The 122,170-nt window shown below is 42.5% G+C and overlaps 8 protein-coding genes and 1 long non-coding RNA gene across 12 annotated transcripts; 4 read left to right on the top strand and 5 right to left on the bottom strand.

Moving 5' to 3' along the window:
* Positions 1-8,840: 8,840 nt before the first annotated feature.
* On the top strand, positions 8,841-38,387 carry creb5b (cAMP responsive element binding protein 5b). Its single transcript, XM_076109282.1, has 10 exons — positions 8,841-8,925; positions 9,305-9,398; positions 11,260-11,381; positions 12,809-12,966; positions 22,396-22,522; positions 23,863-23,973; positions 34,358-34,681; positions 35,994-36,221; positions 36,678-36,786; positions 37,789-38,387. The coding sequence occupies exons 1-10, from the start codon at positions 8,872-8,874 to the stop codon at positions 37,941-37,943; spliced, it is 1,482 nt and encodes a 493-aa protein (XP_075965397.1). The 5' UTR covers positions 8,841-8,871; the 3' UTR covers positions 37,944-38,387.
* Positions 38,388-41,338: 2,951 nt separating this feature from the next.
* Positions 41,339-45,537, bottom strand: cpvl (carboxypeptidase vitellogenic like). Its single transcript, XM_076108835.1, has 13 exons — positions 45,406-45,537; positions 45,098-45,279; positions 44,864-44,985; positions 44,322-44,436; positions 44,141-44,199; positions 43,904-43,983; positions 43,721-43,787; positions 43,319-43,441; positions 42,730-42,861; positions 42,501-42,599; positions 42,185-42,358; positions 41,880-42,062; positions 41,339-41,790 (listed from the first exon to the last, which is right to left on the bottom strand). The coding sequence occupies exons 1-13, from the start codon at positions 45,408-45,410 to the stop codon at positions 41,692-41,694; spliced, it is 1,440 nt and encodes a 479-aa protein (XP_075964950.1). The 5' UTR covers positions 45,411-45,537; the 3' UTR covers positions 41,339-41,691.
* A 23-nt stretch (positions 45,538-45,560) lies between these two features.
* Positions 45,561-67,256, top strand: chn2 (chimerin 2). Of its 3 annotated transcripts, none has more exons than XM_076108830.1 (15): positions 45,561-45,696; positions 46,342-46,457; positions 47,084-47,401; positions 54,392-54,430; positions 55,919-55,974; positions 56,910-56,941; positions 57,170-57,283; positions 57,433-57,703; positions 61,816-61,899; positions 62,962-63,046; positions 64,327-64,500; positions 64,715-64,792; positions 64,993-65,130; positions 65,227-65,332; positions 65,930-67,256. In XM_076108830.1, exons 3-15 carry the CDS (start codon positions 47,353-47,355, stop codon positions 66,099-66,101), a joined length of 1,398 nt encoding a protein of 465 aa, XP_075964945.1. In that variant the 5' UTR covers positions 45,561-45,696; positions 46,342-46,457; positions 47,084-47,352; the 3' UTR covers positions 66,102-67,256. The 3 variants fall into 3 exon arrangements, with proteins under 3 accessions (XP_075964945.1, XP_075964946.1, XP_075964948.1); XM_076108831.1 differs by having other exon boundaries at positions 46,618-47,401; XM_076108833.1 differs by lacking the exons at positions 45,561-45,696; positions 46,342-46,457; positions 47,084-47,401; ... (3 more) ...; positions 57,170-57,283; positions 57,433-57,703 and adding an exon at positions 62,507-62,592 and having other exon boundaries at positions 61,858-61,899.
* On the bottom strand, positions 66,694-70,678 carry fkbp14 (FKBP prolyl isomerase 14). Its single transcript, XM_076108834.1, has 4 exons — positions 70,147-70,678; positions 69,522-69,673; positions 69,137-69,264; positions 66,694-69,038 (listed from the first exon to the last, which is right to left on the bottom strand). Exons 1-4 carry the CDS (start codon positions 70,341-70,343, stop codon positions 68,880-68,882), a joined length of 636 nt encoding a protein of 211 aa, XP_075964949.1. The 5' UTR covers positions 70,344-70,678; the 3' UTR covers positions 66,694-68,879.
* Positions 70,679-70,715: 37 nt separating this feature from the next.
* On the top strand, positions 70,716-78,571 carry plekha8 (pleckstrin homology domain containing, family A (phosphoinositide binding specific) member 8). The gene is made up of 13 exons (XM_076108829.1): positions 70,716-70,873; positions 71,360-71,476; positions 71,615-71,770; positions 71,859-71,980; positions 72,260-72,418; positions 72,534-72,574; positions 72,797-72,915; positions 73,706-74,060; positions 74,864-74,949; positions 75,979-76,037; positions 76,390-76,591; positions 76,676-76,737; positions 76,811-78,571. Exons 1-13 carry the CDS (start codon positions 70,834-70,836, stop codon positions 77,006-77,008), a joined length of 1,716 nt encoding a protein of 571 aa, XP_075964944.1. The 5' UTR covers positions 70,716-70,833; the 3' UTR covers positions 77,009-78,571.
* Positions 78,572-81,903: 3,332 nt separating this feature from the next.
* colq (collagen-like tail subunit (single strand of homotrimer) of asymmetric acetylcholinesterase) lies at positions 81,904-88,304 on the bottom strand. The gene is made up of 17 exons (XM_076109337.1): positions 88,208-88,304; positions 87,473-87,582; positions 87,049-87,156; positions 86,185-86,229; positions 85,986-86,012; positions 85,070-85,141; positions 84,736-84,798; positions 84,616-84,642; positions 84,475-84,519; positions 84,319-84,354; positions 84,130-84,210; positions 83,765-83,861; positions 83,111-83,241; positions 82,621-82,740; positions 82,371-82,512; positions 82,143-82,245; positions 81,904-82,047 (listed from the first exon to the last, which is right to left on the bottom strand). The coding sequence occupies exons 1-17, from the start codon at positions 88,302-88,304 to the stop codon at positions 81,978-81,980; spliced, it is 1,374 nt and encodes a 457-aa protein (XP_075965452.1). The 3' UTR covers positions 81,904-81,977.
* Positions 88,305-89,737: 1,433 nt separating this feature from the next.
* hacl1 (2-hydroxyacyl-CoA lyase 1) lies at positions 89,738-95,449 on the bottom strand. Its single transcript, XM_076109414.1, has 17 exons — positions 95,286-95,449; positions 94,921-95,025; positions 94,758-94,798; positions 94,589-94,669; positions 94,393-94,465; positions 94,240-94,317; positions 94,024-94,118; positions 93,809-93,921; positions 93,534-93,669; positions 93,099-93,204; positions 92,811-92,894; positions 92,552-92,653; positions 92,216-92,370; positions 91,636-91,794; positions 91,448-91,555; positions 91,147-91,333; positions 89,738-89,994 (listed from the first exon to the last, which is right to left on the bottom strand). The coding sequence occupies exons 1-17, from the start codon at positions 95,334-95,336 to the stop codon at positions 89,962-89,964; spliced, it is 1,707 nt and encodes a 568-aa protein (XP_075965529.1). The 5' UTR covers positions 95,337-95,449; the 3' UTR covers positions 89,738-89,961.
* Positions 95,450-98,628: 3,179 nt separating this feature from the next.
* LOC142969269 (uncharacterized) lies at positions 98,629-101,785 on the top strand. The gene is made up of 8 exons (XR_012959114.1): positions 98,629-98,700; positions 99,062-99,239; positions 99,362-99,601; positions 99,708-99,820; positions 100,098-100,304; positions 100,403-100,564; positions 100,654-100,740; positions 101,024-101,785. It is a non-coding gene; the product is annotated as an uncharacterized LOC142969269 (long non-coding RNA).
* ankrd28b (ankyrin repeat domain 28b) lies at positions 101,762-117,113 on the bottom strand. 2 transcript variants are annotated; one of them, XM_076109081.1, is made up of 28 exons: positions 116,881-117,113; positions 112,912-112,995; positions 112,355-112,433; positions 111,640-111,710; positions 111,353-111,553; positions 109,807-109,894; positions 109,455-109,597; positions 109,009-109,221; positions 108,674-108,752; positions 108,432-108,546; positions 108,130-108,212; positions 107,893-107,956; positions 107,696-107,764; positions 107,462-107,602; positions 107,193-107,304; positions 107,063-107,089; positions 106,819-106,893; positions 106,513-106,714; positions 106,176-106,263; positions 105,969-106,086; positions 105,449-105,668; positions 105,048-105,135; positions 104,871-104,954; positions 104,621-104,766; positions 104,402-104,484; positions 104,147-104,229; positions 103,897-103,988; positions 101,762-103,385 (listed from the first exon to the last, which is right to left on the bottom strand). In XM_076109081.1, the coding sequence occupies exons 1-28, from the start codon at positions 116,905-116,907 to the stop codon at positions 103,102-103,104; spliced, it is 3,159 nt and encodes a 1,052-aa protein (XP_075965196.1). In that variant the 5' UTR covers positions 116,908-117,113; the 3' UTR covers positions 101,762-103,101. The 2 variants fall into 2 exon arrangements, with proteins under 2 accessions (XP_075965196.1, XP_075965197.1); XM_076109082.1 differs by lacking the exons at positions 111,353-111,553; positions 111,640-111,710; positions 112,355-112,433; positions 112,912-112,995; positions 116,881-117,113 and adding an exon at positions 111,011-111,286.
* Positions 117,114-122,170: the final 5,057 nt, after the last annotated feature.

The following is a 122,170-nucleotide window of genomic DNA, read 5'->3' as shown; positions in this document are numbered from 1 at the left end:
TTTCTGCACTCGACAACCTCTGTGACCCAGCCAACAAGTTTGAGCTAACCAACAAGATAATTTGCTCTCAGTCAGATAGTTACACTCCTACACAGTAAGGAGGGGCACCTGAATTCTTCTGGCCTTTACAATACTGCACCAAGCAGAGACGTATTCCAACCTCTATATCATTTCATGTATGTTTATGATATGAAATTAAATTGTCTTGAAACAGCTCCTTTTTCCAGCTCCAAAAACTTCCCGAAGAAATGTATTCAAGTTCAAATCACCAATGTGTTTATCTGTAGTAGTCATAAGACTGAATGTTTTGCGGGCCAAGGTAAAGTATAAAGGGAGGAATGACACAATGGTCACACTGCTCTACAAATGTATCCAAAATCTTATTCAAACTGATATCATAACAATAACATCTTTGAAAATGAAGTATAGAAAGCTATTGTTTTTATCATCCATTCATATCACACTTTTCAAAACCCAGCCAAAGAACATTTTTACAAATTACTTTAATAATCCAGAGTGAACAAATACAGAAGCCCAATTCAGTTGTCAAAAGATTGATGTACTTACCCACAAATGCTGAGCACAGAGGACATCCCCCTACACTTTCATAAATCTAAAGAGTCCACACACAGGCAGCACCAGTCACCAGCCACCTAATGTAGATGTTACAGGGTTGAGTGTTTGAGTGTGTGAATGTCACTGGGGTTATCTACTGGGAACCTCCCAGCACATATGTTTTGTTGAATTCGGCTCTCAGTTCCAGCAGTGATGTTTGGCGTCCAGGAACCCGAGGACCCTCCTGCTCAGACTTTTGGTCATTCTTTCAAGAAGCTTTAATCTGGAGACCCAATGTCATAAGATATATGGGGTATATTGTTTAAACAAATGCATATACAGAGTTGCCTACTCTATTGTTAAAGTTAAATTCCCACTGCCCTATTCAGAACTTTAATTGCTGCATGGCTGTTTTTAAGTGTGGAGAAGCAACTTTCATAGATGCTATGACATTGACGCATTAGAGCAGAGCATGACCAGTTACTAAAGGGAGATTCATTTGAACCTCTGTGTATAAAACACATCTGTTGCCAGATATAGACTCAATTTTTTTTAGCATTTAATTAGAATACCCTTTTCAGACATTTTGCAGAAAAAAATGCAACGCTGTGTATTTTTGCTCCCATCTTTCATGCAATTTTACAGAAAGTAAAGCTGTTCGTTAGGAGTGAAGGTAGCATAACAGTGAATGTATAATCTGCCATCTTGCTTGTTGTTCTGAGGAATGGCATGCAGTTATGCTGAGAACCCAACATTTCCATCCCTGCAGGCACAATCATCTCTAAGGTGTGCACAGCAGGAAACAATGTTTTAACATCCCATTTGTTTGAACGCCTTTCCATCTTCCATTATTGCACAAAGTAAAATACTTTTGAAGAAGTTTTATATTTTATTTAAAATTTGAAAGCCTGTATGACACTTTTGTTATTTAGCCTGCTTTCCCTTTTGCACCTGCTGCAACAAAGCATCCTCGCTGGTGCTAATCTTCCCAAGGTGATCCTACTCAAACGCATTGCACAAAGGCATAATAATAAAAGGTTTAGTATAATATAGATCAAATCTGCTTTAGTGTGGGTCACTGACCCAAACTGTATCAGCTCTTTCCAACCTTAATAGTCTGCTCCTCTGGGAACATAATGTTTGGATTGGTTGGGAAATATATTGGCAATAAAGAGACAAAAGGATGTCATAAACGTTGATTAAAGCTCTGGTTAAAAGACAAAGGCGGAGAAGCTCTGAGTTATGATGGCTTTTCAGACTGCGTTATTGTTTCAGTGACAGAGCTCTTAGTGCGTCTAGTGGAGTGGCCGCAGGCGAGTGGTAAACATTTCTCAATGTGTGAGGAGTCATTAATCCCTGAAGCCGAGGATGTCTTCACTACTGGTGTCTTTGGCCCAAGAAATCACAGCCAGTTGGCACCAGCAGGTCACACAGAGCGCCAACATAAACGCGTTGTACTCCAAAGCTGTTTAAATCTCTTCTAATGTGCCTTAGGCACATTAGAAGGCAGACAATTCAGGAAAGGCAGCGGGAACAATAAGGTGTTTTGCACGTTCAATTCGTTTGCAAGTGAAGCTTGATGATGCATCTAAGGTCTAATTTGTGGCCGTTTCATGAGATATGTTTTGTGAAGTGTACGAAAAAAGGTAGAAATAAGTTTGATTTGCCGATCAGAAAAGGAGCCAAAGAAAACCAACTGTTCAGGCTCTGACAGTGAAGTCCAATAGTGATACTTACGCTTTGTTGCTTTGAAATAAGAACACTGTTACCAATGCTGGGTTGCTACCCAGGGCCCCAATTTAAAGGGCCATTTAAGCTCCAGGTGATTTGTGCCAAATCCAATTGAAATGATTTACTGAATAACAGGTGGGTTCCGGTATATTTTCTTATCTCGATGTCCTATCCTAAGAGGGTACTGGGGTCAAAATGTAGTTTGAAGACCTTCTTTATTGCAGTTTTGTGCTTATACGTTGCATATGTCAAAATTAATTTGTATTTCATCAAATTACCAACCAATATGTCTGAGACAACGTAATATTCTGCCTTGGAAAAAACGTCCTCAGGGTAGGAGGAATGAGCTAAGTTTTGCCTCAGGGCTCCATAGCAGGTTAATCCAGGCATTACTGTCACTGCATGATAGACAGCACGACACACGGGTGGCTAGTCATCATAGCTTAATATTGCATAAAAGTCCCTTCCGTCACGAACAAGTTACAGTGTAATATAAAGGCTTAGTTTAATTTCCTTCTTCAGTTTGATGGTCCATTGTGCATGCTGGCTTGTTGTAATGAACACCTGAACAGAGCAGAGTCACTGTGACAATTTGACAAATCTAAATGTCTGAAGTGTTTCTGTTTGCTAAAAGTTGTTTCTTTATCATCATTAACAAGAAAAAAAAGTTAAAAAAAGTGCATTATATTACTCTAATAGTAGGACTCAAATTGGCTATTGTAATGAGTATGCTACTTAAATTTTTTTTATTGCATGTTAAGTATTGTCTTTCAAGTGATAAAGTGTGTGATAAATTCTTGTCATTTCAAACTTAGTTTAAGGGAATTCACTCTGCTGAGACAGTTCAAAGTCATCAGTTTAGAAGAGGCGGGACAGTGCGCTTATTTGCATGCCTAATTGGTCAGTACTGGAGCTCGAGCTTTGCACCACACCCACTCCAGCTCCAGCAGCAGAGTCCATCCATGCCTGTGGGTGTGGATTCGTTAACTCCGCCCCGCTCGTGCCGCCTCCAAGCGGACCGCAATGATTTAGAAGTTCAGGAATCCCACGTGACGTCACCAGGGGGTGACGTTATGCTTCTCTAAATAGATCGTATTGTAATCTTTTCTCAGTCCAACGTGGTTTCTTCTCAGAGACTGCTTCACATTTTCTACACTTGTTTGGTAAGTTGAAAACCTCACACCGCCATGCAGAGGACCGTGCACGCGCCGCTGCAGGTTGGTTGCGTTTGTTAAAATCGATCCTTGTTACTTTTTTCTCCTCCTTTTTTTCCCCTCATGCAACAGCTTGTTTTGTTGTTTTTCAGCAGTCTCGAGATGTCATAATTTCTTCTTCTTCTTCTTCTCATGTCATTTGTGCATGCAAGTGTGAGAGAAGGGGGATCGTGTTAGTTGTGTTAGAGTACGTGCATTGTCATCGCTCTTCGGTGTCCGTGCGTCGGCCTATCTGTTGACTGTTGAAGTTGAACGCGGAGTCAAGTGCCGCTGAACGGTCTTGTCAGGTATAAAGACAAGTCTGCAGGAATTCATCTCAAACCCCGACTGAAAACTACAGAAGTGGTCATTGCAATGGATGATTGTCATTGCAATTCGCACCAATTTCTCTTCCAGATTTTCTATTTGCTCCATAGCTCAAAGCTGGACCCCTGCATCACTGCCATGCCCGTCCCATCTCGGGATACGCATGCCGGCGTTATAGTCCCGGGCTCTCTGCGTGCTGCGGTCCACCAGTGATCGTCTGGATAATGATAGCCCGGTGGTTTTGCTGTCATGTCAGTTATAAAGAAAAAGAGTGATTACCCGTGTTCACGAGAAATTTACGTTTCCCCTTTTTCTCTTGAAGAGCAATGTGACCAACATTACGTCATTCTGCAGGCCAGTCGATATTTGATTAACCGCTGAGATGTTGAGGGTTACTTTCAGGAAGGTTGTGCTGACGAGGCGCGCTTTGTGTACGCTACGGCTTGAAAATAAGAAAGATGTTTTAATTAATCATGTGATTACTCCCCGCTGTCATTATGTTTATGTGACACCACTATCAATAACCACTTGTTTCTCATGCACGCTGCTTTAGATTCATGTGGAGGCTTCCGGTTTTATTGTGTCCCTTTTAATTGGCGGTGTTATTAGCACCTGATGATAAGGCATTTAAGTTCGATGATAATGTTAGTAATTGTCATAATTTAATACAGACTGAGACGGACGTTTTTTTTTTTTAAATGCTACAGCAGGCGGTACTTCTATGGAACAAAGTTATGTTTTGTGAAAGCAACAGTTTGAGAAAAAGTTTGGAAGATGAACATACTCTTCACATTTTCCACAGCTGTGTTGCAAAAAGCCGTGGCAAAAAAACAACTTTGATCTATTGATTGAGAAGAGGCAACAATTGTGACATTTGTATTTATCAAAATCTTACTTTCAGTAATAATCTACTGAAGTGAATAGGAATTTATAAAAATAGAAAAGGAAAATAAACATTAAAATGTGAATAATTACATAAATGAATAAAAAACAGCAAAGCCTGTAAAGTCACTGACTCTACATTAAAGTTACTGGATAACATGAGTTATTTAGTAACCTTGGTGCAGATCTAATTCTTCACATATTGTACACAATGTTCAGCTTGATTGCAGTCCAGCGGCTCATTGCAGTAGTGAAATGTGACCTTTATTTGTTGATGGTTGTTGCATGTGCTCAAGGTGAAACATTCCTCTGATAATGATCGTAATACGAAGTGGCTGAATAACACAAATCAACAGTTTGGCCACAGAAGTTAAAGAAACTGGTGCACATATTTCTTTATGTTGACTTGTACATTTTTAATCATTTAATTCTGGGACTTTTTTCTCTATTTCAGTAACGGTATAACACATTTTGTGAGGAAGCGTCTTTGTATTTCTTATAAGTGTACATGTTGTGGAAGAGAGTATGATAGGTCTTGAGGTTTACATCACAGCAGTCATTCTGTCATGCATTCACTTCAAGAGCTGAAGTTCAGGGCAGTCATTGTCTATGAAGGCCATGTTCCCTGCCTCAGGGTTCGCCGTGATCCTACCCTGAACTTGTGCTGTCAAAGGCCCAGGCTATGGGGAGCTGGAGATTTGAATTGCTCTGCATGTTTGTGCTTGCTTTAACCCCATATGCCTTTGCACCCCAACCCCTCTTATCCTCACCATATTGTTTAAATTCTAATATGCGGTCTACCTGGAGAATTCCTCCCCAGCTCCTCTTGAAATCGAACGCCGGACCCTAATCCTTCCCCTCGGACACATCAGGATATAGTTAATGTAAAGTGTAACCAAATTTCCCCTGCTAAACTAAAACACCTATATCAAGTGAGAGCCAAGTGCCTCTTCCAAGGCGCGGGGCGTTGAATACTGGTAATTTTAAGTGTGAAAGCTATTGGACAATTCACAGAGGCATTCACAGAATTAATGGTTAAAAGTTTTATGCATCATATGGTTCGAATTTCCTGGTAAATGTGATGAAATGTGATAAAAGTCCCATTTTAGAAACAGGATGGTAAAAGTAAAAATGTTGCATCTGTTTTAATAATTATGGATATGGGCGTTGGTGGGGGATTTTCTTTTTTTTAAGTTTTAGATTTAAAATAAGTTATTCATAGTTGTACCATTGTTTAGGAATAAATCCTGAAAACCATGGCGGCATTGTATGTACACAAATTAATTGTACAAACAGCGGAAAGTTCTGTGTTACTGTATTTTAAATTTAAATGTGGCCTAAAACGTTGACTCACGGCCGTCGGCTTCTTGAAGCCCTGGTTCTTCAGGCGTACTTGCCATCGTCTTAGTCCTAGTTTGTGTTCAGGGTTAGTTGTGTTAGTGGTGTCAAAGGAAACCAGGTGACTTTATAGGGGCCCTTTGGTAGAGACAGAGTGACCTGGTGACAGAAAGAGAGACCAGGGCTCATTGCTCTCTGACAGAGAGACCCTGTCCAGATGCTGTTCTGCAGGCTCGGTCATGAAGTATAGCTTGTTAGGTAAACAGCACTGCTTAGCATAACACAATATTTGAGTGTTTTGACTGTGCTTAAGGAAATAGTCTGAACCCATGAAAAAGACACACATGTACATAGTGTATGAAGGTATTCATGCTCGACACGGGACGCGTGGCAGTGACTTAAATTTCGGATTTGTTTTCGTGAACTGATGATGGTGGCAGGTAAAAGCAGAGTAATAAACTTTGTGTTGTATGTGTGTAATAAATGCCAACTGTTGAGTGCAGTGTCACTGCTGTAAATACTGTAAATAATTTAGGTTTTCCAGTCATTATCAAGCGCGAATATGATAAACAAACTCCTAATGCTGATGATTAAGTTATTAGCTTTTTAACAGACCTCTTTGAACTGTTTGTTTTGATGGTATTTAAGCAGTGGTACAGAATAAAACAACAGACAGAGGTATTGTTGCGCTGCTTACTTATTAATCCAGGCACTATTCAAATAGTTTGTCACTTATTGTAGTACTAAATGGGTCTTCATCAGGGCACCCTGGACGTTCACATGCTCTCGGTGCAGCTTTGGGCAAACCGAGGCCTTCCCGTATAGAGTCTGAATGTTCATTCCCTGTTTTGTCCCATACCAAAAGACCTGCATGTTCGGTGTTAACAATCTTCCTGTTATTGATCCAGGCACTGGCTCGAAGATAAAGAATGCCCCCTGGGTGCTGTGCTGTGGCTGGGGATTAATAATGACCACCTTAATACTTGTCATACTCACTTAACATCTGTTAAAACATCTGGCAGAAAGTGATGGGCATCTGTAGTGCTGGCATGTGGTAACTACTCAGGGGTTGTTTGTGTGTGTTTGGTAGTACTCTGCATCGTACTGGACAATGATAAGACCTTGAAATGAGAAATACATAATAATGACACAGTAGCCAGCAGTCGTTGAAACATGATGTTAGAGGCAAGAACAAGTCCAATATTTAAATCATTCTAATGACGTTTTTTTCTCATTGAAATAGATAATCTAAACTTGCATCTGTGTTTAATGTTGTCTTGACATAATTTGTACAGACACAATCCATTTCATATTCAAAAAATTATGTGGTTTACCGGTTTCCTATAGTTAACTATTTCTTATAAAAATCTACTTTTTCTGCCGACAATAATAGAACAGCATTGCAATAGATACTGGTGGTAGGAACAATTGCAAAAGCTAATGGTATAATTAAATGTATGTGAGGCATCACATGCATCAGATGCAATGATTGATTAAAGTGCACTTTAAATGGCATGTCAGTCCTCTTGGTTTGATCTTGAGAAGCTGTTAAAATGCACCTGTTATTTCTGTTGTTTTTCTCTCTGACATCCTGTCATAAATATAGTCATGCTGTTTTCAATATGTTTTTAAAGCTGAATGCAGAATGCATCCTTGTGTGCATGATTTAGTTTCTCTCGGTGAACAAAGGGACAGGACTTTTACAGCATTTGTTGGCCTTAAATTTTACGTGACTCTGGATTCATTTTATTTAATATTTTTTGATCACAGGTAAAAGGCACTCCTCTTTTCTTGGTAAATGTGTCCTCTTTTTCACTCTAAATTATTAAAGCATCTAAAACGATAACTGTAGCCACTGCACATTCGACATGATGCATGGCTATGGCTTTAGTGTACCAAGCAATTACTTACAAAGCACATATGTGGCAGTAGTTGCAGGAAAACAAACGTTTTTAAAGTTGTTGTTTTTTCGAAGAAATAAACTGCACCTTGTGTCCATCGCTCATGCAGTGCTGCTCTGCCACCACTTCCTTTTCCTCGTTCTCACTACATGTATACTAACTGAAGGACTTAATTTAATCCTCAAATGATTGCTGGCTGAAGCGTGAAAATAGTGTCAACATCCAAAAAAAGTATTCGATGAGTTTTAAGTGCCTTCCATTTAAAGTTCAATTCATCTCACTGCATAAGTAAATGAGTGAAAAGGGACTAGCACCAGATGTGTTAGACCAGATTCTGTCACTTTGTGGTGGGAATAAACATTTGACGACGCCTTGTTGAAACTGTGGTTTCAACATGGTGTTGGTGTTTGATCGTACATTTCAAACATGGTTTATTGTCTCATTTTTTCCCATCCAAATCTAAGCTGAAACCCATCACAATAGCTCCTAGATGTGTATGTGCACCTCTGTATACGTGGTTGGTCCTGCAGAAATGAATCTTGAATGAGTTTAACAGTAATTACAAGTTTTATAGAGTGCTATAACAATACATTATTTTATTATTGTTGTTTTTGTTCAGCAGGTTATAGTCTCTGATTATGTGTAATAAAAGCATAGTCAAACTATTTAAGTATGCTGGACTATTTAAATGCTTTCCTAGTGTTTCCAGTCCTGTTATAACCCTGGACCTTGATGTCATTTTAGTGGATCCTGGATTACTATAGTGTGAGAAAATAACCACACAGCTGTTTCAGGTGCAATAGCAATTTTATGTCTAGCGTGACACAATGAGTGTATTTTTCCTCTTGGAGGCTGGCGGGGGAAACTCATGTCATTCACTTCCTCTCGCTGCTTTCTCCTTTTTTGTCTTTTTTCTGTAGTTTTATGAGAAGGTGGCCAGAGTGATGAACTCGGACCAGGAAAGGCCGTACGTGTGCAACGCTCCTGGCTGTTCTCAGGTGAGTGTGCCGAGACAAAACAACGCAGCACAGTGTACACGTGTGTTGGTGTCTGCCTGTAATATGAAGTGGTGTACATTGAGGAGGCCTGAGGAGTGGGTTACTGCCTCATGCATAGGGGAGAAACAGAATAGCAATATACTAAGTGTAGCACAAGCTGAATAACACGCAGATTTAAAATTACCTAAAAATAAAAATTCTCTTTGAAGTCAACACCAGGGTTGATGCGCTTTTAAGATGCACTCTTTAAATGGCAAATAACAGTGAATTAAATTCCGGGAAAAGCTTAAGTGTACTGGTTTATTTTTAATCGGTTATTAGAACACTTATTTGTCTTTGCTTACAATTCTTACAATCCTACTTTTTAAAAACTCAACAGCGATTCCCCACGGAGGACCATCTGATGATACATAGACACAAACATGAGATGACCCTTAAGTTCCCCTCCATAAAGAACGACAACATGTTATCAGGTGAGTTACGGCTACATTGATACAGACTCACACACTACCTCAGCAGGGTTCAAACTTGCAGTTCATTTGCAGGTGTGTTTGCCTCAGTGACTCATGCTCAGACACACTTGTCTGTCATCAGAAAACTTTATGGCACGTCTGTACCAGTTGTTTAAAATAAAGTAAAGCATATGTTACACGCTACCTTGCAGCTCAGCCTTAATCACTGCATACCACTTACGCACACTTCAGGATACGCTGACGTACGACTGGAGGAATCATCATGTTTCGCGAAAGTGTGATTTGCATTTTCCCCTCATCAGATGTGTCATTAGTCTCTCATCTGTCTCGAGAAGTAGTGGGAGATGGTTTCCAATGGTTTTATGGATGTTGGGGTGTGATTCTTTGTGGAGAAACTCAATTTTACGGATCTGTCGATTAAATCGACTAATCGATTAGTCGATTAAATCGACTAATCGATTAGTCGACAAAATCGTATGAGTGTTAGTTGACTAAGAATTTCTTTTAGACAGTCCTATCTATAATTTATTACTCAAAGAAACATCAAACTATAGATTGTTTGCCGCATAAACAAGTGTCAACCCAAGGCTGATCCATAAGTATAGGTCTCCAATCGTAGAAACGGCCAGGCCACACTAGCTGACAACACTACGCTGCCGAGATTGTGTCTTCTTTATTATTTACGCTCAGTGGACAGAAGGATCGGATTTTCTAGGCCGGGTGTTCTTATCGCCTAATGTCTGAGTTACAGCTCTGACCATTTCTCTTACTGAAAACTCATATAGTCAGTGCTTATACTGTAAGTTACAGCTCAGCCACACATGGTAACATGCTCTCAATAGCACTGTCTCATACTATGATTGTTGACCTAAAGTTAATCTCCTGCTCCATTGACTCATAGTTGTTATCCTCAACTAAAAATTGACATTACTCGCTTTTTTGTTAATAATAGAGCTTGAGTTGTTCGAAATGGAAAAAAAAGCATATTTGGAGTAAAACTGTATTTTGGGTATGCAGGTCATGATGAAAGTTTGAGTCAATCCCTGGTCTAGCCAGAATGTATAAACAGACCATGAAGTATGCTTTTAGCCTTTGAAACAAGGCTGATCCTAAAATCACCTTCAACTGTCTGAAACCTGATATCTGCGCACCCCCCACAACGTCAAGTTGAATACCGCAGCTTGACTGAGCTCAACAAATGAGACCCCCACTCAGTCGGTGGGATCTGTACTTTGTCATCTGAAATGGGGCTGTCAAGCGCAGTATCTCTCTCTCTCTTTCGCTAAGAGAATGAAAGTTATGTTTTCTTAAAGTCATTGCAAAAACGTAACAAAAATGTACATTCTTTACACTTTAGTCTTCATTGAGATCTACATTGGCTTTTGTGAAGAGCGTGTGTAGTCTAACTGGAGAGGTTAGAAAACACAGAAAGGGAATAAGTGAACTGGTTTTGCAAATTAAGGGTTAAACAGTCAAAATTATACAATGAATCAAAAACAAAGAGTCAAATCTGTTGATATCAAAACAAATCTATTTGCTTTTAATTTGTCTGACATACACGGTACCTCTTGCTAACATGGTGTGTGTGTGTGTGTGTGTGTGTGTGTGTGTGTGTGTGTGTGTGTGTGTGTGTGTGTGTTAGTAATGCTGCTTTGCGATTGAGTGTATGCTTCAATTGGACCAATGAAATGTACCTTTAAGCTTTATGTTTAATATCTTACACAGTCCCTTAAGAATAATGAAAATGATAATTTTTAATTCTAGTTTTGTGGTTCATGATGATTGTGTATGTGCAGCCTGTAAAACGTAACAGTAGTTGATTTCAAAGCTGAAACTTGAAAAACCTTTCCTTGATTCCCAGACCAGACGCCCACACCAACACGCTTCTTGAAGAACTGTGAGGAAGTGGGATTGTTCAGTGAACTGGATTGCTCCATTGAACAGGAGTTTTGCAAGGCCCAGGAAGAAGAGGACAGTAAACAGGTACTGCAGAGGATAGAGAACAAAGCCTCAGGCTGAAAAGAAACCCAAGGTGAACTCAGTCACCCAAAGGGCTTAGGTCAGGTGGTTATGAACTGTTATCTGCTGCTGTCATCAGTCATGTCACTAACAGCCGCCCACACACTATGAGCTGATGCGCACACTTTTAAGAGATTCAAAACACCTCATCTAACTGCACTATTTTTGCTTGTTAAAAAGCAACAGATATGTTTCCACCTCTTAGATTTCTGCTATATTTTCACCTTTTCCTCCAAGTGTAGTCATGTGGTGCACGTCCAGCCCCACGCTCCCCGATCCCCATCAGTCTTGTTGACACTGACAGACAGGGCTGGCAGGTGGAGATTTGTCAACCACCACAGATGAGGAGGAAAGAGATCAGGTTCTCCACCTGTAACTTTAAACAGTTCTACAGCTATCTCTCAAGGAAGGAGTATTATTTCCTCCCAGACGTACAGACAGACCCCTGAGACAACTTTTGTGACAGCAATAAAAGACCTGGCCAGACATTCTCACATAAGATGTGGTCATTTATGCATTATAGATCTACAATGGGGCACCTTCACCTTCAACATGGGTTCTAGTCAAACCACCACAAGACAGACTGCTTATCTAATGTCTGAAAAGATGTGCAGTGCACGCTGTAGCTAAGCTGTCGTCTGGGTGGTTTGGCTCTGGAGCTCGTCTGTGCTCAGGTCAGCCTTGTCTAGCCTCCCCAGCCAGTGTGGTTTATGATGGGAGACTCTGCTAAGTCAGCAGGCGGCGAGTCGGAGCAAGACTCCCTGGGAGTGCATCGCACAATAAGCAGAGGGAAAGCTTGAAACTTCAGGAAAACAGCAGTTGGCCAATATGAATATTGAATAGTCACATAATCATTTACTCACACTCACACAAGAGTGTTTTAGTCGGTTGATAAACTTTCCTTTCCTCAACTGTGACACGTATATTTTATGGTCAGCCCTTGTTGTCAGGTAAAAGATTTCTAAAATGTTGTGACTGCGTGAGTATTCTTCTTTTTTTATATATAATATAATCATCGCCAGCAGCTGTTTCACATTTGCCTCGATGCAAATGACTTCAGCTTGATGTTCGTTTTATGCCAAGATATGTGCATTTAGCTCAGAGATATATTCTTTCTTACGGTACAGGGTTATTCTGGAATGTATATGCGGTTACATGTAACAGAGGTAAAACAAACAAATGAGGGGAAAAAAAACAATAAGGACACCTGGTCTTTATTTGTCTCTCAATGTTTCCTCAACTCAGAAACAGCCTGTGGATGATAGTTTACATAGTTCCTCATTACCCATTCAAACAGTTGTAACGCTTGAGTTGTGCTGAAAAATCAACGTGCGGGGAAAAATGTGACAGATTCCTAACCTTGTATACTCTGCTTGCTTTTCTCGCTGCAGAGCGTCTCACTGCACGGCCAGGCAGGCCAAGGCCAGCACCAGCAGTCCCACTCACGGATGGGCAACCATGATACCAGCATAGTGATCCAGCAGAACCTGCCCTCTCCTCAGTCCAGCTCCGTCATCACTCAGGCTCCATCCACCAACAGACAGATAGGGTGAGTACGCCAAGTGGTCGAAGAATCCAGCAGAACACCAGAAATTTACAAAAAATGTACGCTATATTTGACTTAAAAGAGAAAGAGAGGGAATCATTTTTTTGTGTTTTTATCTTTGCATCTCTTTCCATTATGTGTTTCTTCTTTGTGATCGAGCAGTAGAAGTACTGTTAAGAACTGCTGACAGACTGAATATTATCTGGGGAGTGCTGCGTGTATCCTCCTCACCTCAAGTGCGCCCATGTTACAGTGACAGCCTTAGGCTCGGCCTGGTCCTTTTGTGTCCGTGCCGATTGTCATCCCTCCATAGTCTCTGAGGTAATGTCAGTGTTTTGTTACATTCGGAGCAGTGTGTGCGGGGCAGGCGATTCATGTTTTGCTGTTCAGTCAGTATTGTCCAACAGCAGATCATGCCAAAGAGGGTCGCAGAGGACAAGATGAGGTCATTGTTGAAGCCTCAACTGTGACTGCTTTTACAGCGGTTTAGCATTTCATGTTCTAAAATAGTTCCTTTCACTGTATGGGAATGTCAGCCAAAACCTCAGAGCTCTGTTTCTCAGAAACCCTTGCGCTGCCATGCTACAGGTGTATTATAAAAAACAGCAGATGTTAACTGCAGTCTTTTTGTTTTGTGCTGCTTCATTATTTACCTGCAGTGTCTATTGGTCAAGTAGTAGTTCATGTAGTTTAATGCATTTTTAATCACAGTCATAATCAAACCCTGATGATCCACATCTGCACACTGAGTAGTGTAGTAGCTATGCGATTTTATAAACTCTACCATCACCACTCTACTCTAACAACTTGGGTCTTTGAGGGAATGTCTTTACCTCAAGTGACTTTTTGTCTTTATGTATCAAGAACATAATCATTACCAAACATTTAGACCCTTTTTCCCTTATATAGACACTCCACTGACCTCATTCCTCCCTTATCCCTTAACCCCAACCACCTGCAAACTTGTGCCAGGGCTTTGTTACTGTAAACTAGACCTGTGGCAGATTCTCAAGACATTGAGATGGCTCAGTGTTAGGCCTGTGCTGTGCCGAGGTTGTCCTGTGTAGATTTAATGCTCGAGGAGCTAGTGAATATTGGATGGGAGGCCCATCACTAAGCCTGACTGACACTCCGTCAGGCTCTTTGTCGAGGACAGGGATGAAATTTCAACCCCTTGGAGGAGCAGCAATCACTGCCAGTAACAGAGACTTTGCTGGGCCTGCTTCACCTGAGTTCACCTGTCATTAAAAACCCATCAGAGCCGGTATGCCATGTGGCATTGGTCTTCAGCCACAGGAAGGCACGTAAGTCTCAGCTGCAGTTATCAAAGCACATCATGAGGCATTCCCTTAGCAGCGCATGTACTGTATGTGCTAAAACTGCAGAGGCGTCACTTGTTTACGAGGACGGTGGAATCCACATGAAACACATGAATAGGATGAGTAGATTCCCACCAAAGAAATGTGGAAATGTTCACATCAGCAGGAAAATGGGCTAAGGAAACCCCTCCACTAAGAAGCAGTGCTTCCACAGGAAGCCATTAGGGCCAACCAAAGGCTCCGTGCACAGGGTCTCTCCACAGGAACTTCCCACACGCTGAACAAGCCGGACACTTCACAGGCTAGCTGTGCTCTGTCCAGATCGGAAGTTAGGGAGCCTGAAGGTCAGATCAGGGGTTCCCTATGACGCCGCTGCTGTCCGGTTAAGTCACTTCAACTCTAGTCTCCAATATGTTTTGATTTCCAATGTCTTTGTGAAGAAAAGACAATCAAAACTTGTTTATCCACAGTGCATGAAGTCTTCACTGTGCATGTTTGTGCTTGGTTTTACATTTTTTATCTGAGACAATTAGGAAAAAGTTACCCTCATCGGTTAATCTGCTTCGTTTGTGCGTGTGATCATTTCAGGCCTATAAAGCTTTTAATCTCTGTGATGAGTATATCTCTGAATGAGAAGAAATCACCGAAACAAAATCAGTTTAATCTCGCCTCCATCTGCTTCCTTCGTTCTCGGCTCGGCTAAACGCGCAGCGTGAGCGTCCAATGAATTAGGATAACAAGTAATTTTCATTGCTCCACAATGTTTACTAAAGAGCTTTGAGGCTTGGAATCAATTAGGATTGGCTTTCCTCAAGTCCATTTACTTTAGGGTTGAGCTGAGCCTGCAGCTGTGAAACCTGAGGACCTCTCTCTCTTTCTTTTCTCTCTCTCCCTTTCTGCTCTGAGTCCCTAAACAAGGTCTTTGGGGAGCTGCACTGACACAAACCAGTGTTAAAACCAGGCATAAGAAACAGCCAGCAGATCTTAATGTCACGGCTATCATTATCATACAAAGTGAAGCGGCCTCCAACAGATTTGAATGCTTTCTGATTTTCAATTATAAACATCTGGTGCTGAGTTATGTCAGATTAAATGCATTGGAAATTACTAGTCAACCATGTGAGATACAACATTCTGTGGAAACCTCAACCTTTTGACTCCAAAGCCGGAGATGTGCTGGTGTGGGTGTGGGCACAAGGCACTAAGAATTAAACTTTTCTCCACTGGCTCAGCAGAGGAACTCTGGCCAATCGTTTCCATTACATAGCCTAATCAACCTGAATGCGGCTGGGTTCAGTGAGGAGTGATTACAGTACAGATGTAGTAAATTATCTAATCATCAATTTATGATGATGTGGTATTTAATTACGTATCTCAATTTTGTCTGTGTATAAAAACATCTTCTTTTAACACATGGGGACATTGTCTTTGATAATAGTTTGTAAGAATGTTGAAAAGTTTGTGAGCCTAAAAGGTGTCATCACACAACATTTACTGTTGATATCAGTCAGTTTTGGTTTGTCACCATCATCACATCAGTTAAAAAATTTCAGAACAGAGGTTTGTCTAATTTTATTCCTCTGCAAATGGGGCATGAACATTATCTTTCACTTCAAAGTAGTTCACCATGCTCATCTGAAAAGATATTTTAGTTTTGAGGTTTCTACAGGCTTTATCTCTAAACCTAAATGTGTTTTGTTGGTGATGTCCCACCCTGGGCGTACTCTGTGCAACTTTAAGTTTGGCTGTCACATCACCATGCAAAGCTCTAAAGGAAGTCAATTTGTGGTTTTATTTCCCATGCTGCTTTAAATGCACAATATTTATCACACCTCGGAGCCACCAGCCTCTTGTGTTCCTTGTTTCTGCCTTTAAGGGAAGTTGCACAAATAGATGTTGGTCTGCATGCCTTCTAAACAGCAGGGTTTCATGCGAAGCTCAAGTGTAGCACGACATATTTGAACTTCCTGTGTTTTCTCAAGATGATTTGGTGATATGCTAATCGATTATTAAGGACCACTGGGTAAAAGATCTCGCTGATACCTGCCATTCTCTCTATTTGAATGAATATTTTTGACGGATCACATTTTTCTTTATTTTTTCTTTATATAGATTATGATCATCATATCAATCCAGCTGATATGATTTCTAGATTCTGGCTTGCACTTTTCTAAAAAGCTCACATCTTAAAATCAGATCAAATGCAATACATTTGCAAATGCGGTCTGTGCATGCTCTGTCACAATTTATCAGCTTTTACCTACCAATTAATCAATGATAGGTTAGTGGTTCTGATAGTTTTGATGATTTTAAATCAAGGATTTAAAATCATCGCACTTTTTCCCATGTGTGTGATAAAACAACTGTGCTGATTTCAACACCCATTGTGCTGGAACAGAGAAAGTCTCCACACTTCCATGGCGAGTTCTGGGCTTTTCCATGGACAAACTTTGACCTCACGAACTTCACAATTTAAACAAAACTTCCTTTATTATTGTTTATGATTAGATTGCATTCAGAAAGTGGTGACAAGGAGGGAGGTCCGCCCTGAGTGCAGGAGCGCGCGACCTCCACAAAATGCCTGAGGTGCCCTCGGGCTCTGACTTGACAAATGCCCTTCTCCACAGACAAATATGGGGAAACGGTTGAACTGTGTATAAACTGTAAAGCGCATGCACATAGAATAGCAGCAGGCAGAGAGAAGAGAAGAACACATAAACAAAGGTACAGAAAAACAAAGGTATAGTGCAATCAATTACAAAAGAGGAAGGAGAGAAAAAGAAAAGGAGAGAGAATGCAGGATGTACATCTGACCTGAATTAAGATGAGCTCATTGTGTACTGCAGTGGGTTTAATAGTGCGTTTGTAGAGGAACGCCCAGACTCTGTTCCCTCTCATTCCAGTGGGGCTGTGTCATCCCTGCCCCGGGGCCACCACACATGCAGGCTCCTGCACAAGCAACTCACACACAGGGACATGCCTCACAGCTCTGGGGAGCAGGGATCACAACGTGGGGAAGTGTGGAAAAGGGGGATCAGAGGTGAACAGAGGAGAGGAAGAAAGGGATCAGAGGTGGATGGAGGAGAGGAAGAGGAGGATAGGAGGTAGATGGAGGAGAGGAAATTAAGGATCAGGAGGGTGGACGAGAGAGAGAGAGTGAAGAGAGACATCAGATGTGAGGACATCGGTTTTCTACCAGGACGGTGGCCTGTCGGACATGTCTGCACAAGGAAAGGAAAAGATAGATCATGTTTGGATGGAAGTATGGATAAAGTGGGATCAGAATGACTGAAGGTCTGAGAAAAATACACTGAGATTATGAAAGGAAAATGAAGATGGAAAACTGAATGACAAACGATGAGACTGATGGTGGAAGTCAGGTATCAGGTGGCTGAATGAGAGGAAGAGAAGTTGTTTAAGGAGGAGTGGGACAAACAAGCAAAGTAATAGTCAACTTTGAGTAGATGAAGAGGGAGAAAGATGAAGTATGATTAAAAGTGAAAGGGGCGGTGTTAGCCAAATGTTACAACATCAGTCAGGTGCTGCACGTCATGTTAGCTTGTAACAAGATGACGTTTTTTCTGATTGGCTGGTGATAGGAATGTACTGACATGCTTTTTACTTTCGATGAAAATGAAAGACAACCCATCGAATGGCATCGAATGAATCAAAACAATATCATATTTGGTGAATAAATACCATAACACTTGCACTAATTCACTCCAGAGAATCATACACCAACATCTCTCAACTGTGCTTTGGCACGGCTTAACTCAGCTTGAGACTCCCTAATGTGAGGACACCCCATCCCAGATCCATCCCAGTCCAGCACCCTCCCAGCATCCATCCCTCCTAGCCCGCTAATAAAAGTCAGCCTGTGTCGTAACCCATTAGGTCTGATTTATTTGATCAGATTCGTATTATTTCCTCAGTCCAAACCCCATGGCACTCTCCTCCCACCAGTGATTAAAGGCAGTAAATCAGGGGCAGGTCCTGTGTAGTGTTTACTCAGAGAGCCAGGCAGCTGCAAGCTGTTTGAGGCCCTTGTTTCTCCCTCTGTTTACCTCCGTTCCCATGGCGACTACACCACCGTCTCCCGAACGTCTGGAACTTGGCCCTGGGCTGTTTTGGTTACGTTCGAAAGTTTTTAGCTGCTGTGTCTACCCAGAGCTCGCAGTGACTTCACCCAGTGAGGAGTGAGCGCAGAGATGTTGGACGAGTCGAGGAGGGAAAGAGAGGGAAAAGCAAGAGGAGGAGAGGAGGGAGGGACACAATCTGGGGGTGGGCAGGCACAGGGTGGGGGGAGGGCGAAAAGCCAAGAGCATTACATCATTATTGGAGCAGAGTCAGAAAGGGAAGGATATGAGTCAGTGGACTGACTGCACCTCTCTCTCCCTCTCTCCCTCTCTTGCTCTTCTTGGATGGCAGCCAAGCCCTTGTGTTCAAGTCTCCAGTGCTTGAGTTGGAGCTGGGACTGTGTGGATTGGGACAGTATACAGCTTAGTGTGTGTGCAGACTGCAGGATTTGTAGGTTAGAGCAAGCCAATCCAGAGGGGCTTGAGTTGAGGTGTGGGCACCCTGAGGGGTCCAGAAGAGAGTTATAGAGGATTAACAGGACAATGAGAGGAGGGGACGCATGAGAGAAAATAGCAGGATAACTTAGAGAAATAGAGTGTGGAACAAGAGATAAAAACGCAGAAGAGGAACTCGGGGAGAAAAGAAGGTCTGGCAGTGATGTCATGGCGGAGTGGAGGTGGGCGGGGTGGTGGAGGGGTGGTGCGGTGGTGGTTCTTGGGCGGGGACTGTGGAGGAGAGCTGGGCTGAGAGCGAGGCACTCAGTAATGTGAGAGTGCAGGGTCAGGACTGCAGAGTGTCTACCTGCTCTCCCCTGGGGCCCACGGCCCGGGTTATTATCAATCCCCTCAGTGGAGCCGCAGCCTGTCATTATTCACTCACATGCATACACACACATGCACACACTGAAACATGCAGCTATTCACACACAAACACTGTAAACATGAATCCACTGATCCACTGTACAGTCTGGTGCATAATGTATTCACAGTCAAACAGATGTGAACACTGAGAGGAGAAGAGAATTAAAAAGAAGACGCATCTCAATTAGAATGCTCTGTTCATATATAGGGAAACCCTGCAAGCTACATAAAGTATGTTGACACCAAGGGTTGCAGCTAACTTTAATTTGTATTACTTCTTGAGAAATCTGCCGAATACTACTAAATCAATTAATTGAAGAATGAGAAGGCCAAACACTGATTTAAAAAAAATAAAAGAGAGAAGAAAGCGTTCTTCAGATACTCTAAAGCAGAGGAAAATAGGGAAATAGAAAAAAAGAAAAACATCTTTGTTCAATACAATATCTGACAATAGTGGAAGAACTGTTCAAAACCCCAAAAGATGCAATTCACGATCATTAGACAAACTAAATCAGGAAATGATTTCATTTGAGAGGCCTTAAACCAGACAATGTGGAAGATTTTTCTTGAAAAAAACTTTCCATTACGGGACTCCTCATGACTTTCAATTAATAGACAGAAAATGGATACGTTCATTCTAACAAGTAACAGAATTCTTATTTTCATCAATATAGGCTTTTTGACTCCAGCCAGTCTAAAATGTCTATATTTATTAGCAGAGTCAGCACAAAGCGGACTTAATCCCCAGAGGAAGCGTGTGAGATGTTAGAGTTGTTTTTCCGCCCACCGGACAGGCAGGTTGTGTTTTGGTGTGTGTGGTGGTGACGGACACGGCGTTTGTCCTTCCCCTGCTCTGCTGCAGGTGACAGGCGCAGCAATACAACCTGCTACAAGCTTCAAAGGAACCTTTCTTCTCTAGAAAGATGGAGTCTGACCTGCAACAACCAAGCGACCTGCCTGTGCCGTGTCCTGACCTCTGCCGCTTATGGACTGCAGTGTGATTTGACTTTCCTAATGACAATATCAGCATCTGAAAGCATTTCATTGATCTGGTATTGCAGATTTTGAGAAGTGTTTGTTTCTGGCACACACCGGACTTTAAATAGTTTCTTACAATCACTTCCAGAACCTAGTTAAAAAACCTTTTTTATTCCTCAGCTTCATGGATTTCCCATAAAAGTTGCTCTGGCAATCTGTCTAAACAGGACCATGTACCATTACTCTCACTCAAAGTGTAAATTAAATCATTAAATCAGCATAATTGATGTATAGCATGCACAAGGTTATGCTGGTCTTTGAGATATGCATATTAAACAGTGTAATAATCTGTATGTAGATATACAAAGGACTACATTGTAATGCATTTAATATTTGGATATCACGTATTATACAAAAATAAATTAGATATGATAAATAAGCAATTTTTTAAACAAAATTAAATACATGAATGAGCCAATTTCAAGTTGTTAAAGAGATGTAAACAAAGTTTTTACAGCATTGGGGCGACAAAATCTCTTCAGAAAATCACATTCATCTCATCATTCATCATACGGAATGCAAATTACACAAAACAGTTCAAACAAAATCAACTGCGTGCCACTGCCGCTGCTTCATGACTGTTACTTCATCCTGGACGATGGCAGAGTCTGAACGCAGAGGGAAGCTGTGTTGATGTAGCGCGCAGCTACACTGCATACCTCATTGTACTTTCATGACTTTTCCCATGTGGAAATGTTTGGATTCGCAGTGTTGCTCAGATGTCATATGTGCTGCTAAATGAGTGTGATTGTGATAAATTGGGATGTTAGACAGGAATGACACACAGTCGGGGATGGTAATGATGCTGTGTGTGGAGCAATCTTAAATGTCTGGAGCGTAAATGCACATATTTAGGTCTGGAAAAATACAGTTATTTATTCAGGTGGGGGAGCGTTTGCTCTGGTGCAACCCCCCTCCTAAATTGCCATCACTCCATTACTACTCACTCTTACGCTAATCCAGGCTATGATGTGGTCAATTAACCCGTCCAACAGCTAAATTCTTCTTGTTTGCACAAATTTTTAAATGCTGAAGGAAATGGAGCTTGCGTTCATCCTGATGATATCGATAATGTGGAGACTTATTGATTCTCCTGATACAAGTTATTTAAGAGTCAAGTAGCGAATGCTTTTAAGCTGTTGGGACTGCATATTGCATACATGAGGGTGTAGCTGCACCCTGCAGCTGGGAATCTGTGTTCTTACAAGCAGGGATTTGGTTGTATGAATGATGTCGCTGCGTGCAGATGGACTGGTCTGGCTGTTTGGATGGCTGCAGCCCTCAGCCAGTGACAAGACTTCTGTCAATAGTTTAAGCTTAGCCCGGGCCTCATCTTTCCATGTGATTTATTGATGTGGCCGTGAGTGTGGATAGGCCTGTTGGTCCGTGCACACGTTTGTGGTCACCAAGAGGGTTTTTTTCCCCCACAGGACTCCCACCGCTGTAGCAGTTTCTGAAAGTGGTTCTCGTCATGCACGTCTCGTGGTTGTGATGACAAATATTATGCATTCATCATCGTCATCATCGTTATTCATCCATTGTACTACATAAAGTGTGCTTGTTTTAAGTGCATCCAAAAACTCCCAAGATGCCTCAGCTTTCAACTGCAGCGTGACTACACAGCCACACACTCTTGTTTTCCATTCTGACTTTGTAGCTGCAGAAACAAGTGGAAACTGAAAACGAAAGAAGTTGGGGGGGGAAAACATTTGCTCTGAAATAGCACAGATGTGAAATTAATAAATGTGTGGAATTATTTTTAAGATGCAAGAACAGTTTAGTGATCTCACATTGTAGACTTTTGGAATAGCTCAAGGTTTTTTTTCAGGCTAAGGCATTTTGTAAACTTATTTTGAACTTGGGTTTAAAACATACCATAAACATCAATATTATTTTAAACCTTTAGCATTTATGTGTAGAAATTGAACAATTAATGAATGATTTATACTACTATGACATTATACTGTAGTCCGTGTACTGTAAATACTGCCAATATAAGGGGTATTTATTAATGTATTTGTCAAAAATGGATATAACACAATCAATCATTTAAAATACATCTTCATATTTTGTCTGAATATGAAATGTGTAGTATTAATAAGTATGTCTGAATGTTTTGTCTGTGTGTGTCTTCTCAGGCCTGTCCCCGGCTCTTTGTCCTCATTGCTGCACCTACGAAACAGACAGAGACAGCCTCTGCCAGCCTCCATGCCTGGAACTCTGCCAGACCCGACCATGCCTGGCTCCTCAGCCGTGCTGATGCCTGTGAGTACAACAACAGCGCACAGAGCACATTCACTCACATGCAGAGGCAGAGTCACTCACTCATATGTGACGACAGTGTAAATTCAGACTGCACATAAACTACGTATTAGTTTGGGATGTTTTCCATCACCATTGAAATGATTTGGCACAGTTTTTAAGGAAGGGTTTAGAATCTGGGTTTAGAATATAGACTTTATTGTAATTAAGCCAAAAAGACTTAGAGGACCGACTTTGGGAAGCGGGGAATGATAACAACCCAGAGAAAGCTCCTCATATCAGGATTCTAATGATACAACATATGTTCTCATTGTAACACAAGACAGCCTGTGTTTATGGTATGGACTAAAAAAACTCCCATGTTTATTAAATTAAGAGCTAAGCGATTTTGGGGAAGATTGACGGTTCAGGAAAGGGGTGCAGGTTTGGGTGATATTTTTACACAAAACACACTTAGTGCAATTAAGGCTGTGTGTCAGGTTCTAGGCCTGAGTCTCTGTGGACGAGGGGGGAGAAGCGGGGGTCAGGCAAAGGGGGGGGGGGGGGGGGGGGTGGAGAGGGGCCATTCCCCATGGAGACCAGCACACCACCCAGAGTTCAGCAGCTGGGAGGCCACAGCAGCTCACACACGTGTGCATGCTGACGCTCACACAAAGGTTTCTTCTTTCCTGCGTGTACTGCTCAGTGAGCACTGCTCACATCATCGCCCTGCGCAGGTGACCTCTCACCCCTGTCAGCTTAACCAGCTGATTTCCCCACATTCAGGTCTCAGCTGTGACACATGGCCACACTGACCAGGGTCACTAAGAGGCAGGCAGTAACCACACACATACACACATGAAGACAGATTCAAATGCATTCATATAACTAACTCACACCTACTCACATCTCGTTCACCTTGTTAACACATCCTGCACCAGGAGGGGCCGGGGTTTGATATGTTGGTCTGAGTGACACCCACCACACTATTATCAGAAACACACATACCCCTGTTGCACCGGCTTCCTGTGTTAAGTCCCTCCGTGCTGGCTTCCTGTTTTGGGTCAGCTCCAGTTATCATCACACAGAGCTGCGCACAGTGCAGCCTGTCATGAGAAATCAGGCTCTCATGCTCTCTCACCTCATCCCCCTTAGCCTACTGTGCTGCAGGATGAGTTTCACACTTGATATTCAAACACTTCTTTTGTTAAAACAGTTATCTTGAGCATCTTGGTCAGACATAAAAATAGCATAGATCACCGCTAAATGAATTGTTTTTTGATGATTCATCTTGTAGAAAAAGTTTTGTGGTATATGGGAATAATATTTCTTGAAAGTTTGACTGTTGTCATTGTAATCTTCAGATGGAGAGACAAATGTCAATGGGCTCCAATATGATGGGTATGCAAGGACCCGCCCACAACAGCTCCTGCTCTTCCACTCACATTCCCTCCATGCACTCAGAAGCCAAACTGGTGAGTGTACGCATGTATTCACATGGATACATACACATTTATACACGCACGTACATAAGTGCACACGCTCAAGCTCAACGTGTTGCAACTTTCTTTTCCACTGGGCTGTGCCAGCAAAGCTGTGCTCTTAGGTCTGTGTGGATTTCATCATTTAGTGTGTAATCAAAGCTGTGTCTGAACCTGCCAGTGCAGCGCTGGAGACTCTGGCTGGAATAAAGGGCCCTTTATGTGGTTGTGGCTGGGCTGCCCACCGACTGCCTGATGTATATCTTAATGTACAGAACATGTTTTGTAGGTCCTGCAACTTGTTAGCACTAGTTTAACACAGCAGGGAAAAAAATCAAATGACCTCATCCTTCACAAAGCAGGCAGTTAGAGCAGTGGGAATGAGACGTAGCTGAGAGAGGAGAGACAGAAAGAGCGAGAGTCAGAAGACCGACTGACGAAAACAATGAACAGAAAGAAACCTTCCACTCGGTTCAGCTTTGCATGTTAGCACTGCTAATACTGATGCCAATGACTGACGCTATACACCTGATTAATGTCAAATGGACGGACAGTTACACTCGGGGTGATAAGACTTGATAAATCCTGTAGCGCCATGACCACCAGCCAATCTTTGTTTTCAAAATAAATAACTCTGAAAATGGAAAGTGGAAGTGTCATGACTTGGATATCCAAAAGAAATCACAGTCCGTAATGAAAAGCATTGGCTGCTCTTTGTGTTTGGAAAGGTTCACTGATAGCTGAATTTGCTGGACAGAAACATCTTGTGGAGAGAGAGAGAGAGAGAGAGAGAGAGAGAGAGAGAGAGAGAGAGAGAGAGAGAGAGAGAGAGAGAGAGGGAGAGCAAGAGAGATAGAGATAGAGAGAGCAAGAGGAGGTAGCAGAGGTCATTAGAAGAGTTATTGCTCTGATAGAGTAGAGCGGGAGCATTCCCAGGGCATTTAATTCTCCCTCTTCCTCACGCTCTCTCAAGATTGATCGTCTTTGTAGTCTTTTGAATCTCTTCAACTGTTCCTATGGTAACACGCTGGGGTAACACAATATTAGTGTATTAGGCTTATCTCTCCCCTGGCCATCATCCAGGCAGATCTTACTCTTTTTTTTCTCCTCCTATCTATGTAATTGAATTGTAAATACTCTGTTAGTCCTCCCATAAACATATGCAGTCACTAAATGGCTACAGGCCCCGCGACCATGCAACTTTCTGGTTAGTTGGTCATTCAGACACGAGGCACAGCAACCAAATGTGGATCAATTGAGATTCTGCTCCCTGATGTCTGAACACAACTGATGGAATTCCGTGATTGTGGACAGAAAGTGAGAGACTAATTGTGTTATCAGAGTGCGATCTCCAGCGTAGGTTTCATAAGCATAGACAGGGTTTCTAATGTCTGTAATATCCGTGCCCGGGCCAGGTCGATAAATACGGCCTCGCTATCGGATAACTGGGCCATGATCAGGCCCATGTGTCCCCTGCGACGTTCACAATCCGGCCCTAATCGCATTACCCCGACCATGTTGACTTTCCGCCAATGGGAAATCTCCTCACTGTAACCCCACACCCCCGGAGCACGGACCTGGATGCACTCTTTCTGCTCAACGTTTACATCGTGCGAGCGGAGAAGGGGATTGAGTGGGACTTTGATAGACATGAAGGAAATAGATAGACAGGCAGAGTGAGCAGGGGAGTTGAAAGGCGAGAGATGGTATCGATATTCTGAGACACTAAACTGTGTGTGAGGGTGAGAAATTGGAAGAATTCTTTGCAAAGTGACATGAAAGGACTTCTGTTTCCTCTGTTACTCTGTATGTGTGCATGCATGTTTGCTCATATTGTGATTTTTTTTTTGTTGATATTTTGTGGAAACTGGCCTCGGTAGCAGGATTAACCCTCCCCTGCCAGAGAGAGCAGGCCCAGAGCTTCGGCTAATGAAGGCTAATTGATTTTGTGGTGGGCCAGAGCAGCAGGGAGGCCTGTCTCTGGTGTAAATAGTTAATGAGCCGAAGGACTGCTGTGGCCCCTTGGGGACTCATATCTCGCTCTAAGCTCTCTGTTTGTGCTCTCTGGGCCAAAGACTCTATCTGCATCAGTGCCCATCTTTGTTCCCTTCTATCTCTGATTCTCTCCTGAAGTGCCATCGTTTAAGTGGTACAGCAAAGCCCGATGGTGCAGTAACTGATTTGTATGTCTTCCCCTCTTTGCTTTTAGCTGGTTGTTTGGGAGTGTTTTATTAGTTTTAGTTCAAGTGTGTTTTTGTTTTTTTCTTCTTCTTCTTGTGAAGGACTGGGTGCTCATGGTGCCGGGTGTGGTTGTGTTCTGCTCTGTTGTGGTCTGGGGAATAGAATGGTGTGTGTTGTGTGCTGGAGGTTGTGGGATTGTTGACCCTCACAGCGTAGAGGAAGCGCTGCAGAGAGGAGGCCAAGTTCCACAGCACGCCGGCCAAAGCATTACGTCAACGCTCAGAGCCAGCTCTCCACAGGGCCTCGCAAACAGTCACACACTCACACACATACACACACACACACACACACACACACACACACACACACACACACACACACACACTCACTGACTGCTCCAACTCTGTGTCATCCCCTTTGCATGGTGTCACATACTTGGACATTCATTGACAGTCAGGTACTTAAAAACAACATCAAATGAGATGTACACACATGCACATAACACATGCATGCTGGTGGACATGCAGCACGCATGTGCATACGTGCATTGTTTTCTCCCCTGAATACCTACATCCCTTGCTCAGATGGTTTGGTACCTTTGTTTGTGTGATGAAAGAGATTCACTATCATTTGTCATCTATAACAAGGGAAGCCCAAACAGGCCCTTATCAAGTTGGTTCTAAATAACATCTGTGAGTGCCCACTATGGGACTCAGCTCATGTCTGTGGTCAAATTCTGCATTGTTTTTGTGTCCCTTTTAAATGAGCTCCATGCTTTCCACACATCCCGCTTGCCTGCTAATTTCAGACAGAGGGGCTTTGAAACAGTTTGGGGCTGATGTATGAAAATGTGTTTTTTATTATCTCCCAATTATCTATTGTTTACATTGTTACTACTCATTTGTCACTGAGCGTCAGGCTAGGTGCTGAGTTTTTTACGAGGTAAACAATACTATATGTTCCTTCACTGCAGCTCTCTTGGCTGTTGAGCTGGCACTAGATGGGTGGATGACATAATTCCTGGCATGCTCTAAATGTACTCCTTTTTACTTGAGGAGGGAAAAAAACAGTGCGTCTCTTAAAGAAACATTTCATAGGACACAGGAGGACCAATAATCAAAGTGTTTCTAGCACACTAATGTAGCTTTTTACATTTCACTTACACAACCCTTACTGTTCTTATGTTTCAGTATAGTTACAGGTTAATAGGCTGAATGTTCAAGTGTTGGCCTAAACAGCGAACAAGTGAAAAATTCGAAAGTTACATGCATGTACTGTGAAGACATTCCAAGAAAAAATTATTTGTCAGTTTTCAACTTTGCTACACGGCAATTAGCTCAGTATGAAGTAAGAAATTAAACTATCAGTGTACATGGTAACCCAATTACGTGTTCCATCCATTTCCTTCCACTGTACGGGAGCACCTCTGGCTAAACTTCTTGTTGTGAGGAGGAGCAGTGCACACAATAGGAGTCTGACTCCAGGTTTTGTAAGCAACATCTGTATGAATGGTGGCATTGTCAGGGTATGAGGTCATTAGAGAGGGACGGTGAGCTAAGAACACAGCTGAATCTGCAGGCTGCTTCACTGAGCTATAGACTATGTGTGTGTGTATTGTATATGTTTGTGTGCACACTCACAATTCACAGATGGTATTTGATGCAGCTGTTATGTACATATGTGTGGTTAGTTAAGTAAACGTGTGGGTGTGCGATAAACAGCAGTCAAACCAGGACACGCAGCGCATGGCAAGATCCGCTGAGATGCAGTGTTGCATTGAGAAAGCGGTCAATGTCAGCGCTTGGATGCAAAGTCAGTTTTGTAGTTGATAAACATGTGATGTCTCTTTCTATTGCTATGGAGGGCGAGTGGTTTCAGCGGAGTGGAGTGCAGGGCTGAGGAGCTGCTGGATCAATGTGTGTCTGCCAGTTTATCAGTGTTGGACACAGACCAGAGAGGGGCCCCTCTCTCACTGCCTCACTGTGCTGCCAGTGAGACAAGTGGACCGCATACATGCCGTAGTAATGGTAAATCAGAAGTAAACGAACATGCTGTGTCAAGATGGTCTGCCTCTCATTTGACAGGTTTTGTTAGCATTATTCACCAATAGGATTGTTGTTATAATGAACAATGGGTTTAACCATAGTTGTGTTTAACCACAGTTGAATAATAGAATAATATTAGCCTCTGGATATATTTGCTAAAGACTATCAAGATTTATTTTTCCACATTATTTAATAGAACGTAATGCAACAACCTACACTCTGTGATCATATTTACTGAACTATGAGACTTGAGATGAATTTACGATGGCAAAAGTTAACAGGCCACGGTTATTGTCTACTATTGTTATTTAAAAAAAAAACAACTGTAATACTTCTATTGTAAGATAGTAGAAAAACGTGTCACATACCCGTATAGCATTTTACATCAGTGTTCAGGAACAGGTTTTGAGGCCAGGTCAAATGACCTGCTTTGAGCCATTCAGCTTAAAATGTAACCGACATCACTCATCGATCTGAAACATTTACATTCAACATGTATTGAAATGTGAACAAAGAGTGAACGTCTGCAGGTAACGAGATTCTGTCATTTTAAATTTGATAAAAAGCACAAACTTCTACAGCTGAAAGTTCAAGGTTGACATTGTAAAGCTAGAATACAGCGAGGTCTTTTAAGTACTGTGTATATACTGGTACATTTATACCTGAGTAGTTACACGTGTGCGTGACTGTGTGTGTGTGTGTGTGTGTGTGCGTGGTGGGGGGGGACAAGGGTGGCGGTTGAGGCGCAGAGTGTCGCATCTGTTTGTCTTTGGATGACTGCGTGTTGTTTTAGCTGTGCTGATGGGAGGTGTATGTGAAGTCCATTTGGTCATGGTTCAGGGCCCGTGAATGGGACGGGGCTCCGGTAGAGCCAAGCTTGGGTAAACCAGCTGCCATAACCACACGGGCCAGACTGGACTGGTCCAGCCACCATGAGCCCCCCTGGAGCAGTGAGCGATTCCAAAATGACCTCCCAAACACTGGAGGGGGAAAAAGTCTGTTGTGTCAGAGATATTCAGTCTGATAAAATAGTCAATATTGAGCAGTTAGTTCACTACCTCATCTCCTAACTAGTTAATGCTTTACACATTAGACCCACTTCTGTTTTCTTCATGGTGATTCTTTTTTCATATTCCTTTCTCTTTGCTTCTCTGTCATTTTGACATATTGGAATCTCGTGCCTGTGGGTGTCTTAACAAAGTGGGATCCCAATGCAAATGTCGAACTGAAACAGCTTGAATATGTATAATGTATATAAATAGTGAGAGGGTCCTGTTTCAGCTAAAATAGACAAATATTTGAGGTCAGTTGTCTTAAGCACGCATAAATTGATGTTTGATCGAATTAGCATGATGACACATCATTTGCTTGTTGCTTTTGATGCTATACAAATGAAGACATATGTTGTGGGTTTATGTTGTATTCATGCTCTGTCTGTCTGGCTTGCTCTGAGGCATTCTCTGTATTCAAGATTGTGGCAGTGGGTGTAGTGATAACCATGTAGGCTGCACTAGAGCAGGGCTTTACAAGAGAGGGAACAGTGGGGATATACAGACTGGAGTCAGAGGCCCATCCATTAACTTGACAGGGTGGAGAGAAGCTGCCAAGAGTATGAGTGCATGGTTCGGAGCATGCTCCTCAGTGGGTGTGTGTCCTGCTGCGCCCGTACCGCCATGGTTCCCCTGAGCGTCGGGCCATGGCAGAACACCCGGACTATCTCCATCTCCCCGTCTGTGTCTGGAACCACAGGAACGGTTTGTTCGGCCCCGGCTCTGATCAGCTTGGCCCAGAACCCGTGAGAGGAGAGAGGGGGCGACATAACAGCCCTCCCATCAGACTGTCTGCCTCTCCATTCCCCGAGGAAATCAGTTTAACAGTCCCCAGCTCTTGGCAAGCAGAGGAAGAGGGGGTGGAGGAACAGGGAAGAGGTGTGTGTGAGAGAAAAAGAGAGAGGGGGAAGGGGGGGGGGCACACGTTACTGCCTCTCTGGGCGAGAGGGAAATCTAATAAAATTGAACTAATGGGGGCGTGGAGTTTTAGGGCACAGAGGGTGGGTTTTGCAGACAGGCACGGGTGGGTAGTGGTGGTGGTGGAGATGAGGAGGATGGAATTAGATCCTCTGAGTGTTTGGCAAAGCAGCAGAGCCAAACTCCTGCTTTCAACTGCATATGGTGAACCCATGTCGGGTTTAGAGAGCTAGGCGGCTTTGGCCCACGAAAAATACTGCCAGGAATGTTACAGCTATGATATATCATGCAATTAGAAATATTGTGTTTTTAAACATGATCACTGTGCTGTTATAGTGTAACAGAAAAGGCTGACAGAGACAGACATAAGCTTTAAGCTTTCTCCATGGAGTCTTTAATGTGCAGCTGAAGATCTCCATTTAAAACTGTGATCTTTTTGCACTTAAACAATGACTCCACAGACTCCACAGACTGGTTAAATCTGCTGTACGGCGCCACAGGTCCACAGGTCCCCTGATAGTACTCTGCTCCACTTTTAAGGGGAATAAAAGTGCTCACCCTGACCTCGCTGGGTGTGATTTACCCATCCTGAGGCGGGTGTGGTCTCCTCCCTTTGTACCTGCTCTGTGCTCTTGCTTCCTCCTCCCAGGGTTAATAGATATGAAGTCATCTGGCGAGGAGCAACCTGAGTGTGTTCTCAGGATGTGCCTAGAGCACTCACAGCGACATCACTCAAAGCCCCCTGTGTCAGAGATGAAGCAGCCATTAATAAATATCATTAATGGGTGATCACCTGGTGTCCCTGAAACCACATAAATGAGAAAAGCCTAAAAAAGGAGAGGGAGTGGAGAGGTCAGGGGGCAAAGATCTGAGAGGAGACGCCTCCCCTCTGGGCAAAAGATGGCTGAACCAGGGATGGTGTTTTAACAATGGAAAATCAATAGGCTTACTACTTACAGAATGCATGAAATGATGTGTCAACTGCATGTGATTACATAGACTGCTAGTTTATAGATTAGCCCTGCTAGAAGCTGACATGTCTTCATGGTGTCATGGGCTGCTCATCTTTTTGTTGTGTCGTTTTCCCAATTCTCAACAACAGCAGGGCAGACAGTGGTTGGACAGACTGCGTGCCATCCCATCTGTGAGCGCCCTGTGCCACCACAGGCTAACACCTGCGCTGATTTAATGACTGTTTTCTGTAGCGGCCATGTTGCTGCAGGAGAAATGTATATGTGTGTGTGTGTGTGTGTTATTAGAGTAAAATGAACGTGGTGGTTAAGTTATTGTGCTTAGTGCAGTCTGGGGAAATGCAACCATGTGTTAGACAGTCATTAGGGAGCTGATGAAGGTGTTTAAGAATCACAGCCTGCTCATCATCGCTCTGCTAACGTCCCATAGTTGCGTCACTGTGGTTCTGGATACAAAGACTTAAGTTTTGGCAGAGGTGGGTTTAACTGGGCTGGAGTCTCAACTTCAGATGGAGCAGTAGCAGGCACTTGTGCAGAGATAGCCTCAGGAATAAGTTTACATCACGGTAAGGGTTTTCTCTTTTGACAATACTGTTACGTTTTGAGTGTGTTACTGTAATACTATTTATTTAAGTAATCTATTGTCTTCTCTTGCTACACGTTCCTTTGTTTCTTATCATGCATGGTCCTTTTCTTTTGTGTTTTGTCTTAATCCGGCTTGTGACCATCCCCACTACAGCGTTTGGAGAGGCCCCTCCGCTCTTTGACCTGCCTCTGTACCCTGACACTCTTGGGCCTCTTCAGATGCAGGCTAATTCAATTAATAAACAGATAGCGCTGCACTGCCAGCTGGACAGCTCTCAGAGACACTGATAAATGAGCACTAGCTGTCTTGGGCTGATGTGTGTGGGGAGGAGACACGAGAAGCCATCTAATCTCCCCCCACCCCTGGTCTCTCTCTCTCACTGCCCCCCTTCACCTCCCTTTTACCCTCTCTGTCTCCTGGAGCCTGGTTGACAGAGAGTCAGGCAGCTGCGGATGAGCATCTTACCTTCACACCAACTACTTTACCTCAAAAACACAGTAGAGAGGTAGACCGGCAGCCAGCAGATTCTTTTGGCTTCTGTCCATTCAGGTGATTGCCTGCTCTGTGACTAAGTGGCAGGAGATTGTCAAACTCTTGTTGCCGTTTTTTCTTTCACAAGAGGGGAGGGCCTCACCTCTCTGGTGCTGACTGACAGGCTGAAGGCTGAAGGGAAGTTGTTTAGTGTGGGCTGTCAGCTTCAGAATTCATCCTGTGATACATGGAAGATGTCCTTGTCGACACTGGTGACTCTGATTGATATCTGTAAGCTTGTTTAAATCCATTTTCTGTTTAAGTTGCATGTCAACTAGCTGTTATTTCTGCATGTTTACACTGAAAAGAATCCGCTTCAAAAACGTAACTAATACTGTTGATAGCAACAATGTATTACAGTAAGTCAGACTCACTCGCTGCCACTTGTTACCCTCAACGAGTCTCAGTATATCTGTGATGCTGTGGAGACAGCTGCAGGCTTGTGGCCCCCAGCTGTGTGTTGGTGTACACTCTGTGGTATTTTAACCCCTGTCTCACCCGTCGCAAAGAAGGAGGGTTGTGGCCCCTGAGAGTTGTGCTGCTGAGGCTGTGGTGAAGGGTTAGGGTGCAATCAGATGTATTTCAACATTAAAAGGGAAAATTTAGAATAACATTAATAATGAGGGACAACAGATGAAATCCTTATCATGATGATGTGGTGTTGTTTTGCTATGTCAGGCATCCCTTGGTTTGACAAGCAGAAATTACACTCAAAAAACAGGCTTGGCAAGGTCTCACTTTCACTGTGCTGGTGTCATGTGCTGTTATATCACACAAGCTGTGCATGGAAAGCCGAGTAAAGACAACTGGACTACTAAATAAATCCTTTCACAAACACATATATGCAATATGTAAATATAATACAAACCAGGAGGGTATGCACTTTTATGGCTGCCTCACTTCTAAAGTGATTTATTTGACTGTCTCCTCCCTACATGGTAAAAAGCTTTCCACTCATGAACAGTGTGAGAGAGGAGTGGAGGGCTGATGTTGTGCTCTGGTCGTGTCTTGGCGTTGTGATCCACACCAGCTGGATGCGATTCCCTATGGGAATCATGAATGTGAAGGTTGTTAAAAGACATGGAGCTCTGGACACAGCATGGACTCACTGACAGCAGCTGGGAGAAGGGGGAAGGGAGACGAGAGAGGAAAGAGTGCACTGGGAAAGAGAATAGAAAACTTTGTGGAATTCACAATAGTAGCCTTTAAATGAATGCCTTTGTTTTCAGTTTTGTTCCTAACATTTTACTAAAAGTGACAAATGTACTAATTGTAGACAGGATATAAGAATGGACCTAAGCATTTATTTAGGTTTATTAAATAATTTATTCACGCCAGCAGTGCACTTGGCATTGATCAAACTTGAACTGTCTCAACACTCTCTCAACTGGTTATTACTGAAGTCATGAAATGGTTCAGACATGGAGTTTTCTTTTTACTTGTCTAGGTTTGTGTACAACAGATGAAGCCTGATGACATACTTTGGCACTTGTATATTTGGGTTGAAAAAATATTCTGGTCTTGCGGTTGTCTTTATGTGATGCCCAGAAAAACAGACTCTCAAGGAGAGGTGCATTCAGTAAACACTGGGAACACAAGCGTACCTTTAGAGAGCCTCTCTCTCTCCTCTCTCTCCCAGGCCGCTCATGAGACACCGGTCCAGTCATGGCTAAGTAGACCACACGGTTAAAGCAACAAACCTCCTGCTGGGTCAACAGCAAGGCAGTCTGAGGCTCACACCTTGCCAGCAAGCTCATCTCACAGGCAGACATCCTGACACGCACACACACATGCATAGAGAAGGGAGAGGCTGTTAGAAATATGAGGAGGAGGGACTAGTGGGATGGCAATCACGGAAGGTAAAGCGGGAGAAGGACAAGACTGAAGGAGAGGCAGAGGACAGCCTAAGTGGCTTTGATTTGTTCTCTTGACATATGGATTTATGGAGCCATTCATCATCTCCTAGTCAGCTCATGAACCCGCTCTGTAACTGTTGATAATCAGAACACTGATGAGAGCATGTACCAACTTTAAAAAGATATTTTTAACGGAAAATGATGTTAAACATTGTGTTTGGTGTCCACTTTGTCTCCTCAGAGGCTGAAGGCTGCACTTTCACACCATCCGGGTACCATCGCCAACGGCAACATGAACTCCATGGGCCACATGATGGAGATGATGTCATCGCGGCAGGAGCAAGGCGCCCACCATCACATGCACTCACACCCGCACCAGCACCTGCAAGCCCCTCCCCACGCGTACCAGCACCACGGTCACCACCACCACAGCCAGAGCCACGGCCAGGGTGGACACCACCACCCGCAGGGACACAACCCCCATCACAACTCCCACAATCCCCACCTCCATCCCGGGCACCCACACCAGACCTCACCGCACCCTCCAATGCACTCTGCTTCACATGTAAGCAAAGCACATATTCCCGGGAGAGACGAAGCTTTTAGACAAGCCAAAGGCAGAGCCACACGTTCAATAACACATTTACTACACTGCACATTAATGCCTCTCATGCTGCTAGAAGCCACTGTATATCATATATCTGTATCATGACTAAAAACAAGGTAGCACTTTACTAACCCTTCAAGCAGTTTTCTTTTAGTGATTTAGTGATATATAGCAGTACAATATAGCTGAAATCAAGCTTAAAATTCGCTGTAAGTCAATGGACGAACACATTTTCCCTGACAAGTAGTAGTTTCTTTGCAACCACCTCAAAGGTATTTGTTTTCTTTTGAGGTTGGTCAGCTTCAGGTCAGTATCGGACGCCTGCCATGAAGGGAAAGGGTCAAGAAGAGGCCATAAAGTAGCCATTATAATGGATGCTCAGTACTGTCTTTTGAAAACTAAGGGCCATGCCATCCTGCACTGCCAAGCTGCAATTATGTGGCCACAACATTCTCCAGGTGCTGAAGAAGTTTTATAAATGCTGGTCCTGATGATGACCAGACGGCCTTGGCTAATAGTCCTGGAACATCTTAGCCGTGACTACATTTGGTTTAATTCTAATTCAAAGTTTAAAAATATTGCTCACAGCTTAAAAAATAACATGATGTAAGACACTGTCTGTTGCATTGTCTAACGGCCTCTGCAGTGCCAAGCATTTTGGATGAAGGACAGTCCGACATCAAGAAATGCAATTCACTGTATGTTCCAAATGTATCATTAAGGCATTGAAACAACACTCTCTGTATGCACAGAGGCCATTAAAGCAGCTTGTATTTTCCATGGTTCTCATAAAAATGGTAATGATCTGAAGACTGAAAACACTTGACCTTGCCAACTATATGTCAAGATCTGTCAGTGTATGTATGTTTTTAGAAATGAGTCTTTTGACTGTGTCTGGTGGTGTTAGTCTGAGTGGAAGTGGGCGGTGGAAAACTGCCTCCTGACACCTCTTTAACAAGGTGGGCAGGCTGGTGAATCAGCCCAGTCACTCACTCACTCACTCTGTCACCCTGACGCCCACAGCCCAGCTCACAGGGCACGTGGCACAACCAGATGTTGTTTTTGGGGAAGTTGCCAGACTGGGAATAGCTGCAGGAGGTAGTGTATAGATACTTGTTTAGAGGCTTTGAGGGAAGCAAGAGCATTGATAGCAGACAGGTGGCTGTTTTCCAGGTGTGTCAGAATGGTTACATGTCTGGTTGGATGGTGACAGACAGACAGACAGACACGGTCTCATCAGAGAGCTGATACCTTTCTCCCCATGCTTTAGATGTCGCCTGCAACCCAGCAGATGCACCCCACGCAGACACTGCAGTCTCCACCACCCAGCGGTGGACGGCGCCGACGAGTAGTGGACGAAGATCCGGATGAACGTCGGCGGAAGTTTCTGGAAAGGAACAGAGCGGCAGCAACAAGATGCAGACAGAAGAGAAAAGTGTGGGTGGTTTCATTAGAGAAGAAGGCAGAAGAGCTCACTCAGACCAACATGCAGCTTCAGGTACACTATGAACTTCAGGTGTTGAAAACTGCAACAGTCAGCATGTATTTTTGACACAGCTCCTCAGCAAGAACTTAACGTTTGTTGTCCCGTTTTGGACCAGAGATGATGGCAATAAGTTGGATCGGTGTGAGAATGTGTAAATGTCCAACACTTACAATCAGTCAGTTGGTAAAAATCAAAGCTGCAGAGCTCCAAAAAGAAAAGATCCTGATCCCCATAATGCCACTGAATCATTTGTTAGACCTTCCCTGTCTGGTAAACATCTTTCAAACTCCAACATGTGTAACCAAATTGCAGTTATATATTGAGATTCTTAAGCCGAATGCAAGTTATAAATTAACATTGAAGTTATACACTGTTTGTTTTCCATACAAGTGATTAAGGATAATAACGTAGCCTGCTTAAATTGTTGATTCCCTGGATGATGGACTTAAAATTCTTCTGTGTTTTCAGAATGAAGTGACCATGCTCAAGAACGAGGTGACCCAACTCAAGCAGCTTCTCCTCACACACAAGGACTGTCCCATCACCACTATGCAGAAAGAGTCCCAAGGTTACCTCAGTGAGTAGCTCAGACATAGACACAGACACACACACACACTTGGGAATTTGAGCAAAAACACACCTTCATCTGTGTGCCATAGCCATACAGTGCAGATAGCACTGCGGGGAAATGTTAATTGCCTTGCCAGAGGAAAGATTTAAACTCAGACTGAAGTGTGATGGACACACAGTGACTGCCAAGACTCTTCGCTCCTATGTGCTGCTATCCAGCTCCCACGCTCATGGCAGGACTCTTCCTTTCACATATGGGTGTTGCACACTCTGGTAGCCAGCCTGGACTGGGAGTTGGTAGTCTGAATCCCGTGTGAGCCCGTTTTTTCCATCCGACAGCACCTCCGTACAGAGGCAGCCGAGACTCAATGTGAGAAAGACGTCACAGGCCGCACATTGGCATCCAAACTCTCATGGATGCCCCAAGATGCTCACTGATTACCGGACTGTGCCTCGGCTCAGCCGCGCATGACATCAGAGCCCCACCCTTTGATACGGATACAAGTTACATTTCCATGTAATTAGGATAAGGCACCTCCCTATGTGACTTTGCTGCAGGAAAATAAGACTCACATCCCCCCTGGCTGAATGGTTCTTTTATACAGAAGAGAGCCAACTCCCAGACTGGGCTGGGAGAGACTTTCATCGATGAGTCTAGCTCGTGTACAGATGTCACCTTCAATGTGTCCGAACTTCATCAGGCTTGTTTATGGAGTCACTTTACCATTTTTGTGCTTTCCATTTATCGTCTATTTTGGGATGACAGGTGAGACTTTGGGTGTGAATATAATGTGTCATATGTTGACATTTATCTGTTTCTGCTAATAAAGCTGGTTGTTTTTTTTTTACAATAATGTGGTCTGTGTTTATTTTGATATCATTCATTATCATTTGTTTTCCTGTCACATTATATTGTGAAGCCTCTGTGGAGAAGCATGAAGGTCACAGTACTTACACTAATCTACGCACATGTTGTCCATCCTCACTGATGTCTCTGCTGTCTCCTCAGGTCCAGAAAGCAGTCAGGCGGGCAGTCCAGCGCCAGAGTGCTCCCAGCAGCAGGTCATCCAGCACAACACCATCACCACCTCCACCACAACTGTAGGGGGCAGCAGTGTGCACGGGCAAACCAATCACCGCACAGACATTAACCCCATTCACTAGGGACAAGAGAGACTATACCCCCCCGACCTTGCTTTCTGAGGGTTGCCAGCTGCACAAGCTGACCTCCCTCGTTCCCTCCATCAAGAAAAACCTCAAAGGCCTGTGAGGCTGTTCTTTATACAGTAGCTACAGTATGTATTTTTATAGACCAACCCTATTAACCCATAAATGTTCTTTAGTTTGTTGCCTCTTTTTTATTTTTTACCTGTTTTTATGCTTTTAGCAAAAAGGCAGTTTTGCTAATGTCATGCAGCATTTAAGTGACTTTTTCTATTGTTTAATGGTACAAAAAGGACCATGGTGGTCATGGAACCAGAGGACAGCGACATAAGCCTCAGACTGTCATCCCTATTAGCAGACCTGACATCTCTGTACTCCTTATGGACTGAACAATGAGTCAATGTATTCTCTGAATATCACTTACGGACAGTATGTTGAGTGTATGCAACAGACACTATGTGAGTGGGAAGTTGCTGCCTTTAAGCCAAGTCAAACTGTCCCTATGATGTCTTGAAGACAGGAATATGCAAGCAGGTGTAATGATCCTTTTCTTTCCTAGAAACGAATATGACTGTTAACCTTTTCCCTGTCAGCGGTATTCTTAACGAGTGTCATGAAATACAGCATGACAGCGAAAACATGATCAATTGGAAGCAATACATTGCAGTATTGATCACCTTCTCTACTGTATGTCCACATTCTGATCAGCATGGCCAAGCCACTCTGGTCCCAAGGACATACGATGCTGTTACAGCTACAGAACTGCACACTGTGATACCAGTGAGGCAGCTGAAACAAACTCCTCCGCTCTCCAGGACCAACTGAAGCTTTAATTATTGAGGCCTCTTCTTGTGTGTTTGTGCATCTGGATTCTAGGCTCCATCGTTTTCGAGAATGCAAGTTAGTTTATGTTTATTGTGTTTTGCCTTCTTTCCTCTGCAGAACAAAGTTCAGCAGGTGTGTAAAGAAAGAAAAACTAAAAACAAAGTGTGGGAGAAAGTGACTGTGCGCATGATTTTTTATTTCTGACTGGCATCCCACAACTGGTTCAGTGTTTTACGGTTTCTAAAGAGGAGCAGTTTATGCTTGTGCTTTTCAAAATGTCACAATGTGCCTGAATCGTTCTTAAAATCTTTTGTTGGCTTTCTGTAGACAGCAAATCGTTCTCTTCAAACAATCAAACCCTTTTTTATTCTCTGTGTTTTATTAATGAGTTTCCTCTGTTATTGGTTTTGTCATGGATGTATGTAAGCCCACAACCAGCTGACCAAGGAGAAAAAGTACCCGCTTCCCATTTAACCTCTGACCTCTTCGTCAATTTCTCTTCCTCTCTTTCTCAGGCCTCCTCTGCAGGGCGATGGATGTATTAATAATACCTTTTTTTAAATCTATCTCGCAGCCTTGAAATTTCACGCCTTCTCATGTTCACCACAACTCCTCTTTCTCTCTTTCCTATGACCAGGAATGTCGACTCATTAGCATGATGACCATAATGCACTGTGTTTTACAGTAGGATGGATGAAATACATTCCACTGACAGGTGGAGCGATCGCAGAGCTGTCTATGCACTTTGTCCTCTGTCATGCCAGAGGGTAGAATAGCCATATTAAGGTCCGAGTAATTCTCAGTGATTCCCCCCCCCCTTTTTCACACACCAGCGAGAAACTTAACTGTGTTTGGCTTTATAGAGAGACTGTGCCTGGCATGCATCATGTCTGTAGATAAAGGAAGGGAACCTAGAGCTCATATTGTAAAGAACCTGCACGGTTACGTTTGAGACCTTTTTATTCTGGAAAAATAGAGATGAAGGATGTGAATCTTTATTCTCATAAGGGGTTACATTCAAGTTTTGTTGATGCATTTGGACTGTTTTTGTCATCAGTCAGTGTGTGCAGTTTGATGTATGTGTCAATGAGAGAAGTTGATTCTCTTAAAAAGGGCTTTGTCGTACCAACCCTTTGAACTGAAGCTTGCCTTATTTTAAGTTGTTTTTTAAACCGTATATTAGATCATTCCAAATTGACCTCTCGCATGTAAAAATGATGGTAATGACCTCAAAAAACTTTCAACTGGAATCATTCGGAGGATGTTGCTATTTTAGAGTTAGATATGAGAGTCTCTAGTTAAATTTTTGACAGCGGGTCCAGGTCCAGAAAAAAACCTTTGTTACTGCGGAGGAAGACAAAAAAAGGACAGAGTGCAGTGTGAGTGCGTCTCTGTGGATTTGTGAGATCCAGAACAATTCCTATGTATTAATGATGTTATAAATGTATTATTTTAAATCTAAAACTATAAATATTGTACATAATTTCATTAATTTCTGTAATCTTGTACATGTGATGAAACCACCTTTCTTATTGAAGGGAGTAAATGTGTGGTACATGTTTGTAAATAATGTTTGCATAGCACTTGTTGCCTTTTGTTGTACGTCGAGGCTCATTTCAGCGCTTAAATACATTGTTTATATGTAATGAACTGATGAATCCATTCTGGCCTGCATAACTTTGTACATTTTGTGTGTGTCTGTAATGACATTGTCTCAATTTTGTTTTGCATTTGTACAGATGTTAAAGTATCACTGCAGTTACATTACGGTATGAAAATAAAGCACTTGTTCTGTAATAATTAACTGACGTGATTTGATGTCACTACTACTTGTACTTGAAATCGAGTGACACAAATATTTTCTGTGCAGATAACCAGAGTGAAAAATATGAACTTAAGAGAGATGGATTGAATATTTGAGGATAACGTTGGAAGAAAACATTGACATCAAACGATACAAAAACTAACATCAACCGATCAACAGTTTTCCCCCGATGCGTGTCCTTGAGACGTAACTGCTCATTAAATAGTTAGGTGCTTTAAAGGTTTAGAATACTCATTCATTATTAAACTGTCTAGACATCTTGATAGTTGCCTGAAACAACTTGGCAGGTAACTTCAGTACACACAAACATCTTTGTCAAAAAAATAACCAACTTAAACTACTCAATACTGCAGCAAATCAAATACATTTTGAAACAACTACAATAGCCAAACATAATGAAATTAACAAGCATTGTGTATTGTTGCAACATGCAAAGTGGCCCCTATTCTTCAGAGATTCATTTAGTATTTTTTAGGACTTTAGTTCAGCTAATGAGAAATTAAATTGTATCAACTTTTTAAAAAATACATTGAACGCCCACAGAAGTTTAGTGAAATAATAGTTTCATTTCTGACTTTCCAATGAAATGTATTTAGGCACAGTGACCCCTGGTGGACATTTTCTAGCCTAACCAAACAGTACTTGAAGGGACAAATCCCATCCAACAATGCCCGATCTGCAACAGATGTCAATCAGAAAAACACTGAAAACTCATTGGTCTTCTCTGATCATTAAGACACTCAGCTTTAGTAAAAATAACTTTTATTTAAAAACAAATCAGCTGTAGTTTCAAGGCGTTTCCTTTATATTTCATCATCAAGCAAGTTCTGATTGAATGAAGACTATATTTTCCTCATACAGTTAATTTCTACGATTTCTACGGACCTGGCTCCACTTTAAGACAACTTTTTCAATTTGTATCAGAGAGCAGACCAAAGTCCCACACCTGCTAAAACTAATAAAAATAAATGTTTAAAAAGTCAACAAAGTGCTGATTTGCATTGGCTGAGACAATAGACAGTCTTTAAAATAAATAATCTAAAATATGATCTTTAAAAGTGGAGGTGGTTTGATCAGCTGATTTAGGACCAAAACACTTCATATCCAGCCCCGTGTTGAAAGGAATCTGTCAATCATGTCGAAGGACCTCGCCGGCTGGTCGTAAGGCAGAATGTGTCCTCCTCCTCGGATGATGACCTGCGTGACAAGAAGACAGATCACAGAATATAAAACATTAGTCCCCAGAGTACATTTTCACCTTGTTTTTACAACCGTTAACAACCCACCTGGTAAAACTCTCCCACTTGTCTCACGTAACCAGCCACCTCCGTGTCGCTGGGCTGAACCTTCCAGTGGAAACGAGGTGCTGTTTTGTACTCAGCCGCCCCGCTCCAGTTGACAGTAGGCAGGAACCTCTCGGTCAGTGGCGCTGCTACAATTACATCCAGCTGACCACTGTAGATTAGCACCTGGGTGTACGTAGAAATGGAGCAAACAGGAAAAGACTGTTAGAGAGGGATTGAGGTGACTTTCTAAGCATCGTCCCACTGTTGCACAGACAAAACACAGTGGATAATCCCAAAACCCTCACCCTATAGTTATCCATCAGCACCCCCAGCCACGGCTTGATGCTCTTCATGACATCCTGCAGAAGGTGTTTCTCCACCTCCGAGCCGTCATGGAATGTCAGGTTCCCCACATGGATGGCACGTCGCACCGCTGGCAGAGTCACAAACTGGGAGAAGTACTCCTGGTCCTCCGGCTCCTGTTGTGCCACACAGAACGAAATGTAGTGGGTTGTGCAAAGACCCGTTTCAACTAATAAGTAGTGTGTTTGTATATGAAGTTTTCAAATGTTTGCTCCAAGAGGTCACACAGGCAGCTTTGAGGCCGGTGTTTCTACGCACCCGACAGGTCATGTAGTTGTAGTAGTTAGTGCAGCCGGTAGCGTTTTGGAAGAAGGAGGGATAGGGATCCACGTCACCATTCAGCAAGCTGTCAAAAACCTGAAGTCAGACGGTAACAACACGGTCAGCTGAATGTGAAAAACGGAAATCATTGAACAATAAGAACATAATGCAAATCTAGACAACTGAGGACAAATGTGTTCTGACAAAATCAAGAAGCACCTCTTACCTGAAAAGCCTCCACCCACTTCTGCTGCCGGATGAGTTTTACCCCCAAGTCTGTCTGCTGGACGACATACTGTCTTTGGGATTCGTCTATCATGCCTGTTTGGTACATGAACTCACCATAACCACCCAGCATCTGAGATGGAAAAGAAAAAGAAAAACTCATTTTCACATGGACAGGACTGAGACGTAGACCACTAATACTATAACAGCTGACGGGGACCAGCGAAAGAAAGAGAGCGAGAGCGTAATTAACTAACGTTCACAAGACATGGGACATTAATTAGTCAATATGATGAAGTTAAAAGCCTCTGAATACCCACACAGGTGGTTTTTTTAGTTAATCTGGCTGAATAGACCTCGTCTTATGACTGCGTGTAAGAACTAATGAGTGACATCTTTGAGTCTTCTGTTAGCTTTGTCAGGTCGGGATAAATGACACCTTTATCATTCTTATTGGTAGATGAAGATTTGTAACCCAATACATTCCCATCAAAGCTCCGGCCCACCTTCAACCCGAGCAGAGGTCTAATCAACCAGATTGTGGGTGTACGGAGGTTTAAAGACCATCAGAAGACAACACAGATACGCACCAGTTCTGGATCACAGAGCCCGTCACCAATGGCCATCCCCACGAAGTTTATTTTCACTTTGGCAGTGGGGTTGTTTTTATGGATGTAGTAAGAGATGGCAGGAACATACTTCCCTGCATAAGACTGCACGGGGTCGGAGAAGGTTTACACAGATCAGGACCATATTTTAAATATGTAGAATGGTTTTTTTGGTTGTTGTTGTCAGAGACAGATGTTCTTGTTGCGGTGATAGTTTAAGGCAAACTGCCAACTTATCCAAAATGTGTTCTATATGATTTTCTCTAATGAGTAGAAATTCCTACTAACGTATGATGTGTACAAGTTAAAAAGCCACGTGTGTAACCCCACTACTACACGTTTAGACTCGATGAATTTGCAAAACTTCAACAGAAAAGAACTTACCTCTCCAGTAGCATAGAACTCATTGGACTGATACTCAGGAAACATCTGGAAGAACTGTGTTAAAGCACTTTAAAAAAAAAAAAAAAAAGGAAGAGATGGGAATAAAAACAAATTAGTAATCAAACAGATTTATAGATCAAGTGACAAGAACACTATGTTTGAGTTGGATGGCATTTGATTTACCTGTACAGATCTCTGCCAACATCATCCTGGTTTTGAGCAAAACCTTTGTCATCATTAGTGAAGCTGAAACCTGTTCCAACCTTGAGAAACAAATACTCTTCCTCAAAGACTTGAAAATATTAACGCACATTTAAAAAAAAAAAAAGGTCAGATGAGCCGAGAAACCTTGAATGAAATGTACGCTTCATGTTATTAGTTTGTGGCTTTTTTGTCTGAGGATGAATAACTAATACGTACCGGATTGTCGATGTACAAAACGGAGTATCTCGATGTCCAAGCGTAATCCCTCGAACCAACTGCAAAGACACAAAACAGTCAACAATGCTCCAACACAGACTCAGGGCTCAAGTGTATTAGGTTAAAGAAGAATTCCGTGTATGTTTATGACATGGTAATGTGGTGACAGATCAGTTCTTACCAGTCAGGTTCTTATACACCACATATGGTCCGTGTTCCACAAAGAGACCGAACATGGAGGTTCCACCGGGCCCGCCTTGCAGCCAGAGCAGGACCGGAGCTTTATCTTGCTTTGCCTGTCACCCATCAGGGCACAACACAGGAAAGTTAAGATCTCAGCACCACCCAGTGGTGACTGCAGATTCATATTTTACAATGGGGTCAGGTTTAGGTTCATCACACTGTAGACATGTGACCAAAAATTTAAAAAAAATAAAAGAAATGTGACTTTTAACACAAAACAAAGTTCACATTCCCACACTGCTGCTGACTAAATCAACTGCAATTCCTTATCATAGGTTGACTGAGGGACACAGTAAGAAATACATATAAAGTTGAGTTCCAAAGGAACTAAGGACAAGAATGACTCTTTATCTCAAGATGTCTGCTTTGTCCTCCTCGTGATATTGTCCCAAAACTGCAGCACTGACAGTAATGTAGCAGTCAGTGCTACATTACATTAGTTTGGAAAGCCTCTGCTGTAAATTAATAGTCTGAGCTTACCATCAGTGCAGGGAAGAACCAAAAGAAGAGGTTGCTGTTGTATTTCTTGTTGACAGTGAGGTACCCAGCATAACTCTTGACGTTGGCACCTGGCAGATCTCCAACCAGACTCAGTTTCCTGGCTGGATCAAAAAAAATACAAGATGTCTGCAATGTGCAGCTAATCATAATGCAACTATAACCATGACTCTTGCTATGCAGTACGGCCGTATAGTAGCGTGGGTGCACTTATACCTTCATCTATGGCGCCCTTCTCCAGGTACGGAGTGAGGAAGAGAGGGGACCCGGGATCGACTCCATTCAGGCCGCTGACACGGTGAGATTTTCGGCAGAAAAAGGAGGACGAGCAGCTCCGTGAGTGTGCCGAGTCCAGACAGGCCCAGAGAAAGAGGAAGCCCAGAGTTTCCATCCACAGCCTGCGTTTACAACAATGCATATCAGAATACAGGCCAGGGCAGTCACGTGTGAACCTCCAACGCTGCGAGTCACATTCCAAAACAGTCCTGACCACAAAAACACACTTTATATTTGTTAAAACTTACCTCATTTTAACGGTCGTTTCTATAACTGGATCGATATCACCTGTTAGTCAGAGCGACGTCTTTCATTATGTCAGCAGCAGGGTGGACTGAGTCACATGACCAGCTCTGGGTAGGTCATATGACACACATTAGGTCACGTGGTCTTTGTTGTTGTTGTACAGCGGCGTTTGGGACCTCAACGCGGTCTTGCAGGAAACTTCCGGCGTATAAACGAAGTTGCCTTTGAAAATCTGATGGTTTTTTGTGTACATCTGCTGAACACATCCCTGTTTCAAAGGCTGGTCTCAGTTGGTAAGTAAACTGTTTTTTAAACTGTTTGTTTAAAGCGGTTCAAGCTAACGTTAAGTGTTGTACAACTAAAGCTAGAAGACAAACAAATGGGATAACAAGTAACAAGCTTAGACTGCTATCGTTACGTTATAGCTTATTATTGCGTTATTGTGTATATTGTATCAGAACTGGGACACTACATGACTGGTTTCAAAAACTAGAGAATAAATAGTTAGGTTAAGCCTCCAGGGCTGACTGTGATAGGCCGGGACACCTGTCAGTCAACCAAGCCATCCCCAGTGTAAAAAACAACTTTAAACTTAAAAAATGTCCTCAATGGAAAATTGATTCTCAACATTGGCACACAATTAAAGTTGCATTTTGTGTACCATACCTGCCCAGCAGCAGATGACAGACAGAGGTTAGTGACCACCTTAGTATTAAGATAAAAGTTAAAAAGTTGGTGAAGACCAAACCAGAGAAAAAGACAGCTGAGTAATGTATTTGGATTCATCAGGTCGCCAGAAACACAACTCCATATGGGATAATAATCCATGACTGCCGAGTGTGTAAATTGATAATTGTTTAAGCTGAGTTAACTCAAATGTTTTTTTGTATAAATGCTTGGATTTTTTAAAGCTGCAGTTGTTCATGTTTGGCCACTAGGGGGCGGAATAACTCCAAAATAAGCTGAGTGCGGTGATGACAGACAGTGCACACTGGAAATGAAGCTACTCACAGCTGGAGAGAAGATGGACTGTGACAGCTCATGTGAGCAGGTGGTGAGTGCAACAGACAGCTGTGTATAAATAGCTGGTTTCACTTTAATTCTGTCTTGGTGGCAATTTGAAAAGATAGTGTTCTTCAAGCTTATTTTATTTTTGATAACATATAGCTGCTTACAGTTTAGTTGCACATGCATTCATCCCTCTTTTTCTTTAGCCTGTGTGATCCCAGGGGAAAGTGTGGAAAGCAGCCCCACCAGGTGGCGCTAAAGCACTGACGTCATTCTGTCTGTTTCAACATAACATGCCATCTGATGAAAGCTGCTGTGGCTCAGATAGTTGGGCCTTTGCACGAATCTCGGATTCACCTTTTTGTTTCAACACAAAAAGTAACGTTTGCTTTGGATTCTGCAAACAGACCTGAAGTCTTTTGTGTTTTTGGGGCTTTTCTTTTTTTTTTTTTTGCTTACATCTGGCAGCCCCGCTCCAAACTTTCACTTTAAGAAGGCGCGTCTACGGCGCAGCGTATATTACAATCCTTAAAGCGGCACATGGAAACCATAGCTGCATTTCTGCATGACACACATCTAGACCTGCAGTCTGTCCGGTGCGAGTAAATGCTCTGGAGAAAAACTGATCCACGGTGTGGATTCCTGTGGCTTTGACTGTGTTTTTTATACCAGTGGCGCGGCACAGCACCTTCAGTGAATGCGGCAGCGGGAGCTCCTCGCCGAGGCTCGCAGCGAGCCGAGAGAGGAAGGATCGGCGGATTCAAGACGAGACGGGGTGGTGGGCTCTGGTCGAGACGAGACATGAAATAGTCACCGGGAGAGAGCCGTCAAAGGTGAAGCACGTTGGGGCGTGAGTGAAATGGAGGCACCGCCGGGGACGAGCTGCTGTGAGCGCACCGTGGCCAACCGGGAGTAACCGAGCCGAGAAACGGGGTTGTGGGATGGCAGCATCCAGCAACTCAAGCCTCTCAGGTTCATCTCTGTCCTCCGGTAAGAGTTAAAATAACCCACACTCTAAAATAGACACGTGTCACGTGAGATATAAGATCATAAAATCGGCTTATTATAATAATATGACATTTCTTCGTTCATATCTTTGCTTGTCCGTGCGCTTTGACATATTTGCCTTCAATCCAACTTTTTGTCATTGTCTTGCTTAAAGCCACCCCTAACATGTGCACCAGCAAAATGTGACATTCTCTTATTTCTCCATCTCACACGTGCGTGGTAAGCAATAAACAAACGCATTATTAAAGCAGCTGTGATTTAAGATTACCGTTATATCTGGGTTCAGAGGGGGAAACATCAGAGGGAAAGGACACCTTTCATGTGCAGAGGGGTTGAGATGCAGCCAGTATGACGTTGGGTTTTAATGTTATCATTAGATCCCATAATTCCCTTATTGACTTTCCACTCGGCTGATTGTTCGGATCATCTCTGGCCTGTGTAGTCCAGCAATTTTCCCAAATGCATCACCAGGCTGGGTCATTCTCTCATTGTATCCAAAATCCTAACATGAGTGACATCATACAGTTCATACTGCCACAGTGTTCACAAAACTACAAATCAAATCATATCATTTGGTGTAGCTCAGCACCTATTATATATTTGTAAAAATTACAAATGTCTGGGTTGAATTTTCCCTGACTGAGAACAGAACGTGGATCAGCCGCTGGTCAAACAAACCCAGAAGGAAATGAAATAGCAGTTCCATGCTTGTCCCATTGTCCATCCCTTTCTGTGTTGATAAAGCACATTGCTCATGTTTGCCAGGGTATAAAGTACAAACTCCACTATCACAGCACTGTTTGATGTGGCAGCCCCGCCAACAACCAGAGGCGTGTGTGTGTGTGTGTGTGTGTGAGAGAGAGACAAGGGGAGGGAGAAACTGTTTATAATACCCGGCTCAGCACTTCTGTGTATGTTTGCCGTTTCCACCAATATTTGATATTTTACTGCAAAGAGTCTAGAAAATGTGCAGCGATACTTTTACCGCCTACACACACACACACAAAAAAAAGTAAACTGAACATCGCACGGCAAAGCTATAGGTTTATTACAGGGTGAGGACATTGTATAGTATACATATTATTATTTGTTTCACTTTCTTGCTCTCTCTGCACCCCAACCACACCACAAAGCAGACGCACATTTCTCTGGGTATTCTCTAGGGACAGACCGTCGCTTCCAAGTTGATATAGCCTGCGGCAACCGCACGCTTCCCAGAGCATTATCTCATGTGTGCGCTTCAGAAAGCGGTGGATTTACTGTTTGACCACGGCTGCTTTAAGAGGAAAGTCTTTTCTCTCTGTGGCAGTGGAGGGTTGTCATTACTTCTGGGCTCTCAATATAATTATCAGAGGTTACAAGCTGCGCTGCTGCCAGGGATAGAGTGGTTGTTACAAGGGTATTATTATTTTCATGCGGAGCTCTTTGGCAGTCAGACACAACATTTGAATAATCTTGTCTATGAGGCATATGACTCCGAAAAATGAATCTCGGCTCAATTTCTGCTCCATATTAGGGTCGTCAGTCCTGGCTGCAAACAAAGTGCTGTGGGTGCAGTTATTTCAGCTGCTTCTGATGATAAATCTGTCTAGTAATCTTGTTTGGAGGCTGTTGTTTGGGGCCGAGTGTGTACATAAAGTTAATCCAACTTGTGTCGCTGATGGCAGCTTTATGTGCTGATTATTGACCTTTGATAGCGCCAACAGTAATTGTATTATGTGAGCCGACATTGATTTATTTCTGTACTTCCTGCAAATTATTGAAATGAAGGAACATGAGATGATGTTTGTTTTTTTTGTAGGCCAACCCTGAAGTTGAAACCAATGGGATTTTTCCATTTTGGATTATTGCAGAAAATAAGCTCGGTGGCAAACCATCGTTATGATAATACACGTTTTACATGTTCAGCAAAAAGCTAACGTTGGGCTGTAAATGAACTACACCAGGGTCACATACAAGAGGCTGTGAAGGCGGACTAGTCGGCGTGATGACGTCTCATTTAGCCACTTGTTAGTAACCGCCCTTTTTAAAAACAGGTAAAAGCTTCAAAATGTTTATATACTGTATTGTAAAACGAAACGTTAAAATCTTCGAAGCTTGTGTTAACCACAGGCCTTATTTCAGGCAGCTAACCGAAAAACCTATTAACAACACCCATTGAGACGAGGAAACCGGAAGTGCACAAATGCAAACTCATTTCTGGGTTTTGCGACTCATTCCTGCACCCCCTCTATACACAGGTGCACAATAGGTGCACAACTCGCAATTAAACAAGATAACTGACAAACTGAAAGGATTGCAATGCGATTGCAGCACATATGTTGCAATCTCTTCCTTTCTCTGGAAAGATATTTTCTGTTCAGGGAGATTCCTACACATTCTTGGCACGGTTGGACATTGAAGCATGTACCGTACCAGCAGCACACCCTTTGCCAGACGGCTCCAGGAAATAAAACTTTGAAAATAAATTGAGGGATAGAGCATGAAAGCATTCCTTGAGCTCTCAGCCTTAAATGACAAAATTGGTCAGGGAGGCAGAATTACAGCCATGTATTACAGAGGAGCTGTCTGCTCGACACGATCCTGCACGTGTGTCGGGCAAATGCTGCAGTTCACCTCCAAATCTTTCCACCACATGTATTTCTTGTCCTAACCAGTATCATCATGTCGGACTGGATTGGTGTCGCGTACGCTGACTGACTAAGATGATCTGCGTGTTTTGCAGCATCAGCGAGGGAGGGAGGGGGGGGGGGGGGGTGAGGGGGTTCGTCCCCCAAGTATTTAATTTCTGGTTTAGCATATCCCTGTAGTCAATCCTGTATTAATTACAACAATAGACTCTCAGTGTCGTGTTGAGAGAAGAACATACAGTTTCCCAGTAGCACACAAACACACTGCAGATAGGCACACTCATACCTGTACCATATTATCTGGTCAGCAGTAAGGCAGTGTTGAAATGCTTGTTTTGGAAAAGTGTAACACACAGATGGTGTCTCTGCTGCAGCTCTGCTGCATCCCACTGACTCTATAGTGTGTGTGTGTGTGTGTGTGTGTGTGTGTGTGTGTGTGTGTGTGTGTGTCTGTATCTGAGTACTCCAGAATGTGTTGCTTCTGTATGTCATTTAAATATGTGAAAAATACTGGCAATACATTACAGGCTTTAAAATATAAATGTCTGTAAATCTATTTTGTTTCTCTTTTAATCAAGGGGTGATTAAGTTATTATTTTGAATTATGTTTTTGTCTATAAGTCTGACGAATGGCCAATTCAAGTCTTACTTCTTTACTTCCCGAACCAAGCTTGATCCCACTGTCAGAATGGATCCTCCTAACTCTGAATCTCCCCTCTGGGGATCAATAACGGCTTATCTTATCCTTCCAGGACATCAAAGTATTGAAAATGCGACCACAAGAAGTAAGGTACTCACAACATTCCAAACATTAGACTGAGTGGAGTCATCTAAAATCCTCCAGGTAGCCTAATATTCTAGCTCTAGAGAAATGCTTTTAATCAACACAGTACAAATGCTGGGATGAAATATGTGGCCGTGGTGCACTGTGTCCATACCAACGTATTACGTCATCATTATCCTCAATGCTCAGTCAGGGTCACTATAACAATGACCCTCAGGGTCACCAGAAGAGATGCGGTCACAGAGGATGTCACAATGGCCCGGCACAACAGACTGGAGGTCCACCAAAACAAACAAAAGACCACAAACACCAACATAGAGGAGCAGCTGCATGTACGTTTATTCATAAGGAGACTCCTTTCCACGAGTGTGTATACCTGTAATGCTAACAAGGTGATCGTGAAAACAGTCCTGATTTAAGACGCCTGTGATTCATTTCAGACCTCTTGTGTTAAGCTGCCAGGTTAGATGTGTTGCCAGTATCTTGCAATTAGACAGCATAGAAGATATGGTGCACTGAGCTGTGTGTGTTTGCAGACGGACCTTGAAGTCACAGCTAGTATTAATTAGTAACCGGCAAAGGGAGGAGAGGATAGATGATTTATCGCTGGGAGTCCAGCATACATTTGCTTCTACTGGCAGAGGATTCTAAGTGTTGAGAAACAGAACGCATCTCAAATGCACAAAGAGTGATACTATTTCTGTCTGTAGAGTGTTCAAAGACTATTTGCCCATTAACTGTGACTCCTGGCGTTTCCGTCTTTTTAGAAATAGTTTGAGCTCCTCTCTCTTTGGCATAATCCAGGTTGTTGGAAAGAGAAATTCCTGTCTCGTAGTCCAAAATCCTGTCCCATGGTGCATCAGTGGGCCAAGCTTCCAGGTTCTCAGGTCCAAACCCTGAAGACCATTCTTTGTTATGGGGGTATGTTTACCCGGCTGTAAAGAAACACGCACTTCTGCTTGCCTGACAAAACAGACGTTAAATGTATTGTTACAATATAAAACACTATCTATATCGTTGTTAGGATAAGGCAAGTGAAAGATGATCGGCTCCATATTAACTCTGTGCCCGTTAATTCTCCATCCATATGCAGCATAAAATCACCGAAAAAATGACACTGTATTACATTGACAGCCATGTAACATTAAATAGTCAATTACATTATTTCTGCGGGTATTTGTTGTTGTTGTAGGTATTTTAGGCAAGACTACAGCTGAATACGCAGTTTTTAAGTCAATATAAAGCTACTCTATTGGTTGTGTCGACGTCTTTATGTCTTCTGTTGACATCTGCCTTTTTTTCTTTACTAATATGGGTGATATTGAACACGACCCTCAGGTCATAAAAGGCTCTAAACCTGTTGTCATCCACAAGTTATTGTTTTATGTGCTGACGTAGATTTATATTTATATACTTCTTTTTGCACGTGCACAGACTCTAGAGCAGACGTTATCTCAGGGGATGAACGCTTGATCTTCATTCATCACATATTCTCTTTGTCACCCAAGCAAATACCCGTCGGTAATTATTTTATCGAATGCCTCTGACTGGAGAGTAATGGAGGGCAACATAATTAACAGCTGTGTCTTTGGGCGGAAAAATCCCTTTGGCTGCTCCAGAATTTTAAATTCTCCCTGATCATCAGCCACCGCACAAACTCTGAGCTGCTTAGAAATTCTGTTTGATGTTCTTTTCCTGCTTGTGTGCGCATATGTGTGTCTGTGTTTGTTTGAGAGCGGGTACGTACAGTGTAGCTGGTGTTTGCATCAGAATCGACCCCTGAAGAGCCCCCTTTTTTTCCGAGCCGAAGCTGCTGCTGAGCTCCGGGCTGAAATGCCGTTCTTCATCACAACGAATCAGATTGAAAAGCCAGTATTTGGCAGCCGACCAGATGAAATCACATTCTTTAAACAAGCCGCAGTGGAATAAATCTTTCAGACTGTTGCGGGTGCGATACACAGTGACAAAGCCTTCAGCGTTGGGACAATACATTCTCCGAGGCAGCTTGGCCACACATCACATCGCATTTGAAGGCAGACGTTCTGTGGAGGGCTTTAGCAACATCGTTTACTCTCACAACATCCACCTCTCAAGTCAAGCTGCTTTTTTTTTCAGAATTTGCATAATTAGTCATCATTCGATCACATGCACCTCTCTTGTCTTTCCTGTGTAATAAATCCATCTCTTTCCAAAGTAACAGGACTATTACGATGAGAAGCGACGACGGGCATTTGGTGTGTTTTGATAATGTTGCAACCGGCCTCCTGCTGCAGTCAGCAGAGAAAACTGCATGAAGGGAAATGCTCTTTAAGTGCCGTCAGTTACACGGATAAATATAGCACGAGAATATACAGTGACTCTCAGAGAACTAGCAGGACGGTTTTTAACATTGATGCCAAATATGTGAGTAAGTTTGCTGCCCGTACGTCAGTGCAGACGTCTAACAAGTGCTCACTGGTTTTCATGCCCTCTCATGTGTGTTTTTTTTTTTTTTTTACTTCTCTCAGAGGGGTGTGGCGTTGATCTGCTGATGAGTGCAAAGGAATGTTTTAAATGAGCGACATGTATCTTCTGGACCAACATGATTCATTATGCACACAGTCGATTGAGTCCTTCAGCAGTGGGGCTGGGAGTGTAGTGAGAGATATTGCACTAAACCGAGGGGCAGATTAATCATTTATTGTCAGCTATCTTGTGCATTTGGCATTTAGTGTCATCCGCCTATGTGATAGCTATAGACCAGCATGTTTGATACCGTATGAGTGTCTCACTGTGTGAACATGTAGGCCGTGCAGTAACGTGCCTATGGGTCAACGGCATCAAACGATAACCAGCATGTTATGGAGTTGCTGTGGTGACAGATGTAGTTAAATGTTTTGTCAACAGCATTATTATATTATGAGTAATAAATATGCTAGCCAGGCACTTTATTACAGTACTGGCAGTGTAGTACGGTAGCAAATTGTGCAACATTTTTGACTCGTTCAGTGACACATTTTATTACAAGTCATTACTTTTATCATTTGCTACAGGACGTTTACTTCATCACCTCTCTACCTCTTTTCATGCTAATATAATAGCACCATCATATATTTCAGCAATGTGTTCACATAATCATAACTCAGCCACCATGTTTCACAGAGGAACCTCTTCCCGTGGGTTGTGAGATGTAAATTGTATTTACTTACATTTTGACTGGTGTGTTTGTATTCCCGTGTATTTTTCAGCCGGTGGGTAATATAGATCAGCTGTTTTCCTCCTCGGTGTTTCGTGAAGCACACAGGCGTCTGTATTGATTGTCCTTGAAGCAGACACACTGATTAGAAGTGCATTCACTGGTGCATCTCAAGAGGCAGCTGCACAGTGTGAAGGAAGCCATATGCATAATTATACCAGAGAGATAAACAACAGTGACATAATCATGGCGGAGGGCTCACAGTCAGTCCACTGGGAAAGGTTTAGAAATGGAGATTTGAATGCAACAGACAACAGGGCACGCACTATTCACACCGCTGTGAGTTAATAACAGAAACCTGCTTTATGTTTTGTCTTTTACAGACCCTGAGGATTACCAACCGCCCATATGGAAGTCCTACTGTGAGTAATTCATTCATTTCATATGCTGATTAGCAATGTTTTTGACTGACTTGACCTGACTTTGGCCTTTAGTGTGTTTCTTTAAATAACGGCACGTTTATTTGTGATCTATAAATGACAAAGAGGCATTTTTCTATACCTGGAAGAATTAAGTTTTGTTGTATATAGTACAATTAGATACACTGCAGGTTCCAAAAGGCTACGCACACACACACAAAAGACACACTCAAACACACTCGCCTACACAACACAAGCACAAATGCAAAGCAGCGGATTGCTGATCTCAGAGTAAAATAGGTTACCATCATCCGGGGAAAATACAGTTTTCTACCTGCAAATAGGCTCAGCTGAAATAGGGTCCTCGGGACACTCACTTCATTATACAGTGTTATTGCCATGTGGGTGGAAATGGGTTGACTCCCCAGAAAATATGTGGTGCATTTGTCGAAGCAGAGCACAAATACTTTCAGCTTAACACTGCGTCTGTCCTTACACTGATTCAACCAATTACAATTTAAAGCGTTTATAAACATTTTCCTGTAATTAAATGTCTCTTCCGTATAATCTTCCGACAATGCCGGGTTTCTGAAGTCTCCCATCTTCTCCTGACTCCTCCGGCCCTCTGCTGAGGTATTTTTAGAGCTCGCTGTGTCACAGGAATGGATGATGTCCAGATCTCGCTGGTTGGCTTAAGTCAGCCTGACAAAACATGAACATTCACAGTCAGGAGTCTTCCTTCCCCGGCCCGGAGAATCTGCTGCAGAGAAGACTTAGCTCAACCTCACACAGCGATTTCTTTGCTGTAATACCGGAGCGGTTGTTAGAAATGAGGACACTGGTCCTCATCCACCTTTCACAGGGTTCTAGACTGCCACGTCTCTCTCATGCCCCATCTAGCAAGTTCATTAAAGTTTAAAACAACAAAGACTGTTAATATGGCAAGATTTTTATATAGTCTCGTTTGGAAATGTGTCAGTTTGTCAGATAAAAGAGTTTAAGTTCTAGACGGATGGATTAAAAATTGGATACGAAGAAAGGAAGCTCACTCAGCTACGTATTCTTTTCAATACGTTAAGTACATCGAATACAGAGAAGCATGGGTTTGCAGCATGTGTGTATTTAGAAGTATTTGGGTTTTCCAGCATTGTGCACAACAACAGGCCTTAATTCACACAGATGGATTGCAGATACATGGCTCCTGTCATGTAAACCACCGACTGCTTAGCGTTGCATATATAAGCTAATGGCTCCTGTGGTACCTTGTTACCTTTGAACTGAGTCAGAGCTGCAGACAGGAGCCAGACTAAAGGCTGTTAAGTGCATATATTGTTTGATGTCCAGTGGCTGAAAGCTGCACTACATCATTTAGTTTCCTGTTATTTTGGTAACAAATCTACAAAATGCATGTAATTACAACTTGTACTGAGCTGTGTGCATAGCTCAGAGAGGCAGAGGGCCTTAATTAACATCCTTGTGTTTCTCTAACAGTGTACCAACTACAGCAGGAAGCCCCGAGACCAAAGAGGCTCACGTGTCCTCAGGAGGTCAGTACATCTGTAAATCTGTATACAATAGGCTACTGTCTTGGGCTTAACGGATTGGTTTTATATTTTTATTAACCATTTACTTTGTAAAATATGAGTAAATAATAGCAAATGCCACATTCTCAGAAACCAACTGGGGGTCTATGAAATCAGCATAGAAAACCTGTAATAGTCACAACAGCGGCTGTTTGGTCAATGACTCATTGATTAACTGAGTAATTCTCTCAGCATTACTCTATGTGGTTAAAATGAAATATACACATTTAAAAAATCACAATAATATTTATATTTCATGATTCATACAAAAAGATGTGATGCAATGTCGTATGACAATAAACTACTCAGGTTCAAACTGAACCACCTTATTTCTAAGAGTTTTTTTATTTCCTTTACAGCTGACAGCCATACAGCCACACTGCACTTTACAAACTCAGTGTTCACTCTCCAGTTGTAGGCTGGAAGTATTCACTGCTAAATGATGTTCGACATATTACCAAATCCACTGTGATCATAACTTTGAGTTTTAAAAGAGATTCTGCACTATCGTCTGTAAGAGGATGTGGATAAAAACATGTTTGATGTTTGTGTAAGATGAGATCTTTGTTTTGTCCTTTGATGCAGACACACTACACACCCTGGCGTGACACAGTAACACACTAAATATTAATTCTTTGCAGCTGGCCGTCTATCACCAGCTGTTTCATTGCACTGCCTCTAATTCATCTCCACACTCTGTGATTTGGCTTTACGGTGTGGTAGCTGCGAATAGACGCGGGGGCACACATGGAGATAATCTGTCCTCTGGTGTGTAGTCCTTTATCTTTCAGACAGGCTGCAAGAACAATTCGCAAAGCCATTTAATTGAGCTTTCATATCGTATTGCTCCAGCCAATATGTCTCCTTCTTCTTCTTCTTCTTCTTCTTCTTCTTTACAGATGGAAAACAGACCCAAATACTACGGCAGAGAGTGAGTGTGACTTCATTACTCCCATTGGTTTTTTTTGCCTTTTTTTCCAAATATTGCTGTGTGCAGAGGATAGTTTTGTTTATCATGACTTCCTTGCATTCGATGTGGTTTGGGTTTAAGTGGGTGGATGTGTAATTTGTGTGGATGTGTTTCTCTTCTATGTATTTGAGTATGAAATCACATTGGAGGAAGAGTTATACTTTATTTATTTATTTATTTTTTTGACAGATTTCATGGCATGATCTCTCGGGAATATGCAGATGAGCTTCTGGCGGGAGCAGAGGGTGCTTACCTCATCAGGGAAAGCCAAAGACAGCCAGGGACTCACACCATGGCCTTAAGGTACCAAAACCATCAGTATGCAGCACAGAATCCCCCGAAAGGTCGGCCATATCAGTCCTCGCTGAGTCGCCACCTTTTGTCTCTTTTTTTCATCCACTCAACCGATTCCACCTCTGCTCCCGTCTCCGTCTTCATGTATCTCAATCCAGGTTTGGGCACCAGACCCTCAACTACAGACTGTTTTATGACGGGAAGCACTTTGTCGGGGAGAAGAGGTTTGAGTCGGTCCTTGACCTTGTGACGGACGCCCTCATCACTCTCTACATCGAGACCAAGGCGGCGGAGTACATCGCCAAAATGACCACCAACCCCATCTACGAGCATCTCGGTTACACCTCGTTGCTCAAGGACAAGATGGTGCACAGGCTGAGCCGTGGACACACAGAACCACGCAGGGTCACCTTCCAGAGAGATGAAAAGGTGAGTTTTATGACCGATCGTGGAAGTGTACCGTCCTTTTGTGTGCAGTAGAGAGGCTATTTGAAAGGTTCAGAGTTAAAGTATCTACCTAGCAAGACACTGCTTCACAGATGCTGTTGTGTAGCCGACCTACTGTCTTATCTAGAGTCCAAATGATGACTCAAGGAATTGAAAGAGCTATAATCAAATAGCTTAACCTAGCATACCTAGCATACTGCTTCTGTATAAAGGTAACAAGATATACGTCCCAGCACCTCTAGGGATGATTAATTAACATGTTATATGTTTATTTGTTTAATCCCTATAAAAGAGGTTAAAACAACATTTCTTGGCCGGGATCAATAACTTCAAATTGCTATCAAAATCCCCTTGATTAAGATTTTGGTTACTTACAGTCCAGTAATGTGTGTATATATATATATATATATATATATATATATAGTTTTTTCTAAAGCAATATATCTTATTTAGAACAATCGTCACACTTCATCATCACCAGTACATCTCCAGTAGGATGAGAGTGCTACTGAGAGGACACTTTGTCCCGTGAATGAGACTTACATTATCCCTGTAGCCCCTGGGTGTGTTCACTGCTGCCATGCCTCGGTGCGTCTACTGAGAGGTAATGATGACCAAGGGGACTGGGACTTTGCTCAGCCTGCCATGCGTATCAGACACACTGATCTTGGGTGAGACAAATTGCACATTGTATGCATTGGCACTCCTGAGCTGTTGTCAGATTAAAGTCTGTGAATGATTTACCAGTGAGGAACGAGGAACGTCTGTTTTCTTACCGGGGCAGAATCCGAACTATCCTTCCACTAGGTGGCAATCTTAACTCGTTTCCTCCTCTATTTCTGGGCCGATGGTGGCACTAAGATTCACACCCGGCTCTTTTTATCAACATATACCGGTATTTTCTTCTTCTTTCTTCTGCTGGATCCTTCTTGTGTCTCTCAGCTTGAAGACCAGGTTTTTTGTTCTTTGAGAGGATTCGTTGTCTTTAAGATGTCAGCCTATAGCTTGTCAGTCAGTGACAGACACATGACAGCCCTGTCACCAGGAGCGCCAGTTGCGGTATTAATATCATCAGTCTTCAGTTTGGTCTCTGTAGCTTGAAACATAAGCCATTGATGCTGCATTTCTTTTAACCTAATGGCCATCGGTCAGTCAGCAGCAGCTTTATAGTGGTTTCAAATAAGCTCAGAGCTACATGCCACTACCAACCTCTCTAGGAAGCCCCTTGGAGCAGTGGACTGCCACCACAAATGCTCTAAGACACACAGACTAACCCATGTTTGCTTAACACAGTGCTTTCCTGAACAGTGTCCAGTGTCCAGTTTCCATTTTTGTAAAACTGACTTAATTTTCCTCCTGCCAAGTTTGATACACAAGGATCTGAGTCGGTGACGGCTCTGGTGACGGCAGGCTTCGTCAGACAGCGTTTGAAAAACCACCTGCCAGTCAAAGGAGGAGAAGTGTTTTCTGTCTGCTCCAATATTACGTGTCCAAGAAGCAGAGACCTGGCCCGAAGGCTCCAATCTGTGGTGTCTTTTTGAACTTCGTGTTTACCAATTACACAGCCACGCCCTGAGGCGTTACAGCCACAGGGGCTTCACTGTATGGCGAACGCTCACGTGTATTTACTCGGTGTAAGGTTGATACCGCCATATTGCTGTGACTGCAAAATTCCTGTGTAATTAAAATGCTCCCAGAAGGTGAGGGGGTGGGGTGGGGTGGGGGGGGGGGGGGGGGGGGGGGTGCGACTCAACCTGTAGATCAACCTCCTGAATTTCGTTCTCTTTGCATTGGAAAGAATTTCCTAAGTGGCCAAAACCTCTGCCACATTTCTCCTGATACTCACCACACTGGTTTAATCTCACGCTAAAAAAAGGAAGCCATTTACGTGTTTTAGTTTTAAAATGTATAAATGCTGCTCGCACAGCATTGTAAGTGTACATTTGCAGACTTTTCAAATGCAGACACAGAAAAATAGACCAATCTTCAGTGTTCCCACTCAAGACAAAAGTGGCAGTTTCTTCCAATTTTGAATATTGGCCGATATCTTTGACTGCTTCTACCCGTCACAGACTGTCTTCTTTCCTTTTTGTCAGAGATGTTGTTAGGGCTGTTTTGTTTGGGATGTGGGTAGTTGTATCCTGTTGTCATACTCTGTCGGTGCCCACTGTGCCGTTTCCCCCATGATTCCATGTACTCTATGGTCACAACAGAGTCCGCTCAGCTGTGCTCTCACAAAGCCCTGCAGGAATAAAAGAGCCAAGCCACTGAAAAGAAAGCGGAGCTTGTTGTGTGACCACCTTTTGTGTCCTTTCTGCCGAGCTCTTCTTTAAGAGACAAGAAGCCATCTGCCCCGCAGACAAAGAGTGCAGCCCCTCGTCCTCCCTCCCTCCAACCTCGCAAGGCTAAAATATCTCGGCGTGGTCTATTCCTCATCTGTCCCCTCGGACTTAGCTGTAGAGCTGAGTTGTATAGCGTGGTATGTCTAGGTCTTTTCAAGGAATGCCAACCACAATGACAAAAATCTTCACCTGTCCTGTCGCTCTTTCAGCTATCAGCTATCAACTGTTGCCTCCAGGCACCAGAGACAAAAAGAAATAGCTGGTACACAAAAAGGCCACAGCATTTTTTTGACTTTGCTCCTGCGTCTGTAAGCTGCCAATCCTTTTCATTTTATCTCAGCTTTGCAGTTGCCCTTTTGGGTCTTTTGCTCTCCGCTCTCTTTATCATCACAAATCCAATGCTTACTGACTTCCTGACTCGTCCTCCCTGTTTAATTAATTAGTTCAACCTTTTTTTTCTCTCGTCATGTCTTCCCATGTTCAGGTTTAGCTGATCTGTAAAATAGCTCGTTTGGCATAAAGTCTTGCAGATGCTTGTTATTTGACATGTAGTTTGCACTGCTGTTACATACATATATATATATATATATATATATATATATATATAATAGCGTTGTGTACCTCGCTCAGAGTTTATCGATTAATTAAGAAAAACCGAGAGCCTTCTGGTGCCGTTTACTGGTTGTTTACAAGCTAATAGGGACAAATTCAGCACGAACATAGCAGCAGCAGCCCCCCCCCCCACGGCCAAAATACTATTTGGCTGCAGACCTGCAAATGAGCCTGCTGTGGGATTTTACTTTGGATTTTGGGCACTGCAGGATTATTCCCTGTGTAAGGATTATGGCAGTAATCCCTCCCAATCCCAGTTGATGGTCTGGCTCTGCTGGTCTGAGAGGAATGATTGTGATTGGCGGGAGTAGTCTGCAGTCAGAGTGTCTGGACAGCAGAGTGGCGAATTCCACCAGCCGACTGACACAGCCGGAGGTCAAGATCTGTTTGAGTTGCGAGGACACAGCCCTGGCTCTGTCAGACCAGAGAGTCTTTGGTCAGTCTTTGAGCAGTCGACTGGCCTGTTTAGAAGACCCAGCACTGACTGGGAGCCGCTGGCAGTTGAGTATTATCTCCAGTGGAGTGGAGTGTGTCCGCAGGGCAGCGTGCTAATGGGTGTGCGCTCTGTGCTATAAAGAGGGCGTCTGCACTATTGATCCTGCTTTACAGTGCTTTTGCCTCACTCTCATACTCCTGGCCCCTCCCTATCAGAGACCCTGTTCTCTCCCTCTTTCCTTTCTGGGTGTGTGAAAGAGGGCCATTGTGTGAGGCACACTCCTGCCCTCAGGCCGCCCACTATACCAACCCCGTTCCCTCTGCTCTTCTCGCTCGCTGCTGCCACTGGAATCAGACCAGATGCAGAGTCAACCCCGTGTTGGCCGTCGTCAGTCGCCCTCCTGGGTCAGAGGGGAGTGGAGTGTAGCTGCCACCTCTGCGCTGGGCTGTTGCCGGCAACGTCTGCTGCACAGCACCCACGTCTCCCCCGAACATCTTTCCCCAGAGGAGCTGGAGAGTCTGTGGGAACCCGACCAGGCCAGCATGGACGCTGAAGAAAACAGAGGAGGGGAGTTGATCACCCACAAGGCTAAAAGACATGAGAGGAAGCGTCAGGAGCTGCTGGCGTTGGCTCTGGGAGTCAAACTGGGGAGCAAGGGAACACTTCTGTGGAAGCCTATTAAACTGTTGGCCTCCTGTCCACAGATATCCTCACCTCTGGTGCGACGGAGTGCCTTGAAAGAAACACCGGAGAAGCAGTGCTTCTACGAGAAGATACACAATTTCAAGGTGAGCAGGTTTTTGTTAAGAACAGTTTGATGGCTGCAGACAACTTGATATTTATTCATATATATATATTTCTTTCCCCTAAAGAACAAATACATTTTCAGCCGTTTTCTATTAGCTCTCACTGTTTGTTTGTTTTTGCAGTGGTTAAGTAATCCCTATGACAGACGCATTTACAGATCTGTCTTTGCCTGCCTCGGATGTCTGCTCGTCCCATCATTGACCATCGTGTATGTTGCTGTTTTAATGACAACACATGCAGCTGACACCCATATGCACTGAGGGGAACTAATGGATACACTTTACTGCAAGCCATTAGCAGAGCACATTGATTGGCATTGATTTTAAAGCTCTCTGATCCCTTTTATGTTTTAGGCTGCTAAAAACAGTTATAGAGTTGAAAAGTATTGTAAAGTCCTCCACTCAGTCAGCGTGTAAGTGCATGTAGTACATTGTGGAAAGCAGAAAAGAGGTTATGGTTTTTTAGATACACAAAGGAGAATTTACTTTGCCTCTTGGCGACTCAACATTCTTGCAATTGTATCTTGGGTTTCAGTGAACAGGCAGGTTATAATGACCCTCAGCTTTTTGTGTATGCTCCCCTTTGAAGAAGAACAAAAAAACCTCCACTTACCACCTGCTGTATACCCTCTTCACTCATCAGTCTCCTACTACCCATTCAAAGTACCAATGAAGGTGTGTGTGTGTGTGCACATGCACGCAGGTGAGCCTCGATTTGCCATCTTAGCTGTGTTTTTAGGGTGCACAGTGGGTGTACATCTGTTATTTTGACCTGCAGGCTTGCCTCTGTGGCTGCCTGCATGTATCCGATTGCCCAGGAGCAGATGCCAGACACATTATAGTAAATCCTTTAATCTGCCTTGTATATACAAATGCTCTAATTTGGCAAGGGGGTCCCATCCACTGTAGCTTGGGATCACAAAGTAATCTCTGTCCAGTACATGAAAAGACAGTTTGTCCAGTTTGGACTGGACATAGCAATGACTTGCAGTATGTGTTTGTGTGTGTTTGTGTGTGTATGACCATGTCCTCTCTAAACCACAGGTACACACCTTTCGAGGGCCGCACTGGTGCGAGTACTGTGCCAACTTCATGTGGGGCCTCATCGCCCAGGGTGTCCGCTGCTCAGGTAACTACACTCCATTAAAGAAGTTGCATGTCACGGATTACACAAAGAAGGTCACATGTGTGTTGGATTACACAAGTAGTGTGTGATCTGTGGCTGACTCTGTCCTGTCGCGGATGTTTCAGATCCTTCTGAAATGGTGGGATTATGGCCCTTTTATGGTCATTTTCCTGTTGTGTCTGCGACAAACAAGTTGAGATCCTGTCAGTGATTCGTCAAAGCTCATTCTTTTCACAGCAACACTTTTATATAATCACAGCTATAACTGCGGTCACCCTTTTTGAACCCGTGCCAACTGAAAGGCAACCGGATGTTTTTACATGCTGCTTTTCTAATTCCCTTATAACTGGTTACTGTGCAAATATATGCCATGGGATGCAGTACACTGACAGTATTTATATGCCAATCTAATTAATGTTTCTCTGTCAACACAAATCACTACAAATAGATGATGATAAAATGCAGGTCGAATGCAGGTCAAACACAGGCCAAATGCACTGTAATTGTGACCTAATATAGCAGCAGATATAAGTGATTGATTGCGTATGAGAGCTCAGTGGAGTGTTTATGACCTCCCTAGTCACAAGATTCGCTCACTGCACAGACATGACACTGATGTGCACATCATTGGACTTGGTGGCTTTCTTCCTAAACAGAGTGTTTGTTGTTGAGACATTTGCCACGCTGATAAGCCAGAGGCAAACGCTGGTATCATCAGACACCTCATGTGCTATGTGAAACAGGAGAGACTTTTTTTTGTCCTCTCTCTCTCTCTCCCTAGCGCCCATTTTTTTTACATTCTCTCTGCGAGCACTGACTGAGAGTGAGCACCCCCAATCAGCAGACCAGCGTTAACGTCGCGCAGGCGGTAAAAAAAACATCTTTGTGATGAACGAATTCAGTCGGACACCCACCCGTCTACAAGTATGGCTCCTCAAAAACCTTCATTCCAAGCGGTGCCGCCACACAAGCAGGTGTGTTTCTCACACACACACTCTGCTCTCGCCAGCTGTCCAGCACGCTTCATGTGGCTGAAACCACTACGAGAACCCCCACCCATGCTGCACTGTTCGCTGCTGTCTACCTTTGGCGCAGGGCATGGAGATAGCTTAGCTGACTCTGGGAAACCTTTTCTGACTGCTGTCTTAAGCCTGCTGTGATGGTTGTGTGATCATCAGTCTGAGACTATTCTTTCCCTCTCTCTCTCTCTCTCTCTCTCTCTCTCTCTCTCTCTCTCTCTCTCTCTCTCTCTCTCTCTCTCTCTCTCCCTCTTGCTCTTCTAGATTGTGGGCTGAATGTACACAAACAGTGCTCCAAACTGGTTCCCAGCGACTGCCAGCCGGACCTGCGCAGGATAAAGAAAGTGTACAGCTGTGACCTCACCACGCTCGTCAAAGCTCACAACACAACACGGCCCATGGTGGTGGACATCTGCATTCGAGAGATAGAGCTGAGAGGTAGAATGCAGTTAATCAGTCATCACATTTAAAACCCATCAATCACTTCAGGGAAAGGAAAGCAGAACATAAGAGTTTGATTAGTAAATGCTTAACTCAAACATTTCAAGTATTCTGCAATCACATTATGCCGATGGTGCAGAATGGGAGGCAGGGACGGTGATCAGAAAATAAATTCCCCACAAAAACGTTTCTGTTTCTTTTTCTGTTGCAGGTATGCAATCTGAAGGTCTCTACCGAGTGTCTGGCTTCTCAGAGCACATAGAGGAAGTGAGGCTTGCCTTTGACCGAGGTTTGTTGGCGTCAGATTTATTTGGTCTCTGAGGTTTTAGTTCACGGGTTCATACTTTTAAATGAGGAGCTTGTTTCAGCTGCAGTACGGCACAAAATAGCACTGTCCGTTATTTTGTGACGTACACAAGAGTAGTCAGCCTTTATATGTTATTGTGTCCAATATTACATGTCATTCATATATATTTTCTTCATCAACAGAGGGTGAAAAGGCTGACATCAGTGCCAGTGCCTATGCAGACATCAACATCATTGCTGGTGCTCTGAAGCTCTACTTAAGAGACCTTCCCATTCCAATCATTACGTTTGACTTGTACTCCAAATTTATTCAAGCTGCAAGTAAGCGCTCCTCCACTCTGGGCTATTCAATGCCATTACTGAGTTACCGGTACCCTGCAGTGCTCTGATAATAATCGTATTACTGATGTAATGTAGAGATTCCAAATGCTGAATCCAGACTGGAGGCCATCCACGAGAGTTTGCTGCAGCTCCCCCCCGCCCACTACGAGACCCTACGTTACCTGATGGCTCACCTCAAGAGGTCAGTTCACACACACACACACACACAAGTCACCAATGCAAGGACATGCAATGTTTTTGGTTCTTTTACGTAAAGAACTGACTTCAAACCCATTGCAAAGACCTAAAACAACAATGAATTATTCCCCTTAACAGGTGCGTTAATGGCATCTTCTCTTCTATCATAGACCTCCGTTGTTCTAAAATGGTTGCTCTTTAGGATATATTCCTTCATTACAATGAACGTGAGCACTGCAGATCCAACATACACCATACTATTGCCATAAATACTCACCAGAGCACCACCATCCGCAAACTATTAATGTATTCATTTACTCCACAGAAGATTCGCAATTACTCCTGTTTGAGTAACTTTTGTTAATGACTACAGTGCCCAGCTGTTTTAGGAAATATTTAGCCTGTATTTGTAACTATTTTTTTGCCAAAGAAAGAGTTTAGAAGTCTTAAAGTATTGGGAGACAGACTAACACTTCATTGGTTTCCGTCTTTTCATGGGATTTGTTGAGGATCCAGAAATAATGCCAGATTCAAACATATGAAAACATTTAGCTTTTTTTGTATTTTGCTGACAGACTAGTTATCTTCTTTTGTTTTACAGGGTGACACAGTTTGAAAAGGACAATTTAATGAATGCCGACAACCTGGGGATTGTCTACGGTCCGACGCTCATGCAGCCACCAGAGCAGAATGCCTTGACAACCCTGAATGACATGAGGCAGCAGAAACTAGTGGTGCAGCTTATGATAGAACATGAAGATGTCTTATTCTAAGGACTGAGGCATGCAGGCCTTATAACTGAAACGAAGGACATTTATTTATTCTGTCAGAGAGGAAATTCAATCCACCTTGATTCTGATGAAGTTTCAGAATAGTTTGTAATCAAATTGAACTTGAGATGCTTCTTTTCTCGCATGACCGTTTTAGTTGAAGTTGGTTTAGTGTTGACATTGTCTTGTTACTGTAAGTTTGGGTTTTCATACCCAGCCAAGTCCATCATTTTTATATTGGGAAAGGATCCAGTATGTTTACCTACCTGCAGTGCTGTTCTCTCCTCTCTTTCATTTGAAGACTGTCACTACCTGGTGTAGACGCAGTCGTGATGACAGCGCCGTGTGAAATCTCTCAATCAGCAGCAGCCTAGTTAACGTTCCCACATTACATGTGTGCTCATTGTGATTTTAGTGGGAACGCTATATAAAGTTTAATGTAGATAAAAATCCGATCATGTAATGATCAATATTTTAACTGTGTGTACTAAAAATTGAGAGATGAGACAGTTGGGCGCTCATGAAGCACTTTTTTGCAACAAGTGTAAAGATTTATTTTGTAAAGATGTTTATTTTTGTCTTTTACTCTGCATCGTGTTCTTTTGTCACAATAATATATACTGTTGAGAATGATGTGTGTCGAATCGATGTCTAAATACAAAACTGTTCACAAGAGAGAGAAAAGGAATCGGACGAGAAGTAGTTTGTGGATTTACCATTTTCCTTTGCAACACACTCAGTGCTGTGGTGAGGAATACACAGCTGGATTAAATACTGCTCATTTGAATTCACATGTCATGTTGCAGGCATATTGTAAAACTCTTTGCACACATGTCTGCTGCCAGCGTTGTAGTATTTCTGTTTACATGCTGTAATCTGGGATATGTTTAGGGGGAAAATATGATCTGGGCCCATTTCTTTCCTTTTTGTATGCCAGCAGCATCACTCGGTGCAGCAGTAGTTGCCTTTCACTTCACAGTGCCATAGAAGTCAACAGTCATACTACAGCGGTACCGAGCATGTTTATTTCACAGTTGGTTTGATGTGTTTACGTAAATCCTTTCTACAAATCCATTTTATCAAAATGTATTTTTGTGACGGTTGCAATTCAAAATGTAATTTATCAAATGTTGATTTATTAAAGGAAAGAAAACTTGAGTGGTGGTCTTTGTGAGAGAAGACATAATTGCACCACGATGTTCAACTCTGGCTTGCTGCTTTAATTTCTCTCTCTCTCTCTCTCTCAAATCTGTTTGTGGTTCCTGAGACCATCACTGGTTCATGTCAGCTTTCATCAGAATGTAATTTTGGTAGAAGATTTCAAAATAATAGTTTTACCTCATTTCTCTATTATTTATTTAAAGAATTGCAATAGAATTACTTCTAGTTTAAGTTGGTGACTAAATAACTGTTGAGACGCACAGTATTTATCTTTGCTACAGCTTTACATAATGGAGCAGCTGTGATGTTGTGTGTCTTACAGTTGCTTTAATACTCAATACTTGAATACTGTGAGCATGTGATGCTGATATGCTTGATGGTAGCCTTGGCTGTTATGGGGGAAAGACATTGCATCCTTTTCTATCTCTACTGCATCGTCAGAAAATTTCTTTTTGGTCAATTTAACTTGGGAGGCTTCTATTCGCTGTCAACATTCACTCAACCAAAATCTTACAAAGCTTTTAATTTGTATTGTTTCAGGAAAAGAATAGACAGAAATGCTGACAGCCATCACACATCTCACCGCCTTCTTTCATCTTTGAAACATTGTGCTTCCTGTTTATGTTACAGAGCTGATTCCACTCTAACTACTGCCTACTGATAGGCTACTTCTGCTCTCCCTGTTATAGAGCTTATAGTGTGAGAGACATGCATCACCTGTGAGTGACTGTATTAAAGATACTGTAGATCTTTTACATAATCAATTTTATTTTTACATTTGTAATCAATCATCCCACCAAGAGTCACTTCTCTTGTGAACTCACGTGACATTTTATTTGACAGAGCTATGAGTATGCCAGGAATTTTCCCCTCCTGTATAAGAATTGTTCTCAAATAACTTAAATATTAACTCGAACACTTTGTTTCCTACTCAGGGTTCAACAAGATCATTTTGTATTCAGATACTGTTTTAGTTTGGATGTTATTCCCTACAAAATGTGCATTTTGGATGCTACTGAGGGATTTGAATGGTTGTTTTAGGCTAACTACAATTGTATATGAAAACCGTGACAATGAATTCAATGGTAATCCATAATTTTGAATATGCATCATGGCAACTGATTGAAACCTTTCTATATAAGCCTACTGCATACTTCTCTGTGATTCACTCCTGATGGAATGAAATGATATACGTGACTGTAGACTCATTTTAATCTGCCAGGAACAGAAATCTAGAAACTCAAAGAGAAGGACCCCTGACAGTTTTATTGTTGTTCTTTTGTTTTGAAATGTCTAAATGATACAAAAGTGTAGGACAAGAGTGCCCTCTAGTGAATAATGAAGATGACTGTTTACAGTACACAGGTAAAGTAAATCAAAATGAATTCTAATGGGGAGCCTAAATGCATTTGTGGTAACATTATCAGTGCAGAATGTAGATATAAATTAGGTATGGGTCTTATTTTCCATAACATGTTCATCTAAAAGAAACATAATACGGTTCATCAGCAGTGTAAAAAAAAAAAAAAAAAGCAAGCCCAGTAACTAATTCACAATTCATGTCACTATTTGAGAAGTGATTCAAGAAACCAGTTTAAAGAAGTAGATGAAATCAGTCTTTTAGAGCTCATCGTGTTGGTAGGTGAATTCCCTCGCAGATATAAAACCATCTTCATCTTCATCCTCATTTTTGAAGATGTCCTCTACCATCGCTTCGTGGTTGGTGTCATTGGGGGAATATCCATGTTTCTCAAATTCTTTCTTCAGGTACTCTTTTACCTGTAGCAGAGACAGAATGATAATGGCATAGCAATTTTAAAAAAAAAATGCATTTATACACTCTGCAAATAGAAAAGCAGTTTTAAAGAATTTCACACCTCCTCTCTGCAGAGCTTCCAGTCGTCATTGAGATCCATCTCCCGGAAAGACTCGTGCGACCTGGGACCATTTCGGATCTCCATGAGCTCGATGTCAAAAATGAGGGTACTGCCTGGAGGGATCTTGCCTGTTAACAAAAAAAAAAGTAAGTATAAGAAACAGGCGCATAGGACTGGGGGGAAAGGGGACTGAGTATACAGGGCTCTCATGTGAGGGTGATCCACAAGGATACAAGAATGAATAGCAGATGCGATGAAGGTCCAGAATGTTGTGCTATGCCCCTGAATAGAAGCACAGACATGTTATGGTGTAACACAACAAGAAAGGGGGAGTCAACAGACCCTCTCCAACATGTTTTTGTGTCTTACTCATAGTCTTTGTTACCTTTTCCTTCCTTGCCATATCCCAGAGATGGAGGAACGGTCAGTTTTCTGCGCTCTCCTGTGCACATGTTCTTCAGACCCTTATCCCAGCCCTTGAGCACCTCTTGAATCCCAAGAGTGAACCATACTGGATTTTTATCCCCATGTTTGCGGCTGCCAAGAGTAACAAAGATGCATCACAGTTTTCTTTGAGAAAGAAAAGTTCAGTACACACAGAATTGATATCACAAATATGTACAATAAAGGGTTGAATGGCTGCCGCCTAACTTTAATGACTGGTGGTTAAAACTGAGGTCTGACAATATAATAATAATAATAATAATAATAGATATTATTTATAAAGTGCAGTACATGGTTGATCGAGGATTAAAACATTTCTGAACTTTAGGAAAATAAATAAATAAGACATAAGACTATGCAAAAAACAAGCATATTTGATAAGATACATTTTAAGAAGTGATTTAAATAGCGCCGATAGTCCTATTGACATGGGCTGCAGCATATTGCAGTCCATTAGATACATATATTGCTTTTTACAACGTGTGACTGACTACCCTGCACAAGGAGTGTAACACAATTGCGCAGCAAAGCATGCAGCGTTATTACAGTTTCTAGCAACAAATTACCTGGAAAAAAACAGGGTGCCATTACTTTCCAAGAATCCCTCGTGATGAACAAGAAGCATGTCTCCATACTTTGACTTACGGTAACACATGAAGGGTTTATGTAAAACTTCAATTTTCACTTCTGGCTCTGGCAGTTTCCCCCCGGTAACAAACACAAACAGTGAGGGCAATATCGAACAAATAGAAAAAATATTCATTTTGATAGCTCACTTACTCGCAAAATTAATAATAAAAAAAAAAAGGCTAATTTAAACCTTTTCACAAAATGCAGTACCTAAAATAAATACATGGCAGGAATGTCAACTACGTGGCAGCCAACTTGCAAGAGAACGCAACCACTGTTAAGCTGTCTGCCCTCCTTCCTCTACTATTGGATACATGAATTACAAAGCACCGCCCTTTACCTATCTACTCTTATTCTATTGGTTCTTCTTTGTGTCAATCAACACAATCCACACCCACAGTACTTAATTCCCTCTAATGTTAATGGGAGGAGCGGGCGGAACGTCATCAGAGCTCGATTCACAAATAAGTTTACGCACTTTTATCTACGTAGCTGGAATGTAAAGCCCAGGACGTTACTCCACAAATCACACTCGGTCCCCGATGGAGTCGCTGCAATCAGCTGTGCATCGTATCTTGTTGTGATAAACAAGTAATGAACGGCAGAAACACATAGTTAAAACAATGGAGGGAATGCTGCATAAATGGACCAACTATATTAGCGGTAAATTAATCCTGTAGTCGTTGCGTTTTTCGGTTACAGTGCTCGTTTTACGGTAGCTAGCTAGCACGACAACGTCATTCACTTGTGTTGAGTTGGTTAACGTTAACAGGCGACGGGTAAGCTAACGTTAGCTACCGTGAGGCTTCAACTGTCGGCGCTTATGCACCGCTTTAAATTAACAACCTTTTTGTTTGACGTTGCTACGTTAAGTTAGCAGTTTACCGAATTAGAAGTTAACCGTATTTAAGTAGTTTTAACCGGTAGCGCCATTGTAGATAACGTTAGTTCCCCACCATCTGTCATTGTAATCTGATTTAACGACTGCTTAACGCTAGCTAACGTAAGGGTTAACATTAACTCTTTACAACTTCATGAAGCTGTTTTTTATTGAGTTTTTCTAATTGATTACCGACATTGAAAAGTGAAGTACCCATGCTCGTTAAACAATGATCAAACGACTATAAATTACTATTTTATTTTTTTCAGGTTGGCAACCTCGTTGGTTTGTGCTTGACGGAGGAACTTTGTCTTACTATGACTCTCAAGAAGATGCGTGGAAAGGTTGCAAGGGCAGCATTAAAATTTCCGTTTGTGAAATCCAAGGTCTGTATGGCTCACTTTGTCCTGTCTGCTGTGTTTCATTGTGCAAAGTGTTTGTGAGTAACTGTCTCGCCCTTTTTTTATGTAGTCCTGACAAACATGTCTCCCTGTGTGTGTATGTGTGTGTGTGTGTTTCATTAGTTCATTCCTCTGACTCTACACGAGTTGACCTGACCATACCAGGAGAGCAGTACTTTTACCTCAAAGCCATCAACGCAGCAGAGAGGCAGAAATGGCTGGTGGCACTGGGAACAGCCAAAGCCTGCCTTACAGACAACCGAACAAAAAGAGAAAAAGGTATTTCAATGCTACGAGTACCCTTACACAGCTAGCATTCTATTGTAAAAACGTTGTGAACGGTTTGCTGCTGCTGTTATTATTGCAGAGCTCCAGGAGAACACGGAGGCATTGAAAACTAAGATGTCGGAGCTCCGGTTGTACTGTGACCTTCTTCTCCAACAAGTAAACAAGATCAAGGAGAATGATGAGCTAGGAGACACGGCGGAGGTAAGCTTAAGGTTTGGATGAGCTGATGAAATAAGAGAAGCTGCTGTTGGTGTGAGACTGCAGTATAGGGTAGCAAGACATTCAACTGTTGTGTGCTTATGCATACTTATAGACCGGACAGCAAGCAGTTATCACAAGTACATTTTCTCTTCTTATTTTTCTTTGTTTTATATTTAGTTTTTTTAATAGATTTCAGCGGAACAACACACTTGCCTGTCAGGATATTTAGGGGGAGTGTCGGCTAATGTGTGTGTGTGTGTGTGTGTGTGTCCCTTTCAGACAGGAATAGACACTGGAAACATGGTGAGGTCTACGTGCACCACTTTCCTCAAGACTCTAGAGGAATGCATGCAAATAGCAAACCACACGTTTAGTTCAGATGTGGCGACGCAGAGTCCACCAGGATCTCCTCCAGTAGCCACCATCAAACCTCAGAAGGTACATTTATGTCACCACTCCTGTGTCTAATCAGATAATCTAGTAAAATCAGCATTACTTGTTTAATTATATATGTATATATTTATAACTCCCTAATGTCTTGCTTCTCCAACAGATTAAACCTGTCAATCATTTAAAACAGAACCTTGGAGAAAAGTAGGTTTTCTTTCATAATGTATTTTTACTTCCTACACTGCTTCTTCTCAAATTTTTTTAAGTAGCACTCAGGACAGTGAGGTGAACATTAAATACCCGTTCAAATGTTTTCTGTTTATACGATAAAACATCATTAATGTTGCATTTCTGTTGCACTAGACTCTCAAAATAAGTGCGTTCTGAGTTTTAGAATTAACATTGCACGCTCAAAATTGATTCCAGATGGAGAGATTTGGCTGAAACCTCAGGAGAAGTAATTGCACAGGACAACCAGAGCCTTGACTCTGGAGCCGACAGACCAGATGAGCCCGATAGACCAGAACACCATCATTCCCCATCAAGTAAGTGAGGTGTCCAAACCACTTCACTTGCTCCCTGAACTGAAACCATTCCTGCATTCCATAAAGGAAAGACCACACACACACACACACACACACACATCCCAAAGGGTTGTTGTGTGTACATCATCTGACCTCATGGATAGATTATTGCCTTTTAGTGAGCAGACAGTGATGGATGCCCCAATTACATTATTGCATTTCCCTTAGCAGTAACACAGGCTTTATACAGGGAAAGTCTGTTTTATCTGTAATACATATACTATCTCACTGTGAATACAAAGATACATTATTTAAAACACACAATAGATTTTTAAGTGTGCTTATGAGGTGAAGGGATTTCTTTTATTACATAGGATTTTTTTTTTAATGTAATGTAGCACTTTACTGGAACTTGAGAGATGTTTTTTATGAGGGTTTTTTTTTTGTTACATAATTGACATCACGTTATTTTGGTTAAGGCAAAAATACCAAAACAAAGCGATGGTAAAGAAAAGCATTTCAAGAAGCCTGATGTTAAATCACAGTCGGGTGTAGTCGCAACTGAAACCAGTCACACTTTACCACACCCAACTGTGACATACTGAACCATTCAGCCTATAGAGGTCAGTACAGCAACACCTCTACACAATACAACATGTATGTAGTGCTGCTCTTGAAGTTCATATAATTTTACTGAAATACTAACTGATGGATGAGCATGAATGTCGGTGTACCCTGCCTGTGGTTAAGGAGAATAAGTCGATCGTTGTGCAAGTCATCCAAGTGCTGTTTGTCTACTCTTGTCACCCAGATGTCGATGGCGCCGACAGCAACAGGTCAGTCCACGAGGAGGGAGTCGATCCTACTTCACACACTACCCAGAATACCTCTGGGACTGAACACTACGAACAACCAGCAGAGAGGGGTGAGGAAAACGAAGCGGACGATCAAAAGGAGACAAAACAAGAGCAGCCGCACAAAGTGGACCAAAGTCAGGAAGAGCACGACAACAACAACAAGGAAGCGGACGTCGTTCAGCCTCAGCACCAACAGGAAGCTGTTCCAGACCAAGAGGAGGCTCAACGTGAAGGTGAAACCTCCAGAGATTCACCAGATTCAGAAGACACCGAGCAGGTGGAAACTTTCTTCAGCACAATGAGTCACAGGTATGAAAATGCTACTCAGGAAGGTCACATTCTTTAGGACACACGCGTTACTGTGTGATCGTCTGTGGTGTTTTACTATGACAGTATTAGGGTTAACCAATCCAAGCTATATGTAGTATTCTTGTCTTGGAGGCACTGCACTTCTGCTGCAACTTTTGACTAAACTGCACAGTTACTTAGTTTGTGGAAATATATTAATTGTGTTAAAGTGTTGCACAGAATTTATATATAACAGGTTTTGGAACATTTTGACTGAATCCATTTCACGATGTCATTATAAGTGTTTTATATTAGTGTGTTCTCTCTTGATCACGTGACACAGAGAGGCCCTCATCTGATATTTGGGTTTGTAAAGCTTTTTTGTTTCACTCTGTATTTCAAACGTATTTTATTTTCTCTTTTTAAGACCTTGAAGAGTGTTACTGAACAATGGACTAGCGTGTTAATAATCAATTCTAAACATTATTATAATGGGGGGAAAAAAAATCATTGTCTCACTTAACCAGTATTTAACTGCAAGATGTGACAGTGCGTTCATTTTGGAGTTGGTCTTTTTTAATATCGATGAGACGGTTTAAGATGAACAACAACTCTGTTAAGTTGTAGACAAAGTAGCAGAATAGTCTCAGGTATTATGGTCAGGCACAGAAATGCATGGCACTGTGTGGATCATTTCTCTGGCTTGGTTTTTGACATTTGTACCCTTTTCTGTTATTGTTTTCTGTTGGAGTTGATCAAATAAAACTGACTGGCATACTTCCCTCTAATATATTCTCCTGTTTGAATCTGTTCTACTCTTTTAGATTTAGTGATATAAGACTGGACGACGGCAATGGTATCCCTACACAAGAGTTTTTGGACTCATGCTATGCACTAGTACCTGTATTAGGTAGGCCGGTCACTTTCAGTTTCTCCTCTTGATCTGCCTCTTTGCCTCTTTCTCATGCTGCACCTGTGCTCATTTCACCCTTTTATAGCTTTCATAAGGAAAACTTCTTCATACAATTTCTCTTGTAATTTCTGCATGCTCTGTCATTTACATTGTCTTAATTGTACTTAATAAGGTGACAGCTTTCTGTCTTGGGTTAATAATCGCCAGCCTTTTCTTTCATGCCCTCATTATTTCCCTCTGCACCTTTCATTGGTTTTCTTTATTCTTTGTTGCCTCACAGTCTATCTTAAGTTTATTGTTGGCTCATACTTGTTCCTGTGTCGTAGTCTGTGTGCACTACACATCTACACGTAGATAAAGGTGGCCGGTCACGGTAACGACACAAACGAGGACAAAGACTTTAAAAACATTTCTTGTTTTGCCAATTTTGGAGGAAATTGTCAGGCGGGTTGAAAAAAAACCTTTTTCCGAGCTACATCAGATGTGGCCCAATAATGAGGAGGGGAGGTTGGAGAATGATTTTGGGTCATCCAGAATGACCTGGTGGTACGAGAGGTTTGCAGATAAGCATCAACGTTGAATTTGTTCACATGTAAGATGGCCAGGATACCAGAGCATTATGTTTTTATTATGAACAGTAGGGCTTTTATAAAGGTCCCCTTTAAATGTAAAACATTGGAAATCTCTGTTAGTGACTAAATATATATCTAAAGTGATGTCAACTTTTGCTCACGTCTAGCTGTGCACAAACATTTTCAGCCCAAATGAATGACAAATCTTGACCCAGACTCCACGCAGCATGCCCTCAGAATTGGCACGTAGGTCTTCTACTGTGTCACAAGCCGTTACTATTTTCCCATTAAATCTGAGTCAAAAGGTGAAATTGTCTTCTGAACATTGTTACACAGGGTTTTCTTCCCTCTTTAGCATTGCTTAAAACACTGTAGTCCTAATAAGATGACATGAAACTAAGAATCCTTTCTTTCATAAGCAACAAGTGAATGCTCATGGGTTTTCTCTTCTCAGACAAGCTGGGCCCCACAGTGTTTGCACCAGTTAAAATGGATTTTGTTGGAAATATCAAGGTATGTGTTCATGTCATTGAGAGGTTGTCTTAAAGCAGATTTCACTGTTCAACAAAAGAAATGAAGGCGTAGCTCTTCAAAAGTGGCTTTACATCTACATGTAGTGTGACAAACAGGATTAATCAACATTAGTACTTAAGCACCCACTACAGTATAATGTCAACACAGATTTACTATAATAAGTGAAAACCAAAATCTCAGTACTGGTATTCTTGTTCTGTCAGTGTACATTAGATTAAGTACTGTAACTTATTGAGCTGTTCTAATAGAGTCCTTTATCATTTTGTCTGATCAGAGTCAGAATGATGACTCCAGCTCTTGTCACCATATCAACGTCTTTTAAACCCTGTAGAAAATTCATCAGAAGCTGATGTCGGAGCCCGACAGCTTCCCCACGCTACAGTCCATCGTGCTGTATGAAGTGCAGACCGATGTTGCTCGGGTGCGTAACTCAGCCACCGAGGCTCTGCTGTGGCTCGGACGAGGCCTGAAGTTCCTCAAGGAGTTCCTGTCAGAGGTCAATGCGGGAGAACAAGACATCCAGGGTGCACTAAGTGAGTCCGATCTCTACGATGAAAAAAAGATACAACTCGACGCACGTTCAAGATCCATCACGTTCTGTCTATTCTCTCCCCCAGACAATGCCTATGGAAAGAGCCTCCGACAGTACCACGGATGGGTCGTGCGAGGCGTTTTCGCTGTAGGTATCTCTCACACCAATGCTTCATCTGTTCTTGGAATGTGTGACTATCAAATGTTTCCTATTTCCCCAGTTGGCGCTGAGAGCTGCACCGTCTTATCGAAGTTTCGCCGCTGCCTTAGTGTCGAGAGAGGGCGACGAGCTGAAGGGCGGCTTCACCCGCGGCATGCACAGGGACCTGGGAGTGTACCTGCCCGCCATGGAGAAGCATCTGGCCATCCTAGATGCCCTGTATGAAGAATACAACCTGGAGTCCGATGAAGTGGTGTGAAACTCGGAACAGAGAGAGGCGCCGCATTCAAAGGAAGGACAGAACCCGACTGCTGAAGGATGGTGCCGGATGCATCTTTGTGTACAAAATAGTGTGAGCATGTCCCGTGTCAGTGTGAGGTGTTAGCAGTGGAGGCTCTAGGTTTGAGGAAGGTATTAATGTCTGTATTTAGGAACAAGCAATAACAATGGAGACATTTATGGTTTGTTGAAGAGACTCCAACCATAATGATTCATGCTGACATTTGTTTCTGGTGCACATTGTGTGGCTGTATTGTGGCTTGTTATGTACAGGTACATAACCACAAGTACTCTAGTAACTGTCCCTGGAAGATCATGTGTGATTTCCCTTCAACTGATGAGAATGCAAAGACATTTTCTAATCAAGATTGTCTTGGATTCATGAAACCGGGTGATACTTGCGACTAACATTAAGCACTTGTTTGACAAAAACAATGTCAGATTGTGCCAATGCCCAATATATATATATATGCCTTAAGTATGTGATGGGATAGCAAACTGGGCTAACTTTTAATGTATTATGTAGAAAGTTAGTTTTTGCACTGACCATTGAAAGCTATGGCATTATGATCACTTTTTTTTTTGTTTTTCTTTCCTGAAATGTCAAAACAAACCCTGCAGGTTGACAGTGTATTGTTTTACATCACTAAAATATTACGAGCTATCGCTCTGGAGACTTTCCGTGGGACCAAAAGAAGCTGTCATGTGACTGGCTTTAGCCTTTGAGTACCGCAACACACAAGAATAAAGTGATACAGTGTCGCTGTTTGAAGTACTGACAACTGCTGAATACGTTTGTGGACATCCTCTGCACAAACCTATGCATAGAATGCATTTTCACAGTCTATTGTGTCCTAAGTTATAAAGTTCACATTGATGTCATTGCGGTCCAGCTCTGGTGGGAATGTAAGGGCATTTGTATCCATAGAGCATGTTTATTGCTTGCATGGTTTTATGTATTAAGTAACATTGGTGCCAATGGAGAGTGAATATAGGCCAAGGACTTGAAGTAACCGAGTTGTTGAAGAATCCTAAAGTGGATCGATGAAAAGTTCAAATACATTGCTTCTCCTTCATCTCGGTACTGATAATGAACAGTAACATTCAGCTGGTCTACTTCATCTCGTCCATGCACTGTTCTGCATATAACGAGTGTTGTTACCAGCCCTGCTTCATAGTTTATTTTAATAATTAAAAAATGAGTGGTAAGACTTCAACCTCCCAGCCAGGTTAAAGTTTGTCCATGTCAATGAACCATTCAAACAAAGCAGGACCATCCTCATAGGGCTTCTTTTTACTAAGACATACTGTACCACATAGTATTTTTAATTGTATTCTAACTTTTCTTTTGTTTTCAGGAATGCATACAGTAATTCTTGAAGTAAGTCATTTGCAGTATAGGTTTACATCACAGATGGGCTGATTTCTTGTGGCAAATAAACCTCAATGTTTTTCCATGGTGATATTGCGAATGTTTGATTTGGTTTTCTATGACTGTATATAAGATGGTATTTGATTTTTACATAATAAATAATGAAGTTGTCTTGGTGTGTGTGTGTCCAGTCCTGTCGTAGTCAAATATGAGGTCTCAGATTTCTTCATCAGATAGTCCAGAGGTAATGTTTCATTCACAGAAGAGAAATGTCTCGGCGTGCTTCAGGTCTGCCACGTCCCTCTCAGTGCCTGATCCCCCACGTTGCTGTTTCATTTACCTGGCGAAACACTGCTTTCCTTTGATAGCACCTTAACACTGCTCTGTTAATCCTTCATCCTTTTGTCTTTGTGACCCTATCAAGGAAGCCTTGTGGAGGTTCCCTATTTATTGTGCTTCTCCTGGTGAAACTGAAATCAAATAGAGTGTATAATTGACCCTCAATTTTCTGTATTTTGCTTGTTAATCAAACAAATCAACGAGTATATAAGAGAATAAGCAATAGATGGTAAATCTGCACAGGTGTTTGTCTAAACAACAGTGGCCCTGAGCTCAAATAACACCTTTGCATACTTTGCTGTGAGAGTTTTGCACGTGGATCAGTAGTGCGTCCTCTGCCAGGACCACAGCACCCTGCATGCCAGCCATTCCTGCTTATAGGTCAGGGATTTTCACTTGCCTTAGGCCAACAGCTGGGCGCCTCACTGTTTCCTGTCCCCATGGCCTCATTTGCATCGCCCCTTCTGCCACAGCTGCAATGCTACACCACCCAACCTGCACTAAAATAAGTCCTTTTGTTGAGGAAAGTGTTTGATTTCACTTCACCTTGAGACAGCTCAAAATAGAACTTAACTCCATGACCAGCGTCTTTGAGAGAGAGAGGGAAAACCAATCAAATCTTGAAAACAAACAGCTGGTAGTTAATAAATGAATTTGTAAGAGAACTGTTTAAGGTTCCCAATCTCCACAAATAGTAAACTCCAATTGTTGGATTCGTCTGTGAGCACAGCAGATCTTTTCATTACAGAGCAGTCGAATGAGGTCGGCCACAGCATCTCCAGCGACATTTAGTGCTGTACAGAGACATCTGTGGTACAAATCTGATTGGTCTGGTCAGGGGAATGCACATGATGGGACAAATCAACCAAGGTAAGCTTTTACTTGGGCATCTCAGCAGACAAATTGCCCTGATGCGATTTAGAAAAGAAATATGGCATGCTAATAGAGTTATGTGGTCGTGTCCAACCTCAAACATCTCTGTTGCAACACTGGCTGGTTGCCCATGCCCAACCTGTATCACTGTGCCTCATCTCCAGGCACAGACTCCGCTCTAAAGGGGGCTTCATCGAGACAGAATAAAAAGCTGTAAAACCCATTGCCATGTCTGAGAAAACAGCGAGAGTTCACTGGGCGGTCTGTTAGCTATCTCGTCTAATGCAGCACTTTGCAAGGAGCCGCTGACAGCATCTCTTTTGCACTTGATAGATATCTGCTTTGTCTGCTTTTTGTTGTTGGTTGTTTTGTTTTTTTACAGTGAGTGCTCTGAAAGAACATTGGCTTTTTGCACAGCATCCAATCACTGTCGACACTTGCTCACAATGCACAGGAAGCAGAGCTGCTGGAAAAAAAAAAACCCTGACATAAGTTTAAAGATTCATGTGTGTAAAGCAGACCGACATGTTTGAAGGATTTAGATTCCTGTTTGATTTATTTTTTAAAGTATCCACAGCTACTGTATAAATCATATCTGAGCAATGAAACAAAATGAACTGACACTATCCGTCACAGCGCATACTATATTTCATAAAGCCTTACAGTACGTTACCACATGCATGTTATGTTTCAGCATTGTTGTGCATACACAGTGCAGGATATAGCACAGCAGCACAGGCCACAGACAGAACATTCACCATAGTTTACAAAAGGTATTTCAGATTTGTGCAAGGCACAGTTCATCACTATCATATAAGCTGTGTCATACATACAGTACTTAGCTACACTCTGGGCAGAGCAAGACTGATATTTCTTAAGATGCCATGGTTTACAAAACAAAAGCGGAAGTGTTTCACACCCATTAGCACTGTATCACAAGCATGCGGAGACAATATAGAGAACAGTCTTTATCTTTCTTTTTACAGAAGAATCACGTTATAACACCTGGCTCCATCTCAGTATGGCTGAGAACAGGTCTCCCTTGGCACAGCGACTCATACAGTAGCTTATGGAAAAGGTCAGCTTATATCGGCAAAGTCATTTTCACCATTAGTGCCAAACACACAGCAGACTACATCTACACTGTTAAGTATACTGTTAAGTTTCTCTGTTGTTGTATATACTGTAAGACAGAAAGACTGAATAAAGAGGTATTAGAGTAAATACAGTAATGATGACCTAACAGACTGGAATTGAAATTCCTCCCCCTTTAGCAGGTGCAGACTATCCCAGCCTTCCCTGTGCAGTGAGAAAATTAAGAACATAACAGTTTCAAGCCTTCATATACAGTATATTTCATTTCTCACAGAATCACAGGGAGGAAACTCAAGTTATCTGTGTGCTTCAGCGTACAGTCACTGCCGTATCATTTACAAAGAGAGTGGTGTGGGGGGTGCCTGTGAAAGGTGCTGTGTGGAGCTACATTACCTGTTGGTTCCTGAGAAGTTTTTTTGGATTTATGAAACCTTGTCCAGACTGAATGACCCTGTCAAGCACAGTACCACCACAAGCTGATCAGGCCAAGTCGGTCTCCTGGTGTAACAGTCTCACTGAAATATTACAAGTGCATAGTCCATGCACCTCTATCTCCATTCTACACACACATTGAGCTTTTACTACTACTTGCTAACTGAAATTCTTGTTGTGATATTGAGACGACACATTACGAGCCTTGTCGTGGCAATAATAAGTAAGGTGAGGGGTTACATGCTTGGATAGTGACAGCTGTGGTCATAGTCTCAGTAATCCCAGCCTCATGCAAATGCTGCCATTGATGCTGCATTAGAATACCTGAGGCCATGGCTCTGGATGTCCTACTGCCTCTCTTTCTCAACAGTATCTGGGTCAAGATTAATACGCCTCTCTGGCCCGGCTACTGCTCCTCTGCAACATCTCCCACTGGCACTTAATTAAGTCTCTGCATGGCTGTCACACAACTGTTGCATCCAGAGGCTGATTCATGGTGAGGAGGCCAGTCTTAAGTCCTGCTTGTTAAGACTGAGTGCAGTTGTCCTGTGCATTTCCTATGTGTGGGTGAAAGTTGTCACCTCCACTGACCGACTACAACTCCGGGGAGCTACTTGGCACTCCAGCAGCAATACAGAGGAGTTATATATAGTATATAGTATATAGTATATATATATATATATATATATATGTTTTGTTTTTTTCTTTCATCATAGAATCATTGGCTGCCTCTACCTTCAGAGTCTCTTGCTTGGAGCATTATTGTTCTTTTTTTTTTTTGCATAAAAATCTTCCAAATATCACACAGAGGATCCCGCTGCACTGTCCAGCTTCCGCCTCAAGTGAAGTACTTGCAGTTTGTGGAGTCAATAACACAGTATGGTGTGCACTTGAGGTGACCATATGACCTGCAAAGAACATGAGAAACAAGGTTCCGGTCAGTTTAACATATCAACAAAAGACTTCTCATTGTTGTCTAGATATAGTTGTATACTGTGCTTACCCTGGGAGATATGAATTACATGTCTGGTATCCAAAGTCCTTTCCATCACACTCCTCAGCCCCCTCATAGCGGTAACCGTCTCCACAGTAGGCGTGTTTACACTCTGTGGTAAGGGGAGACAGCAGAGAGGTGGGGGGGGGGGGGGGGGGGGGGGGTGATGTTATATGTGCACAGCAGAGCACAACCAAGGAGCTCTTTTAGACCACCTAACGTGGACGCTTGACTTACTGACGCAGCCGTCAGTGACGACTCTGTTTCTGTCGTCACACTCCTCCCCAGTGGAAATCTGCACAATCCCGTCACCGCAGTAACCCTCATCGTCAGGTGCGTTTTCCATGGACTGGAACGGAGTCAACTGGAATGGAAAAGTCTTTTGCAAAGTTTAAAAAAGTTGAACAAAATGGAAAAAAAAGTGCTTGAAAAGTCGCCGTGTGTAAAACCAGATGAAATAATCAGATTTCGCTGCATGCACTGATACCTGGATTGGCAGCCAGCCATCAATATCTTTGAAATAGAGCGATCTCTGGTCTTTGCGGAATGCAAGAGCATTATCTGTGTGAAGGCTCTCCAGTTCTTCCTCATTGCTGACAACGAATATCTGAATGAAAGGCAAGGTGAAGAAATGTACTGTCATGTTTTCAATACTTAGTGTATTTCGAATTATATGGTTGGGTGCAATTTTGAGATATTGAGCATTCAAATTTTGTATCTCAGCTTGTCTCAATATCACTATCTCCAATAGGCATACTTTTCTCTTTCTAAACTCTTTGTCTTTGAATAATCAACTCAAAAGTTATTGAAACCCAAGTAAAAATAACATTGACTTAGATGTTACATACATACAGTATAGCCTATACGTTTTAACTGTGATTCAAGTTTGAGTTTTGTCAGCGATGTGTCAAATGATTCGGTACATCAAAAAAATACTGTACATAACTTTTTGCATCCGACAAGACTTAATTCCTCACCGCTGATACTTTGGGATAGTTTCCTCTGGAAGGGTAATCATCAAATGGAGAATTACTGAGAGAGCCACAGCTACACTTTCCAGCAGGCCCTGGTGGACCACGCCCACCCTTTGTTCCAACCATGAATAGTCCTAAACATATGAAGAGAGGAGAAAAAATATACTAAACTAACTAAAGTGAAGGGGATGATATAAATACCATATGTCATGAAATGTAGTATCTTTGATTCCTTTATCAAGAAGCAAAACCAATCAACCTAATTCACTAATAGACCTGATCAAACAAGCAAATGTCACATTAATCATCTGGTGACATATTATTTGGAAAACTGCAAGGAGGCTCGCCATCTGTGGCTCCATTTTAGCCACATGATGTCATGAAGACAGCATCTTGTTTCACCTCAGGAGATAAGGTTTCTCTGCTGCTATGTAAGACTACCAGTGTTACCTCTTACACTGGTCTAAAGTCTGCTTCATTTGTCAGCTACTCCTCCCACTGGGAGCACAGCTTTTCACTCACTCTCAGAGAAAGTGCAGAGCCAAATACCAAAAGTGGACGTATGTAAATGTATGCCTTGATTGAACAAAAAGTCAGCTTTTAAATCAATGCAGTCAAGAGTTTTTAAATCTGTTGGAAAATGGAAAAGGTTCTCACCTGTGGCAGGTGAACCAGGAGGACCAGGGTGGCCTGGAGTTCCCTGTGGGCCTGCAGGTCCCATAGGACCAACACTGCCTGTGTCTCCTTTACCTCCCTGAAACACAATCAAAACAATGCACAAGGCGGTCGGTTTCTTTAGAAAAAGGTTTAAAAATCAAAAGGTTGAAACTAATACTAATATACTAATATTAATCCTGAATGTGCAATAGGACATTTTGAGCATAGAAAAGTATTTTTTGCATGGCCATCAATTACATTTTGAAGAGAAATGATTAACACACAAGTAACAAAAATCTTCTGTTCTCAATACATGCGTGAGTATATAACTCCATATATCGCTGACATGTCCACCAACTCCTCACCTGCTTGCCTCTCTTCCCTGGTCGGCCAGTGGGTCCTCTGTTTCCTGAGATCCCAGGTTCTCCCTTTGGACCCATTTCCCCCTGCACACCAAATCACATCAACTCAATATACATTTTGGTCGTATTTGGAAAGTTGTAATTCTGCGGAGCAAATTCAAAACTCCTTCTTTGTTTCAATGTGTTTCTCACTTTCTGTCCAAGCATTCCTGGGAAACCCATCGCACCCTGCGGATAAAGAACAGTAAAGCATAATATAACTTTGATCATGTACAGCATATACTGTATGCACCATAGTGCTGCTTCATTCATTCCAAATGACCCCTGCGACTGATTAAATCTTCCTACCTTTTCGCCTTTCACTCCACTTTCACCGCGATCTCCTCGAGAACCCTGATGGAGCAGATGATGTTAATGATTAGATGTTAAGATTAATCAATATATCTAATTGCATTTTCTACTGAATGATAATAACAAACGGTTTCATACCTTTTCACCTTTATACCCGGGTAAACCCTAGAATTAAAGACACAAAATATCCAGGATGAAAAAGAATCCGTGTGAAGGTGAGACCATGCCAGATCAGTGTAGTGCATATGTATCTCATACCCGTGGCCCAATAGGTCCTCTGGCTCCAGGCAAACCCATCAGCCCCGGGTCACCTTTCTCACCCTGATGCACGGAAAAACATTAGATATAAGACAAATGTGGATTTGCTTTATTTATTTTGACACAATATTACCCACAGCCCAAAGAAGAAATACTGTGCAGGCTTTGAATCCCAGATTCTTTTGTACAATTTCAATTAAGCATTCATATCGAAAAAGTTGTTACATAACAGAGTATTTCTAACACTCATCTACCCGACCTTGTATTGGCACTTACTGGTCTCATCTCAGAACATATTTTGTATCATCTACATTATGAGGTCTGACTTACTCACTTTGGGCCCACTTGGTCCAGGCCATCCAGCTGGTCCCTGTTTGCCAGGAAGTCCAGGAGGACCTGTTCGACCCTAACAGCAGACATCAATTTTAACACATGATCTCAGACGTAGAAATATCTAATAAAACAATTGCTGCCACAGCTGAGGAAGCGGTAATCTGATTACGAAACCAGGGCCTCTTATGCCTGTTAGCTTTGCAGGTAAAAACAAAAACAAAAAAAGAAAAGAAAGAAAAACAATTCAAGTGCAGGATTTGCTGCATAAGCTGACAGCCTGCTTGCTACAGTATTTATCAGACACTGCTGCACATGTAGAGGGAGAATGACTTTAACGAGCCCTGTCACTTTGCTCTCTTTAATTAAATGATGGGCTGTATATAGAACAGGAGCCCGTGCTTGTGGGAAATAAAATGATTTATGACCTGGCTGGAGCACTAAGCTAAATTGCACCGCAGTGCTGCAAAGCTGCTCAGTCAGGCCACCAGCCAGTGAGGCTCTCCCACTGGGCCGCTTTTGCTGCTCGACCACAGCGACCGATCATTTAAGGAGGTCACTTCTCTTCCGCCTGCCTTGGTCAAATGCTGTGTCCCGAGCTTGCAATAAAGCTGCGTGGGCTTGTTCCTTCTGTTCTAATAGAAAGGGAGGGCCATCTGACAGGGAGGCATGGTGCTGAATGTCTGCGAGGGGTCAATATTGAGGAATAAGCTTCCTGTCAGCGAGGAGACCATCCCTCTGCCATCGAAACAGCAGCAGATCTGCCTGCCTTGCGTCCAGCCAGTGTATCTGTGCTGTCTCCTGTCAAGGTTGTACTCTGCACTCTGAGTTACAGCTGGAGAGAAGGCGGAGGCACGGTATCTCACATTTGAGTAAATCCACTTAGCGGAGAATATGGAGTGATTAATGGAGACTCTCACCTTTTGCCCAGGTCTTCCGATTTCTCCCTGACAACAGGATGCGGAGGAGGGGACAAGGACAGTGGCTATTCAATACACTTCCATCAAGCATCTTTCAGTCAGTTAAACGTGAGCGTACAAAATAATTAGCAGCTTGTAAAATGTATTATAAGATACATAAATGAGATGAGACAAGAACATGGGGAAATAAACTGCTTACCTTTTCTCCCTTGGGCCCTTCTATCCCAGGTAATCCAGGTGGACCCTGACAAACAGGAAAATACAATCAAATGATGCCACATGCTCATAAATCTCAGAGATATCTATCTAAATTTGTTTTGTTGTCCACAACTTCCCACCACAAAGTCATGTCTGTTTCTAGAAGCCCGCAGCTGCAGTTTCAATTAGCTAAAGGCTGAGTGGCCACTATTGATTTAAAAAGTGCCTTGTGGGTCTCTTCTGATCAACTGAGACGCTGCAGCAGTCCAGCTGGTGCTGCAACAGCCGGAGACGGGCAAAGCTTTAACAATCATTTGGTAAATCAGTAAATGGTCAAATTCAACTTATGAAATGCTGGCCTAACAAAGGTTGGACGTAAAGCACCTATTGGACCAAAATGTATTGACATCTTTCATCCACAGAGTAAACACATGGACACATGCTTGTGTTGGTAATCCCTGGAATTTACGCAACCCCAGTACGCCTTTTCGGGCAGACATCACTTGGGACACTTTCTGAGAATGATGTGTGGGGCACTGGCAGCCAGTGGAAAAAGGCTATTTGTGTCTGAGCTAAATGTAGAGCGTTAATGTGCTGCTGTGTTGCATGGGCCAGAGAAATCCCCATCTCCTGCTTTGCAGGAACTCTCAAGTTTAAGAGGAGATGGGGGTAATGTGTTCTTGGAGGACTAATTCTTAACACCTTGGATCACTAGAGACAGTCAGTGCTCACAGTGAATCCTACGTACTGTAAGTCAACCTGTGGGAGGTGTGTTAGAATGGTGTAAAAGATGCTAATGCCAGATCTACAGTACACTATTCATGCTGTGATAACCATGATGTTTGGGAAGAGTTTAGGATCCTACCTGAGGACCAGATGGACCAGCGGGCCCGCGGGGGCCTCGGACGCAGGCAGAACCTTTGTCCTCATTGCCCGGCTCTGACTCACCACTGTTATTTGAAATGTCTTCATTCTGGAAAATGAAAACAAAATTCTGTATTTCTTTTACAGCTTTGACTGTTTCGATAGAAGCGAGTCAACAGAATCACATCTTTCCAATATTTGATGTTGATAAAGAATCCATCTCATTCTTGACATAACAATTCACAACCCTCAGCAAGAGATTTGTTCAGCCATTTCTTCCTGCAAACAGGTTCCAGCATCTGAGTGTTTTAACGGTTTATCATTCGGGGGTCAAAGACAGTAAGTGTGGGGCGGTTTGGATATCACCCAAGGACACATCAACAGTCAGATATTCCACAATAGAGAGTCACGTGACTTCTACTCACATGAGCATGGCGGCGCCAAAGTGAAGGGGGTGGAGGAAACAGTGGGGGTGGAGGCGGACTCAGTAAACAGCATGGGCTGAATCTCTTCTGCTGCTCCGGGGATCGGAGAGCTGTGCAAGGTGTGCATGCAGTCAGTCACACAGGCGATGATGCCAGGTGTCAAAATTAGAAGAGGACAGTCGGAAGTCATGTTTATGTTGTCTTAACCTCTGCAACAACTGAATGTGGAGCCTCTTAATCAAAATGAGAAAAGTAATACTTAACTTATGACACATTGACAAGCGCGGTTAACTGGGGTACATATAATGTGACATGTTGCCAACAAATATCCCACACACCCAGTAGAAAATGGACAAGTCAAAGAGGTTAGAACATGCAGGAGCAACATAAGGGACAGGTAAACAGGTGCAAACTATCAAATCATGACACCCGTCCGGCAGAGTTGAAGCTGAACACAGATACGAAGTGCCTGTGCCTCTCACTAAAGGACTGGAGCTGGTTTTGCTATTTATAGAGGCATTTTCAGTTTACCTCATGGGCGAATGAAAACAAAAACAAGTGTATTTTACATAGATAATGAGCCTAAAATGGATCCAAAACCTAGGCATTTAGTATCCATGCTTTTACAACCCAACTCTCTCAACACCTGTGCATGCATAGTACTGTATGTACAGTACAGTACACACACACGCACGCACACACACACACCGAGAGAGACTCAGACACTATTCTTACCCACTGGGAAGGAAACAAAGCTGTCCAGAAAAGAGGATTGAGCCAGGCCATAACAAAACCACAGTGGCAGATACAGTCCAAGTGTTAGAAGAGTCATGCTTCTGCAGATAGTTGCCTGACTTTATCTCTGAGCCTCAGCAGCCCTCACACACTGCCTCTCTCTCCTCACTGTCCTCTCCCTGTGCTCCCCTCCCTCTCTGCTCGCTCTGCTCCGTCTCCTTTACGCCCTCACAAGAGGGTACGCTGACCAGTGCCCATTAAATCTTTGCTCTGCCTCAGTGTGCGCTAAAATTACAGGAGACAGCCCGCCAGCTGCTTCGAGTGCCAATATTAGATCTCTACTACTGCAGGGGGTGTCTTTTGTTGTTTCCACTCCTCTAACAGGGACACTTATCACGACTAACGGCTTTTCTGCAACAGATTCTGCATGAAGGTGTCCTTTGTGCTTCCTGAGACAACTTTCATATCTGTTAACATGTATTTTTTAGTCCATCTTATTGTATGCAGTACACCGTGTATCCCCCTGTGCATTATGATGTCCATTTAGTCTAGAATAAATTGGTTTTATTAAGCAGTCTGTGCCACAAAGTTAAGTGCCTGCATTTACATCGAGGCTCTTTGGGGGATACGAGACCTGTAAAACTACAAATCCTAGCAACGCTAATTAACACTTCAACTGTAGTGATATGAAAATGATATATTCCACATACAGTATACTACTCTTGCACAAGTGGAAAAAAATGTATCATTTAAGTCTGCAGGAGATTGTGAAAAAGAATGCAACTTTATATAAACTAATACACAATCAAATACAAATGTTCACACTGTGCGCTCATTCAAAAAAATATGTAGATATTGCAGAAGAGTGTCACCCTCTGTCCAAGATGTTCTGAGATGTGAAATAAGAGGGTGTACATTTATGCATGTACATTATGCAAATTTGACAAATCTGGACCAATAAGTGTTTTTCAGCACTGAGTCGACCATAAAATGCCATTTTCACCAGCATACAAATAGTTTAATGAGCCTGCAAAGGACTGGGGAGGGGGGGGGGGGGGGGGGGAAGGGTAATTTTAGGCATCTACATTTCTGTCAGGTGGCTCCACCCACTCCCATATGACAGTATTGGGAGCAGGTGTGGGAAGCCACACACCTGGAGCTGATCTCCTCATCATGAGAGAATCGGGGAGTTCATTTTGTGACGCACATGCTGAGAGTGAGGAGCTTGCAGTGTCTTCCTCCCAAAGTCTCCTGGGCAATTCTTTTGAACTATTATGATGTCTAGAGGCCTGGCTAAAGTCGTTTTTGGTTTTCTACTTAAAGTGATAAGGCTCTTCAGGGAGCTAGATTTCCTGTTTTGTTGTAAGACTTTGAGTTAGGGTAAATAAAACCTTTAGTTAAGCTGACCGTCTTTCATTGCTGCGCTACCACTGTCCTCCACCCAATCCTGTTACAGAGTTAAATACTGTATGTTAATCACATTAGGAAACAAACACAGATTTTACATGAACAAATAAAGACAACGTTAAGTGTATGTGTAAATTTGTTTTTATTGTAATATTAATTATTTTGTTCATTTTAATACTACTGTGTAGTAAGAATTCATTAAAAAAAAAAAAAAAGTACTTGTTATTTCATGGAAACAATCACATAATATTTATATATATTTTCCCAGTTTGAGTTTACTGAGGAAAACAGTCACTGCTGGTCTGATAATGTTCTGGACAGAGCAGGAGGCAGATCCTTCTTTCAGTCTATAAGTTGGAGAGTGTGAGCCATGGGAACTCCTGCAGACAAGACAGCATTATATTAGACCTCCTACGACGATAGAGCTGATATATGTAGCGGTCAATGTTGAGTCCATTTAGTCTCCACATTCCAAAACTGACTTTTACCAGACAACATAAACAGTTCTTCCTCCACTGCCTAAAACTCAACTTCAAATCTGAATATGGATAACAGGAGGCAAACAATGAGGGCAGCACATCTCACAAGGTGATAATTCTTTCTCCTGGTCACAGAGAGCTCGGCACCATGGATACAGCCCTCAATACAGCCTTCAAACATGTCTGCGAAGGGTTGCATGGATACATTCAACATAAACACAGAGGGCCACACTTTCTAATTATGGGGACTCTGAAATAGAAAGGTCAGGTTAGTGTGAGGTGGAGGGATTGTGAGAGGAATACAACAGTTCTGCGGTGCACCTGGAGTGTGCGGATTACTGTTCAGTAAGGCATGTCGGTCACGCAGCCCTATAAGGATGAGACGAGAGCCAAGTAAACACCTAGCTGTTTCTTGCTCTGCACTACTCATGAACCGAGTTGCTGCTGCTTTTAAAATCACGCCTGGCTTTGCTGCTGTGACTCTCAATGTCATTGGACATCTCCTTTCTGTTCTACTTTTCAATTCAACTCGATAAAATGTGGTACCAGACGAGACTTTTGATCTCAGTCGTTATGACCAATGCCAAGTTCATGACCCATTTATCCTGACTCTCTGGTAGTCTGCAAAAATTCTGCATATATAGGTCACGGATTCGGGCAGCTTATAGGTCCTGGACCAGAAGGTTGGCCAATCTGGGACTGCACAGAATTCTGGACATGTGGATTTAGCTACGGAAATATATTATGAAGCTAAAGGTATTCCGTTGTAATGACAGACGGGAAACCCTCAACATTTATCCGGTGGAGGTGCCATGTCTCCACGTGAATAAGGACCCCCTTGGATGGGGCATTGACCATGTTGGAGAAAAGCAGACACAACAGCGTTTTTTAAGAAGCAGGAAAGTGACAATGCAGCATAAATGACATGCTCAACCACCAGGGGGCGTGGCATTCCCACAGCTGGGGATTTCCAACTACAGTGGATTTTTTTCCATTTTGACCTGTACTTCTCAGGATGACGGAGAAGATACATTCCTGACAGGTGACAGTTACCTGCTGTTTTCTGTCGGAGGACGGGTCAATGAGCACATTTAGGAGACTTGGTCTCTCCCAGTCACTCAGGCTGAGCTGTAAAGCACTGCGCAGCTCCTCCACCGTCCTCACCAGGAACCCCCGACCTCCAAACGCCGTCATGACCTCATCATAGCGTGCCTCGGGTAGGAGGGTCACAGGAGGGGCACTGACATGCAACATAGTGACTTAGGATACATTTCATTGCATCAAAGCTGATTACATGTAGCAAACCATTATGGTGAATGTGTTGTGATCATTTGCCAAATAATGTGTAACTCACATAGAGGTCAGATCTCCCATTTTTGCCATTTCTTTCCACGTCTCAGGATCCACTCCGCTGTAAATGCCATTATTATTGACCACAATGATGACCACAGGTAGATTATACCTGTTAGAAAAACAGAGTAAATGTGCAATTAAGTAGCAGTCGGGGATTAAAGTGTATAGAGAGGGAAGCAACCAACCCACCTGCACATGGTTTCAACTTCCATGCCAGAAAATCCAAAGGCACTGTCTCCTTCCACACAGACTATCCTTTGGTTTGAATGCTCGCTCCTCTCCACAGCGGCTGCTGCTATAGCAAAGCCGAGGCCGACTCCCATTGTTCCAAATGTACCAGCATCCAACCTGCACACCGTCAGGATTAGCGAACAACAATCTATTCAAACTTAACCAGACTCGAAAGCTCACTTCAGGCAAACACAGTTAAACAATTTGTCCCTGAAGGTTTGTTCGTCTCCTTCAGACATGGAGGAGACATGAGGTCAGGGTGGGAGTGCTGGCTCAAAGTGGAACGCAAGAATATTTAAAGCACCTGCTTAAGCATAGTTGTTGGGAAGGGCTCTGACAAAATACCCCAAAACGACAGGGTCTTTGAAATGCCTACAATGATACCGTACCTGTCTGGCGTAGCCAAATTCAGGAAAGCATTTGGGGACAGGCATGAACACACAAAGTAAGTTCAATAATTCAATACATAAACATTGATCTGGAGTGAACACAATTGAGAAGTGTGTCTTTAAGAGCTGCTTCGATAAGACTGCCTTGCCTGTGTCGAGGTAGGTAGTTGTTCAACATAGTGCGTCCTATGTCCATAGTGTTTGCACCCTCGCTGACGATGATACAGTCATGTGGCAACAGCTGGGAAACGTGATGAAACACTGTGTAGTAGTTCATGGGCACTGTCGACTGAAGAGCGAGCGTCTGTCGAAAGACAAAAGGGCCAAAATGCAGAAATAATAATACAATACAGAACATCTATATGGACCGAATACATAGCTATATTAAATATAGCTGTCATCGGCATGTGGCATTCCGATAAACAGTTTGAGTAACCACCCAATTTAACATATTTCAGGCTTTTCAAAAGTGAGTCTAAACCCACCTTTGATATTTTTGCATTGGCAACAATTTTGTCCTTCAGTGTGCTCCACCACTCTGAATCAGAGGCATATTTCCAGCCGTCTTTACGGACGACCTCCACCAGCTGTGGAACAAACAAAGAATCAAAGACATAATTACTTTCCACAAACACCCATGTGAGCGGTTCTTTTATTGCTGTAATGCACATCGGGCAGAAGCACACAGACCACAAAAAGAGAGATTAATCAAAAATGTGAGAGTTTGTGTGCCGACTAAGTTACCTGAATGACAACAGCGTTGATGTCTCCCAGGAGAGCAACAGCAGGGCTCACATTGTTCCCCATCTCCTCAGCACAAAGGTCCACCTGTATTCAGAGCACAATTGTATTGTGTTATTACGGCACAACATTTGCAGGGACAGTGAAACACAATGCAGGAGATATGGCAAAAAAACACATAAATAAACTGCATGTATTTACACCAATGCTGAAATGAATAGGTAAATGGTAACGCTATTTTTCAGAGTGTCACAGGCAACACAGATTTCCAGGGCTAGGCCCTTTACATGCCTGGATGATCTTGACATTGGGGTTGAATCTAGGTGGCAGACCAAAATGTAGCATCCAATTCAGCCTGGCTCCAAGCAGAAGCACAACGTCAGCCTGGAGAAGAGCTCTAAAAGAAACAACGGAGGAGAAGGCGGGGCAACATTGAGTTCAGACAAAAACTTCTGAATACAAACATTTAGTGCATCTTTAGAATTAGCAGTATTAGATATACCACCCTACATCTAAATTAAATATTATAATAATTGCGACATGTTTACATTTAAGAAGTAACAGGTTCAGTATGTTTCCGTCATATATTGAATGATAATATTGGCTAAAATCTTTTATTTTATTTTATTTTATTATTTATTTTTTTTTTTTTATTTTATTTTTCTTTTTTTTTTTAAATCACACTTTTTGATTCCTGAACATTTTTATAACGAAAGGGAGGCTGACCTCGAGCGGGCAGCAGCCACACAGTTGGGGTGATCATCAGGTAGGACCCCTTTCCCCATGGGGGTGGGCAGAAATGGCAGACCAATCATCTCCACAAACTCCCTCAGGGCCGTTTCTGCTCGGCCATAGGCTGCTCCTGATGGGCACAACAATACTCATATTATCATGACTTATCTATTCCAACTACTCCGGTTCACCAGTGACGGAGGAAATGTAGCGTTTCAGGCTTATTCGGTGTAATAGAGAGAGAGTGCTGATGTGTCTTTCGATCTTACCTTTGCCAATGATGACTAAGGGTCTTTTAGCTGCTTTCAAGACAGATATGGCTTCAGCGATTGCTCCGTGGTGAGCCAAACTCACAGGTGGAGTTGGACAGCAGGACACAACTCTGCAGGAAAAAAAAAAACACACTTCTTTGAATGCCAATACACCTGGAATTACAGAAGTCATACTATGCAGAAAAAAAACAATTTTAAAAATGCTAGCACACCTGACTTTGCTCCTGTCCACTTTAGCATTGACCATGTCCCCTGCAATATCCACATAACACGCACCTGGACGCCCATACATGCTGGTGCGAACTGCCTACGAGCAGACAAACACAATAAAACGTAATATCATCCAACCATGCAAAATATCTTACTTAGTCTGCTGTGATAAAGGAAACAAGACAATCAAGGATCAGACAATGCAGCTGGTGTATTACCTTCTCTATCACTGAAGGGATGACATCCAGGCTGCTGGGTCTGGCAGAAAACTTGCTATACAGGCGACATGCTTCCACCTAGCAACAAATGAAATACAGTGTCAATTTAATGAGGCATCAGAAGACATAAATCAGCATGAAGGCGTGCATTACCTGAGGAAACTCCTGAAAGGCTCCTGCTGTTTCCTGGTTTTGATCTGAGGAGCCTCCAATAACAACCACTGGCCTGAGCAAAGTGCGAAGGCAACATACACTTTAAAAGTCAATGTGACCATGGCCAACAGGAGCCATTTAAAAGCTGTTTACACTGTCAGCTGCATGAAAGCAGCATCATGTTATTGAGTTATACCAGCAGTTCATGTTAGCGTTGGCCATTCCGCCCAGAGCATGAATGAGTCCAGGTCCAGACACCACCAGGCAGGAACCTGGTCTGGATACAAACAACCACAAGAGAGAGAGCAACATGTAAGATGCAACCGGCTGCTCACATTATTATGTTCAATTACTAAATGCCTTACCTCCCAGTGAGGTATCCAATGGCAGATGCTGCATAGCACGCCTGTTGTGCGACATCATGTATTGCATGTTAAATTAAAATATAATGGTGGTTGTTAAGGATTATGCGTGAAATGCAGGTAAACAACAGTGTAGTGGAATAGCAATAAGAAGTGTTTTTTTTACCGCTTGTTCGTTGCGCATTCCCACATATTTGATCCCTGCAGCCTGAGCTGCCATGGCCACTTCTATGACAGGAACGCCGACTATCCCGAACATGTACTCCACTTTCTGCAGGGAAAGAAAACGCTCTTCAACAAACAGACACTGAAGTACACGAGTTTTAAAAGGAGACGCGATCGCACGCAGCCATTAAACCAGCCTTTTCTGCATTCAAAGTTTAAAACTACTTTCGGCTGCGCAGCACGTGAACTTTGACACATTTTTTTTATACGATAGGCCCACATGCGTGGTTACTTTATTACAGTTTAGTGCAGTCACCGCTGGCAGGTTCGAATCAGAAGTTATAAACTTAACAATCTGATTCTTACCTGAGCCTTTAGCGACTCGGCGATCAGCTGAGCTCCTGTCACTTCGTCCATGGCTGTTAGTTACGAGTTGCTTCACTGCTGTGTGCCTGCAGGTGTAAGGCCAAACTGTCATAAAGCATTGAGAGACTACCAGCAGGACCATTGTCCTTTTCTTCTTCTTCTTCTTGTTTGAGGTTTATTGGCGGTTGGCAAACAATGAATTCGTGCATTACCGCCACCAACTGGTGTGGATCAGGATGTCTAATAGGCTACTTATATAAAAATTTAAATTCAAAAGGAAAAGAAAAGGGACAAATCCCAATGTCCCCCCCTTACGGACTCACGGACTTTGAGGCGCGCTCCCGCGAAGTCCGTGAGGGTTTAGGGATGTCCCACTGTCAAATCGTCAAGTGTTTGAGGGGTCTCTGGCAGACATCTTGAGCCCTTTATGAACCCTTTCCGTAAGTCACCATGCTGACTTAGCCTAAGGGAATTACCCACAAATCATTGCAATGTGACGTTAAACACGGGGTAACCAGTGGACGCATGGAGACGTAAAAAAAAAGGTAAACAAAGAGGACGGCTCACGTGTGTTCAGCCTGGAATATTACATTTACTCAGAAACATTAAGGGTTAAAGATGGAACAAAAAATAAACTTGAAATCAGAGAATATTAATTTTTTTATTCATCAAATATTTGATTTTGTCATTGAAGCTGTTTTCACAAAAATGAGTAAATAGATTATATGAAGTTACCTCGTCCTTTGAGGAAAGAGCCTGAAGACTTTCAAATCAGGGAGTACAAAGTATAAAATAAATCCACAATTATACATCATATTTTTTGTCGTTTTCATGGTAACGTGATGTGTTGCAGCAAAGTGCTGTCCCATTCATATTTACACCATCTCAAGCCCTCACAGTCTCTCACACTCACCCACTTACCAGGTGACTTCAGTAAGTCCTTGAGGGTTCAGGGTTTGAGGGTTTAGGGGGGACATAGATTCAGGGAGTAGATGTTAAATGTCCTTGTTTATCTTATATTTCTCTTGTTTATTGTATATATTTCATATGTGTGTATGTACGATGAGAGTAATGTGTAACCGGAGTCAAATTCCATGTATGCGCACGCATACATGGCCAATAAAGCTGATTCTGATTCTGATTCTGATTCTGATCTCTCTGCTTATCTGGTTGTTCACCATCACATGACAACATGTCAATATCCTGTTCACCTTCAGCCTCAGTTTCTGCCTCACACAGTGCACTTTTCTCACACATGTCAATGTCCATTAAATCAGCTTCATCATAATCATTCTCATCCATTGTTGCATCATCATCATCAGGAAGTGTTGGGTCACATAGCTCAGCCTCGTCTCTGATAGTTATGTCATGGTATTGTGGATGAATGTGTTTGAGTTTATGCAGCGCCTGCACTAGTTTAGACCAGGTGACAGTCTGGAACAGCTGATGACCTCTGTAAAACAATCGTCTCTTCAGTTTTACTCTCATGACCTGGGACTCACTTCTCAGTCTGGGTAACGCTTCAACTGTTTCCTGCACCTCAGACAGGACACAAACCACGTTACCATGTATTGATCTCTGTCTTCCTTTGGGACACACACATGTGACATTGGTGGGCATCACACTCACAACATGTTATCTTTGTGCTAGCTCAAATGCACATGTAGCGCAGACGGACACCAATTCCATACAGCACTAAACAACGAAAATAAACATTATTTTCGGTACAGTACATGCACATTAAATGTTCTCGAACATGAAGGATAACAGAATCTATAACATTAGGATTGTCTTAAAATGCTAAACATTATTAGCCTTGCAGTTGTCTCCTGAACGCTTAGTCACTCGAAAAGAAGGATTTCACATCCTGCTTCGCTCTTCACGTCGTGCTAGCTTTCTCTGGAGTACAGTGCCTTCTAGTGGCTTTAGTGGCAACATCATTGTTCCCACTAGGTTAGTCACTTATAAAACTATTGCTGGAATAAACAAGTATGCTCACCATAAAACATATTGGCTGTGGATGAAAACAAAAATACATAACACACATGTGACAACATATTGGTGGGCATCACACTCACAACATGTTATCTTTGTGCTAATCACCATACGTTGTTCTGCTCTTAGCATTCATACTCGCAGAATAAAATTGTCACTAATCCCAGTCCAACGACAACGGTGCCAACAACCACTCCTGCTTTCAGTAGACCTTTGGCACAGCGAAACCACCAACTTCTGGTCTGAGTCTCAGCAGCTGGAGCCGGCAAGGGGTTCCCTTCAGGACAAATCTCATGTTTCTCATCAAGCTTGTCATCATTCACCTTTAGCTGCTGCTGCTTAAGGTCTTTCATTTGGAACAACATGACATCCTTGTCATGCTCAACCACCTTTAGCCGCTGTTCAAGGTCTTTCATTTCGACCAACATGACATCATTGTCATGCTCAACCACCTTTAGCCGCTGTTCAAGGTCATTATTTCGGGCCGACATGACATCATTGTCATTCTCAGCCACCTTTAGCCGCTGTTCAAGGTCATTATTTCGGGCCGTCATGACATCATTTTCATACTCAGCCACCTTTAGCCGCTGTTCAAGGTCATTATTTCGGGCCGACTCTACATCATTTTCATGCTCAGCCAACTTTGCCCGCTGTTCAAGGTCATTATTTCGGGCCGACTCTACATCATTTTCATGCTCAGCCAACTTTGCCCGCTGTTCAAGGTCATTATTTCGGGCCGACTCTACATCATTTTCATGCTCAGCCACCTTTGGCTGCTGTTCAAGGTCATTATTTCGGGCTGACCTGACATCATTGCCATGACTAAACCTCGTTAGAAGCTTCCAAAGTCTATTCATTGTTGCTTGAAATATATGTATCTCTCTTAATTCCACTGTGCTGGTGTGTCTTGAAAGTACTGAATAACTGTGGAGAAGTAAAGTGTGGGGTATATATAGTGTTCCTTTGCCTTTGATCTCGACAAATGACTGTGCCTCTCATCTCTTTGTGACGTCATGTCTTTCTATAGAGTGTTTCTGAACATTCTATGCGCGCGAGCTGTGGCCGTTTGGAGACCGAATGCTTCACCGCGGCTGTGCCGAGGCTGTCCCATCTAGAAGACTCCTTGCAATGTATAAATACAGAAATGAATAAATAAAAGAATAAAAACATGATGAAATAAATACAGAACTAATTAAATGCTGAAATGTATTCCTTCATTTATTTATTTCTGTATTTCTGTGTCCGTATGTTAGTGAGGTAGGCGGTCCGAACCTCATTCTTAAGCAGGATTGGTCGAGTCGGGGAGCAAGACAGAAGCAACCGATTCCTAGCAAATCATCCCTGTGGACGACGTCAAAAAACTAGCTAGCAGCACTCATGGCTTCGACCGGGCGGCCGCTGGCAGACCCGCTTGAGAACTGTGAGTTTCTTCTGTTTAAACGTATAAGCAGCATAACAACAGCAGCAGTTGTTTAGCTAAATACTGTTGGTCAAAGTGCCAATATACTCTATCAAACTGAACTAGGCAGCCATGCGGCGTTCACTGCTTTAACGTAACACCCAGGCACCCAGTGGACGGTAGGTTTCTGCAGGGAACACTTTTCCATGCTAAATCCCTTGTGTAGACTAAATCACTATCGCCGGTGATGAGTGATTTATTTATTCATGCTGTGCGTCAGATCACATTCCTGTAAAGTGTGCGATGATATCGTTAGCCAACATGTTTCTTCTGCAACGTCCTTATTCTCTGATTATAGTTTATCCTCTTCACTTGATTCTAGCCGAGGTTTCAATACCGTTTGGTCCATACATTGGAGGGAGAAGGAGGCGAACTGTTGCTGCGCCTGCACAGCTTCATTCGTACACTCACTCTTTCTGTTGTATTGAGGACAAACCGATAAGCCAGAGACAGACTTGCTGCTGCAGGACTAGGGGGGAAAACACGTCTTGCATTCCAAGGTAAGTCAGGCATCATGATGGACAGACGTATTTTTCTTGAATCAAGTTAGCTTTCAAAAACATTAAACGTAATTATATGTCAAGTTAGATCGGTTGTTTGTATTATTGTCTTCTATTTTCAGATAGTCATACTGATCCAGATGACTTTAGAGAATTTATTTTAGAGGCATATCCAAAACTCAGACAAGGGGGAGGATTTGAGTTGCTCAAAATCTTTGGAACAACACGAAGTCGCCAACTGATCATCATACCATGTCCCAATGAGGGTTACCATGTGAGACATTTGAAAGATCCACAAACACAGATTGGTCACGCTACAATTTTCATCCGACCACTCCAAAGAAACCTGAATCTGGAACCCTGTAAGATCCTCACTTTTAAATTGGTGTTCCCATATGAAAATGTCAAGAGTATGAGCATTTACACAAGTATAGCTTGTGTTACATTTTAAAATGATCTTGTTTACAGGCATGTCAACCAGAATGCAGTAATGAGCTCGTTGGACCACCTCAGAAATGTGTGACGTGTGGAGAGGAGTTCCCTTTTACAAGAATCAAGGCTCACAGTGATGAGTGCGTGAGGTATCGCTCTACAGAACTAAAACATCACATTTGTCAAGCACTCAAGTAGTCGTACATCAGACATGAAGCATTAGGCTCTGGAGTCTGCCAAAAGATGTAAAGCATGTTGAATGTTTATGATCCTGAATATTAGTCTTGAGGGAAAGTTGAATTTGAATGGATTTATTCTATTCTATTTATATGACCATTCTTTTCTAGTTGCAGTGTTTTTGTGAATGTGTAATGTAATATAAAATATACTGGCCCCAATAACAAAACGTGCTTCTCTTTACCCAAGACCATCACAGAGCAGTGGTGAGGTAGAAATTGTGGTGACAACAGAAAGTGCCTCCCGAAGTGAAGGTAGATTTGTGAGCATGTTGACAAGACTACAAGTGAGACAACAAGGGCCAGCAGCACAAACTACTGCGTGCCACCTCTCAGGGACGTGTGGCTGCTCCTGAGATAGTTGACCTAGATCCCACTGAGGAGAGAGGCTTCCCAGGTGTGTTGCATCATTTAGACATCATTTATTGCAATAAATTGTTGCTCTCTACATATCAATTCATCCAGTGTTAATTGGAAAATTCTTTCAAATCCCAGTGAGGCAGCAAAGAGATTCAAAGAAGACATTTTAAGGTGGCATGCAACTGGACAATCATTCTATCTTACCATGGATCTTGGAGACAGTGCAGAGGACAGTCCTTTCTTTTTATAAGATGGCTAATGTTGAGTGGGCTTGCCCCTTGACATGCACACTCCAGGGTAAATTGGTTACACACGCAAAACTAAAGCTAAAAAATGATCATATGTTCATTTAACTGATGTCTGTACTGTGTATTTTGCTTTTTCAGGAGATCCAGCAATTGGTGATGGCGTGACTCGCCATTTCTTTGCAAGCATCATGTCCAAACCTCAGTATGGTATTGAGATTAATTTTGGTAAGTGAATATTCACTTTGGCTGCTATCAGGCTCTGTGTTTGGTTTGCACCAGTTCCAGGCTGACAACAGATCTGTCTCTACTTACCCAGAGAATACCTAAAACCTTAAAAAACAACCAAATGTGACGCAGCTGCTGTGGCCCTGTAGGTTTCTACAGGATCACCCAAAGTATTCAGTGGCTGATTGATATTTCCTTATTAATTCTGTATGAAAGTTTGAATGTCTATGTCCTTTACATTCTGCACTATCAATGTTTTTTCACTTTTCTCTTTTAATTGAAGTACCAGGAGGAACTCTTCTTTTTGAGGGGGAACAAGATCATCTGATTCCCTCCACTTGGCATTACCTTTTGGAGAGTGACTTCTTTGTTGTTGCTGGCCGAATGATTGGTCATTCCTCCATAATGGGCCATGCCTTGGAGGACTCAGCCCAGCTATCCTGCATGTGCTCTTTGGTGGATCCCCAGAAGAAGCCATAATAGATATTAAGGACTGTGCTGACCTTGACATCCGTGAGACAAAGTGGTAAAATACATTTTTCCAGTAAGATTTTAATGATAAAAATTTGGGGCAAGGACAATAAAAGTAATACCTGATGTCAGAAATGTTTCTCAGATATTTATAATCCCACAATCACATCATTTACTAATTTAAACCAAAAGGGGGTGCTGAAGCAATATTAAAACCATAAACATAAGTGCATTTCTTTAAAACATGTAATTATAGTGACGGATGTCATCATGTAAAATGTGTTTTTAGAATGTGCCCTCCCCTGATTGGTCTAGAGTGTAAAAGGGCTTACAACACTATGACAGAAGTATGCGATGATGTGGCAATGAGCCAGTGTGAGTACCACTCAGAAAACTTAAGCTGCTAAATTGAATAAAGCGATCATTGATTCAATTATTTACACCTGTGCTTTTCCTACTCTGACATGTGAAAATGTATGAATGTAAAACTGCTTCAAATGTGTCACATATTTGACAAAATGAAAGGCAACACTTCATAAAAAGACTCATGTTCATTATTAAATAACTCATTTCTTTATTACTCATAAAATATACAGCAATCTCAGTACTGAAAGAATTCATTGGAGCGTTGAATTCACAGTAATAATTTCTATATACATGCTAGTTTCATCCCTCTTCAAGGAAAAGAAAAAAACATCTTTTCCATTCTAAAGAAGCTAGCAAATGTATTGTACATATTTCCAGTTAAAAGGATATTTCAACAGACAAAAGGGAAGATTTGAATCGTGGTAGGATCGAGTGGTTTCTTTTTTTTAAGTTAAAGCAAGCAAAACCTGTCAACAAACATTGACTATAAGAGCAAAAAATATCAAACAAAATCAAACGCTGTCCTATCATTGGTTTACAGTGTTTCTTCTCACAAAGCTGAGCGTCAGATACGTCAGTACAGGATCAGTGCTTCTTAGAAATGTTCCATTACTTACCTAGTGCGCATCACTGTACTTTCACAGCTGCCTCAACAAACTCATCTTTTCTCAGTAACTAATGAAGGCACAAAATGAACACGTAAATAGGAAGCGAAATTACACAAATAATTTATTCTTCAAAGACTAAACCGCAATGGACAGGTCAATATACAAAGGTAAGGTTGATCAACTTAAAAATAACCTGCCGCACATATCAAATGTTTTTAAATTATTCAGGTCGCTAAATCAGATTTCTTACTGAGGGGTAACGAGTTTAAGACATGAACATGGGTGTATTAAAAATGTTTGATCTCAAAAAAATAAATGATTTTCCGGCTGTATGACTTACAGACTCGAAGGACAAGTGCATTCTGACGGATGTAGTGTGCGGACATCAACCTTCTCTAACTCATCAAGAAATCCCCAAAATGACCCCCCCCCCCCCTTCCCACCTGCTAACCAATAAACCCCCAAATTCTCAATCTCATGTACACAGTTAAAACTGGGTTAAAATGCATCCATGCCTTTTGGTCCCCGTCGGTTTAGCTCTCTGAAGTGCTACCATCCCTCTTCAGCATGTTATTGCCGTACAAAAGTCGCTGTCTGCCCAACAATTGCAGTTTTTAGCACTCTAGAAGTCAAGGTTGGTAAAGCAGCGGTTACTGAGGTCCAGTATCAGCTGAAGGACACCTGGTGCTGGATGAGGTCGGGATGAGTGTGGGCCAACATGCTGCACCTCCTCCCTCTCTCCTGTGTGTGCGTGCGTGTGTGTGTGGGGGGTGGGGGGGGGGGGGGGGGAAGAGGACTCTTAAGGCTCCTGTGGGCGCTTTTCTTGCTTCTTCTGCCCTCCCAAGCTGGCGGTGGGTGATTTTTAAGACACAGTGTGTGTGTGTGTTTATGCATTTTATCGCTCCCTCCTGTCCCCTCAGTACGTCTCCGAGTCCGAGTCATTCAGCTCTTCGTCCTTGTAGAGCCCGTCTTGATGGCTGATGTTGTTGAAGCTGCAGTAGGAGCTGTGCTCGCCGCGCAGCACGGGCAGGCTGTCGAAGGTGACGCTCTTGGAGGGGCTGGTGGTGTAGTGGTTAATGGCACTGAAAGGGAGGGTGGGTGCCGGGGCACAGGGGGACACAGGCATCATGGTGGCCAGGATGAGGGCTAGGCAGTCTGCCACATCTTTGTTGGGGGCACAAGCCAAGGCGGGTGTGTAACCTGTGAACAGTGACAGTATACCAACGTTACATACTATATAACAGAAATACACAGTTTCTGTTTCCAGCATTGGTGTAAATGATTAAGTTAAATGAGTAAACACGGCTTTTTAGATGTATTTGAGGTAAAATCATAACGAGTCTGAGAAGTTTTCATTAAGATGATCTGAAAAATCTGTAAGACCTGAGCCAGGCATGTTTTAATTGCTTGGTTATCACCAAAATAAAGTTCTGATCCTGTTTTTACCTCTTTGTGATTTGTCTACAGTATGTTAACCGTCGTGTTTCAGAAGTGAACATTAGGTACATGATTTAAAAGGTTAACGAGCAGCTAATGGACTAATTGAAAGCAGTCCAATAGCCATTTGGATGAGGATTTTTTTAATAATTACTGACACTGCTATGTCCATTAGTATCGATGTTTAGATGGGACTTCCTGATGTACTGTAAAAAACCCAAATATATGAAAGGTGCTGGTCTATAGTAATAGAAAAACAACATTGTGAATTTACCGTTTTCATCGACTGCAAGTACGCTGGCTCCCTTTGCAAGCAGCTCCTGCACCACCACTGTTAAACCATTTCTTGCAGCCACGTGTAGAGGCCTTGAAAAACAAAGTATGAATGCACCGACAGGAGAGTCAATATTTCACGATTTGTATCTCTATATTACTAATTCAAATCCCCACAGTAACCAACCCACATTCCCATCGCTCAGATGCAGCAAGAGACAAGACCCTGATGTAATACAAGTGATACATACGTCTGTAAGGCGGCGTTAGTGGCATTTATGAGGTTTCTGTCTGTAATCTTCTCCAATATCAACAAGGCACTGGTTTCATGTCCCTGTGGAAAACAGGTGCAGTACGATACATATCAAAAATCACCGCAGAGTATAGCTTCTAAATGTGCAGCAACACCATTTGTGTGTGAAACAATGCAACAAACAAACTGTACGAACAAACTATTACTGCTGCTGTAGAACGTAGGAAGCGTGCCACCATACGGCAATACAAACCTTACTGCAGGCGAGATGAAGTGCAGTGTTCTTCACAGCATCCTGCAGAGTGAGATCTGCTTTTGCACTGCTCACCAGTAGTTCTAACAAGTAAAAGCAGGAAAAACACATTGAAGGTAATTCGACGCAGCACTGATTATTACGTCCCAGAGAGGTGTTTTGCAGTCCAGTTATGGACAACATAGAACGAAGGTGGTGAAAGTAGAGAAGCGTTCGTACCGACAGCGTTGGTCTGGCCATTTTCAGCGGCCATCATGAGCGGGGTTTTCCCTGCAGCATCAACACTGTTGACCTGAGCGTTGTGGCTCAGCAGCAGCTGGAGACACTCCACATGGTCAGTGAAGGCTGCTGCATGTAGTGGAGTCCTGCAGACATATTATCGGAAACAAGGCTCATTTTTCATCATCTCGTCATTATGCCAGCTTTTAATTACAGGTACAAAACACCTGTCTCAAACAAATGTGTATACCTGCTTTTACTGTCTTTGGCATTGACGATGGCCGGGCCCAGAGTGTCTATCAGCATCTCAGCAGCACCTTCGTTGTCATGGATTCTAAAGATGACAAAAGGGCACCATTACTTCCTCCATGAAAGGTTTGTCCTCGCATGCATTTAATTAAACAGAGGACGGCTCAAAAGATCTTACACAGCACAGTGGAGGGGGCTGAAAGCACTGCCTTCGGCCTTGTGAAAAACCTCTTGTTCCAGCAAAACCTCCACACACGTGTCGTGACCTGCAGACAAGAGAGCATTAACCGTCAGCCTTCATCTCCAGGGGCTCACAATCAGGGCTCTTTTAAAACCCACACGTGTTGAAATTGTGCATTTGGGTGCATGAGGAAAATGCACGAAAGAACAAACATGAAAAATTATTGATTGTCCATGCTGATTTTAAAATCTACACTTGCTTAAGTGCTCCTTCTTACTCTCTTGGCAGCTTGCCCGCATTTAAGAGCGTACATTACTAAACATCAGATACACATTCCCATAACTACATTTGATTGTTTGTCTTTTTTAAAGCAGGTTTTCAAAGCCTCAACTCTGTACCATTGTAGCAGGCCCAGTGCAGTGGGGTGTAGCCTTGGTTGTCTGTTAAGACGGGGAGTGTTTCCACTGATTGGGCAGCATGCAGCAGGCCTCCCAGTACCCCAATGTGTCCACATGCTGCTGACAGGTGGACTGGTGTGCGCCCTTTACAGTCTCGCACCAGGAAGTTGGCGCTGTGCTGAAGCAAGGCCTCCACACATTCCTCGTGACCGGTCACCGCCTACAGACAGAAAACGGTAGGTGTTAGCGGTTTTTTTTAACGGTTGACTGACATCCTGAACGCTTATGCATTTCACATGATTTGAGAGCTGACAGATATTATTACTCCTTCTGTAGACAAATAGCACAAATCAAAGAAAATCACATTTGTATATCTATAATATGCCTGGCAGCATCTCAAACATATATACGGTAATATTGAAACGACAACAACATTTTTGGAAGGAAAAAACGTAACACACAACGAGTATAAGTACATATACAGTGTGTAAGTGTGTGTAAGATGGTAAGATCTCCGTACTCCTCTATGAAGGGCTGTCCTGCCCCACTTATCTTTGGCTTCTACATTGGCTCCTTTATTCAGCAGAGAATACACACAATCTGTGTGTCCACTCAGGACCGACAGCATCAAGGGGGTTCTAAGAGATAACAGACAGTCATTTCAGCAATTTCTTTAGATCATCAGTGGGGAAAAATAAAAAAACAATCACAAACAAATTTGACTTACTGTCCATTCCCATCTTGAATGTCTACTGCACTTTTAAGGTCAGCATTACCAATCAGCAAACGCAAACATTCTGAATGACCATTAGTTGCTGCAGGGAAAGAAGGAACACACCATTAGCATAGCCATAATAATACTAATACACTTTATTCATGCGGCACCTTTTAAAACAATGTTACAAAAGGCCTTTACAAATGAAACACTAAATAAAAACAAAACCACACCACAAATAATCCCGGCCAATAAAGGTGCAGTAAATATAATACCAAAACATGTTATATTAGATTGTAAAACATTCAGATGTAGGCAGCTTCATGTGCCACCGAGTCCAGGTCCATACCTGCAGCATGGATGGGGGTTCGCTTCAAAGTGAAGTCTTTGACCAGGATGGAGGCTCCCTGGTTGATTAGGACGTCCACACACTCTACGTGGCCCTTAAAGGCCGCCAGGTCGAGAGGCGTGCGCCCTTGGCTGTTTCTCACATCCAGATCCAGCAGAGACTGCACCAGAACCTCCATAGCGTGGTGGTGGCCGTGGTATGCCTGAATGGTTCATTTACCATGAATAAGTTAACATAAATTAGATGAGATTGAGGATCGTGCCGTGATAAGGAATAGCAGGACAAGGATAATACAGAATCACTCACAGCGAGGTGCAGGGGGCTAACGGGGGCTCTGACATCGGAGTCATTCAGGATGTCTGTCCCTGAGGTTTCCATTAGCTGAACAAACCGGGTGCACAAGTTAGAATCGACTTCAGACATAAGCGACATAATTCACAAAAAAATATCTGCACAATGTACTGATGGCTCCCAACAAATTCAATTTAACATGACCGTCACAAAGAAGAACAAGCAATAAGAGAAGAAGAAAAGCAAACATTAAACTCACCACATCTAGAGGTGTTTCACTTGCAATCTGTGTGAGAGCGGGAGAAGCACCAATCAATTAAATAATTACAATATAGAAATACGGAGATGCTGGTTGTTATGCATCGTGTGCGCCGGAGTAGAATTCTCACCAGCTCCAGACAGAGGCGATGTCCATACGCCGAGGCGTAGTGCACAGCATTGTAGCCCTGATTGTCTCGGATCCCTGGATTTGCATCATTTCGCAGTAAATATTCCAGGCACCTGCAGACACGACAAAGAGGCCGAGGTCAGGGAAACGTCACCTACTTACTCAGCATTAACCAATAACGCAACTGAGCTTTTGTTCACAAAAACCCTCAAACATAATAACCCGCCCTCCCGCTCCTTTAAGAAAGTGAATTTCCAAAGCATTACTGACTTTCCATCTGTGTCAGCGGCAGCGGCGTAGTGGAGAGGAGTGCAGCCCCGCTCGTCTAGGTCATTGACGCTGGCCCCGGAGCCCACCAGAGCAAACAGGCACTGGTAGTTACAGTTGGCAGCAGCATAGTGCAGAGGGGTCCTGGAAAAGCAAACAGAGCTCAGCTCCCTCTTCAAATTGAACCACGCAACTCGGAGGGAACAAACTCGAGAACTATCATTAAATGCTACAAACCTGCCGAAGCTGTCCTTTCTATTAAAGTCTGCCCCCGTGTTGAGGAGAAGATTGAGACATTCCAGGTTTCTGAGGGGTTCGGGAGATTCATAAAGTTATTTTTGTTATAGGTCACGATCTACATCCTAACACTAATATAAAAGCTGCCCATTATTTAGCTTATTTTAGCTTTTACCATTCAGCTGTCCTGTACTCACCCTCCAGCAGCTGCAGCATGTAAACAGGTCCTTCCAAAGTCATCAGGCGTATCAATATCAAATCCTGCACCAGAGTAACGGATTATGAGCAAGATCCTTGCACATTGTACACAAGGTTTTACAGTACAGATGATTTAGACCTATACAACCCCAATGACTGACCCATTCAACAAGAAGGCTCTAGCTGAGCGTGCACTATTGTGGGTGGCCAGACAACATGAATACGGAGTTGCTCACCTGAAGACAGGAGCTTTCGGCAGGAGTCAGAGAATCCACTGAGAGCAGCCAAATGAAGTGGGAACATACCATGAACCCCTCGCCTGAAAGTGACACAATCGTGTTGATTTACTCAGTATCAACCAAATAACGATAGTGCTAAACTAAGGGTAGGAAAGTACTATTAAATTGTACAGAACAATCTCCATCAGTCACATAACAGAGAGCACGTCTATGCTTTTGAAAGGTTCAAACATGCAACTTCTTTCCACAAGGTGTAAAGTTGTAACAGTGGCTGTAAAAGAGCAGACGGGCTCACTTACTTAGCCGTGTCAGCTCTGTTGGTGATGAGGGTGTTGATGAGGAGCTCGTGTCCGTACCGAGCCGCAATGTGCAGCGGAGTATTTCCGTTCTTATCTTCACAGTCGATCTCAGCACCTTCAGAAAAAAGGAGAGAGAGAAAGAAAAAAAAAGAAGCACTTAGCCGATGTTACGCTGAGAGGCACTTTTGCAGTCCAGCGTGAGAAATAAAGTCAGCGAGGCGGAATTTTTCAGAGGAGCTCACCATTCTCAATGATTGCTTGAGACCTAGAAAACCTCCCGTGGATGGCTGTCATGTGGAGGGGAGTCTTACCATCTTTACTCTGGAGGGAAACAAAAACATGGTGCTATCACAATATAGATCATTATTTTGGCTTTTAGCTATGAAGTCTATTCCCAAAAACGGAGCTCCAAAAAACTAAAGAACTGCTGCTAAATCACCGACCCTAAGCTATACATCTGGAAAAGGAGTGCCAGTTATTAAGTAGCAAGCTTCCCCGGGTCAAATGGAGCAACGTTCTTCCAACGTTATCCGTTCTGAAATGAAGAGAGGCATCGCTTTGTTTTTTTTTTACTCACCTTGATGTTGACATCGGCCCCGTTGCACACGAGCAGCTCCAGACAGAGCGCCCCGTGGCGTGAAGCGGCGGTGAAATGGAGCGGTGCGAAGCCCTTCTCGTTCACCTGGTTTACGTTGGCGCCACTCTCGATGAGCTCGTTCACCACCACGTCCTGCCCGTTGTAGCACGCCACGTGGAGGGGGGTGTTGCCATACGCGTTGGTCTCATTGATCTAGACGGCGAGACAAAACAGGGAGTCGTCATCGCACCATCGAGACGCTGTCACTCTTTTTTTTGTTTTACAAACGGGATAAAAAAAAAAAATCTGTTGAGTCATTATCCAAAACATAAGCAGTGGATAAGGCCAGGTTATGAGTTATTAAATGTCTGTTCTCTCCTGATCAGATCATTAGGTCTGGCGGTGAACTGCAGTGTGAGGACAATCAGCTTGGTGGTGGAACTTACATCCACCCCCAAGTCCAGGAGGTATTTGACAACACTGATCATTCCACTGGAGGCGGCTGCATGTAGGGGGGTGTAAGATTTCTTGTCTTTGCAGGCCACCTCGGCTCCATGAGATGCCAGCAGCTTCACCACCTCTATGTGTCCTGATGACGGAAAAAAGAAAATGATTTCACGACATGAATGCGCATTCAATTTGGTCATATCAGAACACGAGTGTTACCTTTAACATCAAATAATTAATCATTTTGATGCCTTTAAAAGTAGAAGTATTTTCAATAAAGTCCTGGAGACAAGATGAGATGAAGTTACATAGAAACATAATCATGTGGTGTAAAAACAGTTGATTTATTACCCATGTAGGCTGCCCAGTGGATTGCGCGGCGGTCCCTCTTGTCAAAGGCATTGATGTTTGCTCCTCTGGAGAGCAGGAGCCTCACCATCTAACAGCAGCAACAGAGGAAAACAAAAGAGCAGTCAGGAAAAATGTGGAGGGAAGTTACAACCTGCACACTACCAATTCTGCTGCCTTTCAGTCAGCGTGGCAACTCATACAACCATTGTGTGTACGTGGTGTGTAATGCCTTAATACTCCGGTCTATACCATGTACATGCATACAGTTTACTTTGATTTAATCTAATCTCATGAATTACACATGCTTCCACAAGGCTATACATTCTTGTTTAAAGTGCTGAGCAAACACAGGTTGAAAGACGTTTTGCATACACACAACACAGGAACATCAACAGCACAAGCTACGCATGCAACTGTCAATGTCCACCGTGCGCCTAAGTTGAAGACTATGCATAAGAGAGGCATAGGCTGTTATCAAGTTGAACAAAGGCTACAGCTGCATTTCCTGACATCTGTATTTGTTGAGTGTTTCATTGGACTATTGCTGCATAACCAAAAGGTTGTTGGAACAGCTTTTATGCGCTTGTTTTGCATACATTGCACTTGATTAAATGAGACACTTTTATATAATTAACTTGCATACGAGTACATAAGAAGTCAGTGTGCATCCATGTAGAAAAACTGACGGTCTGAATATTTGCTGTTGTCTTTGGAAAGCAGCTTTATTATATATTTGGTGAGCTTCTCCAACTTTAGATTTGTTCCTGGGGTTTCCATTTGTGCAACTAACTCCCAGATACAAAAGCAGATTTTATCACCTCATCAAAACTCAACCACACACACCAATACAACAGAAGCTCAGTTTACTTATTTGTCTAAATTAGAGTGTGAGAATAGGCCACAGCATAGGCCAAACACCGTAGGTACAAATAACTCACTGCAATATGTTGTGATGGTGATGAATATTTTTCATGAATAGCACTAAATTCAAAAATATATTTTTTAAACTTTGTCAAAGACAATCAGAGAGAAACAAGGATGAGGAACAACTGGCAAATACAGTGTGTGTGTGTGTGTGTAGCCATCTATACAATAAAGAGAGGTGGGTAGTCTGCAGAGCTATATGGGGATGTAGATTGTTTCACTTCACTTCACACTTAAACCATTGTTCAGTTGTTCCGTATTGGAAAGCCATTGTGTTTACACATTTATGAGGCAAGCAGGCACATCCGGTCAGTAAGAGGAGAAGATCAGGAGCTTCTACGAGCAGCCAGACAAACCCATCGGAGTCCGTCTCTATGATCAGCACTGAAGTGGTTCCACTTTTAAAAACACAACAAAGACGGGACAGACTGTGCAGCCACAAAGTCAGCACCGACCCTTTAGGTTCGCACGTGTATTGTATCTTATTGCAGTTCATATTCAAATGTGCTGCCATTTTTTATCCATTAAGGTGTGACTCCATCAAAACTAAAAAAAAACAGCTCACAGCGGAATCAAAAACAGCTCACAGCGGAATCAAACCACACTCTTGGCTTAATATTACCTCCAGGTGACCGCTGAAGGCCGCATGGTGCAGCGCAGTCCGGCCGGCTCTGTCCGACACGTTCACATTGCTGAGCAGCGGGACGAGGGCCTCGGCGCAGCGGACAGCTTTATTTGCTGCGGCGATGTGTAGCGGCGTCTGCCAGTTCTTGTCTCGGGCGTTTACGTCCGCAGAGTGTTTCAGCAACACCTGGACGGCCTCCTGCAAGACAAGGCGTCATCACATGTAGGTTTAAGCTCCACACCGTTTACATGACTAGGTACAGAATCAGAGGAACGTACACGTACCTCACTGCAGGAGGCCACGGCCCGGTGCAGAGGAGTGAGCCACTTGTTATCTTTGGCATTTACTCTGGCACCTACAAGTCAAGAGGACGCCGGCTGTTAAACTGTTCGAGGTCGTAACAGCTACACGACAATCTATTGAAACATTTCAACAAAATGGCTAATGCCTTTTAAAGAGTTCTGTTTAGTAATATCTCCATCTGCATTATCAGAAGAAAAGAGCAGACTGCAAAGGGTGCATGTAGAGGTATTCTACGATATTGAATGCAGATGCAACATCTGGCCACAGAGGCATTTGAAATATGTCATTTCGCTCTCAGACAGGTTAACGTTGAAGAGCATTTAACACTCCCTTCAATACCCAGAACGGGATTTTAAAAGGTTTTAAACTTTATGAGGAACCATCCTGAAATTGGTGCAATCAATTGAGCCATACTGGTCACATGTCAACAAGCTCAAATTGTGACACCAATTACATACTTTATGCTAACTCAGGCCTTTTCCGAGAGAATCCTTCCCGATAAACACATTTCTAAGAATTGTAACATTAAAAGGATAAATGTTGCTTGATATGTGACATTAATGTTGGAGATGAAAGGTTCCAATTTCTGAATACTGACCTCTAAATCGTCTACACTACAAGAATGACAGAACTTCATACGGCTGTTTGACTTTAGCAGCTTCTGTACATGAATCCTCTTTTAAAAACAAAACACACCTGAAAGAATCAGCAGCTCTATAATTTCTGCGTCACCAAGATAAGCAGCAGCATGCAGCGGAGTCCGCTTCTCATTGTCCTGTAATAAGTGAAAACAAAGACATTAATAGAAACAAAACAGAGTTCAAAGTTATCACCTTTTGTTTCTCCTATAGTTTATACAAATTCATTTGGTCCTGTGACATTAAAGCCAATGTACTTGTTGTAACATTACAATGCTAGAAAGGAGAAACAACCATTACATGTTACAGAAGCACAGTCACCATTCATGGCAAACACAAAATCCAGTAAGTTAAAGAGGCCTCCAGTGAAACACAAGCTAGTACAAACCAGCTTTATTTTGAATACCAAAGCAGTAATGTTGAGCAATGCAATAAAATAAGCAGAGTCAGATCATGCAGTGGGAACTGTAAAAACAGTCTTTGTGCTTTTTGTACAAACAAAAAGAAAAACAGAAAGAGATATTTGAGGACAAGGACATTTATACACAAGAGGTTTTAAATTCTGTGCCGCTGAAATTTAAATAATATGAGGAAACAAGAGTCGGTTGGGATTACCTGTGCATTCACATCCTCTTTTTTGAATATGAGTGAGCGTACTTCATCTGGATCCACATTGAATATAGCTTTCAGCAGAGCAGGCTGTAAAAGAGAGAGGCCGTGTCAAAATCAACTGGATCTCAAGACTTTTTCTGGCTGACATTGCAACACTATCTCAGACTCTCATCATGACGGTAAAAACGTGCAAGGCCAATGACACGTGAGGGGGAACCTAGACTAGAAAACGCCAACAGTATAGATCAGATATGAGAAAAGCATTCTGACCTCGGAGACCTTAGACCAGAGAGAGACTTCAGAATCCTCGTCATCAAGCACCACGACACACACGCGGCTCATTTGCTCAGAGTTCACACATTAATGCTTAAAAAGCCCCGATTTGTTGTTGCCAATAATCCTTTGAATAGGCACAGACTGGTGCATGGACACGGTTATAAAAAAAGATACTAGAGCAGTTCGGTACAGACATTTTAACAAAGCGATGACTCCACAAATCAGAGGATGATACAGACAAATGCTGAGCGGCCTCTTTTCTAATTCTGTTCTGTGTTTAGTGACAGCTGGCAAGCAAAACACGGCACGGAGTGAATTATCACAATATGTGAATGACTACAAGCCCAACGCTGTGGTCCAAAAGACTGATTCGCTGTCAGCATCTCCTAAACGGACACAGAGACAAAAGAAAAAGAAAGAAAAGGAAAGTGTCCACAGATGATACAAGTCAAAAAGAGTTTCCAAAGTAAAAGTGAAGTGAAGGAGGTACTTGTTTGAGTTCTTTGTGAAGTCTGACTCTTATTGATCAGACCATTAGAAAGTAGCTACGTTGGCCCCACCCTTCTAGGGGTGTACACAAAGGAAAAGTACTGCTGTCTGTGGGATTTCTACAAAACTGGAGCTGTGCTATTTCAGTAAAATATTGTTTAAACCATCATATTTTTCCTTATTTTCATTTTGCACAATTTTTTATATTCATGCCTTAAATGAAATACATTTAAGACTGAAACCATATTAAAGATTTATTGCAATATTTACCCATGTGCAGGCAGCTGAAGTCACGGATTCTAGACAAGGCTAGCGTACTTCGTACTTACTTCCGAATCTGAAGTGAGAACCCGACACTCCAACACAGCAGACATCACAGCTGACAGAGCGTCTACGACACCTAGTCCATGTAGTTGCCCACATCTTCACAACAACTGTCAGCTTTATGCAACCTCAAGCAATAGCTTCCATATCAGACTGCAGGTGCATTTGAAAACAATTCTACGTTTTTTGACCACCAGCTAGCACAAATCATTTTGACCACATCATAAATAATAAGGTTGAATGCCAACGGGAATACATTTAGCATAACTTTCTGGTTCATGTTTAATGGAAGACAATCTTTACCAAGCTGGCAAATGATTGTCACCGCTCAAGTGCTCTTTTAATTCTACAATACATTTTGTCAAATGTTTGCTCGTGATTGTTTTTTGTTACTAACTAGTGTTACATCTCCGTGACTTGTCAAATTGATTCGGAAACTCTGCTAAAAATCAATGCCCCCATCAACAGTCACAAACTGTAATTAAGTTTGCTAATGAACCGCCATGTTTGCCAGCTCAACACTGCTGCACACCCCAACACATCTGATCCGCCATAACACCAGTCTGTGATGAGGAGGCTGCGACGGGTTACCCAGGACAGACCCAGATGCAATAACCGCAGTTAAAACATTTTTCAAGTATAAGTCGGCAATTTAGCGATATTGTGTCAGGTGAGCTACGATCAAGCTTTTCCATTACACGCGAGTAGTTATAACCTTCGAATGAACATCATCCACCCCATGAAACGAAAACAATACGCAAGATGAAGAAGCAGGAAGAGTCCTGTTACAAAAGTGCAAAGTCAGCAGGTTTTTAAATCCACCTGCTGTATTGTTTGGCTGTAGTGAAAACCTTTATTGTCTTGAATTACCTTTCTCGGCCTTAAAGAGTTCTTTCAGTGTACACAATTAGACTGATGTAGTATGCGGAGTACATTTGTTCATTAATCCTCCATCCTTCAGTTAACCCACCGGGCTACACCAGCTAGCTAATTAGCTAATGTAGCAACCATGTAGCTTATAAGACTGAATGTACAAAAGACCTCTGGTTGATAAGGCATAGTTTGAGCCACCACATACTTCACAAAACCCTATCAAATAGAATGAGCGGTGTCTGGATCCAACTATTGTACGGTCTACTAATGGCTCACTATAACATTGTTATCCCGTATCATTCACTCTAAGCACTTAGAGTGAATTGTACTGTATGAAATGTACTCAACTTTTCTGCTGCAAGACGCCAGGATTAAACAAATTTAAAAGTCAAACATTGTGAGCACTACTGTTTTTGATCAAATAAAAAAAAATCTACTGTGAAGATATATATGTGGTGGCATGGGTAAGATGATTAACCTTTGAAGTATATTGAAACCAACAGGAAAACATAGTCATGGCCTCATACAAATGTGAGCCACATGATGCCGTTCAGCAGTCAAATGCATGCTCAATAAGCATTCAGAATAAGCAAGATAAAGATTACCATTACCATCAAGTAGCTTAAAGCCGGTTTGAAAAAAACAGAAGACAATCCTCTCATTCATCATTATCACGCCCATGACTATCTGCAGGGTGCAATAGTGCTCAGAGTTACTAGGGATAAAGTCAGGGTAACAAATGGGGACTTGTTTTCATTTTGATGATCTCTGTACATCCCCCCCACAGAGAAGGAAAGATAAATCTGCGTTTTTGTTGTTTTTCAGTTCTCCAGTCCTGCACGACCGGTGTAGGAGATTTTCTCTACTTCTCCGACTACACGACTGTGCACACCTCCTTTCCTCACACAAGCCAGCCTAGTTAATACCATCACCATGGAGACAGCTCTTTGGCAACTCCACTAGCTCACATGAGGCCAGGTATACACACACACACACACACACACACACACACACACGCACACACACACACACACGCACACACACACTACATATGCTACAAGAATAGCAGGCCTGTTCAAAACACCCTTATATGATAAGAGGAAGTGTTTGACATAGTTACAGGATGCATGTCTAATAATGTCACATCATGTATTATTACCATTCACGTTACACAGCAGATTACCTGCATGTCTCCCATTCATATAATAAAAATTAAATACCTTTGGTAAACAACTTCTTCCTATACAAACGGTTCAATTATTAACAGTATTCACAAGTGGGATAAACACTACAGGCTTGTGATCAAGGGTATAACTTATCCAACGCTTTAACACTGAGAAACACGCATTAGAAATGAAAGCATCACACTGAGCCTCTCATAGATCGCCGCAGTCAAAACACAGTGGTGGCGTTCAAAGATGTCACATTTAGTTCAGGGCATCGGTTCATAAAAGATACATTATTCATGTCAACATCAACAGATAGCTTTGGCTGTTGTGCTAATCATCTTACACTACATTACAGATATTCAGGGCTTACTATTATTAAACAGAATCCCTCGGAAGCGACACAACTCAAGCCCAGTGTTGCATTGTTTAGTCACAACATGCTAACTAGTCACAACTGAGGAGCTAGTAGCATTTCACGCAGGCTCTGGCTAATAGCTGCAGATCAACACACTGTATCCTGAGCTGGATGCGTCTCAACACACCGCTCGCGCATGTGTGTGTCTCGGTGTAAATGGTGATGGCTCTTTATTATTGCCAGAAACATCCCAACACTCCAACATGCGATGTTACCCGGCGGTACTGTTCCTAAGTTTCACATCACACGTATAGCAAATGTATCACCTAGCTTCACGTGAAGTGTTTACGGAAATGCTTCTGGAGAATAACAGGAGAAACTGGTCTTACATTCATTCCGCTGTTGAAATCAGGGCAGTTAGCTAACATTAGCCCGGCCAACAGTAGCTTAAACTTAGGTCAGCTGTGGATACAAATGGTCACTTACCTGGTCTCGAATTTTGAGAACCACCATATTTCTGGGATTTTAATTGTTCTCATGCAGATTCATAAAGGGATATTTGTCTCCTTCCGAATCGCGGTGTTTGATCTCGGTCTAGCTCTCCCGCTGGTCTACTGGAGGCCTAACGTGACGCTAGCTTAGCTCTCTTGCTAGCTTCCTAACTGATGGCATGAAAGCAGAGGAGTAGCGGAAACTCCATAGCATTGCCGCCACCATACTTCGCCTCCCAAAAAGACGCAATTCAATAGGTCAAACGCGCTGTGCCCTCCTAGTAAGAGAGTCTCTGATTGGCTGCACGAACAGCGCTCTGTGACAGACGCACAGTGTCGAGTGTTGCGCTGCCGTCCACGCTCTTGCCATAATAAATGTAGTAGATTGTTTTGTAACGAACGATTTAAACATATTTACAATGCAACTCATTGACATTATGATCACTGTGAAATACATATATCAAGCTATTTGGCTCCGTTTGGTCGGCTTTTCAGTAACAGCTGTTTATTATTCTATTTACACACAGTGACTCATATTGAAGTTGTACAAACAGCGAGAACCATGTTACCATTGGCCGCCAAGCAACTGTAGTGGAGCCACTGAGAGTTATATTAACAGTATTCTCTCACGAAGAGGAGTATAGGTAGCCATGCCATGCTGACACTGAAATGCTCCAACTGTTATACACTCCAGTTTTCTTCCTCTTTTTTCCTTATCATGTTAAAATAGGAGCTGGGGGAGTAGGTGATATTTTTGTAGCTACAGTGAATAGTTTGGATACAAAATAAATTGCTTCACAAGCTTAGATGGTGGACATGCAAAACTTAGACCACTTAGGCTTTAATAATACTTCTGTCTGACTACTAAACTCCAGGACATATCAAATGGGTTTATTGTAAGACAAAAAAGACAGTATAGGTCCATCTTCTGTAACTTTAAGTGGGTTCAATCCCACAGGTTGGTGGGTTTTAAATCCTCCGTGTGTTTCAGGACCTGTAAACTAACACCAAAATGTGGTGGAATATGGCCCTCTAGTGATCTGTCCTTTAACTACAAGCAGGCATTGAAAGTAGCTGATGTGCATCAAATTGAATAAAGGCTTAAATGGGAAATACAAATACAATAAACCTAAGTCTGTACTTAGTACTTGTTATTTAGGCATGTTTAATTGACGCAGGCTGACTTTAAGAGCATCGTTGACTCTTTTGACTTGTACAACCTTTTCTTATCCTTGTGATAAAATTAATAATCTGGATTAATTTAAAACAATTTAGAATAAAAACATGGAGTCTAAGTGATTTCAGATTTAGACACGATTATAAACTACTTTACGCTATACAAAAGTTAGAGGAGAAGAAGTGCATGCACTAATAATGCTGAAAATAAGGGTGTCTGTAGAATCGCTAATGGAATGTTACAGCCACACCAGCTGATGATGTGGGACAGTAATTTCCTCTGTGTGTTGAAAATACCACGGACTGGACTGGCAGGGATGACATTATGGAAGAGGGCCAAAAGGCTTGGACACAAAACTGTCTGTGCACTCGGTGACTTAGTGGTTCTGTCATAGAGGCAGTATATTGAGATTCAAACGTTAACAGTGCAGCAATTTAGCAATCTGCTGCCATATCATTATGTGGAAGAAATGTATAAAAGCTACAGTCAGATCATATCATGGCATGTTTTTTGATTTTTGTAGTAGTAATTCAGCTTCAACCGCTCAGTATAAAAATAAAACAAGAACAATGTTAAGGTTTTCTTTCTGTTGAAACCACTTAATCAATATGTGTCTCAAGCTGTCAGGCAGTGCATATTACTCACTGTGATTACTCTCCACCAAGAGGCATCTGTGCCAATAAGAAATAAAACAAAGCAGTACGGCAAAGAAGGACAGTTTTGGGAGTCGGGTGGTAGTGGGGGTCTTGTGAAAGAATGTGGATTATGTTCACCAGGCAACTTTCCAGGCTAGTCTCACATTTCAAGACACTGGATACAAAGAGAGGGGAGAGGGAAAAGGTTGCGGCAGCTATGTTGATGATTTTGGGTGTAGGTTGGTCGCCTTTGCTGGGGGTAATCCTCCTGGATCTCTTCCCTAAGCCCCGCGAAGGCCATAGTAACCAAAGGAGGAATAAACTCTCGCTGGGGCGGCTGAGGTAGAGAGGGGTTCCCACAAATTAAATTAAGAGGAAAAACAGTGGACAAAAGAGTAAATGCATAAATGGAGAAAACAGATGCATACTTGCATACCTCTACAATCTGCAACCCTCTTAAAAACTGCACCCTGACCCCTCTTGTTTACAGGGCCCTTTGTGTGCGTGTGCGTGTGTGTGTGTGTGAAAGAGAGAGAGAGACAGAGATAGAATGATAGAGAAATACAAATTTCAATGTATTTGTTGGTTTCTTTACTGAAATGAAAACATTTGTATTATTTGCTATAGACAAAAAATCCAAAGCACCAGTTTTCTAAGTCCTCCCACCTGAACAGAATGATACATTACTAGAAATAATAAATAAATAACCAGACAGACAGTTTTCCGAGAGGTGAGACGACCCTTAGCGTCCAGGTGCCAGCTGTGGGGCCTGCACAGCGATGAGACAGCCACAGACATGCATGCAGGATCATGCCTTAGATTACTGGATGCTGGACTATGCCCCCTGTCTGTCTGTCCAGCCGTCAGGATGAGGGATAGCAAACAGCTGGACAGTTGGGGATGAAAGTGGTGTCACACTGGGTCATTCCCAGCTGCTGTCAGACAGTGGCGAGATGGGAGGAGAGAGCATTTCAGCTCAGCTTCCCACCACTGTTCCTAGAGTGTTAATGTAGAACCAGTGAACACAAACAGCAGATAAATCCAAATCCTTGTCATATACTGTCTCCTAAATATCTGAGGGTATATTTCAAGAATCATTAATATTTATGGGGAGAATGGCCAAAATGTATCAAAACATCTAATCACATTGAGCAGTGATGTGGGAAACAGGTGCACAAAGATGAGATTAGATAATTTGGTCTTCTACTAAAGCGAAGACATTCGTCCTTTGGGCCAAACAGTAAACGGAGGAGAGCTACTGAAGAATGCTTTGAAGTGACAAATAAAAATGTGAGACTGTGGGCAGCTGTAGATTTATGACGATGACAAATCTGCATAAATCTGTGCTATTCACACAGGCGTTGCGCCTGGTTCAGATAAAAAAAAAAATCTTCCTGTTTTATCAGATTCTCTGGCAGTGGGCAGTTACGTAACCAGTGAGTGGTAAAGTGCTTTATAGGTTCACAGCTTATTGTTCCCTCTTGGCTTGGTGGTGGACCCAGTGCAATGGTACATTCTTTGATAACTTGCTTTAAAAACCTTGTCTGAGCATGTGCTAAGACCTCTGTACATATAACATTAAGTTCATTCATACATTTCTAAAAAAATAAATTATTGTTATTGCACCCACAGCAGCAAGTGATGTGACAACAAGGACAATGACTAGTCCGACCAGTAGATGGCAGTGTTTCTATTTCAATGATCTGTCTGTGCACTTGTGGAGGCTACAGGTGCTATTTTAGGAGGCGCATCACTGCAAACTTGTCGGTACAGTAGATGCAGCTTTCGTAGCGTTCACATGTTATGCAATAACAAGCAAATAATGTCTTCTTTACAAGCAGTGAGCTGCTCGAATGTATCATACCCCTGTTGTCATAATTCCTGGTGCATTCATCTATTGATGTTATATAATGTAAGTATAACTAAATACTAGGAACAGTTTAAAATAATAAAAAGGAATAAGAGGCATCAGCATGCAAGTTTATTATCTGAGCATTAATGAGGTTTACACAAAATGATATAGTACTATAGTGAAAGTTATAACCAGATGAGCCTCGATTCGCGGAGATGATTGATGCACTTGCATGAGAGACACCTGCTGAGGACAGACAGTGTCCGGAGCTGCCCTCGCCTCTCCATCCATCACACATTATCAGAGGACAGTGGAGAGTGTTCAGTCTGCCAATACCTTGGCTAGGATTTTATATCGTCCCCTCTCTCGACCAAGTGAGACTATTTATAGCTCAGTCGTCATACACAGACACTTATTGCCTCGCATCCCGCAAGTCCTCCAATCTGAACAGCAGCACACACCGTCAAACCGTCAAATTGTCTTCAAGGTAACGTTTGATACACAACGTTTCTACTGGTGTTTAAGTGTGTGAGTAACGACATGTGCATGCAAACTACAGTGTGTTTCAAAACAATGTAATAGGTAAGTTAAAACTCAGAATAATTCATGTTGGCTAACGTTACTAGCTAACAGTAGTGTTTTTAAATTATGAATTAACGTTATGTTAAGCAATGCTACGTTTCTTTTATTAAACGGCAGCTTTAGCCTGAACTAAGCATTAAAAGCAAAGAGTTAATTTATACTAAGCCTAGCTGTTATGTATAATAACTATTTTAAAATAATGTTTTTTTCACATCTATGTTCGTGTCCAGTAGCTAGCAAAACAGCTGCTCATGCTAACTCATAAAGTACGTCTGCGCAATGATATCTGAATTGACCGTTGGTGCTGCGGTCACAGGTGGTTGTTTTTGTAAACGATTTGAGTGAGTCCGCCATTAAAAGTGGACCTTGTTTTGAATCGTGTGTCCCTCCTGTTACTACAATAGCGCCCCCCTCGGTGGTTAGTGTTAGCGACATGTTTAGCATAAAGTTAATAAAGGCTTCATAATTACTGCTTTTGCAGACGGTTTTATTTTCACCATGTAGGGTATTGTAGTGCAGACCGCCACCTATAAATAGTTTAAATATTGCTTGGTACCACACGTGGTTTAAGTGTGTCCATACTAAAAGATCTCGTTAATTAACCAGGCTGCATCCCCCTTGTCAAAGGCATATCACTTGATTTGACTATTTGTTTAAATAATAAACTGAATAGGATATAACAATCTACTGGGATGAGGAATAGTGTAAGAACTTTTTTTAGATCTTTCAGCATAAAGCACTGTATTCAAAGTAAAAGTCCTGCAATCAAAGTAAATGCTCCCATGATGCAGACTGGCCCCATTTAGTGTTTATATCAGTGTACTGTGAGTCTGTGAGATCATTATTGTTGATGGATTAACATGTAGGCAGTATGCTTATTTAATATTGTAGTTGGTCAAGGTGGAGCTCATATTTACTGCTTTATACATATGAAAGACTATAGATGTTTGATAAATGTAGTTCTTTTATTTCCCTCATGAGATGTAGTACAGCAGAAGTGCAACAGTAGCACAAAATGGAAACACTCAAAGTAGTACCT

Source organism: Anarhichas minor, unplaced genomic scaffold (genome assembly GCF_050575085.1).
Source record: "Anarhichas minor isolate MPS153535 unplaced genomic scaffold, ASM5057508v1 ptg000041l, whole genome shotgun sequence".
In the NCBI taxonomy this organism is placed as follows: domain Eukaryota; kingdom Metazoa; phylum Chordata; class Actinopteri; order Perciformes; family Anarhichadidae; genus Anarhichas; species Anarhichas minor.
This window is presented reverse-complemented; position numbering and strand designations above follow the sequence as displayed.

What these genes read in the sequence shown, in the direction of transcription:
- creb5b (XM_076109282.1), top strand. Translation starts at nt 8,872, where the DNA reads ATGAACTCGGACCAGGAAAGGCCGTACGTGTGCAACGCTCCTGGCTGT. An exon ending in AAGAAGAGGACAGTAAACAG is followed by an intron (nt 11,382 to 12,808) that starts GTACTGCAGAGG and finishes TTCTCGCTGCAG; the next exon opens with AGCGTCTCACTGCACGGCCA. An exon ending in TCCACCAACAGACAGATAGG is followed by an intron (nt 12,967 to 22,395) that starts GTGAGTACGCCA and finishes GTGTCTTCTCAG; the next exon opens with GCCTGTCCCCGGCTCTTTGT.
- cpvl (XM_076108835.1), bottom strand. An exon ending in TGCTGATGGATAACTATAGG is followed by an intron (nt 42,063 to 42,184) that starts GTGAGGGTTTTG and finishes ACGTACACCCAG; the next exon opens with GTGCTAATCTACAGTGGTCA. An exon ending in AAGTGGGAGAGTTTTACCAG is followed by an intron (nt 41,791 to 41,879) that starts GTGGGTTGTTAA and finishes CTTGTCACGCAG; the next exon opens with GTCATCATCCGAGGAGGAGG.
- chn2 (XM_076108830.1), top strand. Translation starts at nt 47,353, where the DNA reads ATGGCAGCATCCAGCAACTCAAGCCTCTCAGGTTCATCTCTGTCCTCC. An exon ending in TCGAGAGATAGAGCTGAGAG is followed by an intron (nt 64,501 to 64,714) that starts GTAGAATGCAGT and finishes TTTCTGTTGCAG; the next exon opens with GTATGCAATCTGAAGGTCTC. An exon ending in GAGGCTTGCCTTTGACCGAG is followed by an intron (nt 64,793 to 64,992) that starts GTTTGTTGGCGT and finishes CTTCATCAACAG; the next exon opens with AGGGTGAAAAGGCTGACATC.
- fkbp14 (XM_076108834.1), bottom strand. Translation starts at nt 70,343, where the DNA reads ATGAATATTTTTTCTATTTGTTCGATATTGCCCTCACTGTTTGTGTTT. An exon ending in ATATGGCAAGGAAGGAAAAG is followed by an intron (nt 69,265 to 69,521) that starts GTAACAAAGACT and finishes TTTTGTTAACAG; the next exon opens with GCAAGATCCCTCCAGGCAGT. An exon ending in GGAAGCTCTGCAGAGAGGAG is followed by an intron (nt 69,039 to 69,136) that starts GTGTGAAATTCT and finishes TCTCTGCTACAG; the next exon opens with GTAAAAGAGTACCTGAAGAA.
- plekha8 (XM_076108829.1), top strand. Translation starts at nt 70,834, where the DNA reads ATGGAGGGAATGCTGCATAAATGGACCAACTATATTAGCG. An exon ending in TTCCGTTTGTGAAATCCAAG is followed by an intron (nt 71,477 to 71,614) that starts GTCTGTATGGCT and finishes GTGTTTCATTAG; the next exon opens with TTCATTCCTCTGACTCTACA. An exon ending in CCGAACAAAAAGAGAAAAAG is followed by an intron (nt 71,771 to 71,858) that starts GTATTTCAATGC and finishes TTATTATTGCAG; the next exon opens with AGCTCCAGGAGAACACGGAG.
- colq (XM_076109337.1), bottom strand. Translation starts at nt 88,304, where the DNA reads ATGACTCTTCTAACACTTGGACTGTATCTGCCACTGTGGTTTTGTTAT. An exon ending in ATGGCTGGCTGCCAATCCAG is followed by an intron (nt 82,513 to 82,620) that starts GTATCAGTGCAT and finishes ACTTTGCAAAAG; the next exon opens with ACTTTTCCATTCCAGTTGAC. An exon ending in TGTAATTCATATCTCCCAGG is followed by an intron (nt 82,048 to 82,142) that starts GTAAGCACAGTA and finishes TGTTCTTTGCAG; the next exon opens with GTCATATGGTCACCTCAAGT.
- hacl1 (XM_076109414.1), bottom strand. Translation starts at nt 95,336, where the DNA reads ATGGACGAAGTGACAGGAGCTCAGCTGATCGCCGAGTCGCTAAAGGCT. An exon ending in CCGAGTCGCTAAAGGCTCAG is followed by an intron (nt 95,026 to 95,285) that starts GTAAGAATCAGA and finishes CTTTCCCTGCAG; the next exon opens with AAAGTGGAGTACATGTTCGG. An exon ending in TCAACGCTGTTGTCATTCAG is followed by an intron (nt 92,654 to 92,810) that starts GTAACTTAGTCG and finishes TTTGTTCCACAG; the next exon opens with CTGGTGGAGGTCGTCCGTAA.
- ankrd28b (XM_076109081.1), bottom strand. Translation starts at nt 116,907, where the DNA reads ATGGTGGTTCTCAAAATTCGAGACCAG. An exon ending in TTCTCAAAATTCGAGACCAG is followed by an intron (nt 112,996 to 116,880) that starts GTAAGTGACCAT and finishes TCTCTTTTACAG; the next exon opens with CCTGCTCTGCTGAAAGCTAT. An exon ending in TCCTGGACTTGGGGGTGGAT is followed by an intron (nt 109,222 to 109,454) that starts GTAAGTTCCACC and finishes CTCGCCGTCTAG; the next exon opens with ATCAATGAGACCAACGCGTA.